Genomic DNA, 144,179 nt, shown 5'->3' on the forward strand with positions numbered 1-144,179 from the left:
AACATTGACATGGCTGCATCACTGTAGTACGCTGATTTAAAATCCTTTGGATAGATACTGTGGAATGAGATAGCTGGGTCAATTAGTGGTTCCATTCCTAGTTTTTTGAGGAATACTTAGAGGACTTATATTTTTAAAAGGCTGTAGAAACAAATTTAAAACACAAGAAGAATATGTGATACAGACTGTAAGTGGCCTGTAAATCCTGGAATGATTACTATCAGCCTCTTACAGAATGAGTTTGTCCACCCTAACCTAGAAACTCAATCAAATGTAACTTTTATTTATTTGTTTTTGTTTGTAAGCTACCCCCTGAAGTGTACTAAGTATTTCTTATTGTGTCACATTAGAAGGTATAAAACGTCTCATCACACTTTTAAGGACCCTAAAATCAATCAGTGATTTCAGAGGTATTAACCTGATCAATTCCTTATGAATTTCCCTATAAATATTTCTTGTAATGGTTTTAGCATTCATTGGTGATTGTTGCCCAGATATTTCATTAATGATTATAAAATGGTGATTCTCAACTTCCTCATTCACTTTGTTTTAATTAGTTGTAATATTTCAACATAGAGTAACTTTTCATGAGCCAGGTGTGGTGGCACATACCTGTAATCCTAGCAGCTCGAAAGGCTAAGACAAGAGAGTTCAAAGTCAGCCTCAGCAACTTGGCAAGGCCCTAAGCAATTTAGAGAGACCCTGTCTCTAAATAAAATAGTTATGGCTAGTTTTTAATTTTATCTAAATAAAATTTTTAAAATGGCTGGAGATATGACTCAGTGGTTAAGCGCTCTTGTGTTCAATCCCTGGTATCAATAATAATAGTAGTGATAATATTAATAACTTTTCATGAAATACAGTTCAGTAAAGAAAAGATAGATGCTTGTTTCTTCCTTATTATTTATCAATTTTCAGAATCATGAATTGGTGTCTTTAAAAAATTTCTCAGGACTAGGTTTATGGCTCAGTGGTAGAGTGTTCACCTAGCACATGTGAGGCGCTGTGTCCATCTACAACTAAAAATATTGTGTCCATCTACAACTAAAAATATTTTTTAAAAAAATTCTCAAAGTAGCCAATTTTAGATTTTAATTTTTTTGTTTTTTAAGTATACAGTATTTATGATTCTTAAAAGTCTATGTATTTGATATTTTAAAAAATAGCAGATGTTATTTGTGTATATCTGTAGATATACAAAGTACTCAACTCTGGGAACCCCTTAAGTTTTGGATCTTTTTTTAATTCCTTTGACAAGGCCTAATTGGCATTTGAGAGTTTTCTTGCTCTTTGACCCGGCAAGATGTCCCACTTTATGTATTTCCTGTCTCAGACAAGAAAGTGGTGATTTCCCCAGCAAGCCCTAGTTCCATTGGTGGCTCCACTCAGGCCAACTCCATTCTACTGGTCTGTTAATGTCACCAAACACACCAAAGTCCTAAAGCCGGAGGTCAGTTATCAGTTCTCATCTGACTTGACCTGTCCATGACTTTCAGCCTGGTTAATCACAGCCTCCTCCTGAAAACGCTCCTTCTACTTCGTGGCAGCCATACTCTCCTGACTTTTTCCTCCCTCATGGGCCTCTCTAGGGTCTCCTTTGCTGATTCTTCCTCATCCTCCTAATTTCTTAATATTGGGTTTCCCAGTGGTCAGTACTGGAACCTTTTTCAGTGTTTATCTACATTGTCTGTTTTGAGATGTCACTAGTTTTATGACTTAATGTCACACTTATGTGCCACTGACTTTTAAATTTGTCTCTAATCTAAGCAAATCCCCTGAGACTTATATATCCACCTGCCTACTAAACGTCTCCACTTGGATAACTAAGATATCTTAGACATAATAGGTCTGAAAACAAGGTCCTGATCCGGCCACCCCAACCCCAACAAAATTTTGCTTTATCTGAGCCTACTTTTTTTTAAAACACATCTTTTTTTTAAATCTTTATTTTATTTATTTATTTATTTTTACATGGTGCTGAGGATCAAACCCAGTGCCTCTCATGTGCTAGGTGAGCGCTCTACCACTGAGCTACCACCCCAGCCCTATCTGAACCTTCTTAATCCTGTAACAACTTCATCCTTCCTTCCATATTCAGTTCAAAATCATGGTGTCATCTTTGACATATCAAATACTTTGAAAACATCAAATAAATAGACTCTTTTCTCACATCCCACACCCAATACCTCAGGAAGTCCTGTTGTCTGTACTTCAACATATATAAGATCAGAGCACTTCTTAAGACTCTGTGTTAGTTTTGCATCACTGCAACAAATACCTGAGAAAAACAACTTAGCGGAGAAAAGATTCATTTGGGCTCATGGTTTCCAGGTTTCAATCCACTGTTGGTTGGTTCCATGGTTTTGGACCTAAGATAGAACATCATAGAGGAAGGGCATGGTGGAGGAAAGCTTCTCAGCTCTTGGCAGCTAGGAAGAAGAGGGAGGGAGGAGAGAGAGAGAGAGAGAGAGAGAGAGAGAGAGAGAGAGAGAGAGAGAGAGAGACTGAGACCAGAGGCAAGAATACCATTCCAGGCATATTCCCAGTGACCCACTTCCCTCAGCCAAGTTTCACCTCCCACTTCCACCATCTCCCAATAGTCCATTCAACTGTCAATGGATTAATCCACTAATGAGATTGTAGATGTCACAATCCAATCACTTCCAAAAAGCTCTACCTCCAAACATCACTAAATTTGGGATCAACCCTTTAACACATGAGTCTTTGGGGTAATATAGATAGATTAGATAGATAGATAGAAAGAAAGAAAGAATATAGATTTAGATATAAATAAAATAGAACTCTACTGCTACAACCCTGTGCAAACCCTTTCTCTTCTGGAATATTCTAGTAACCTCCTAATGCTCTCTGTTTCTACCCATGCCCCTCCCCTCCTAATCTATTCACAATACCGCAACCCTTGTATTTTTACATAATATACACCAAATCGTGTTACTGCTCCTGCTGAAAACCTTCAGGTGGCTCCCCAACTTGCTCAAACTAAAAGCCAAAGTCCATCTTATGATCTACAAATCCCTAGGTGCTCTGGCTCCTGGCTATCTCTCTGACCTCTACTTCCTGCCTACCCCTCTCTACCCGTGTTACTTAAGTCACAGGCCTCTTCATGGCTGTCCTTTGATCTTACCAGTCATATTTCTCCAGCAGGGCTTTTCAGCGTATTTCCCCTCTGCCTAGGACACTCTTCCTTCATAATTACTCCTTGCCTTCTTCAGATGTCACCTTCTCAGCAAGATCCTTCCCAGTTACTCTGTTGAACATTGCAATTCTCTGAGCATTCCCCAACCGCTCTCTTCACTTTAACTCCTCTTAGTATTTCTGAAGACAATTTAACACACTGTGTGTGGGTGGGGGTTGTTTTAACTGTCTCCACTACTAGAAGGTATGTTCTGTGAGGGCAGGGATTTTTATCTACTTTGTTAACTGCCATATGCAGTTAACAAACTAGATAAAAATAAGATAAAAAATAAGCCTTTCCTGGCTCTGTTGGTTTTGTATAGAGGGAATGTGAATTTTAACTTGGATTTCTATGAAAGCAGTTATATATTCTCTACTGAATTTCCATCTTGCTCTTGTCAGAAGCAGCTTGTGGTACTTAGGATTTTTTTTTCTTTTTTGTTTGTTTTTTTTATAAGAGGAGGCTTCTGCTTCAAAACCATCACCTCAGAGCTATTGTGGGCCAATTCAGGTCTCAAATGTATTCACCTCAGATAAAATATCTCCCCATGGGCTAGGGATATAGCTCAGTTGGTAGAGTGCTTGCCTCACATGCACAAGGCACTAAGCCCTGGGTTCAATATATATATATATCCCCTTGCAGATTACACATGTCACCACCAGGTGTCAGGAATGTTTGATGAATGCTAAGAAATTCAAGTAGTTCATTTCCACAGATACACATTAATAGCAGCAGTATTTTATAGCAAAATATAGTGAAGCATATTTCCCTGTTAAAATAGTTAAACTACATATGAGTATTTATCATTTTATTTATTTATTTTTATTTTGTTTTAGTTTTTAAAAAGTACTATTTTTTAATTTGTTTAATTTTTTTATTTTTAAATTTTATTTTATTTATTTATTTTTGGGGCAGGGGTACTGGGGATTGAACTCAGGGCCACTTGACCACTGAGCCACATCCCCAGACCTATTTTGTATTTTATTTACAGACAGGGTCTCTCCGAGTTGCTTAGCACCTTGCTGCTGCTGAGGCTGGCTTTGAACTCGAGATCCTCCTGCCTTCCAAGTGGTTGGGATTACAGGTTGGCACCACCGCGCCAGGTCTAAAATAAGTACTACTTATTTTAATAAAGAGTTGATCATAAAATTTGCCAGATCTAGGCATTTGTAGTAATCATTGAACAAAAGAACCTCAAAGATCTTTACCCCTGTGGCATTCACATAGTGATTAAAAGACTCATGGAACTGGAATACCTAGGCTTAAATGGCATTGTTATTGCTTACCAGCTAAGGGACCTGGGGCAAGCCACTCAAACTCTTGCCTCTTAGTGGCCTTATCTATAAAATGAGAATGATGAAAATACCCTTTGGGCCTTACTGATTGCATAATCATGGTTTATTGTAGGCCTAATAGATATCATTTGCTCATTTCAACAACCCTGTGAATTAAGTATTACTATCTCTATTTCACAAAAGTGGCTCACCCCTTCTTTACCTATGAGAGGGAAAGACCTTGCCCACGGGGAGTAGCCTAATACATGGCAGAGCCAGGATTTAATCCAGATCTGTCTGTCTGTCTAGATGGGCCAATGTTTTTTCAGTCTGTTCACTAGACAACCAACATAATACAGTGAGAATAATATTTTTTGAAGTAAATTTCAATTGAAGTTTAACGTATATTTACATAAAAGCACACAAATAAATAAATTACTGAGTAAGAACACCTGTGTATTTATCTCCCTTCCAGATCTAGAAATAGAACATTGTCAGTACCCCAGATATTCCTCATGATTTCTCCCATCTTTCCTCAAAGTTAACTATTTTTCTTGTTTTATCACCATGTTTTTAAAAAAATTTTGGTGGGATTTGCTGTTACATATTCATACATGCACACACTATAACAATACAGTTTGGCCAGTATCACTGCCAAGAACTTTTGCCATTTTGTATACTGCCTATAAATGAGGCATAAAGTATGGATTCTATAAATCCAATTTATAAGAGATTCTATAAATATCTTGTGTCTGGCTTTTCTTTACACAACTTATATTTATGAGTGTCATCTTTGTTACTGTACACAGCAGTCCTTTATACATTTTCACTGTATTTACATAAATATACAAGAATTCACTCTCAGTCCTTCTTTTATTTGTGAGAATGAGTACTATGTCCGTCCTTGGTTTAATAAAAATCTACCCTAAAATTTTTCTCTATTTACCATCCAAAAAGGACCTTACAACACTTCAACTCCATTTACTACCTCCTTGCATTTTGTACCACTGAGATTATATACTTATTAATTTTTAGCCTTGCAAGAAATTCTTACATTGTTCTACACAGTCAATATTTTTTCTACTTTTTACCCTTTCCCATGTTCTTTATTTCTTCTTGACTTTTTTTTTTTACTTCTATCTTGAGAATATTTTCCTTCTACACAAAGAACTACCATTAGGGTGGGACTAAAGACATTGAATTCTCTCAGTTTCTGTATGAAACCCCATTTATTTCATCTTCACTGATGAAGGATATTGCTAAATTATATAGATCTACATTAGCAGAAATTTTCTTTCAGAATTTTAAAGACACAAGGCTGGGGTTGTGGCTCAACGGTAGAGTGCTCACCTAGCACGTGCGTGTGAGGCCCTGGGTTCAATCCTCAGCACCACATAGAAATAAATAAATAAAATAAAGGTATTATGTACAACTAAAAAATAAAATATATTTTAAAAAAGAATTTTAAAGACACTACTATTGTGTTTTAACTACATTATTTCTGTTGAAAAGTCACTTGTCAGTCTTATTCCTGGCTCCTTTGGATTAAATGAAAAAAATTTAAGATTTCCTCTTTTCCTCTGGTTTTCAGTAGCTTTATCACATGACTAGATGTGGTTTTATGTTCATCCTCTTTTGGATTTATAGAAATTCTTGAATCTGTATTTTAATATCTTTCATTAGTTTTGGAAGATTCTAGATATGGTCTCCTCAATCTTACACTGAGTATGTCTTTCTCTCCTCTCCTTCTAGAGTTCCAGTTACATGAATATTAGACTTTTTCCCTATATCACATATGTTTTCCAAGTGGAACAATGAAGCAGAGATGTCTGCAAATTTAACAAATCTAAGGAAATTAACATGGCCAACCACTACCACCTCCTAGCATTATGTCCTCTGCTTTCAACACTCATGAGTTCTTCAAGTTAGAAAATTCTAATCTGGAACCACATGAAGAAGAGAATTCTGAGAGTTCCTAGCTATGGATAGGAGTTGTAATGGCATTTGACAGTGTGTAATAAAGCACAGATGAATCCTTATGAAGTATTGCTCTAAAATTAGACCTCAAACTGATGGATAGAAAGAGCTAAGAGCAAGCAGCAGTATATTGGTACAAACTGTATCATTAATTTCAATACTTTTTTAAGCCTTCTGTATACCTATGAAATATGCCTATTTATCTTCTTCTTTCAAATGGGGGTAGAGGCCCTTTTTTCTCAAATAAGTCCAATTTTAAAGGAAAACCCTATATTACCAGTATTGGATATATTCACAGTATCAAAACTGGATTTGAAGGCAAAAAACCGTACATTTTTCAGCTATGTGTTAAGATTCTATATCACTGATTCCCACAAAATAAGAGGAAATGTTTATATCCCCCAAGGAAGTATATCTGAATCTTAAAGAATTATGACTTACTTTTTAAAAATTTTTTAAATTTGTTTTAATTAGTTATATGCATAACAGTAGAATGCATTTATGCACTTTGATATACATAGATGAGACATGATTTCTCATTTTTCTGAGTGTGCCTGTTGCAGAATCATATTAGTCTGACTTACTTTTCTAGGAGGAATCTCAAGGACTTTTGAATTCTTCCTATCCTCCCTTCAACCACCATGAGCCAGTGTTATTTGTGAGTGTGTCTTATTCTGGGGGGTTCAGTCGGGGAAAGTAGCAAGGTCCAATGTTCTACATAAAGGTGAAGAGAGATATATTTAACCAGTTTATAAGTTATTGATTGTGTGCAAGAAACTATCCCAAAACTTTTTTTTTTTTTTTTTTTTGAGTGGATGGGTACCAGGGATTGAACTCAGGGGCACTAGACCACTGAGCCACATCCCCAGGCCTTATCCCAAAATTTAAGCATTAAAACAAAAGTAAATATTTGCTCTCCTCACAGTTTCTGTGGGTCAGAAGCTAGTGATTGGCTTAGTTTGGTGATACTGGCTCAGGGTCTCTCAGGAGGTTGAAGTCGATATGTCAGTGGGTGCTATAGTAATCTGAAGGCCTTGGCTGGCCTAAAGGACTTGCCTCTAAGATGTCTCATGCATGAATCTGGCAAGATGGTGCTGACTGGCAGGATGCCTCACCATGTGGGCCTCTCCACTGGGCAGTTAGATATTTGTATGACATAGGACCTGGCATCCCCCAGAACAAGTGATCCAAGAGAGCTAGGCAGAAGGAGTGGTGTGTTTTATGACTTGTCATCAGAAGTGACACACCAACACATCTGCAGTATTATTTTGGTAATACAAACTAGTCCTGTGTGATTAATATTATAGAAAACTACACAAAAGTGCTAATAACAGGAGGCAAGGATCATTGAGGACACTGTGAAAACTGACTACCACAACCAGTCACTAGGAGAAGTCAACCAAATAATATAATTTTGTAGGGCTCCATCCAAATTGGCAACTGTTAAAATATTACACAAATGTGCACTGTATCAATGCCTCTTAACTTTAATTTATGATTTGTGTATCTATATCATACTTTTTGTGATACAGACTCTAGAAAGGAATGTTAAATTGCTTGATCTAATGTAATGAAAACTGAAATTTTTACATTTTTATACCTATCGACGTACATGATTCTGAAAGTAAAACCTGAAGAGGAAGACAAATCAGTTGTCAGTCTGTCTTCCTATTGCTGTTCTGAGGGACTGGCAGAATTCAGGAAGTTCTATTGTAGGAATCGATTTATTAAAGGAAACTTCCAGGTCTCTGAATTCTTAGGCATTACTGTTTATGTGGTAGAATCAACTAGCCATCCTTGTTATCATACAGTTTTCACAGGAAGTTCAAACAAATTTACAAAATAGCCAATCTTTTTTTCTTCTTCTTCTTGACAAACAAGGGCATAATATTATTTCCCTTTTGTGTTTATAAAGGCTTACACAATTGTCTGTGGGTACTGATGGCTGCCCGGATTCTAGGAAAACCACTCTTCAGATTCTTTTTCATAAGGACAATAGTGTCTCACATTTTGGAATTCACAGATTTTAAACAAGGCATATTCTTTTTGCAAAGATATCCTTCATATTCATGACATTACGTAGCTAGAGATGCATATACTGGGAAAGTATAATCCTTGAGAACATCCCTAAGTGAAAAGGTTGTTTTCTAAGTTAACAGAAAGTGTAGTTAATGCAGTGGCATACGTGGGTCAGCATATGCCAGGGTGCAGACAATAAGGAGATGTGTGACTATAGACAATTCTTAAACAAAAATAAAAAGTCCAACTGTTCTCACTAAAACTATAAAGTGATAAAGTGTTATTCCCTGACAAAATATCTGAACACATGTGGATTTTACTATTTCTGAAGAATTTTCTTCTTTTTCATGTGTAATGCTTTTGGAAACTTTCGGGGAGGGAATTGTCCATTCTTTTCACCTCACCCATCAATGCAAAAATACTGTAAAACATAAGCATAATAATAAAAAGACTTTCCCAGAAAAGATACTCATTATGAAACCATGTACGCAGTAAAGACACATTTTCACAAACCAGTCTCAACCTTTGAAGTTCTATACAATCCAAAAGAAAATATGAATATGAGAGGATAAATTCAGGTTTTGCTATCTGCTATATACGATTTTACTTTTTCTGAATTATATTATTTTATGGTTTGAAGTCTTAGAGGTTAATCACACACAAAAATATTTGCGAACAGCCAGAATCGGCCTTGAGCAATGTACAATAAAGTTCCAAGATCACCACATAGAAGATCACTAACCAAGCAACAAAAAAATATGTAAGAAAATAGAAGTTTAAGTGGGAAAAAAGAATTCATTTTTAAAGAATGACAGGGGAAATCACAAAAAGTGCTGATCTTACATTGCCAGAAGAAATAGAAAGGGCCACACATGAGTATCTCAACTAAAGCAAATGATTAAATAATGTTGAGATTTGCTATCATTCAGCCATTTTCTCAAATTTACCATTGTAAGGGTGCCCTACAGAGTGGTTGAAGATTTTTGCAATGCATATAACTGAAAAGAGCTCATATCTAAAATATATACCTAAGAACTGAGATAGATCAGTAAGAAAACCAATAGTAAGAAAAAAGATCCCTCTACAGAAAAAATGGGCAAAAGCCTTAAATAGTGAATTCACCAAAGAAGAAAAACCAATTAAACACACAAAAAAAGGTGCTCAGCAAGAACAATAATCAGTGACGACAAATTAGAGCTACAATGAAAAAAAAAATTACAGATATGAGTATACCCCCACCAATATAGCTAAATTTAAAAGTCTAATTCAGACAAGAGAGTATAAAGCAACAGAATTCTCACACAATGGATAGATGCTTTGAAACAAGTTTGGCTTTTTTAATTAAAATGGAAATTTGCATATCTTATAATATATAGTAATTTAACTCCCAGATATTATTACCAACTTAATTGCATATGCATGTATAATGAGTTATACACAAAAATATTCATAGCAATGTTACTCTTAATAGCCCTAAACTGGAAACAGCCTAAATATCCATCAACAGATAGATAATAAATTAGGTTATTGCTATGATTTGAATGTGCATTGTCCCTCAATAGTTCATGTACTAAAGAAAGGTTCAGGCCCTAGTGTGACAGTATTAAAAAGTGGTGGAAACTTTAAAAGGAGAGATCTAGTGGAAGATGGTTAGGTCATCATGGGGATCACCCACAGAAGGAATTAATGCTTGTCTTACTGAGTAAGTTCAGTCTTGAAAGAGTGAATTGTTATAAAACAGCAAACCTGGCCCCCGAATCCCTCTCTGGCTTCCAACTTTATCTATTCTCTTTCTCTCATACACACTCTCACCATAGTGTCATCCATCATGCTATGACATAACAAAGAGGGCCCTTACCAGAAGTCAAACAGATGAGGCTTTCAGTCTCCAAAACTATGAGCTAAATAAACTTCTTGTCTTTATATAATACCCATCAAGTATTTTGTTATAGTAACCAAATATAGACCAATACAATTATAGTCATAAAATGAGATGATATGTAGCATGCAAAAATGAACAATCTACAGTAGTCCTCCCTTATGCTTGGGGATATATTTCAATAGCCCAATATATGTCTGAATCCACAGACAGTGCCAAACACTATACATATTATTATTTTTCAATCTGATAATAATATGGCTACTAGGTTACTAAGGGGCAGGTAGTATATATGGTACGGGTACTCTAAACAAAAGGATGATTCATGTCCCAGGGATGGAGCAGGACCATAAGATTTCATTATGATCCTCAGAAAGGTGTGCAATTTAAAACTTATTTCTGAAATTTTCCACTTAATACTCTTGGATTGTGGTTGAACACAGGTAACTGAAATGGTAGAAGATGAAACTGCAGATAAGCTGGTGGACTATTGTGTAGCTACAGGCAATGATATAGTTGAGTCTCATGAAAATAATACTGAGCAACAAAATCATGCACAAAATAACAACATAGTGAAACATATCCATTTATATAAGTTCAAAGCCAGACATAATGTTTAGGTTACATACGTGGGTTGTTAAACTATAAATAAAAACAAGGAAATGATAATCCAAGAGGACAAGAGAGTAGGAAGTTGTGAATATAAAGAAGAAGGGGTCAGAAGAGTCCCATTGACAATGTTCTTTACCTTGACCTGGATGGTGGTATGTAACCTGTACGGTTACACAGGAACTCATTTTGTAAATACCCATTAACTATGCACTTATGTTTTATCATTTTTTTTCTGTTATGTGTGGGATAATAAAAACATTTAACCCCCCTTAACCTCAGCAGTGAAAACCCAGTGCAATTATTTTTCAAATTATCCCAAATAATAAGGCATAAATTGGTATGCTTCACACATGAACCTATTTGAAGAGGATACTACAATTTACTTTCAAGCCCATTTTAGGAAATGCAAATATTTACCAATGAGCCAGCCAATTAATAGGTATCCAAACTTAATTGCACAAAATTAGAATTTGTAACCAATCCATCTACTGGCAGTTTATGACCAGTCATGCAATATTTAAATTTTAAAGAATGATTTAAAAAACACTGGGCACTCCCTGGAGCAAGTATGTTTTCTTTAATCTTCACTAAGGTCACATAACATTACCGAAATATATTTTCTAAAATTTTTAGGCTTTTCTAAGTATATAAGTACCATGGTTAGCAAAAGCAAGGTGGTCAAGATTAAGACCTCAAAATGAAGGTGAAGAGAGTGATTAAACACATAAAGTAACATTCAATATATTTTTAAAATAAATTTTGGTCTTAATCTCATTTTATTTCTAGGCTTTATCCTGCATACATAAGCCATGTATGTACAGCATGTTCAGCACAGATTGCAACAAGGTAAAACTGAAAACAATTTAAATATTCACAGTAGGGAAAATAGTTAAATTAAGTATAGTTTTCCATATAATAATGTAGCATATGTCTATCATAAATAATACAGATGTTTTACATTGAGGTAAAATATAGTAAGCAAAAAGATGTAGAACAAGTGGATCATATTTAATGGTAGATGTACATATGCATACATATATGCATATACACACATATTTTATATGTCTAGAAAATTTATGTAAAGATAAATAGTAGCTATCATCAGGAACAGTACATGGAAATAGGGTGATAAAGAACTTCTTTTTTATGTCATTTGTTGCTGCCTAAATCTTTTTTTGTTGTTTCTACAGTATTTTTATCAAAATAATAATAAAATTTGTTTAATTTTTTTCAGAGAAAATATTTAAAAATTGCTATATATAAAAGTACCATGACGTCTGTACTCTGAAATAACCAGAGGCTGACTAGGAGACTGAGGCTGCAGCCTTATTCTACTGACTAGGAGACTGAGGCTGATTAGGAGACTGAGGCTGCAGCCTTATTCTACTCATTGGTCCAACATGGTACGGTTCAGGGCAGTGGTTTTCAAATTCTTTCTTGCCCATCTACAGAAGAAATATATTTTACATCTTGTCTATGAGAAGCTTCATCAAACAGCAATCACTAATATTACTTGAGATACAGACAGATTGTTTTTGTTTGGTTGGTTTTGGCTGTGCTTGGGATTGAACCCAAGGCTTCATTCATGCTGGACCACCACTAACCACTGAGCCACATTCCCAATACCTTCCTATTCTGCTGGTCAAAACCCACTCACTATATTAGCTTCTGTTCTGTGGAAAGCATAAAGCATTCCAACCAAGGGTTTTAATGTAGACTTTTTTTGTGTGTGTGGGCCCATGCTGTTGAATGCTAACTGTAAGAGTCTGATTATGATGCTGAATAAACATGTCCTTTAAAAAAATACACACCACCAGGAGACTGAGGCAGGAGGATTGCAAGTTCAAGGTCAACCTTAGTTCCTTAGTGAGACACTACCTCAAAATAAAAAATAAAAAGGGCTGGGGATGTAGTTCAGTAGTAAAGCACCCATGGGTTCAATCCCCAGTACCAAAAAAAAAAAAAAATCTACAAAATTGATTTGGTGAATCATCATTATGATTTTACTATTTCAATATGTAAGCCTACTACATCAAGGCCACAATTTTAAAATATTGGCTTCAGGGGGCTTGGACTTATGTCCAGTTTAATTCTAAGTCTTATAACTAAAGAAAATTGAGGTTACTAAAATGCAGTAGGCTGGAAGGGTGTGGTTGGGTGTTGTCGGGAATGCAGAGCCAGCAGAAGGAAGATTCCTTCATTACTCAAAGGTCCTGCTCCATTCACTCCTCTCTGAAGTTGCCCTCATTTACAACTTAAAAGGCACCTTAACTGTAGGTTGCTACACCTTCTCTGAGCATACATTAGAAGTTTAAAATAATGGTGATGATGATGAAGGTAATGTAGTATAAGAAAAGAAGTTCAGAGTAAGGGCCTTCTGAAATCAAGATAAGGACAAAACCTAATCACAGAGTAAGCAATGTTTCTCAAGGTAAGTCAGAATCAATTGGCGGGAGACCCAGAAATCTGTATTTTAACAGCCCTGTAGGTGATTCATATTCATATTCATTCATTCTCTCCCTCCCCATTTTTTATTTTTTTGCAGGTGATTCGTGTGCACCTTGAAGGACTGTACCTAAAAGAAATGTACATAAAAGAGATTAAATTAATCCTGAATGTTCTATTTTGGAATTCAGACAGAGTTGGCTAATGACATTTAGAGGACTCCCTAACTCTAAAATGAAACTTGTAAATAATAGAGGGTGTTCAGTTAGATAAACCCAAATTTCTTTATGACAAATTTCACAGAATGCTTGTTTTTATGGTCAACAACCTTGTGAGGGCAGTCTAGAGTTTAAGTGACTACACATAGGTTCCACAGTGGGTCCAGGATTTCTGATTGCCACGCTAGTTAGTGTTCCTTTCCATTATGGTATCCAAAAAAATAAAAAAAAAAAGAAAGAAAGAAAAGGAAGGAAGGAAGGAAGGAAGGAAGAAATTTGTGTTTAAGATGGAATTTTGATGAACAAAAGAAGAAAATCAAAACATAAATATCTGAAACACTGAGATACTCTCTGTGACCCATCATTGGCAAAAGTTAGAAAGTCTGACTATGAATTCTCACTGAAGATGTGTAGCTTTGGGAAGTGTCATAAGCCTGCTGGAGAGTATATAAATTGGAGGCATCATTTGAGAGCAATTTGGCAGTACCCAATAACATTGAAGATGCATAGACTCTATGCTTTGATCCAGGGAAAGCTTTGAAATGTATCCAACATGCTTATTGCCATGTTCTGTGATCAAAGGGAAATCCATTTCCACGGAATGTGAGCTTTCTTAAATTTGAAAGATTCTAAGAAAAAATATACAACTTTATAAATGTTAAAGGAAAAATTTATTTAGAAACAAAAGAACAAATTACAGTAAATTTATCAAGTAAGTTAAAACGAAACCTATCGTGCATAAGCTGAATAAAACATTCCCAGAGCTGATGAATAACACTGATACTATTTGTTGCATACCCCCCAAAGTATCAAAGAATAACATGGAAAAATAACAATAAGGACATTTCACTTCTATTCCTCACCCAGGACCCTTCACAGAGCTCCACGGATCAGAGAGATCCATGGGGAGAGGCTGGTAGGGCTTCTATAGATGGCAAGTTTTCTTCATGTTACAGGGGGAGCAATTCAAGGGTTGTTTAATCACTGAACAAAATGGACCAGTGTATTGACTCTGTAACCAGACTGCTAGTGTAACTTGCTGCAAGCTATGAAATCTCCCTGAACTTTATTTTCTCCTACCCCTGGGAGTGGTGCTTCTAACCCTACTTGAGAGAGCTATTGTGATGATTAAATATGATAATTCATAAAGAGTTCCTGCCACATAGTAGGCATTCTATTTTTTAATATTTATTTTTAGTTATACCTTTTTAAAATATTTTATTAGTTATTGCTGGACCTTTATTTATTTATTTGTTTATATGTGGTGCTGAGGATCAAACCCAGGACCTCACACGTGCTAAGCGAGCACTCTACCGCTGAGCCACAACCCCAGCCCTGTAATAGGTATTCTTTAGCACACTAGTCGTCATTATTGCTAATAGGGCAAGATATTCATTTTAGAAACGTCATTCTGGCTACTGTCTAGAGTGTGATAAATCTAAACACAAAGATGCAAATCTAATATTGAAAACTAAACAAGAAGATACAATTTGATATAGTACAAGATAGTAGTTTGAACTCAGCACCAGAAGCATGAATGCTATAGTCAACTTTCTATATGCATATGTATTTTTTTTAATTAACATTGCTGATTTTCAGATTCACCCACTGATTTCCCTTTTCTTTACCATATTACTAGGCTGTAGTTCCTGCTTACAAAATAACCCTTTGGCTTAAACAAGTGGGGAAAAAGAAGTCAGGATTCCCACTGAGACTTAAACCCCAGTTCTTTAAATGCACATCATCCTGTGGGGTGGGAGAGAGAGGGGAGAATGAAGGCAAGTCAGAAAAATGTCCCGAGAAAAAAGTGAACCAATTCTTTGCTATGTTTGAACATTTGGAAAGGGTAGGTGTAGTTAAAAACGAGGTTTGCAATGGGATGCACATCAATGTGGGGAACATGCCTTGTTTTCCAGGTTTTTAAATCAACCCACCAAAGGCATACTTATTTTGTTAAAGCCCATCACTCCAAAGGCAGTAAGTTTCCAACCTTTTCTTTTTTCAAGGTTCAAGAAGTGTTCAAGATATTTTCTAGTCTGTCTTGAGAACAGTTGTACAATACTTTATTTATTTTTATTTATTTTGTGGGACTGGAGATTAAACCCCGGGGAACTCTATCACTGAGCTATATACCATCCTTCCTATTTTTATTTTGAGACAGGATTTCTCTAAGTTGCCAATGCTGGCCTTGAAGTTAAGATCCTCTTACCTCAGCCTCCTGGGTTGCTGGTATTATAGATATGTACCATCACAACCTGCTGTACAATCCTTTTAAGCTATTTGTCCCCTTGACAACTTTAATTTTTTTTTTTAGTTGTAGATGGACACAATACCTTTGTTTTATTTATTATTTTTATGTGGTGCAGAGAGTTGAACCCAGTGCCTCACATGTGCTAGGCAAGCCCCATCTCTTCATAGCTTTTCCAGTTTATCTTTGGGCAAGAAATTTTCTTACTATCCATCTGGTAAAATTCTGATCCTTCTCAAAAATTCAGCTCAATTACCTCCTTCCATAGACTACCACTTCCACTCATTGCATTCATCTACATGTACTGGTTTATTTTGCAGTGATCTTTTTCTGGCCAGTCTTCCTTTCTAGACCATAAGCTTTTTATGGGAGGGATCATTGTTTAATTTCCACCTTGAAATGACTTGTAGCATGATAGTTTAGTGCATAGAGTCAGGACTTTTGGGTTTAAATCTTGTATCACTGAACAGGTCATTTATTCTTTCTCTAAATTCTCTTATCTGTAAAATGAATATAACAGTGGCAACTTTGAGTAATTAGCTCTCACTTCTACCTTTTATTGTTTAACAAGATAGAAACATTTTTCACGAGCTTCACTGAGTTATGGGGAAAATTATTTTTTTGGTATAAATTTAGAATATAGCAGAATATATTAAAGGGTCATTGTTTTCCGATGAAACAGATGCAGATAACTGTGTTGGAAAAAGGAGAGACTCAAGATTCTGGCAGGCAACGCTTGTTATTTCTCCATTCTCTCTCCATCATCGTTACCCCCTCATGTCTCCTCTGACTCCTGTATTCAAGGTCTCTTTAGTTCCTCTTAGTTACTTCCTTTCATAGGACTACCTTCTTCAGAAAGCCATTTCTGATATCCAGCTTGGGTTCTGTTGGCACCTGATCATCCTTTTTCGTAATTATCTATTTGGATGTCTGATACCACCCAGCTGTGATTTGATCAGGGACAGTGTCTGATTTTCTTCTGAGTTCACAACTCAGGAACGACTGACACTCTTGGGTCACTACTCTCATCAATTAAGTCTTCTGGATGCTTTCCCTCTGCATCAGTCACTCCTTGCCTTTCAAGTGCTCTCAGTTTTCCCTGAAAGCTTTAGGAAAGAGACTCTGAGACTTCACCCCAGCTGCACTCCCTTGCCCAGTCTGTGAAAACGCCTACACCAGGTTCTGCCTTAGCTCCGCCCCATCTTGGCTCCTGACCCCGCCCTCACCTCCGCCCCGCCTCCTTAGTCGAGCACACAAGTACGCATGCTCCATTTTAGTCTTCTTAACGTGATGACACAGGCGACGTTGACGTGGTAACGTAGGGCCAGTGGAAGCGTAGATTGCAGGGGAGGGGTGTACTTTTGCTAGTAGTGCGCGGCAGTGGGTCGCGTGGTCCGCCCAGGCGCGCGGTTTGGTTTTGGCACTTGCTGAGTGTGCCTGGAAGTGGGGAACAGAGACTGTCGTTTTGTAGAGCTGGGGGCTGCAGCGCCTGAGGACAGGGCTGCGACAGTGTATAGGGGAACAGCTGAGAAGGAGGGCCGTTGCCGGCAGGATCCGAACCCGCTGTGGCCGGGGCTGGTCCCGTGGTGACCTGGGGCGGCCGCGAGATGCTCCGGGCCCGGTGTCTGCTTCGAGCCCTGCGCTCCTGCTCCACTGCTCCCTGCCCCAGGCTTAGGCCTTTCGCCAGACTGAGCGTACGGGACGCTCTCGGGTCCCAGAACGCGAGTGGGGAGCGCGTTAAAGTTCAGGTGGGTGTGGGGAAAGGGATTTTTTTTTCTTTCTTTAGGGACTTATGTGGCACATCCACTCCTAGCGTTACTTTGTGTTGTTGGGTCAGACAGAACGACCAGCAAAGAAAAGTTAGAAAGTATAGGTATAGCGCGAGTTCTTATTTCTCCATTTCCTTGGATACCTGCCGTTACTTTTTGCAAAACTGCTGTAATGACTGTGAACTTGGTTTTCAAGATACCTGTAAACTTGTTATTCATTCAGGAAAGTGTAAGCGAACAAGGCCCCTTTCTCTTTTTACATCTCCTGATATCCGCGGGCATATAGTGGTTGCCTTGCCCTGGCCCCTTGAGGGGAGAAACTTTGTCTTACCTGACTTGATGTTGACGTGACTGGCAGTAAATATTCGTTCTAATAAATTGAGGCTTTGATTCAGCTTTTAGCCACCTTAGTGCCTAAAATTGAGCCTGCGTGTAATTTATGTTTAATAAATTAGGAGAAAGAGTGGAATGTAGCAGTTAGAAAGAGCCCTGGGGTGAACGTGTGTAAGTTTAAAGCTCTCCCACTAAGTAACTTAATTATGAGCATGTTAAGCACTTAAAACTTAAGTTTCTTTTTATGAAAACAGATAATAGTCTCTACTTTATGGGACTATAAAGAGTAGCCCACAGTCAATAAATGTTAGCCACTATTATTTCCTTCACTTCTTAAAAGAGCAGTTTAAGCAAGGTAGTTGATTACTTTTCATTAGATTACTAAAACGCATTGATAACAGTGGTTTTGATATCATCATATATCCTTGCTGTTATTATGATCTGCTCCTCCATACATTTATTGGGTTTCATATTCTTTCCATGATCCAATTCAAAAAATTGCATTTATCAGTTAATTTAGAATGTATAAATGACACCTTTTGTGTGCTGGTCAAAAGAGAAATCAAAGATGGAAAGAACAGAATTTAGTGCTTACCATCTAATATGGTAGATATCAACCACTTGTGGCTTCGAGCACTTGAAATGTGATGAGCCTGAATTGAGATATGTTGTAAGTTTAAAATACATAATAATTTTGAAGAACAAAAAAGATTGCAAAAATCTCTATTTTTCTCTCTCTAAACACACATGTGTGCATGTGTGTCTATCTATGTATGTACATCTGTGGGGCTTGTGTTTTTTATTTATTTGTTTGCAGTACTGGGAATTCAATTCAGGGCTTCACACAAGCTATGCAGGCACTCTACCACTGATACACCAACCGTTTTTAAAAAATTAATTTGCCCAGGTTGGCCTTGAACTTGTGATCCTCCTGCATCAGCCTCTTGAGTAGCAGGGATTATAGACAGACATGTGCCACCATGTTTGGCTTCAATATATTTAAATATTGATTTCATGTTGATAGTATTTTGGACATAATTGGTTAATAAAATAAATTATTAACTTCATCTTTTTTTTTTTTTTTTACTTTTAATGTGGCCCCTAAAAACTTGAAAATCACTAATGTAGCTCACATTATGTTTCTGCTGGACAGACCTAGTCTTCAGCAGTGTGATTATTATTAATGATCAACATAAGAAGCTATGAGAAAACAGAGATAGAATTCCTCCTATGAGTAGGTAAGGAAGACTTCTTATATGGAGTGACATTTGAACTATGTCCTGAAGGATGTATTCCCCAGATAGAATAATCTAGGATGGAGTGGAAATTGTACAAGGATGTGTCCCCCAAACAGAGGAACTGGGAATGGGGTAGAAATAGCATTCCAGAAAAGTTCATTGATAAGAACATAAACTTGAAGTATAACTTGTATTTGAATCCCAGCTGAACTTGTGTTTTAACTTCTCTAAATGTTTCTTCATTTCCAAAAAAAGATAATTATAGGGCTGGGGTTGTAGCTCAGTGGTAGAGTGCCTGCCCAGCACAGTGAGGCACTGGGCTCAATCCTCAACACGACATAAAAATAAGTAAATAAAGGCATTATGTCCATCTACGACTAAAAATAAATTTTAAAAAGATAAATATAACCATGTCATTTACTTCTTGCGATAATTAAATAGCATAATATTTATAAAGAACTTTGCACATTAAAAAGTGCTTAATGAATGTTGAATTTTACTAACGAGTAAAAAAGAAGAGAGCAGTGCTTTGGAAAGTACTGTTGATTGAGCATGCCCAAAATGCAGGTGCCTTTGGGAAAGTGTGACGAGGTGAAGTACCTTGTGCATGAGGCGGTGACAATTTATACTTCATTCTATGGAGCCCTCACAAAGATCAAGGGCTTTCTAATCAAATAGACTTGGGTTCAAGTCTAACCCTTACCAGCAATCTTCAACAAGTTACTTTCTCTGAGTCTCAGTTTTCTTGCTTGTAAAATGGGTATGACAATCCTTAGAGCTATTATGTGAAGGAATGAGACACTATATGGCGGTAGTAAAACATTTGCAGAATTTCAGCTGTGTACTTGGCAATCACTTCAAAATAAGTAAACAGTTTTCTTTCCCTTAAAGCATTATGGATATGCAAGTAAGTGATAGAGAGCTTTAATAAAAGCATCTGTAGGTCATGGCTACAACAGAGAATGGTCAATAGTTTTTCTGGTTAGAATCAGCTCTTGCTTTTCCTAAGCATTAATGTCAACCTGTATTCATTTACTTTACATTTGTGGGACACTTCACAATTGTTTGGTGTCTACTAGAAAACTAGTTATTCCCTCCTAACTCCTATAGTAGTTAAATTTAATTTTGGCATATCTGAGAGCTGTTTTAATGTTACTGGCCTACTTAAAAGCATCTCTCATACTCTGATGTACCTGTCATTTAAATTAAGACTGTCTTTGAATGTTTGTATATTACTTAATATGTGTTTATAATGAGACATTTGGGGGAGTTTTTTTTTTTTTGTTTGTTTGTTTGGTACTTTGTGAAAGAATAAAAATCCTATAGAGATATTTCTAGTCTATATTACATAATCTGGGAATTTGATAAAAGGGAAAAGGCACCAAGATGTAAACCTTGTTATTTGTCATTGTCATTAGAAAAGCTAATATTGAAGAGATTGGTTATATAAATTACATACATCAACTTGATGAATATTTGGCAAAAGTTGAAAATGATGAGCTTCATTAACAAAACAGAACAAAAGGTAGAATGGCAAAGGGTGTATTTCCCTATAAGAAAAACCATTTAAAATTATTTGTACATATTGGTAAACTGAAAGCAGTTCATTTTACGCAGCTGATAATGTTAAGGCAAGATTGATTTTTTTCTTTCATTTAGCTTTCTTTGTATGTATAAAGAAAATATAGAATGTTTTAAGTATTTTAAGCTCACATATAGAAATCTTTCTCTTCTTTAGGGATGGGTTCGATCAGTCCGATCCCAGAAGGAAGTCTTGTTCCTACATGTAAATGATGGGTCGTCTTTGGAAAGCCTTCAGGTTGTTGCCGATTCAAACTTTGACAATAGGTAAGTTGTTAAGTTTTGAGTCCTTTGATTTTTTCTTCTTCTCTACTGTTCCCCGCTTCTCTAATCCAATATTCACATTGCCCCTTTGACCTATCTTCCTAAACACATCTATGAAAAATAGCTTTGAAGAAAGTCCAAATACTTGGAGTCAGTATCCTTAGCTCAGGCTTCTCTTTCTCTAACATCTTCACATGCCTGTATCCCCTGCCTCTACTTTCCATCTGTTTTCCTTCTCTTCTTGCAGCTCCTCTAAGCTGTTCTGCTCCTTTTTACATTCAGGCTTCTAGTCTTGTTGCCACTCTGCCTAATAAACCTCTTCTTCCCTGTCTTTCCAATCCAGTTTAGCCATCATTATATGTTCCCACCCCTTGACTGTGGTAGGTGACTCTCCTCTTTGGTCCCATACATTCTGTGCCCAGCTCTGTCCTGAAATGTATTTATCAGATGGTAATCAACTGAATTATTATTGGATTGCTTCTTTGACTAAGAACTCCTTGAAATTATGAATGGTATTTCATTTGTTTTTGTGTTCTCAGCTTCTGACACAGTGCTGACAAAGTTACCAATTATTATTTGTTGGATAAATTGAAGAAATTTATATGATTTTGTTGTCAGATGTTAAAACTAACACAATTTTTTTTCCTCCTAGTACTGGGGCCCACTACCACTGAGCTGAATCCCTGACTTTTCTTTATTTTTTATTTTATTTTATTTATTTATTTTTTTGATACTAGGGATTGGACCCAGGGGAGCTTCACCACTGAGCTACATCCCCAGTCCTTTTTATTTTTTATTGTGAAACAGTGAGTTGCTGAGGGTCTCACGAAGTTTCTGAGACTGGCCTTGAACTTGTGATCCTCCTGCCTTAGCCTCCTGAGTCACTGGGATTATAGGCATGTACCACTGCACCTGGCTATTCCAAACCCTTTTTATATATTTATTTTTATTTTGAGGTGAGGTCTAGTTAATTTGCCTTGGCTGGCCTTGAATTTGCACTCTTCCTGCATCGGCTTCCCCAATAGCTTGGATTACAGGCATGTGTCATGGTGCCCAACAAAACTAACACCATTTTCATGTTAGGGTATAAGTTATGAAGAATAGAATATTATACTAATTTGTTAAAATAAGAGTGCTTTGGTATTCCAAACATGGTTAGGATTAATTCCACATATTGAATAGGCTCATGGGTCTGAGACAATAAAATTGTTCTGATGTGAAAAGTTTGTAATTTTTTTGATAACATATATCAATATGGCAATTAAATGGGTATGTCTAATAGTATCTAAATTTTAGAGATTCTGGAGGATGACTACCCACCTCTTTGAGATATTCTCAGTGGCCCCCAGGAGAAAATTCATCATATCAATTAGTGCATATGTGAAGTCAGAGCGTCTTAAAACACTTTCAGGTTTGGTGAAAGATTTATCAGGTTTTCTCTCCTTGATGTAATGGTGGACAATCTTAGTTATATAAATTATATATGAATACATTTTAAAAGGAAACAGTGATTTTGCTGAGAAAGAAATCGGAAAAACCATTTCATTCACAATGACCTTAAAAGATAAAATACTTGGGAATTGATCTAACCAAGGAGATGGAAAATCTCTACAATGAAAACTATATAACACTGAAGAAAGAAATTAAAGATGACCTTAGAAGATGGAAAGACCTCTCTAGGTGGAGTAGAAGACCGAGATTGAGAAGGAGGAAGGAGGGATGGGAAAGGGGAGGAAATGCAGAATGATTTAACAAAATCACATATGTGCATATATAAATGTACCACAGGGAATTTGGTCTCTCTATGTGTGGAAAGCACCAGTCAAGGATGGATAATAGATGAGCAAGGGGAAGATTTTAAAAAATAAATTTTAAAATATTAAATATAGCCAGCAAACAAAACTGGGGAATTTCCTGATAAATTTAGTTTGATACAGTTTATTGTATTTATTGTATTATATTTTAATACAGTTTATTAAGGTTTTAATTTATTTTTAATACAGTTTATCACAGCTTTATAAGCATGCCCAGTCATCCACAATGCAGAGCCATACCAGAGCATTTATCATATTTATTGTAATTATGAAATGTTAGAACTGGAATAGATACATAATCACTTAGTTCACTCTCCTTCTTAATAGATAATTCTTAAAACAAATGAGTGTTCATCACTTTCTCTAAGAGTCATACAATAAATTTGTGGATAAACTTGCACTAGAACATAGACTTACTACCCTGAAGGTGGTCTGTGTGCTCAAGACCATCAGCTGGGTAAATTAAAGTAAATAACTTGATTAATTTTAAAAAATACATTGTAGAAAAAGTACATGTACTTTTAATTGTCTTAGAAGTAGTCTCATGTAATTTTTACCTGGCTTTCCCAAGGATAACATGTTGCTATAGTGTGTTCTCAAAACCAGGGAATTATCAACAGAACTACAGATCTGATTTGGATTTCATCAGACCTTACATGTAATCTACAATATGTTATAAAGCATTTTGACCAACTTACATTTGATACAGATAATTATATAACTTCTTAATTCTAAATAGCTATATGTAAATCCTCAATTTCTTTATTCCCATTTAAAAATGTATGGAATTCATTTTTAAGATTTGGGTATACCACAGAGCATCCATAAACTTTGAAGATTCTTTAACTCACTTGAAGGTAAGTACTCTATCATGAATGTTCTAATAGCAAGATTTATATTAAGACAAAAGTTATACTTAATAGCAAGATTTTTATTAAAAGAAAAGTTATATATAATAATATCTTGATTTCTTTGTTATTATAGAGAATTGACTTTTGGGAGTTCTGTAGAAGTTCTCGGGCAGCTGGTACAAAGCCCTTCCAAAAGGCAAAATGTGGAACTGAAGGCAGAAAAAATTGAAGTTTTTGGAAATTGTGATGCCAAGGTATGCTTTTGTTCAGGCTATTTAGGCTTAATTTAAAATAATAACAATCTGTTTTAAGTGGGATTATTGGAAAGATGGTACTTAGAACATTTTTCAGTTATGCTTCCCTGATAATTGAAACAGGGCATAGATCCTGTAGAGATAGTAGTAAAAGTATTACAAAGATGACTTAGTCTTATGAGAGCTGAGCATTAATCTGTGCATCTTTAGTGCCTGTCACAGTTGAACCTCACAGCTTTTATAAGCATGTCTAGTCATCTACAATGCTGGATATAGCCCATACCAGGGATAAGAAGTCCAGTTCTTCAGTGGCATTTTAAAAGGAAACAGTGAATTTGCTGAGAAAGAAATCGGAAAAACCATTTCATTCACAATGACCTTAAAAGATAAAATACTTGGGAATTGATCTAACCAAGGAGATGGAAGATCTCTACAATGAAAACTATAGAACACTGAAGAAAGAAATTGAAGATGATCTTAGAAGATGGAAAGACCTCTCTAGGTGGAGTAGAAGACTGAGATTGAGAAGGAGGAAGGAGGGATGGGAAAGGGGAGGAAATGTTCAAATGTTACTATAGTCTACCGTATTGGACAGCATAAGTAGAGAACATTCCCGTTTTTCACAGAAAGTTCTACTGATAGTGCTGACCTGGAATGTTGTAGTGCTGAACAGACAAGAAATTCTATATTAATGCATGTTTATACTTGTTTTTGAAGACTGTGTTAGTGCTTTATATATATAAGCCTGGTAAAGAGGTTAGAGGGAATAAAATAAAAAGTCATCAATCCAGTTCTTTAAATTTACAAAGATGGAGAAAATAAGGCCCACCCTGGTAAAATTGGTGGCACATCTGAAATTTATATTCTAGCTATTTGACTCCTCCTGTCTTTGCCATAATTACCTTCAAATGTTCAATATGCAAAAAATGAGAAATTTTAAGAAAATTGCATCATTTAAATTTATTTTGGTATTTTAGAATAATAGGAAAAATCAAATGTAAGGAAGTAAGAAAGAAAATGCACTAATTTTCTTTTAAAATGTCCTTCTGAATTATTTTCCAAGAAATTACAATTGAAAAATTGTGAAATAATTTAGAAATCGAGAGGAATAGAAAAGGTAAATATTTTTGCTTTTGCTTTCTTAGAAGGATCTATGATTATTTAAAATTTACTATGTGTTTTATTGTTCTTGAATTATTCTCCCTTGGCTTCTGTTGCTGTTGTTACCTTCTCCTTGCCTTGTTTTTTTTTTTTTCTTTTTTTCAAGTCACCAACTGTTTTATTAAGTAATTATTAGAACCAGAAATCTATAGCCATTAATTACATTACTAAGGCTGTTTCTTAGCTGTTTTTCTTTGCATATGAGAATTTATACTTGAAAAAATATAGGCTTTATTGAATAAGATGTTTCTGAATTGTAAAAGTATTTTTTATGCATGGTATACAAATGATTTTATTTTAAACATAAATAAAATTGACAATAGTTTATGTTTCTAGTCAGATGCATTTGTGGAAAGGAATTATAATTCATCCAGAAAATTATTTAGGAGTTCTCCATTAGTATCTAGTTTAAATAATGAGATAAGACATTTTGTTTATGTATAAATTTAATTTCAGAACCTTATTAAGTACTTTCTATCCCAAAGACACTTTTAAATAAACTTTTATAGGCAAAGAAACTCCATGATATTGTCAGATTTTTCTATGTCAAATTTTTTGCATATGAATACCAAACTTTTATTTTAGCAAAATAAAGTTTAATGAGTTAATGGCTTCTCTCAGTCTATAATGTTTACAAAGTAAAACTTTTAGGCAGGATATGATTTTGTAAACTCTTTACCTGGAAATAACTTAAAATTTTATGTCACTAAGCTAAATTTCTTTCAATAAATAGAGATTAATAACATATTTAACCACTTGGGAACACCTAGTTATCATTACAATTCAGATCTAGATAGGATAGTTTCCTTTTGAGGTAATCATATTTCTAAATTTCTGATTTGTTGTTTGCAAATCTCACTATCACAGGTTAAGCAAAGCTTATCAGAATGATGAACACTCACCTATTAGATACAGATATTTCCATGTTAGGGTTTCACTTGCATAACTGTATTTTTTATGTAAACTAAACCAGTGTTTTTAAGGAACTATCTATACAAAATAATCAAGGATATGAAACAACCTCCAAGGAAATAAACTTTGGGTTCTTACAATTGCATGATGGGGGAAAAAAAATTGAGAAATGAACATTTTAAAATAACATGGACTACAATTAGTACTTTATGCTTTCCTCTAGGACTTCAAATGGAGATTATTCATAAAATAAAAATCAGACTTTTATAAACACTAAAATCTGTCACAGATTGGTAACAACTAAGCTTTTTTCTTATTCTCTCAATATAAATAATTAATGAATCAATAATTTTCTTCCTATTCTGAAAACCAAGACAATGCAGTTGATTTTAGATTTAGCATTTATGTTTTTTTAAGAATCACTCAAACATATACAACACTAATACTTTCAGAGACTCATAGGAATATGAAAAAAAAAATTTTAATTATCGCAGTTTTTACCTTTAGAGAGTTCTAAGACTTAAAAAGATGGTTTTCTTTTTCATCAATATAATAATAATAATGTATAGAAAAAAAGATGAGAGATTTTTGTTATGCAAGCAAATAATTGTGCTTCAGACCGGAATCACTTTTGAATACGTTGTTTTTCCTCTAATTACAACCAGCAAGAAGGCAGTTTTGTGAACTAAAATATCATCCCCATACTTTCAGACAGTTCTTTTTTGTATGATGAAGCCTAAGCAATCCCCCTATAGACACAGCTCTTTGGAGCAGTTGAAATCTGTCTTTCACCACTCTTCTTCTGGTAGACACAGTGAAATCAGCTGTAGAAGTCTATATCTCAGGGGAAGGGAATTCATGAATGGAGAGGCATACATCTCCTCTAAAGGCAGTTGTATCTGTGCAGTTTTCTTCTCAGGGCCAAATTAGCTGGTGTCTGTCTGTTGATAAGGAGACTCATCATAAAAATTTAAAAACACAAAATAATTTGTTGAAATCTCATTTTCCTGCCACACGCAAGTGGAGCAGTTGCTCTTAAAGTAAACAAAGCAATCTGTAAATAGTCTCTGCAATCTGTGTTTCTGTCCTCACATTCTAATGACAAACCTCAGAGAACTGCCAGCTGCATTTTCCAGAAAGGTTAATGATCACAGCAGACACAGTTACGGTACACTGTGCTGTGGTCAGAGGCTCCCTCCTCCTTCCCTTCTTCAGTTCAGTGTCATTTAAAGTATTTAGGCTTTAGGGATTCTGAACCCCCAACAATTCCAGTTATATTCTTGTGGCTACATTTTCTTCTTGGCAAGCATGGTACTTGTTTCTGCGTACTATAAAAATCAGTGTGTGCACCAGACCTAAAAAGACGAGACTAAAGCAGCGTGCATGTGTAGCTCTTATTCAGCTTTTGTATTATCTTTCTTTTGAGTCTTTGGTTTCTGTCTAAAAGGATATGACTTTTTAATCTTGTAATATAAGTGTGGACATGGAGAAATATTTCAGGTTGGAGCCTTAAGTTCCTTTAAACTTTTTTTGTAGATTTTTAGTACTCTGCTAAATGAAAGATAGCTATTGACTGTTCCTCATGTTCTTAGACCCAGTGACATGTTGATAAACAGTAATAAATTGGCACTAGCTGATATGATTGTGGGTTTTCAAGACATTTGTGTGATTTTAACATTGAACCCCAGCTGTGTGTGTACAATGGTAGAAAACGTAATCTTTAATATCTACAATATTCTTAACTCCTGTGTGTCAAACAGTGAATTGTTTTGCATAATTATATGCTTAACCTCTCTATTTGTAAGAAGTCACAGACAGCTAGTGGATAGAAACTTGGTAAATAATAGATAAGCCTCAGTGATATTAATTAATTTAGCTAATAAATACTAAAATTGGCTTTAAACCCACATCTCTCTGAATCCATCCCACCATTCTTCTACCTGGTAAAAATTATGTGGGCTATATAAATCTGTTATATTAAGAAATAAAGGAGGAAAGCATCTTATTTTCTCTGAAGCGCTACTATTTAGGAAATGCTCTGGAAACTGGTTTTATAAAACAGGTTTTTTTGTTTGTTTTTTTAGCTTCTAATTTTTTCCTTATTTATTGGCAGGCATTCCCTACCAAATATAAAGAGAGGCATCCTCTGGAGTACATGAGACAATATCCTCACCTTAGGTGTAGGACTAACACTCTGGGTTCTATATTGAGGGTTCACAGTGAAGCCACAGCTGCTATTCATTCCTTTTTTAAGGTAAGATACCTTACTTCCAGGTATTCTGTCTTGTGAAGAGGTTGGATAATTGTAACACTGGAACATTTTCCTGAAAGTTCTGTTGTTTGTTCCAAGTACCTTTATTTATTTGTTTCAGGATCAAATGTCACAGGTGTACATATATAGTTTAAGAGCTTATTAAGGAATAAATACTGTAAATATTTAAAGTATATAATCTGATAAATTATGAACCTATGAAATCTTCACCACAACTGAGATGATGAGCATATCCATGACCTTGAAAGTTTATGTGTCTGTAACATCTTTATTTTATCTTCATTTTTAAATGATACTTTTTCTGGATACAGAATTCTACATTGACAGGTTTTTTTCTTTAAATACTTCAAGGTTGCCATGATACTGTCTTCTCGTTTGCATTACTTCCAATGAGAAATCTGATGTCATACTTATCTTTAATTCTCTATGCACACCTTGTCTTTTTTTCTTTGGCTGACTTTAAGATTTTTTCTTTATCATTGATGTTTTAGTCAGCTTTTTTTGCTACTGTGACTAAAAGACCTTACAAGAAAAATGTTAGAGGAGGAAAAGTTTACTTGGGGTTCACAGTTTCACAGATCTTGGTCCATAGATGGCCAACTCCATTGCTCTTTGCCAGAGGTGAGGCAGAACATCATGGTAGAGGGTGTGGCAGAAGAAGGCAGTTCAAAACAGGACAATCAGGAAGCGAAGAGAGCTTTACTCGTCAGAGAAAATATATACCCCAAAGCTGTATATGTGACCAGTGACCTGTCTTCTCCAGCCACCACCCTACCTGCCTATAGTTATTACCCCATTAATCCACTTAAATGGGTAATGCACTAATTTAGTTAAGCCTTTCATAGCCCAATCTAAACTTTCTTGCATTGTCTCACATGTGAGTTTTTGGCGAACACCTCATATCTAAACCATAACAACTGTTTTTTTTTTTTTTTAATCAATTTGTGATGTGCCTTGATGCAGTTTTCTTTGTTTTTCATTTAGGGTTTATTGAATTTCCTCGATCCTAAGTTTATCATGAAGTTTTTGGTTTTGTTTTGTTTATGTTTTTTTAGCAGTATTGGTACAAATATTTTTCTGTTACTTTCCTCTTTTGGGAACTGAAATTATCCATATATTAGTGCATTGATGCTATCCATAGCCCACTGATGTACTTTTCTTTTTTTAAAATCCTTTTTTCCATGGGGCTGGGGATGTGGCTCAAGCGGTAGCGCGCTCACCTGGCATGCATGCGGCCCGGGTTTGATCCTCAGCACCACATACAAACAAAGATGTTGTGTCCACTGAAAACTAAAAAAAAAAAAAATAAATATTAAAATTCTCTCTCTCTCTCTCTCTCTCTCAAAAAAAAAATCCTTTTTTCCTGTGTTTATTTCTTTTGGATGTTTTCCCTCCCTTTTTGATGGTTTCTATTGGTTTTTCTTTATGCTTACTAATCTTTTTTTCTATCCAGTGTATTTTTTCCTCTGAAACATTATACATTTCATATTTATTTTTATTTATTTATTTTTAAATATTTATTTTTTAATTGTAGTTGGACACAATATCTTTATTTCACTTATTTATTTTTTTGTGGTGCTGAGGATCGAACCCAGGGTCTCACATGTGCGAGGCCAGCGCTCTACGGCTGAGCCACAACCCCAGCCCCTACATTTCATATTTAGAATTCACTTTGGGCTTTTTTATTATTATTATTCCTTTTGTGTCTACTTAACTTTTTGAGCATATGGAATACAGTTTTAATTTGAAAACCGTTTTTATGTCCTTTTAATTTTAACATGTCAACTATGGGTTAGTTTTGATTGATGGATGGATTAGTTTCATGGCTTATATTTTCCTGTCTTTTTGCATATCTGCTGATTAATGCCAGACATAATGAATTTTACTTTGGGTGCTGAATATTTATAAAGCTTCTTGAGCTTTGTTCTGGTATGCAGTTGTTAGTTGAAAACTGTTGATCCTTTTGGGTCTGCTTCTGGTATTTGTTTAGCAGGTTTGGAACAGTGTTTAGTCTAGTACTAAGTATTTCCTGTTATGAAGTACTATACCTAGTGCCTTATGAACTGAGTTTTTCTAATCTGGCTTGTGAGAACATCCAGCCAGCATGTAAACACCGTGTGCTGTTCCCTCTAAATTTTTCAGTTCCTTCCCCAGTTTTGGATAGTTTCCTCCATGTAGGCACTCATCAGTTCTCTACCTAATACTCCTGGGTGACCCTCTGCAGATCTCTGGAGTTCTCTGTCCAGTTCTCTCTTCTTTGATACTATGTCCCATGAACTTCAGCCACATTGGTCTCAACTGTCTCTCCTCAAATTAGGGAGTCTTCTGGGCTTTACCTTATCACTGTCTCCCTATGCTGTGACCTGAAAGAGCTCAGTATCATAAGCTGGCTGACTGGTAGGGCTCAACATTCGCTTCCCATCCCTCAGAGATCAGTATCTTTTTTTTGTAATATTTATTTTTTTAGTTGTACACAATACCTTTATTTTGTTTATTTATTTTTATGTGGTGCTGAGGATAGAACCCAGGGCCTCGCATGTGCTAGGCAAGCGCTCTACCACTGAGCCACAACCCCAACCCCAGATCAGTATCTTTTATTGTCTTATATCCAGTATCGTGAAAATCATTGTTTCATCTGGGTTGCTTTTTATTTTTATTGTTTTTTTTTGCTTTATGATTGTTTCAAGTGGGAAAGTGAATTCAATTCCTGTTTCTCCATCTTGATCATAGATCATAGATATGTATTATGTGAATATTAAGCATTAATTTTAGGGTTATTGGTGTTACTCTAGTGGGTTGCTGTAATGAATGAAGACATTTTGTCTCACCTCTGCATTTTAACCATTTCCCTCCACCTGGGAAAGCCAAAGGGGAATGTGGTCAACAAATTGTTGAGTTGAAGGGCCCCTCCTCTCATGTCAGTGGGAAGGCACCAAAAGGCCAGGATGATATCACAGAGAATACTCAGTGTTATTTCATGTGGTTTTGGAACTTGGCCCTTGCTCCTTCTTTAGATTCAACTAATTTCCCCTGGTTGCTTACCAATGTAAGCTTCCCCTGGGCTATATCCAAATTCATGAAGTCCCAGTACATCTGTAGCTCACCAAGAGAGTTCATGCTCTTTAAAAAGCTCCATCAGCTGGGCACAGTGGTAAGTCTTAAGTTTGAAGTCAGCCTCAGCAATTTAACGAGGCCCTAGCAATTTAATGAGACTCTATCTCAAAATCAAGACATAAAGCTGGCACAGTGGCACATGCCTGTAATCCCAGCAGTTGGGGAGGCTGAGATGGGAGGATCAAGAGTCAGCAAGGGCAAGGTGTTAAGCAACTCAGAGAGACCCTGTCTCTTAATAAAATATAAAATAGGGCTGGGGATGTGGCTCAGTGGCTAAGTGCCCCTGAGTTCAATTCCTAGTACCAAAAACAAATACATAAAAGTTAAGAATAAGAAGCTCCATCAGAGTTAATTTCTGTTAAAACTGACAAAGAACACCATGCCTTTAAGGCACCTACTTAAAGAAAAATAAATCACATTATACAATGTTATCCCATTGTAATTTGAAAGGGTCTGTTTACATATGCTCTCAGACTTTCTTATGCAACTTCTATATGGCTTTTCAGTAGTGCTTGAACCACACAAACATAAAATCTGTTCAGATCTAAAAATATAGTGTTTCAACAGTTGATAAAGATTTCAACAGTTGATAAAGTGGACCTGCTTTAATACTGAAACAATTTTATGGATTTTTTTGGCCACAAGGTGGTAGTATTGGCAATCCATTAACAAGTTAGACTTCACCTCCTTCGTACATTTCTTTATTACTTGTAGCCTTAATAGATATAAATAAATAAGAGAAAAAACTAGAAAATGTAAAGTAAGAAAAGTGCTTGAAAATAATTTGAATTTTAACACTATTGGTGATAGTTATAAAGGTAGATACTTTTTGAGTGCTATAAATGCATTTTTTAATTGTTATGCCCTGAAAAATATAATCCTGATGTGTCATTCTATGTTATCCACTTGTATGTGAGACATTTAGAATTGACTTGTTTAAAGTAGTCACTTGTAGCGCTCTAAGACATATAAAATAATAATTACATATCATCTATTTGGTGCAGTTTCTTCTACTTTAAATTCCCTAAAAGATATTAAGCTTTAAAATATAAAATTTTCATACATTTCAAATTTATCAATAAAAATTGAGAAATGTAGGAAGAAATAGAAACTTGAGAGGTACTTTAAGTTAGGATGTTTTGAAAATCTAGAGTTATCTTTTGTTTTAGTATTGAAAATATTTTGTATTTAACTTGGTTTGTTCATGAAATTGACACACATGCCATGTGCTAAAACTTGGCTGTCTATGATCCTCAAAATGAGTCATTTAGAAGAGCCAAATTTTTCAAATAACTGAAGTTTTTCTCTTTGGGCCCATTTTTTCTAAGTGTTCCTAGAATGGATTGCATGCTTGCTTATCTTTTTCAAATGAAGCAGTAAAAGACTGCTGTGCCTTTCAGGGCTTGTCTCCTCTGGATGGCAGTCCTTCAGAGCCTGCCATGGAGTGGAGTGGTTTTAAACCCCTGTGTTGGATGGCCTGTGTTTTGGAGTGCCTGTGACTGGTTTTTATGTTTGTTTTTTTTGTTAATGGGTTTTTTTGGACTCCTCTTGCTGTTGATTTTTGTTGCCAGTGGCATGCTAGTGTCTAACAATTACTGTCACATTTCTGTTGATGGTGATTAAATAATGATATTTATTTCAGTTAAGTGTAAAGGGAAAATATCCACTAGTTTTCTGAGTGATGTGTATGGGCCTTAGTATATGAATTTTGTAGTTTTTGGATACTCAGAACCTTTTAAAATACCTGTTTCTAGAATGTGTATCAAATTGTTTCAATCTGGAGGTGGCAGGTGGAGTCTAACAATTGGGTAAAGCATTTACTTCCACTTTTGGCTCCTTTTCTGGCCTTCATACCTCTATTTAGAAACCTCTTTGCTCTGGAGTGGTATAAGTACCTAATACTGGTAGCCTCTCTGGAGCAGATACTGACAACATTCCTCCTTTCCTTGCTCTTGACTTTCATTTTATCTGTTTTTCCTCCCACTTTCTCTTTTTTGGACTTTGTGTACACTGCTTTATTGTTCTTCCTTTGTATTCTCATGCATAGCTCTTTGGTAATGTTAGAGACTTTGATAAGCTTTGCTAGCAGCATTAAAGCTTAAAAAGCTATAGTGACCCATTTTGTAAAGGTTTGACGTTAAGTATTAAAAATGGTTCCTACTCCTGTGTGACTTTTGTTTTGAATCCCATAATTATTGACCTCAGGTTTACAGTGCTGTTCCTGGTGGCATTTGACCAGTTCTAACTTTGATAATTACATTCAGCCATTAAATTTTCTCCTTTCGCTCTACCTCCCCTTCCCCACCCTCATTTCCTTTGAATTTTTCACTTCCTTTCTTTGTTTACTCCACTCATGCTCATAGTTGCTTACATTCATGTGGAATAAATGATTCATGTTCATAATTCTTGGCTACTAGGAGATAAAAATTTTATGAAATAATGTTTTTGATTGTATTTCCATGGTTCTCTATAATGTGCTCTGTGCAGCACTTCTAGGCACATTGCTCTCAGGTTAAGTACATATTTGAATACTTTCTGGGGCTTAATTTATAGCTTGACTATTTAATCAGCCTATATCATAAGTCATTGGCTTAATATAATTATAAAAGTTCATATTTGGGAGATCCCTGACAATGCCTGGAGTTGTTATATTCTACTGGTGATAGGCAGAATCTAGCATAGATGTGAGTGTATTGTATTGATTTCAAGGCTAGAATTTTGCGTTAAACACATGCTATTCTGGCTTTGTATTACAAATTTATTTTTAGCTACCTTCTACATCTATACTGACTATAACCTTTGCCTTCATACATAGTCACAATGAAAGAAGTGTAGCCTTGAAGTTGATGGGTTATTTCAGTCCTACTAGCAACAGCTTTTGTGGTTTACTAATGGAAATAGTCTCAGTTTTGATGGGAAGAACTGCCGTTGGGCGCCTTGGTGATGGATGGACTTGATGCTGCTCAGAATACTCTTCAGGCCAAGGAAGTACACTGTCTGTGCTACATGCAGTGCATTGTGCCATGGATCGAATGACAGAGACTTCCCACTAGTCATTTCTGCCTCTCTTGCTGTGCATTTCTTTAGTCCCTATTAGCCTTAATTTTTCTTTTGGATGGTTTATCACCGTTGAGGTTTTATTCCCACATAACTGAACTTCATATTGATTGCTTTGTATTCCCTGAATAATACGGGCAGCATTGCTATGCATTAACCTTGATTGAGTGTGTGTGAGTGTGTGTGTGTGTGTGTGTGCGCGCGTGTGCGTGCGCACATGCACATGCATGCATGTACATGTGTGTTTGTTGAACCAACACCAGTAACTTAGAGAAGTAGAAAATGAGGGAATAGCAATACAGAGCCTGAGCATGGGGTTACAACCCTGGCTTAGCCACTGACTATTTATGTGGCTTTTGGCAATTTACTAAATCTCTCACGTACTCAGCTTTCTTATCTTTGAAATAAAGATATTGGAGAACTTAATTTCTAAGTCTGTTCCAAATCTAAAAAATTTTGTGCTTCTGTGCATAGTAAAATACTCAACCATCTTTCAATAACCTCATATTTGGAAGGTTGGGGGGATTTGATGTGGCATTCTCAGAGTTCCATTTTAATAGTATAACAACACAGTGTATATTCTTGGAATTTTTTCATGTGCAGATATATTGAAAAGAGTGTTTTTTCTTTTCCTTCCAGAACAGTGGTTTTGTGCACATTCATACTCCAATAATTACATCCAATGACTGTGAGGGGGCTGGAGAGCTTTTCCAAGCTGAGGTGAGTTCTGTTTCCCATCTTGGAAAAATATTGTTGTTTGATATTTTTCTCCTGAGGGTTTGTTTCAATTTATTTATTTATTTGTTTGTTTACTTATTTATTTATTTATTTTTGTAGTGCTGGGGATTTTGCATTCAAGGCAAGCACTCTACCAACTGAGCTATATCCCTAACCCCGTTTTAAATTCAATAAGAAGACCATAGGTAGCATCTGAAATTGATTGTAGAATTCTTAATATTTATTACAACTGCTCTGACTCCCTATCCCACTAGCCATATTACTAATACTGTGACTAAAAGGAGTGAATTTTTAATTTAGTACTCTACTTGCTTTCCTTAAGCCACTGAAATGGTTAATTAGAGAAATTTAGAGATTAATAAGGATTATAAGATATTCTGCAAATTCAACCATCAGTTGATGCTTGAACATAAATCATGTTTTTAAAGATGGATAAAAGGGCTGGAGTTGTGGCTCAGCAGTAGAATGCTCACCTAGCATATATGAGGCACCAGGTTCCATCCTCAGCACCACATATAAATAAATAAAATGAAGGTATTGTGTCCACTTACAACTAAAAAAAGTATTTAAAAAGATAAATAAAATAGAAAAGTATACATACAAATATCATTTTCTTTTTCAGATTCTTTTTTAAAAATTACATTTCCATAAGAAATGATTTGTGTGTATACCCCATTAAGGTTTTTAGTTTAATTCTTTGTTTAACAACCATTTTTGGATTTCCTACTATGTGTCAGGTACTGTCAGCCTGCCCTTCTTGCAGGAAAAAAAATTTTTCCAACTTTTCTTAGTCAGTTGAAAGCCTTTCATTTATTAGTTTTACAGCTGAAAAAGTCATTAGCTAGTCACATACTGATGGACAAAGAGAACTAAATTGATGAGTTGTGCTTTTTGTATGTTTTTTATTTGCTGAATTTTTTAACTCTAGTAAATATCAAGGTGGTTCTTTAAACATTCGGTTGATTTTATTAGCTGACAAGATGTGTATATAACTGCTTTCTCAGTGTTAGGGCTTTCTGGCTCTTGATAACCATGCTTTCTCTTTATATTTTTGAACAAAGTTTTCATTGGAAACAGTTGTTCTGACGTATTGAAGTCATTATTATTAGGAATAGTAATCAAATGTTGTCTTTCTTCATACTTGAAGAAATCTGGATGGCAGTTAACCTTCTGGAAAAAGCAGAATTAAAAAACCTGTTGAATGTTTAAAGTGGAAGTGTTAGCATCTATATATGAGTTCAAAGAAGTTAGCAAATGACAAAATAATAGTGTATTGTAAAAAACATTATTTTCTAGGTGTTTATTTTCTCTTTGTGAATATTGAAGTGAAGAAAAATTACTTAACCTTAAATGCATTTCATGATCCTTTCATCTAAACTATGGAATATTAAAAAACAGAGAAGCAAAAGTGTAATTTCAAGGAGTTTTTACAAATAATAAGGGAATTTTAAAAGAGACCCAAATTAAACAAACTTAAATAATGATAAATTGGGAGATAATTTCTATACTACCAGGAAAATCTAAGTAGATCTGAGTGATTACAGTTTGTGTATTTTGGTTGCTAAACAACCAAAGGAAAGTTACTGCATAAATATGAATAGAAAGAGAGAAAAATATATTTCTGAAGCTAAATAAATGAAAAATGAAGTTCATATCATTTCAGGGCCAGAGAGAGGAATTTTACATAATGGGATTAGAGTACTAGAAAGACATGCTCTTGAATTCATTGATCCTACTATAGTCAGGGTCTAGATCAGATTTCAGCATCTGTGACTTTTGTGTTATGTATGGCCTGCCATCTTTGTTGCTTTCAGAAGTTTAGATACCAAGACTCACCTTTTGCTCTGCCTTTGTAAGCAGTATTTTTTCTTATTCTCACCTCATACACCTTACACACCTGTGTCCTTACAAGATTCATTCTTAATTTCCTCCTGGCTACTAGTAGAGGCATAGGGGTATGAATGTTGGCAACCACTTTTTAGGAAGTAGGTCTGAAAAAGTGGAACTTTTGTATTTAAATTCTTGAATTCTTGCTTCTCTACCAGGTGTGGTGGTGCACAGTTGTAATACCAGCTATTTGGAAGGCTGAGGCAGGTTCAAGGCCAGTCTGGACAATTTAGCAAGAAGTCCCTGTCTCAAAAAGAGCTGGGGACATAGTTCAGTGGTTGAGTGTCCTGGGTTCAATCCCCAGTACCACCCTGCCTCAAAAAAAAAAAAAAAAAAAAAAAGAAGTTGATGAGGAATAGGGGAGACTACATATATTTGAGGTTACAGTGTTACCAATTATAAATGATATGAAATCTATAGCAAAATATTGTCAGGGAGAATTGAGTTGGTCAGGAAAATCTTCAAAATGAACATGTGATTTAACTATATCTTAGGGAAGGTATTCCCAGTAAGGGGAACAATGTGAGAAGAATTGGAAAGTTAAGTTGAGCTGAAGGGGTTTTATTAGACTCTGAGTGAACAGATTTGAAGGTTCATATTGGCAAATTATAGAAAATAAAGGTGGCTAGCTTTAAGAATGAGGTTATGGAGCAGTTTGGGGTTTTTGTTGTTGTTGTTGTTGGTTGGTTGGTTGGTTGTTGTTGTTTAAGGAAAAAAAATGTTTTGAGACATGTTTTACATACTATAACATTTACCCACTTATATCTATACCACTCCCTGGTTTTTAGTATATCCAGAAAGTGGTGCAGCCATTCACCACTTTCTAACTTGAAGGCATTTTCATCACTCCGAAATAAACCAATGTATTTATTAGCAGTCTCTTCTCATTCTTACTCCCAGCTCTGACCACAATGCTACTTTCTATAGATTTGCCTCTTCTGGAACATCTCATATAAATGGATTCATATGACATATGGTCTTTTGTATCTGACATCTCTGATTTAACACAGTTTTTGAGGTTCATCCATGTTGTTTGTGTTTCCTTTCTTCATTCCTTTCTATATCAAACTGGCATTTCATTGTGGGGATGTCCTATTTTTTTAATCCATTTATCAGTTAATGGACATTTGTGGTGAACTACATTTTACCTGTTACGAGAGTAATACTGCTGAGAACATTTATGAAAAGATTCTATGGATGGAGATAAACATTATCTCGTTTGTTTTGGAAGAAATTTAGGGGTAATATGGTAACTGTGTTCAACATTTTGAAAAATTTCCAAACTATTTTCCAAGGAGGCTATACCATTTTACATTCCCACCAGCAGCATATGAGGGTTCTAATTTCGTTGTATCATTGCTTATGCTTGTTATCTTTTATGTCTTTGGTTTATAGTCATCCTAATGAATGCAAAGTGGTATCCCACTGTGGTTTTGATTTACATTTGCCTAATGACTAAGGGTGTTGAGCATCTTTTCACATTGACCATTTATATATCTTCTTTGGAGAAATATCCAAGTACTTTGCGCATTTTTTAAATTGGGTCCTTTGTCTTTTTGTTGTTGATTGAGTCACAGGAATATTTTTATGTATTGAACATACAAGTCTCCCCAACCATCAGCAGTGTAAAGGCTGTAATGTTGCCCTCAGGCACAGGCTTGGTGTGCCCACAGTCACCCAGAGATGGCACTTCTTTGGATAGGGTTTCCTTTGGCTGTTTCTTCCCCTGACCACATGTAGTGTGATTGCTCCAATGTTTTAACAGTGTCCTAGAGCATGAAACTTTATCTCAAACTGATCCAGTCAATTTCAAACTCCTTTAAGGGGATAGTTTTCAAAATCAGTGTGTGGGATTTATTGTGACCTTGAAAGCGCTCTTCTAGCTTTTCCAGTATGTCTCTGGCACACCGATAGATCTACAGTTTAACCTTTATCTCCAACGGATCTGCCAATCTCTGATTACCTTTTACCAAATCACCAGTGTTGGAGAGTACCCTTCAGTTAGAGAAGTTTTCCACACTCTTTTGCAAATAAAGTCAGTGCCTTTGAGGAGAGATCCAACCTCTATTTTATGGCCTGATACCCTGCCCAGGCAAAATCTTAGAGCCAGAGCTCTAATGCTAGAAACATGGACAATGGATGATTCTCTGCGTGACATCTTGATTTAGAAACTGAATACTCAGTGGAGGGGGTGACAGCAGCCCCAGGTCTCTTGGGCTTGCCTCTGCTGGCCTGGAAACCATAGCCCATGCATGGTCTGGGGAACAGAGCCTTCCACCTGGGATTGGCGTAAACAGAACCTTTGTTCTTGGCTATATCATCCTGGAGTGGAGTTTCTGTCATGCCATGCTGTGAGGGGATTAGGAGGGAATGGGCTCTGGCTCAAACAAAGCAGACACCTTAGTCTTTATCAAGTTTAAAAACTTTTACCAGTTTCACAGAGGAATGGGTCTAAGAAGCTTCCCACACAAACATACCAGAAATTAATGGGTCAAAAAAACTAGTCAGTTTTTGAGCCAGGTGAGGTGGCACATACCTGTTACCCCAGCAACTCTGGAGGCTGAAGCAGGAGGATCACAAGTTCAAAGCCACACACAGTGAAAGCAAGGCTTTAAGACAAGGCCCTCTCTCTAAATAAAATACAAAAACAGGGCTAGGAATATTGCTTAATGGTTGAGTTGAGTGCCCCTGAATTCAATCTCCCACCTCCCCACACATGCAAACAAAAAGACTAGTCATTTTTTGACTTATTTTTACTACCAGGATCCTCAATTTCCTCACTTGCAAAATGTAAATAACACTGTATTTATAGGTTGTAAGGTTTAAGTGGTTGATATGTATGAAAATTTCAAAGAGCTAATTAAAAATAAGGAAAATAGTATACAAGATCAGGCTGATGTAAACACTAGCATTTCTCCTTTCTAAACGAGTGTGCATTCTAGAAATGATAGTAAGAAGTTACCACCCCTCAGGAATTTGGGTTGTTGTAAATTTTATGGAACATATCATGTTTTGGATTCTGCTTGATGTTTTCACTTTTTAATTATTCTAACCCATTTTCTTTTAAACTTCCCCCCACCCCTCCCCTGTACTGGGCCTTACACTCTTAAAAACTTTTTAGATGATATGTAGGCTAACACAAGTCAGACCTCTTCTGAGAAAAACAAAACAAATAAACCACTTTTTTCAGCTAACATTAAACTCTTTATCTCCAACTCCTGTTGTACTCTTGTATTCAGTCACAGTGGCCTGTTTTAAGATTCCATTGTTTTTCAAAATGTTTCTTATTCATCACTTTGTTTCCCCATCTAGATTTTATATATGCTTCTTTGGGGGAAAAGCTGAGTGCTTCCTAGAATATATAATATATAAGTACTTACTGATTGATATCTCCCCCACCCCACCCACGTGTCTGGCCTTGAACTTGGAATCCTCCTGCCTCAGCCTCCCAAATCACTGGGATCACACACGTGTGCCACTGTGATGAGCTAATTAATAATTTCTAAAGACTGTTTTAGTTTTGCAGAACTTTCAACTTTAAGATTAGTCATTTTCAATCCTGTTGAGATGTCTGTTTCTGCTAAAGAGGTTCAGATTCTACATGTGAAAAATGCCTAACCCTTGAACATGTTGAGGAAGATAGACTCTCAATTACATTAACCTTGGGGCATGGGGTCTGCTCTTTTATATTCTTTGAATTTTTTATCCTATTCATATATTACTTTTAAAAAAGATTATATATGTATAAGGTACACAATTCAAAAGTGAGGAAAAAAAGCACAAAGTGAAATGTCAGATTCCTCTCTTCCCAATTCCCAGCTGTCCTGTTCCTCCTGTAAGTAATCATTGTTAACCATTTCTTATTTAGTCATCCAGATATATTGTTTGCTTACACAAAGATATACAAATATTTTCATATCTTTATTTATTACATATATGGTAGCTTACTAATTACAACACTCTAGGCCTTCCTTTTTTTATTTATCAGTAATTCCTATTGCTCCTTCCAAGGGTGTGTTTTGTTCCAGTGTATCAAGACATGTGTTTTAATGCATTGACCATATTCTTTTACTCATGGAATTTTGTTTCCATTCTTTTAATATTATCAGTAATGCTGCATTGAATATTATTATATATACTCAATTTGCACATGAGTAAATATAGTTATAGGGTTCTAAAAGTAATTACTCAGAAGAGATATGTATTTTATATTTTGATTGACAATTTGTTCTTAATAGAGGTTGTACTAGTTTTTATTACTGCCAGTAATACATGAAGGGGTTATTTAATGAATCAGCTTTCAGAGTATGTTACCAGTTTTTTAAATTTTTCTCAATTTTAATTTGATATGTTACTTTTTAATTTTATTTATTTATTTATTTTTGTGGTGTTGGGGATTGAACCCAAGGCATTCTGCATGCACCGCAAGTGCTCTACTACCTGAACTATATCCCCAGCCCTATTATTTTTTAATTTTAAAAAATTTAATTAAAACAGGAAAAGAAAATACCACACTGGATTCAGAGAAGCAAGTTTGTTTTCTAGGACACTGAAAAAAGAACTGACTCAAGAAGCTATTGTGCTCCTGACCATGTTGTGTTTTTGCCAGTTCCTCTGTGAAGTGAGAATCTTGTGATTTAACACCGCAGCTAAAAGAGAAAAAAGCCTCAGATTGTGAACTGATAGAGCCTAGGGCTACTTCTTTCCAAAGACTGAACTATTTCTTCCATTCCACATATTCACCAAGTGGAGTACATTCTTAAAATGATTCAGCCACACAACTGGACTAAAATTATAGGATTGATTCATCCTATAACTATTTGTTAAGCCTCCTTTTTTTTTTTTTGTAAAAAGTACTGTGCTAATGCTCTTTGATTTACAAAGTTATTTCCATTTTCCCTCTCAACAATGTGAATTTATATTTTTAAGAGAAAAACAAGATCCTACTATAGAAAATGTCACCCAAACAATGTGAATGTGAAAGCTAGCCATATTAAAACCAAACTGTGAGCATTACAAGGATATATTTTAAGTCAAATCCTTATAAATATAAAAGATACTATGAAATCTGAATCTATTTATCCTTGGGTTCATAATTTTAAAGTACTTCTTATTTTATTTAGACACCAACATTTAACCTGAGAATAGACCTAAGCTAATAGCAATATCCAACATTGGTATAGTATGTTATTAAGTCAAGTAATACTTGCATATAATTTTGCTATCATTTGTGTTGCTTCACTCATGTGTATGTATATTATACATATCATACATAATATGTAATAATATATAATGTGTATGTGTGTGTGTGTGTGTGTACCACTAAACAGAAGGAGCTTATTAGCTGTCATAACTCAAGGAGAAAAAAAGAAAGAAAAGTAACATTTATTAAATACCAAATATATTTTAGGTACCATGTCAAGTTCCTTTATTTTACAGATAGATAGTATGTGATCTCTGCAGCAAGCCTTTGAAGTAGGAATTATTTGTCCTTCTGGGGGAGCAGAAACAATATGTTTTCCTTATACATCATACCTAGTATACTGGTAGGTGCTATAGGTGCTCCATAAATATTCATTGATGGATTATCATTGTTGTTTTAGATGAGGAAACAAGGTTCAGAAAAACTTGTCAAAAGCCATGCAGTAAAGGGCACAACTGTATTTTAAACAAAGTCTATTGTCTGTAGAGTAAATAGATAACAGACAACTCTGAAGAATGAGTGCCTCACTGAAATAAAGCTTCCTTGCTCTTTCTTTTGGGTCACTCTTTACACATAGCCTTTTATATTCCCAAGGGAGAAAAGATAACATTTACTCAGCCTACTGATGGCAGCCACTATACAGTACTGTTTTTGTTTGGTTTGGTTTTTGTTTTGTTTTGCACAAGTAACCTATTATTAATGCTTAATTCATTTGTATTAAATATTGTAGATCTCTCAAATAATGCAAACTGTGTAGACAGTTTAGAGTGCATACCTATACCAGTATTGAACTTAAGAACAGGGATATTATTAGTACCTTTGATCCCCCACTTTCCCATTCCATCTCTCTTCTCCCACTATCTTGAATTTTGTGTTTATTTTTCCCATGCTTTTTCTTATTTTAAAAAGTTTTATCACATGAATGTACCCCTAGGCTAAATATTTAGTTTTGCACATTTTTTAGTTCATACAAATGGAATCATAGCTTTTGTGGTGAGGTTCCCCCCCCCTCAGTACTATGTTCTAATTAAATCAGAATCTCTGGAAATAAGACTTAGGCATTAGATTCTGGGTGATTTCAGTATACCTTCCATGGTGTACACAGGGTGGGGGAAGTGCATGTTCTTAACTTCAGCTTTACTAATAAATAAATCCAAATTTTCACAGGAAGGGAAGAAAGAATTTAAACTCCCACCAGTAGGGTATGCTGTTCCACATAATTGCCAACATCTGCTATTTTCAAAGTCTTTTAAATTTGCTAATCTCATGGGTAGAAAAAGGAACCTTAGTGTGGTTTTAATCTGTTTTTCTTGGATTACTATTGAGATTATGAATCTTTTCTTATGAATATTGGCCATTCATTTCCTCTTCTGTCTGTTGGGTTGTCTTTTCATAGAGATTTGTTTTCATATTCTGGATATTACTAATATGTTGTTGATGGTGTTATGGCAGATGTCTTCTCTGAGTTTGTGCCTTGCCTTTTTCTCTATACTATCATTTAATGAAAAGAGTTCTAATTTTAAATGTAATCAAGTTTTAGTCTTTTATGGTTTGTACTTTATTTAAGAAAACCTTTCTACATTACTTCCTAAAGTTTTGTAGTTTGTATGAATATGAATACATAGGTCTTCCAGTTTACCTAGAATTGAGTTTTGGATATTATAAGTCTAATTTTTTAAAAATGGATAACTAATTATTTCAGTACCATTTATTGAATAGTTCACTTCTATCTGGTGATTGGAATGGCCAGCTGTATCACAAATCAAAATTCCACTTATGAAATATGTCTATTTCTGTATGCTCTGTTCTGTTCCATTGGCTTATTGGAATATCCCTGTGCCATTAGCTTACTGTCTTAATTGTCATAGCTCTACGATAAGTCTTGATGAAAGGAAGACAAATCTTCCCTCCTTATTTTAGTAGTTTCTTGCCTATTCTTAATTCTTTCCCCTCCATATAAACTATGGAATTTCTTGTCAAGCTTCGAAAAACCCTATTTGACCTTTAACTGGAATAATATGGATTGTATAGAACAATTTGAAAAATGTGGTGTTTTAATGGTAATGAGTCTTCTATCTCTGGACATGATATATCACTTTGTATACTTAGGTTTTCTTTAGTGGTTTTTCAATAGAGTTTAATAATTTTCTTTATCAAGATTATTAATATCTTTATTATATTTATTTTCAGGTACTTAATATTGTCTTTTGGTATAAATGTTCTGTGTGCCGGGTACAATATTCAATATATGTCTATTAGAAAAAGGGTATTAATTGTATGATCAAATCTACAATGTGCTCACTGATCATTTTTTAAAATATTTTATTTTTTAGTTACAGTTGGAAACCTTTATTTTATTTATAATTATATGGTGCTGAGGATTGAACCCAGGGCCTCACACATGCTAGGCAAGTGCTCTACCACTGAGTCACAACCCCAGCCCTAATTTATTTTTATTTATTTATCTGTCAATTATTGATCTGTTATAATCCTTTGGTATGTTTTTTAGTTTTTTCTCATAGTGTTTGCTCTTTATATTTTTGAGGTTATGTTATTAGGTAATGCAAGTATAGAATTGTTTCTTGATTAATCATCCTTTATCATGTAGTGGCCCTCTTTTTTAGCAATATTTTTTGCCTATGGTTTATTGTCTGATATTCATTTAACCATACCAACTTGTTTGTTTCTACTGTGCTAGACAGCTGAACCCAGGGCTTCATGCATGCTTAGGCAAGTACTCTACCACTGAGCTATACGCCTAGCCTCCAACTTGTTTTGATCAGTATTTATCTGATAATTTTTTACCATCATTCTTACTTTTCTTGTAAACCTTTCTTTGTCTTATGTTGCAGATATGTCCTGCAAACAGCATATAGCTCAGATGCTTTTCAAAATTAAATCTGAATCTTTGCTTTCTTGTTGGTTTAACTTAGTCCTTATTGTGATTGCTTATGCATTTGTTTTTTTAATTTAGCCATCTTATTTTGTGCCTTTATTTTAAAATAAATGCCCCCTCCTTTTTTGTCTCCTTTTAAGTAAATTAAAATCTTTTTTTAACTTCACTTCCTCTCCCCCCTCCCCACCTTAGAACACTAGTGATGGAGATAAGGGAAAGGGAGAGTTTAAGGCAATGATTCTCAATATTTTTTTGGTACTATGGTTTGAACTCAGGGGCACTTAACTACAGAGTTACATCCCCAGCCCTTTTTTTCCCATTTTACTTAGAGACAGGATCTCACTGAGTTGCTGAGGGCCTTGCTATGTTGCTGAGGCTGGCTTTGAACTCGTGATCCTCCTGCCTCAGCCTCCTGAGATTACAGGCATGCATCACCACACCTGCGATTCTCAATCTTTTTTTCTTCTAATCAGTTATACATAACAGTAGAATGCAGGATAGTAGAATCAACTTGACTGCATATTAAATTTACCTAGGAACTTTAAGAAGTATGAATACCTAGATACCACCCCCCAGAAATTTGTATTTAATTGGTCTCAGATGCAGTGTGAGCATGAAAAATTTAGAAGCATACTAAAATGCTAATAGAAAGTCAATATTGAAAACATTAATGAATGAAATTGAACAATAACTAAATATAGACACAGAATTGATAGGCTAGGTGATTGTGATCAATACCTTTTTTTCTTCTCAAACTTCTAGCTTTTTTGCCTTTACCAATGAAGAGAATTAATTAGCTAGTTAATTTTTTTTCTATTACATAGTAGTATGCACAAATGAGTATTGGGTCCTCTGTTGAAGTTTATAGTTTTTTTTTGTTGTTGTTGTTTTTTGGTGGTGCAGGGGATTGAACTCAGAGCCTTGTGCATGCAAGGCAAGCACTCTTCCAACTGAGCTATATGCCAGCCTTTGAGAAGTTTATTTTTTTAATTAAAATAAGCTGGTCCTCAAGAAATGTACAGTTTTTTTTATCCACACAGAATAATTAAATATTTAATTGGGTTTTACCTTTTATAATAGTAATTATACAGAATAATTTATACAGAATAATTAAATGTCAAATCATGATTTGCTTTTTGTAAGTGCTTTAAGAGAGCTTCCTGACAAGGAAAAACTAGGTACTGGGGTGATCAGAGAGATGTCCACAGGACCCTTTTTGATGTTTCCGTCTTTGATTTTTGTCTCAATTTTGTCTTTTACTATCTGTTTCCAGAATTAGCCACATTTACCCCAAATCCCTTTCAGAAAGTTAAATTAGTAGGAGTTTGGATTGTGGTGAGAAGCAAGCAGATAAAGTGAATTATTGATGCGTATCTAATTCAATAGTTCTAATTAATATTGAGTATCTAATATGTTGAAAATATAGTACTGAACGAAGTACACAGAAGTCTTTTTCCTTGTGAAATGTACATCCTTATAGAAGGAAAATAAAAAAATTAAAAACTAAAATAGAGAGTATGATAGATTTTGTGGTCACTATCTTCAAAGATAGCTTCCTAGCTAGCATACTATGCTTCCTAACATTTGTACTCTTCTCTTGTCCCCACCTACACTTAGGTTGGGCTGGTTTTGTATATCCTGTAAAACATGGTAGAAATAAAGTTTTCTTGTCTAGGTCATAATCCCCACAGCTTCTTCCTTTGGTCTTCTGCAACATGAGTTCTGGGAGCAAGTCACTATCATATGAGCATTCTGGCTATCGTGAGGCCATCATCCTTTGAGCACACTCAGAATAGTCATGTGGGAGGCTGTGTGGTCACATGCCTGGCTAGCCACCAACTGTTTGAGCTCTACCATCTGAGGTAGTACACTTATGATGGGAGAAGTTACTTTGAATATCTAGCTCATTAGAGGAGCCTCAGATGACTTCATTATCAGAACTCATTTGAGTAACCACATACAGAGAATCCATGCAAGAACCTCCTTGCTAAACCCAGGCAATCCACCGAATTGTAATATTGTTTTAAAGACAGTAATATTGTTTTAAACCACTATTTTAGGAAGATTTTGTTTTACCAGGTGGTAGGTAATCAGAACAGATAAATGAGTAGTACTGTAGAGAAAAGTATACTGGGAAAAAGAGATTGAGTGGGGAGGGCATTCTAGTTTAAATTGGGTGGTCAGGGAAAGCCTTGCTAAGATGTTCAAACAAAAACGTGATGATTTGAGGAAGTAAGTAGTGTTGGTAACTGGGAAAGAACATTCCAGTTAAAAGGAGTAGCAAGGGGCTGGGGTTGTGGCTCAGTAGTAGAGAGCTTGCCTAGCACCCATGAGGCCCTGGGTTCGACCCTCAGCACCACATAAATAAATAAAATAAAAGTATTGTGTCTATCTACAACTAAATATATATATATATTAAAAAACTATTTTAAAAAAAAGGAACAGCAAGTACAAAGTCTCTGTGCTAGAGCTACCTGAAAGTTTCACGAAATAACCTCAAAGGCAGGTGTAAATGGAACACAGCGAAGGAGGGCAAGAACAGTAGGAGCTGACGTCACACAAGTATGGTCATACACCACCTAGTGATGTTTATGTCAGAGACATACTACATATATGATCTCATAAGGTCTCATAAGATTATATTGGAGCTGAAACATTCCTATCACCTGGTGATATCATTTATGTCAAAATGAATCCTACTGTTATGTATAACTAAAAAGAACAATAATAAAGATTTATAAAAATAAATGTAGGGGGCTGGGGATGTGGCTCAAGTGGTAGCGTGCTCGCCTGGCATGTGCGGGGGGGGGGCACTAGGTTCGATCCTCAGCACCGCATAAAAATAAAAATAAAATAAAGATGTTGTGTCCACTGAAAACTAAAACATAAATATTAAAAAATAAATTTTCTCTCTCTTAAGAAAAATAAAAATAAATAATTGTAGGAAGGCTACAGTTTGGTGATGCACCCTTCTCCGTATTTTTAATCTTGACAGGTCTTATTGCTTATCTGTATGGAAATAGCTGCTACCAGCAAAACTCATTTTGTGCTTACATTACCCACCTCTTTCTTGCATTCCCTTGGCATCTGGACACCCCTATTCCTTCTTTTTCACTATATAGTCCCTATATTGGATTTTTTTCAATGTGCTACTTCTACTGATATCTTCTAATGATGGAGATGGGAAGAGCTATAGAATTTCTCTGAGAACAGATTTCTCTTTTTACCCAAAAGGAATTATTAGCTCAGAGAAGTCATTAAACTCTATTGACACAACCATACCATGATCATAATAGCACTGCATTCTGGTTCTTCTAACTTTAAATCAGTTTTCTTTCTTCTTCCTTCATCCTTTGTTGCATAGGCAAAACAAACAGAGTGTCATGTGATCTATTATACAAATATATTCTTAATTATGATGTCATACTCTTTTAAATTGAGAATTGAGTATCTTAATTCCTCCATCTCCCACAAGGCTAGTATAGGATTCATTAAGAAGACATTCATTGAGAAGACACCTCTCTGATACCTATTATTTACCACCATTTAGAAATATTTGTCCTAGAAGAAAAATATCACATTTGATTAAGGATGTTGTCTATTTAGTGACTAGAGCTCAACAAACAAATTTGGTGGCAAAATCAAGTCATAAGCATGCAGTTAACTTCCTGAAAAAAGACAACTTGGAAAGGGGAAATTTTCTCTTAGGACCCAGTTTGTCTTAATAGAAAATACATTATCTCACAAAAAGGAGTTTGTTTCATGCTTTCTGCTAAAAAGGGAGCCAATGTTGGAATGAAGGCCTAAAGATTGAAAAAATGAGTGGGACAGTTCTTTGGCAGGCTACCTGAGGGATTTGGCTTCTTAACAGTGAAAATATCCTCAACTATATAAATTATTCAGGTTGGGACAGCCTGAGTCTTAGGCTTCCTTGATGGAGTCATATGGGAAACAATGTCTAGACATCAGAAATCAAGATTTTGCTTTTACAACTCACTGTTTGAAAAACTGCTAAGAGCAATACCTTCAGTGGACTCTAATGTATCATTTTTGTAACATCTGTCAAATGTATGTCAGCAGTCATACCAAGCAGAAATTTTGACCTGTTGGAAAAGAGCAATTGCTATAAATGGCATCACCATTTGGAAAAGTACTACTTCTTGTTTGTTTGGAAAGCATAGACTCTTAAAATAATGCTTAAAATAGGAGAAGAGATTTGTCAGACAATAAGCTCACCTCTGCTATGCCTGAGCTCTACGGTCATAAGCCTTCCCATTGTCCCTCAGGAAAATAGAGCCGCTCTTTAGAGGTTTCTGGTATCCATTAGAAGCATTATGATATGCAATAAACAAAACTATGGGCTAACATCTGCTTAAAGTGACTATTATAGTTAAGAAAAGCAGTGAATATTTTGGATGGAAAAAATTTCTGAAGAGAATTGAAGGTCTGCAATAACAGATCCAAAATATATTCAGTGTAGGAAGAATCAATGCAAAGGCTTGCATTTTTGTTCTAAAAGTCAAAGGCCCAAACACAGCCTGAGAAAGGCTTGCTTCAACAAAAGCACTTCTTAGTTTTTCAGTTTACTACAAGAGCATCAAATGCAATTCCCCATCTAAACCTCAGAACACAGAAAACAATTTCAATGACACTTAAATGGTATACACGTGGTACCACTCCAGATGCATAGGAAAAATGTAAATTCACTGCATAAAGTGAATGCATTTGGGCACTTGGACTTGATTCTTTCCTGGAATTCCAAATGAGAAAGATTGCTAGACTCTGTTGTAGACTAAACTTTGCCCCTACTTCCTCCCTCATTGGCACAATTGAGTACAGTGACCTAAAAAGTTGCTGGGATTTAATAGCATTCTGATTTAAATTCAGGCCTTTAACTAGAAGATGAATCATGACTCTTCACTGTTTCTTCACTGTGTCAATTGAACAAAGGGGTACAGATTCTCAGGAAATATAATGATGTGTTTAATTCGCAAACTAGGAGATACTTCCTGAAGGCAGCACTTTGTAATTGAGTCTTAACTATATGATATTATTTTTATTCAGATGAGAAAGGGCAGGACTGGTAAAAATAATTGAGATGCATCCACACCTGTATTATACTGAAATCAAAGGCTTATCAAGGAAGATCAGTTGTGATAATTTGGCATAGGAGCTAAACAAATCTGAAACATTTGGGAGGCAAAAAAGAAATCATCAGAAATGAGCATTGGAAATTAAACTTTCCAAAATATTGTTGCATTGGGTGAATATACAAGAACATAACACATCCACTATTAGGTATAATTAAAATGCACCAATAAAAATATATAAATGTTTTAAAAACCTCCATCATAAAGAAAATCAAAAGCTAGAAAAAATAAAGAGCATTGGGATGAAATCTCCAAAATTTCTATATCTAATAGATTAAATGACAATGACTTAAGCATCTATGATATCATTCAGATCACAAAAAGCTATCACACACCTGTGACATCCTTGTCAGGGTTATGGCAAGCAAAAGTGGATCCGCTTAGGTCTTTCCTAAGGGAATTGATATACATGGGAAAGCAATAAAGTCTTCTGTCTGAGAGCAATATCTGCAGTCAGATAGTCTTGAGTTCACATCCCTACTTCACTGCTCACTGCTTGTGTAAACTGCTAATTGTGCTCTCGGCCTCAGTTTCTGTTTTAGCAAAATGGGTTTTAAAATACCTGAATTAAAGTTATTTTTAACTTTTAAATTATATAATGTGTGTGTGTCTGTGTGTGTAGCCCAATATATTACAACTTCTTAATAAATGATGATGATGATTAGTCATGGAGAGAAAAGGAAACAGAAATGACAGGCACAGGATTGGGTCATTAATAAACTTGCCATAAGATAAAATGGAGGGGTTAGGAAAACAGGTTGAGAGGGCAGTCTAGCTTAGAACTTTCAAATATATGTAGCTGTGAAAATGAAAGTTCCATTAATAGATTCAAAGCCACTAGTCTATGACATACTCAGATTTGAAATGGAAAAGAAAACAAATTTGGAGACTTTAAGAGGGCATGATATCACCTCTCCAACACACAAAAAAATCAGTGCCATTTAGTCCATCCAGAAGAATTCAAAGTTCTATTACAAATGTAGTTCTCCAGCCTTTGGCAGCTTTGAACTTTCACTGTTCTCCAACGCTCTTTGCTACTCAAATTCAGTCCACAAATGAGAAGCATCTGAGTCCTGTAAGAGCCCCATAAGAACTTGCTAGAAATGCAGAAAGTCTAGCTTCTTTAAAGGCCCTCTCAGTCAGAGTCTGCACTGTTACCAGAGTCCAAAGTGATTAGAGGCTCTGCTTCAGTGAAAAGTTGGAGTAGGAAGAAAAATGTCAGTTAGTTAATTAGATGACTTAACTTTCAACTGTAAACTATTTATACTAATCTGATTAAAGAAACGTTGCTGTGTTTGTTGACTACATGAATGGACTAAAGAAACTTATGACATAGCTTCATTCTGCCCTGTTTTTTTCCCCATTTTTAAATTTATGGGTCCTTTACAGGTCTGGAGAAGAGACCACAAACAGGAGATGTTTGCATTTTTAGACATCAACTCACTATGGAACTGAAATATTCACAAAGTTAATAAAAGTTATTATAAAGTTATAGCATTTTTCCTCATAAAGCAAAGATGGCTTGGCTCTTAGTATTATGCTCAGCTTTTAAAATAAAAACTCTTCTATTTAATTTATTCAAACCATATGTTAGATTTTATTTAGCACAGTTGCCATTTAAACCCCTTAAGTTTTCTTCTGCATGGTTTAGGTGTAATGTATCCTAGAGCTGTATATAAAGCAAATTATTTTTGACAGTGGTGATTTAGAAGAAGTGTTCAAAATTATGCCACATTAAAACATCTGGAATTGCTCAAAGTCATAGAGGAAGGATTTATTTTTATTGTCACAGTAAATTGTCTCTATTACACATTTTGAAATGCATTAATTTTGATTTGAAAAATTATTTCAGAGGTAGTTTAATGCTTCCCCCCAAAAAACCTATAAAGAGAAAAGTTTTAAATATAGACATGAAAAACTTGAATAAGATTTTTGGAAACATAAGAGGTTGACTGATATTTATCTTTTCATACTTTTGTTTCCAACAGAAAGGGTTAAGTTATAGCTCAGTTATAGAGCATTTGCTTATCTTAAATGAAATCCTGGGTTTGAGCCTCAGCATGAAAAAAAAAGAAGTCATAAATTATTACCCATATCATCTAATGTAACTGAATACTTCTAATTACTCATTAAGGAATATTTATTGAGTACCTATTATGTGTGAAGGTACTTGATCCTGTTTTCTGCACACTTAAAAAATAATACTGGACAGGAAATAATTTTCCTTGAGGGAGCTTATAGGAATCACAAATATTGTGCAATTATGAAAACTGTCCATGATGCAGTAAGACTATATGGTATGGACATTTGTAATTTTCTGAAGGAGATATCCTGAGGCAGTTATGAAACTGGTAATGGATGGAAGGAACATATGGCTTTAAATCTAGGTGTTGAGGATGACAGAGAGATTGGCCAGAGAGGAGGAAGCAGTCAATAAGCAATGACTAATGTTGGAGGTTGGAGCCATCCCAAAGGTTAGACCAGCAGGGTATTGTGAACCATGTAAGGGTGTTACTCTTCCAGCTTGAGGATCAGCAAGCTTGACTTAAGCAAAAAGATGTCATTTGTTGTATGTGTACTTATGCAGAAAGAATAAGGAATGAATGAGAAAAGACTCTTTAGGAAGCTAGTGCAATAGGACCCATGAGTACTCTAGAATCTAACCCCCCAAAAAATCAGTGTTATGACAGGTTAACCTGTGACTCCTTCCAGAGATCTTTTTTTAACCTTGTCTTTCTGTTACGTCTGTTACCGATGTCTATCTTAACACAACCATACATCTTATCCTTACCACTCTTCCAAGAATGTCACATCTTCTTTGCATCCCAAGTCTTCACACAGTGCTGCTTCTACCCAGAATGCCACTGCCTTTCTTCAAAGCCCCCTTGACAGTCTCCTCAGGAAAAGCTCATTGTCCCACCTCCCTGCTGGCATTAACTCCTGATTACAACCAGACGATGTAACATTTACTATGTTTTGCAGTGATTATTTTTTTGTTTTTCTTCACCAACAGATCAATGGATTTGGAGCTGTTTATTTAAACCATCCAAAATAATCCAATGCATGTGAAAGACCAACATATAACACAGAACTAAAGGGTTATTATTTTTTCAACTCAGAGGCAAGGGCAGTTCTGGTTCCCCTCTAGATTTTCTTGGAGAAGAATAAAAAAAAATCCCAAGTTTTCAGCACCTCAAGTCTAAAATAAATGAATAAAACACACATTGTAGCTCTTATATTGGTGAAGTTACTTTCCACCACATCTATTCAAAGATGCCAGGAAGCCAGAATCTATTCTTACCTTTACAGATTTCTAGGCATAGGTCTAGCAATCATTTCTCTACCTGACAAACTCCTGGACTAGGTCAAACTCCCTACATGGTTCTTTTGAAACCATTCTTACTTGGCTAGAGATGAAAGGTAAGCTGCACACTCCACCCAACTCTGTTCAGAAGATATGGGGACGGAAAAGAAAAATAGAATTTGAAGTCCAACAAACATCTCCAAGAAGTTATTTACAAAAAGATGCCCTCCCTCTTGGTATCTGCAACTTCTGAAGTATCACTGAGGAATCTGTTGAACTGAGAATTGGAAAACTGATTCTCAATTATTTCCTCTGTTGATCTGCATAGGTGATCATTATCTCAGTGATGTAGGAGTGCTTAGAACTTCTGACTTTATCATTAGTCTTTAGAGTGTCAACCAACACTAGAACAAAGAGTGTCATTATACCATTCTGTTGAATATATAAGGCTTATTCTCTGGTAATAAGAAAATGATGTTGTTCATGTTCAGGAACAAAACTGACATGAGGCTTACATTGCATTGCATGTAATTGACAGTCCATAAACAAATAAATATGTGGTGATAAGTGTTCCAAAATTAAAAGAAAATAAAAGAACCCTAACTATTTATTAAAGAACAATATAGGGAGAGAGCTTGCTCTTTAAATTGAGTGGTCCGTCAAAGCCACTTTGAAAATATATTTGAGCATAAATCTTTAATAAAGTGAGGGGGAAAATCTGATGATAACTTGAGGCCTTCCTAGAAGAACAAAATGCATGAGCTGACAGTAGACCTGGTGTCTCCAAGAAGCATCAGGGAAACCAGAAGACTCACTGAGTAGCCTAGAAAAGAAGTTGTAATAAAAGATGATTCAGAGAAAAGGTGGGAGAACAGGTGAAGCAGAGCCTGTAAATCTGGCTCTGAGGAAGACAAGGCCTTAGAATGCTATGAGCAGGAACAGTGGCATGATCTAACATTTTTAAATTGTCACAATATTTTTACATACATATATTTTATGAATAGTTGACCCATGCATATAATATGTAATAACAAAATCAGGGCAATTAGCACTTCCATATCCTTAAACATTTATTGTTTCTGTGAATTGGGAAAATTCAGACTCCTCTGGTTGTTTTGAAATATATAATAAATTGATATAGACTGCAGTTATTCTTCTGTGCTATAGAATACAGAACTAGCTCTTCTTATGTGGTTGTACTGTGGTACTCGTTATCAAATCTCTCTTGATCCCCTCTCTCCTTTTCTTCATAGCCTCTAGTGATCACTTCACTCTTCTATGAGATTCAACTTTTCAGCTTTCACGAAAGAGTGAGAACTTGCACTGTTTTTCTTTGCCTTGCTAATTGTATCTAATATAAGACCCTCCAGTTCCATCCATGTTGCCATGATGACAAGATTTCATCTATTTTATGATTGAATAATATTTCTTTTAAATGACTGCCCTAATTTCTGTCTTAAAAAAAATAGCCTCAAAAGGAAAAGTTCTTTAGCAGGAAGATCAATCTAGAAGTGCTGCTATAATCTAGGAAAGAGATGATAGATTTAGAAGCCACTGAAGGAGCCATGGGAAAGGGCTGGATATAATTTAGGAAGTGTTGATATATACTGTAGGAGGCTGAATAACAGTTATCCAAAATATCAGCTCTTAATCCTTGAAACCTGCTATATTATTTGAAAAAAAGGATCTTTTGCAGATCTGGTTGAAAATTTTGAGAAAAAAAGGTTATCTTGCTTTATTGGTGTGGGCCCTAAATGCCATCACAGTGTGATGAGAAAGGTACAGGTAGCCTCAACATGAAAACAGAAAAAGAGAAGGCAATGCCGCCACGAAAGTAGAGGTTGGTTCTAAGTCAGAAATCAAGGAATGCAAGGACCCACCTGAAGAGACAAGAAACAGATTCTCCTCCAGATCCTCTGGCACCTCAATTGGTCTGTTAAACTAATTTTGGACTTCTAGACTCCAGAACGGTTAGAGAATAAATTTTAAGGCAGTAATCTTGAGATACTTGGTAACAGCAGGCTCACAAAACTAACAAAGGCTTGATGTCACAAGTGAAAGTAAGAGAAGAGCCAGAGACAACTGGAGGCAATTTTGTTTAAGTGAAGATGTGGTGTTTCCAATTCCCAAGATGGAGACATCTGGGACAGGGACAGCTTTAGAGGAGAAAAATAAAATTATAGTTTAGACATGTTTTGTTTGAGATTATTATCGGCATCTAAAGGTAGCAATTCAGAAGACTGTGAGTCTGGAATTGAAAAGACGATTCAGGGCTGGAGGTGGATGTGAGAGTTATTAACAACACCAAAAAAAAAAAAGAGTCATTAGCAGTGTATAAGTGGTAATTAATGTCATGATACAGAAGGAGCTCACTTAGGAAGCACTGGAGACAGGGAATGTGTTCAATGACTGAGTTCCAAAAATTCCTCGTTCGGACATCAAGAAAATCAGAAGGACCTAGCAAAAGACACGGAGAGTAAGCTGTGACTAATCTGTGAAAAGAACCAAGAGAAGATGGTGTCCTAGATTCCAAATAAAGAAGATTTATCACAATGCTGGGAGCAATTCTGTCAAATGCTGTGGAAAGAATATAGGATGGGGAAGTTTAGACAGCTAATAGGAATTTTGGGGGAGTGGAGCTATAAGTGAAGGAAATAGAAAAAATAACAGAGTATCAGGTAGGAGTACGTTTTTAAGATGAAAATTGTCCTAGCAATAACATCATGGTCTTAATAGGGTCAATGATCAGAGGATGATGAGCATATGAGCTGAGTCAAAGAGGATTATGAACATAATGTTGGGAATGTATTCTGCAACAGGGAGAATTTAATCTTTGAAATCTAAGAAGATAAATCAAGTCTGACATGAAAACAAGAAAATGAATATATATATATATATATATATATATATATATATATATATATATATATATATACACACACACACACACACACACATATGAACACAATATCTTTATATTCTTTATTTATTTTTATGTGGTGCTGAGGATTGAACCCAGTGCCTCACACATGCAATGCAAGCTTTCTACCCCTGAGCCACATCCACAGCCCCTAAAAAGAAGTTTTTAAAGAAAAAACATTTGAGAAGGATGACATGATAACGTGTTTAACAACAATAAAAGTAAAGTTAAGAAAATATATGTTTATAATAATTTGTAATTTGTAAGGTCTTTCCTATGCATTATCTTTTTTTCCGTTATTACAACTTAATTGTGATGTTAAGTGGTGTTGTAACCACATTTGATAGAGGAGTGAACTAGTGGAAGTGATTTGGACAAGACCTAGGAAGCTAGTAAGCCAAGACATGAAAATGTTTAAAGAAAAACAGTTTTGAGTTAATGTAGCACATACGTCATTAGGAGAGAATAATAAATAGAAAAAGGAAAAGAGAACGTCATAATCCAAATAGAATATATTAAAGATCCAATAAAGACAGTGGGTGCCAAAATGAGCAGAGTGTGTTTATGCATATATGTGTGCAAGTGCATGCACTTATTTTTTTAGTCTTGGGCCATGGTTTATTACTGGAGTGTGATTTTGCATCATCACCATCACAATAACACACTCCCTTTCATATCTACATTTTGTTCCAAATTCGTTTCATATTTATTACTTCATTTTACAATTGTATCTAAAATGAACTGTAGATCACTGATATAGATACGAGAATCCAATTTTCACAATGTACAACTTGACCAAAATTATGAGACTGGAATATAAATGAAAAGTTATTCAAAATTCAAATGTATAACTCTAGACCCAACCTAATGTGTTTTTTTTTAATGAGGAAAATAGAAGAATAAGGAAGAGAAGAATTAAAGTAGACTGGAGAGGTCCAGGGGCATTTCACAATAATGAGTCTGGAATCATACCTACCAATTAGGTCAAACATTTATTGGAAATAATATCCTCAAGTAGCAACTACATGTGGGAGACTCAACTGCTCCTAAGTAGATCTATCCCAGAGAGCATTCCTGGATTTTAGACCTATATATCCACTCTATGTGAAATGCAGTGTAGCATCTTTAAATCAGCATGCCCTAAATTCCCTTCCCAATCATGCTTATCTTTTTGGATTCCCCATTGGGATAAATGTTAATCCAACAGAAGTCTGACACAGAAATCTTAGAGTTATCCCCAGCTTTCCTTAATTTACTCTCTGTACCTAATCAATTATGAACACCAATGAAATGTATACCTCCATTTCTCTTGTCTGAATCCTCGTTGCTACTCTTTATTTATAACATCTGTCTTTCTTGCTTCCTTTCTGCAGTTTCCTCCAATTTGTTCTCCTTGATGCTGGTCTTTTTATACTACAGTAAAATCTCCACATTGATATACTTGTAATTCTAAATTGAAAATAATATCATATCACTCAACTTAAACTTTTCAGAATTTTTTTTTACAATCTATAGTTCAAGCTCAAACCCATCACACAATATACATAAACTTGTCATCTTACTGCTATCTACACTTCATCTCCTTTCAATTCATGTAAACATTGCATAATGTTCAAATCAGGTTAATATATTATCACCTCATTTATCATTTCTTTATGGTAAAAAAATTCAAAACTCTTTCTTCTAGTTTTTGAAATATACAGTACATTTTTGTTACCTATAGTTGCCCTACTGTGCAAAAACAGCATACTAGAATTTCTTACTCTTAAGTAACTCCAACTTGGTACCCATTGATCAACCTTTCCCAAACTTCTGCTTTCCCCAGCCTCTTACAACCACCATTCTACTCTCAACTTCTATGAGATCAACTTTTTAAAAGTCTGCATATGAGTGAGATTGTGTGGTACTTGGCTTTCTGTGCCTGGCTGATTTCATTTAATATAATCATCTTCAGTTCCACTTGTATTGCTTCAAATGAAAGGATTTCATTCTTTTATGAATACTATTTCACTATATATATATATATATATATATATATATATATATATATATATATACATATACATACACATCATCTTTTCTTTATCTATTCATCAGATGATGTTTAGATTTTTTCCATTTCTTGGCTATTGCAAACAGTGCTGTAATAATCATGAGATCACAGGTGTCTCTTTAACATGAAGATTTCATTTTATTTGATATACATACCCAGCGGTGGGCTTGTAGTTCTACTTACAATTTTTTGAGACACCCTAAGCTGTCTTCCATAAGGTTTGGACTAATTTACATTCTCACCAACAATGTACAAGAGTTCCCTTTTTCTCACCAGTTCTCATCACTACTTGCTATCTTTAGTCTTTTTGATGAAAGCCATTTTTACCAGAATAAGGTAATATCTTCTTGTGGTTTTTATTTGTAGTTCCCTGATGATTAGTTTTTTAAAATATATATATATATATATATATATATATATATATATATATATATATATATATATATATATATATACCTGTTGGCCTTTTTTACATCTTCTTTTGAGAAATGTCTATTTAGGTTTATTGCTCACTTAAAATTTTTCTTTTGTGGCATTGAATTTTTGTAATTCCTTTCAACCATTGTCAGATATAATCCCATTTGCTTAAATATAGCAAAAGAGAAAGTGCAGTGGGGAGCTCCCCCTGACACCCAAGTGAGAGGGGCCTCCCCCCTCGAGGGGGGAGTGCCCCTCAACCCTGGGTGTGGTGGCAGTGTGGGTAGATCCCATCCTATAATCAAGTGAGAGAGGCCTCCCCCCTGGAGGGGGGAATGCCCCTCTACCCTGGATGTGGTGGCAGTGTGGGGAGCTCCCCCACACACCAAGGTTAGAGGGGCCTGTCCCTGGAGGGCGGAGTGCCCCTCTACACTGGGTGCAGTGGCGGTGTGGGGAGCTCTCCCCCCACACACCCAGGTTAGAGGGGCCTCCCCACTAGAGGGGGTAGTGCCCTCTACCCTGGGTGCAGTAGTGCAGTGGGGAACTCCCCACACACACACCCAGGGTAGAGGGGCCTACTCCCTCAACCTGGGAGTGCCTTCTACCCTGGGTGCAGTAGTTCTGTGGGGAGCTCTTCCCCACACCTAGGTGAGGGGGCACTCCCCCCTCAAGGGTGGAGTGCCCCTCTACCCTGGGTTTGGTGGTGGTGTGGGGAGCTCCCCCCAGATACCCAGGATAGAGGGACCTCCTCTCTAGTGTGGGAGAGCCCCTCTACCCTTGGTGGGGTAGTGGTGTGGGGAGCTCCCCGGGACACCCAGGTTAGAGGGCCTTCCCCCCTAGAAGAGGGAGTACACTCTACCCTGGGTGAGAAAGTGCAGTGGGGAGCTCCCCCTGACACCCAAGTGAGAGGGGCCTCCCCCCTAGATGGGGGAGTGCCCCTCTACCCTGGGTGCTGTGGTGGTGTAGGGAGCTACCCCACACACACACCCAGGTTCGAGGGGCATCCCTCCGGAGGGGGAGTACTGCTTATCTGGGTACAGTGGTGGTGTGGGGAGCTTCCCCTGACACCCTGGTTAAAGGGGCCTCCCCACTGGAGGGGGGAGTGCCCCTCTACCCTGCGTGTGGTGGGGAACTCCCCATGCCACCCAGGTACAGGGGCCTCCCACTTGAGGGGCGAGTTCCCCTTTGCCCTGGATGCTGAGGTGAGCTTCACCAGACACCCAGGTTCCAAAGGGCCTCCCATTTGGATGGGGGAGTATCCCTCTGCCCTGGGTGTGGTGGGGAGCTCTACAGGACACCCAGGTTTGAGGGGCCCTCCCCCCTCTGGGGAGAGGGCCCCTCTACCCTAAGTGCGTGATGGTGGTGTGGGGAGCTCCACCCGAAAACCAGGTTCAAAGGGCATCCACCCTTGAGGTGGGAGTGCCACTGTGCCCTGGGTGCAGTGGGGAGCTTCACTCAACACCCAGGTTAGAAGGGCCTCACCCCTGTACAGTGGAGTTCCTTTCTGCCCTGGGTGCATTGGGGGGCTCCATTCTACACCCAGGTTAGAGGGGCATCCCCTCTGGAGGGGGGAGTGCCCCTCTGACCTGCTCACCCCTGGAGAGGGAAGGCCCATAGAACCTGGGTGTTGGGGGGAGATCCCCACACCACCACTGCCCCCAGGGTAGAGAGACACTCCCCCCTCGAAGGGGGAGGCACCTCGAATCTGGGGGTTGGGGGAACTCCCCACTGCACCAAGGGCAGAGGGCACTCCCCCCTTGAGTGGGGAGGCCCCTCTACCTGGGTGTCCGGGGAGCTCCACACAACACTTGGCACCCAGGGTGGATGCCACTCCCCACTCCAGGGGGGAGGCTCCTCTAACCTGAGTGTCAGGGGGAAGGTCCCCACACCACTACCACAACCAGGGTAGAGGGTAGTCTCCCCGCCAGTAAAGAGGCCCCTCTAACCTGGGTTTCCAGGGGGAGCTCCCCACACAACTACTGCACCCAAGGTAGACACCACTCCCCCCTCCAGGGGGATGGCCCCTCTAACCTGGGTGTGTGGGGTGAGCTCCCCACACCACCACCACAACCAGGGTAGAGGGTAGTCTCCCCACCAGTAGAGAGGCCCCTCTAACCTGGGTGTCCAGGGGAAGCTTCTCACACCACTATTGCACCCATGTTAGAGGGCACTCCCCCCTCCAGGGAAATGGCCCCTCTAAACTGGGTGTGGGTGTGGGGAGCTCCCCTTACCACTATTGCACCCAGGGTAGAGGACACTCTCCCCTCCAGGGGGGAGGCCCCTCTAAACTGGGTGTCAGGGTGAGCTCCCCACACCACTATTGCACCCAGGTTAGAGGGCACTCCCCTCTCCAGGGGGAAGGCCCCTCTAACCTGGGTGTTGGGGGAACCTCCCCCCAGCACCCAGAGCAGAGGGCACTCCCCTCTAGTGGGATTCCCCACTAATCTGAGTATTGGTGGGGAGCTCCCCACAACACCCAGGGCAGAGGGGTAGTACCCACTCTAGTGAGGAGGCCCCTCTAACCTGGGTGTTGGTAGGGAGCTCCCCACAGCACCCAGGGCAAAGGGGCACTCCCCACTCTTGGGGGTTGGCTCCTCTTACCTGGATGTCTGGGGAGTTCCCCACACCAATACTGAACCCAGGGTAGAGACCACTCCCGGCTCCAGGGGGGAGTCCCCTCTAACCTTCTTGTCACGGGGGAGCTCCCCAAACCACTACTTCACTCAGGGTAGAGGCCACTCCCCCGTCTATTGGGGACGCCCCTCTAACCTGTGTGTGGAGGTGGAGTTCCCCACACCAATACTGCACCCATGGTAGAGACTACTCCTTTCTCCATGGGGGAGGCCCCTCTAACCTGGGTGTGCCGGGGAGCTCCCCACACCAGGTCCGCATCCTTGGTTGATGCCACTCCCCCCTCCAAGGGGGAGGCCCCTCTAACCTGGGTGTAGTGGGGGAGTTCCCAACACCACTACCACACCTAGGTTAGAGGCCACTCCCCCCTCCAGAGGGGAGGCCCCTCTAACCTGGGTGTGGGGGGTGGGAGGGAACTCCCCACACCACTACTGCACCCAGGGTAGAGGCCACTCCCCCGTCTAGTGCGGAGGCCCCTCAAACCTGTGTGTGTTGGGGGAGTTCCCCACAACAATACCCCACGCAAGATAGAGATTTCTCCTTCCTGCAGGGGTGAGGCCCCTCTAACCTGGGTGTGGTGAGGAGCTCCCCACATCACTACCACACCGAAGTTAGAGGCCACTCCTCCCTCCAGAGAGTAGGCCCCTCTAACCTGGGTTTCACGGGGAGCTCCTGACACCACTATGGCACCCAGGGTAGAGGCTCCTTCCCCCTCGAGTGGGGAAGCCCCTCTAACCTGGGTGTCGGGCGGAGCTCCCCACACCACTACTGCACCCAGGGTAGAGGCCACTTCCCCGTCTAGTGGGGAGGCCCCTGTAACCTGTGTGCGTGTGGGGGCGGAGTTCTGCACACCAATACTGCACCCAAGGTAGAGACCACTCCCCTCTCCAAGGGGGAGGCCCCTCTAACCTGGCTGTGGGGTGGAACTCCCCACACCACTACTGCACCCAGGGTAGAGGCCACTTCCCCCTCCAGGGGGAAGTGGGAGCTCCCCAGCAGCACCCAGGTCAGAGGGGCACTCGCTCTCCAGGGGGGAAGCCCCTCTAACCTGGGTGTCTGTGGGGAGCTCCTCACCACACCCAGGCCTGAGGGGCACTCCCCCCTCCAGTGCCTTCTTGCTTCTATCATATTATGCTGCAACATGGCTGAGTTGGTGGATATCATGTGAGACATTTGGAATACACGAAGATATTTTTAAACTACTATTTAGTCATAGTCAATATATAAGAAAAACTGACAATTCAAGACCCTGAACATGATAACCTTGTGAATTCCACAACTCTAATTACATGTGTCTCTGAGACACAAGCAGCTAAGTCTCAGAATAAAGTCACTGATGATGTATGGCAGAAATTTATCTTGCAGTGGATGTAATTCCAATTGTTGCCTGCTAAACATAACCTTTGGTCACCATAATGTCTGCAGCTGGTGTATAGATGTGGTTCGTGTCATAATTAATACAAAAGCAATTTAAAACTTGCTGTAATCCAGTTATTTCTAAATGGTAGTTTTTAAAAGGAAAGTTTAAGTTAAAAACATCCTAATGACCCCAATTTATTTGTGTAAAATTTGTATTTAATTTTTTTAAACAAGGATAGGTTTCAGTACAAGTCCCCTTTATACACACATAAGAAGTTCGGGAGTTGATCAGTCTGTTTTTCTGGTAGGTATCGTTTATACTGGCACAAGGTAATAATTTGGAACAATGTTAAAAGAAGTTGATTGGTGAGCAGTTTGAACTATAAAAACCCTATGTAATTTAAAATAATAAATGATTATTTGGATAATTTCTTTCAGTGGTTAAGAAGCAATGTGTAAATTTGGATAAAACAATGCTCATTTCCTCATTTTGGATGCTAACATTTGTTAACATTTCCCTGCCATGTAGTTGAAATGAGTAATTTCAATTATAAAATATTAAGCAGAAAGGATCCGAGCATGAGTGCCATTTACATCTGAATTGGGCTCTTCATGTACAAGTGTAAATATGCTTTACCCCGAAGCACTTCTATATATTCCTAAGGAAAATTAATGCACTTACAGCACAGAACTATAAAGGGGTATATATCTTATTTCTAAGAGTGTATTGGCCCATCTTCCTAAGTAAATACGAGTATTTTCTTCCCCCTTCATTGCACAGTGACTTTGCCAAGGCATTGTGTTTATGAGTATTAGCATGGAGGCAGCTACTGTAACAACAGAGGCCTCCTACCCAATCCAATTCCTTAAGATCTGACAGTGTGGATGATGAGCATGAAAAGAGAAATGTAAATAAGATACAAGTGTTTGGGTTTTTGCTTGTGAAAGAGAGGAAAATCAATGATGTGTTCAGAAAGAACAAGTTTCCCAGGAAGCAAAAATAGAATTGCTCACTGTATAGGTTAACTCTGCAAGAGAAACAGATGAGTTCTTGCAAGCTGAAGGTTCCCAAGTGCCACAATGTGTTCTGCCCAGATGGGAAAATGAGAGGAAACTGGCCAGCCACTTGAACCTGATTCCTGTTTTCTTTCTTCTTGCAAAATGTTCACTCTTCTTTCTTCCTCAGCTTCTCACTTCTTTCTACTTGCTTTCTTGCTCTTTAATAGTTATTGCTCTTCTGCCCATTTTCCAGTTTCGTCCATACCTATTAGTCTCAGGCACTGTTCTATACAATGCATAAATAACTAAATTAAAATTTAAAACTCCACAGACTTATATTCTATGATGTCACAAACTTTTGCTGAAAATGAGAAGGCATGGATTATATCTTCACCAACTACAGCCCACTAGCTTATTACATTCAAACTCAAGATTTTAATTATTTATAAATACACATAAATAAACCATTATTAAGTAATTTCTATCTTACATATTTAAAATTAGAAGTGTTACCTACAAAGGAAATTTCTCCATGTTTGTACTGTTATCAATAAGATAGTTTGCCTGACATTGTAGAATATTTATAAGCACCTGACAGACAAAAATAGCATTGCATGTCAGTGTCTCTGGGTCATTTCCCTGAAAATCCTTGACAACAACCAACATGATACTGAGTTGGATACTTTTCATCAATATTCTTATAGCTCCTTGTGCATTGCTATCTTGTGACACATAGCACTGATGACAAACTTGGTGTGAAAAATAGTCTCCTTATATTAGTAAATCTAAACATTCCCCTATTATGAATATCTACTATCAATGTGTTGTGCCCATATGCCACATAGCTAATGAAATTCTTTCTCCATCATTTTGGGGCATGCTTACTCTCATAGTTTGAATGTGAAATGATGCCCCCTGAAAAATTCATGTTTTAAAAGCATGATCCTCAATTTGGCAAGGCTCAGTGGGACTTTTATGCAAAAATTGAAGCTGTGACCTCATCAATATATTAATGCATTTTCTGGATTAACCCATTGATAGATGAACTACTGGACAGTAATGATAACTGTGGGCATGCAGGTCATGGCTGAGAACTATATCTGTCCTTGACTCTCTTCTGTCTTTCTCCCTGCTTCCTGGCTGCCTTGAGGTGAGCAGCTTTCCTCCATCATGCCTTTCCTCCATGACGTTCTGCTTCACCTTAGGCTCAGAGCAATGAAATTGGCCAACCATGGATTGTGATCTCTAAAACCATCAGCCAAAATAAACTGTTCGTTCTCTAAGTTGTTCTTGTCACGTTTTTTTCTCATAGTGATGAAACCCTGACTAGAACACCACTATATCTAGAATCCCAAATATCTATGAGTTTTATGGGATGACTTAACATTCCCTCAAATTCATATGTTGAAGTTCTTATCTCCAGTTCTCTTCTCCTCTTATCTCAGCATTGAGGCTGTATTTTGAGATAAGATCTTTAAAGAGGTAATTAAATTGAGACTATCAATGTGAACTTCAATTCAGTATTATTGGTGTCTTTATAGGAAGTAGAGATTAGTACACATGTACTCACACAAAGAAAAGATCATGTGAAGTCAGCCATCTGAAAGCTGAGGAGATAGACCTGAGAGGACACTAACTCAAGCAGCACTTTGATCTTGGACTTAATCTGTGGAACTGAGAAAATAAACTCCTGACCTACTTGCTCCAAAGTCTGCCTTATTTTTGTGGCAGCAGCACTAGAAAACTAATACAACATGATATGTTTCCCAAAATGCGGGAAGAAGTATTTGACCCTCTAATATGTCATGGTCACAACTACGTCACACCAGGGGTAGATCTTGTGATACTTTCTTTAAATATGAAAACTCCACTACCATGTGGCAGCCCCAAGCCAAAGGTTATCCAGCTCTTTGGCTCTTGAGATTCACAACATGTCTAATCTTCTCAAGTGGAAGCAATATTTTTTATTAGATATGATGTCCTTTAAAGATGATTTTCCTCTCTCTCTCTTATAAACCTTAATTATCTGTTCAGTGGATTTTACTTCTACAAAACTTAAAGGCTTGAATTTTAAATGCTTCTTTTTTCTACTAAAATACCTGCAGAATCATGGCATTACCATTATCAATTATCCACATAAGAGTAGAAATATGAGAGTTGAGAAGATTGTAAAAATTATAGAAACAAACACCAATCAATTTATCCCATAATTATTCTATTCAGAAACCAATATGGCAAAAATCTTGAGGCCTAAATAAACTGGATTTATTTAAGAGAGAACAAAAATATCACTGCAGCTAGAGTGAGGCAACAAGAGCAGGAGCAGGGCAATCCACACAGTATTGCTACAGATGCTCAGAGAGATGATGGTGGCTTGAGGTGGATGAGAGGTGAGGCAGGATGATGTGCCCACGGTTCAGAGATACTGTAGGGATCAGGTATTCATCATCATGAATCTTCACTCTCTTTATTGGATGAAGAATGATAAAGGATAAAAGCCTAGCCCTTCCACTTCTGGATTATACTTCCCAGGAGATAAGATGATGGTAGGATCATTGAAAGAGTGCTACAAATGTCATTAAATCATCTGAATTTTATTATCATCAGAGTTTGGGTGACCATTTACCTTCTCACTGGGGCTTTATCTCCTATCATAGCTGTTTCATTAAAAGGAGTGCTGTTACATTAAAAAAAGGAGAAGGAGAAACAGAAAGAAAAGGAAAAGAAATTAAGACATAGATTTGCAAAACTTCTTTATGTTGGCAGGGTCTTTGATTTTCCTTCATCCTTTAGCCTGATTTCTAGCCATGGTTTTGACAGTTAGACTCTGACTTGGACCATGAACCATATCTGAAGTGCCCTCCTATACTACCTAGATTCCATTTCTGATCCTCCTGTTAAACTTTTGCTAGTTTGTCCTGTAATTACCGTCTTTAAGCATCCTGTGTTCCCAACTCACATTTAATAGTCCACCATGGGGCTGGGGTTGTGGCTCAGTGGTAGAGAACTTCCCTATCATGCATGAGGCACTAAGTTTGATTCTCAGAACCACATATAAATAAGTAAATAATATAATGGTCCATCAAAATCTAATAAAAATATTTTAAAAATAGTCCACTATGACTGTTACTTTTTAAATGGTATTGTCCCTAATATAGGACTTCTTTTTCATTTCATAGATAAAATATAAGCATCTTTTCCTTATTCTCCTCTCTTCTATGGCTCACTTTTAGGGATTTTTGCTTTGAAAATTTTCTTCTCAGACATGGTGATGCCCTCTCACCAAAGAGCTGAAGTGGGAGATCATCTTCTTTCTCTTTATACCTATGGTTCTCTGAGCCCAGGCCTGCAGATTGGTTGATGACACTTGGTGTGTGAAATTAACAATATAATGAGACTAAAGCATTTATAGAATTAGATGATGGATATAAAGATAAATAGAATGATTGTCATTTGTATAGTACTTACATATAATAAAAATACCATATATTTTAGGAATAAACATCTATCTAGAAAAAATAAAATACATGGATATATTAAACATTTTCAGAAAACTCATTATCTCTAGGAAGAGAAATATAATACAAAATGGACTTTATTTTCTCAAGTTGAATGATGTTTACATAGTTATTCTTTTTTATATTGGTTATTCAAAACATTACAAAGCTCTTGATATATAATATTTCATACATTTGAATCAAGTGGGTTGTGAACTCCCATTTTTACCCCATATACAGATTGCAGAATCACATTGGTTACACATCCACGTTTTTACATAATGCCATATTAGTGACTGTTGTATTCTGCTACCTTTCCTATCCTCTATTATCCCCCCTCCCCTCCCCTCCCATCTTCTCTCTCTACCCCATCTGCTGTAATTCAATTCTCTCCCTTGTTTTTTCCCTTTCCCTTCACATCCTCTCATATATAATTTTGTATGACAATGAGGGTCTCCTTCCATTTCCATGCAATTTCCCTTCTCTCTCCGTTTTCCTCCCACCTCTCATCCCTGTTTAATGTTAATCTTTTACTCATGCTCTTCCTCCCTGCTCTGTTCTTAGTTGTTCTCCTTATATCAGAGAAGACATTTGGCATTTATTTTTTAGGGATTGGCTAGCTTCACTTAGCATAAGCTGCTCTAATGCCATCCATTTCCCCACAAATGCCATGATTTTGTCATTTTTTAGTGCTGCATAATTCTCCATTGTGTATAAATGCCACATTTTTTTTATCCATTCATCTATTGAAGGCATCTAGGTTGGTTCCACAGTCTAGCTATTGTGAATTGTGCTGCTATGAACATCCATATGGCATTATCCCTATAGTATGCTCTTTTAAGGTCTTTATGGAATAGTCCAAGAAGGGCAATAGCTGAGTCAAATGGTGGTTCCATTCCTAGCTTTCTTAGGAATCTCCATACTGCTTTCCCAATTGGCCGCACCAATTTGCAGTCCCACCAGCAATGTACAAGTGTACCCTTTTCCCCACATCCTCGCCAGCACTTGTTGTTGTTTGACTTCATAATGGCTGCCAATCTTACTGGAGTGAGATGGTATCTTTGGATGGTTTGGAGTTGCATTTCTCTGACTGCTAGAGATGGTGATAAATTTTTCATGTACTTGTTGATTAATTGTATGTCCTCCTCTGAGAGGTGTCTGTTCAGGTCCTTGGCCCATTTGTTGATTGGGTTATTTGTTATCTTATAGTTTAACTTTTTGAGTTCTTTGTATACTCTGGATATTAAGGCTCTATCTGAAGTGTGAGGAGTAAAGATTTGTTCCCAGGATGTAGGCTCCCTATTTACCTGTCTTATTGTTTCTCTTGCTGAGAAAAAACTTTTTAGTTTAAGTAAGTCCAATTTGTTGATTCTTGTTATTAACTCTTGTGCTACGGGTGTCCTATTAAGGAATTTAGAGCCCGACCCCACAATATGTAGATTGGAGCCAACTTTTTCTTCTATCAGATGCAGAATCTCTGATTTGATATCAAGCTCATTGATCCATTTTGAGTTAATTTTTGTGTATGGTGAGAGAAAGGGATTCAGTTTCATTTTGTTGCATATGGATTTCCAGTTTTCCCATCACCATTTGTTGAAGATGCTATCCTTTCTCTATTGCATGTTTTTAGCCCCTTTATCAAATATAAGAAAGTTGTAATTTTGTGGATTGGTCTCTGTGTTCTCTATTCTGTACCATTGGTCCACCTGCCTGTTTTGGTACCAGTACCATGCTCTTTTTGTTATTATTGCTCTGTAGTATAGTTTGAAATCTGGTATCGCTATACTGCCTGATTCACACTTCCTGCTTAGAATTGCTTTTACTATTCTGGGTCTTTTATTTTTCCATATGAATTTCATGATTACTTTATCTATTTCTACAAGAAATGCCGTTGAGATTTTGATTGGCATTGCATTAAACCTAAGAGAACTTTGGGTAATATAGCTATTTTGACGATGTTAGTTCTGCCTATCCATGAACAGGGTATATTTTTCCATCTTCTAAGATCTTCTTCTATTTCTCTCTTTAAAGTTCTGTATTTTTTATCGTTTTTTATTCTTTATATGTTTGTTATATTTTTCTGTTATAATTAAAAAGATTTTTTTGAAGGAAAAATGTGAAAAGGTACATTAAACAAAGGTTGAGGAATTCAAATTCTCTATTGGACATTGAAATTGACCTACTAATATATAGTTGCCTCTGCCTCATTATATATCAGTCATTTGTCTTTGGAAATGACTCCATCTCAGAATGGGCCTAGTTTCTCTGCCTCATCTAGGGTAACTCTTCCTTACCAGTGAGTGACTGAGTAACAGTTATAAGTAATTCTGTATATAGCAATGTTTAATGTTGATTCAGAAAAGATACATAATATAGGTTGGCTCAATCAAAGGAAAGATTTTGGGATCTTTTGTTTGTTTATTCATTGTTTCCAGCAAGATATGGAGGAAGCTCTCTAATACCAAGCAAACATGAATTATGAAATAGTTTTTATGCTACTGGTGCCATCATAAAAACATTAGATATAGAAGGAAATTTCATACTCCAAGTAGCCAGGCAGAGAAATTGATTGATACTAGGTTCTTGAAGACTGTTGAACTAATGGATTACAAAGCAATCCCTGCCTCTGAACTTCCAATTCTTTGAGCCAATAGATTTCTCTATTTTTCAAGCATTATTTTTTGGTTATATTCAGCTAAAGGCATTCCAAAAAGTAAAAATAAATATGTAGCATCAAAATTGAACTCTTGTTAAGCTTGTCATGGATTCAAGATTGACCAGTTTTGAGTCAATTGTGCAATAATATCTTGAGTAATTTCTTTGTTTTTTAGGTCACCATTGTTATTTAACAGAAAGAAGTAGATAAGGAAAAATAATTCTGTCTTTAAAGAATCACAAGAATGTAATGTGTATCAGAGAGCTTATCCTAAGTCTATACTGTTTCCAAGACTGAATGCTCAGATCCAGTCTTGTGTACAGATAGGACAACTCTGATAGAAAACTAGAGATTTGGATTCTTATGGTGAAAACATTAGAACCAAAAGAAAATGAGGGGTTAGGATGTCTTCTTAAACAATTGAATTTTAGAGAATACATGAGACAGATACCAAAACAAAACCATTAGTCATTGAAATTGTGTTACATAGTAGTAGAATGGTAACCTCTGTGGTGAACAATAGTTATGCATTTCCAAGTTTTCCCTTCAGTGAAGGACTGGCTGTTCCACTTCCTGTGAGTACAGGTAGCCCCTGAGCTGTCAGCTCCATCGAGAATTGCTTTAGCTATGCAGAGCTACCTCCTTCAAATCTGTGTTCATTTCTGGGACAACCTACATCCAATGACCAGTCTGTATGAGAGTATATAAAGATCTGCTCATCTCAACTCAACTCAGGATAAGTCTGAAGAACTGCTCCAAAGCTACCCATTGGGTCAGGTGATTTTATCAGTGAGTCCATATCACAGCTTAGCTTCCTCATCTGCACAATATTGTTTCTTTTATTTCCATTCTACAGGAATGAATCCAACATCACTTCTTCATAAGTATCCCAGAAACTGCATCTCAGAATCTATTTACAACCTCCATCATTTGTTATGTTCAAATCCAACATCCAGCAAGTGTTATTTGGCTTTTTTTCAGGTCTGGGTCTTGGATGTACATCTGATTCCTGAAGAGAGAGAGGATGTAAGTCAAAACTAATTACCAGACCCAATAATATATTGGCACTCAAATAATATTACATTAAAAACTAAAAGTTTAACCCAAAGAGAAAATACTCTTCAATTTTGGATTTTAGAACCTTAGCATGGATGCTATCAGAACAGTAGCAATGTCCACTCTGCCTTGTGAAATGTGTGCCAACAACCAGGAATTCTCATGTTTAGTTGAGTAACTTAATAGCTACATGATGAAAACAAGGCTCTGATGATATGTGAGTAAACCATGATCCAAAACCTGGCTGGACATCACATCACCTGGAGACTTTATTAAAAATACAAGTCCCTCAGCCCCATTCAAGGCCTATTGAATCAAAATTATCTAAATTTGGGCTTGAAAATGTAATTTTTTAAATATCCCAGATGATTTTAATAATGATGGGTTTAAGAATCACTGGCATAGAATACATGTAGGAGATCTCTTCCGGAGGTCATTGGAAGGCACCTGTCAGTATTAAAACGAGGGCTCAAATGTTAATAGAATGGTTGGCATATTTGTATACTGAGAAAGCATGATATGTCAGAGAAGAAAACTGTTTGGATCTGGGAATCAGGAAATTTAAGATTCAGTTTGGGCTCATTACTTGTTGGCTCCATGTCCCTGGATAAAGCATGTAAATTCTTATTGTTTTGATTTCTGTACCTGTAAAATGTAGGCAGGAGTACCTCGGTTATTGGGTTGCAGTGGGAATTAATTTGTATGTCCTTAGCATGCCTATCACCATATCTGGCATTCTAGTAGGGAATAAATTAATATTTAGCAAAAAAAATGATGTAGAAAGTAAAGCTTAGTAACAACTACAGTGTCTTCCTCCTCTGATGCAAAATTCTACAAGAATATTTGGAAGGCAGTAGTCCCCTTAGAATTGTTTTAAGTGTTTTCTTGCTTCTTTTGGGGCTTTAACTTAGGCTAAAGTTGTTTTATGGTCATAAGATAATTCTCTAGTGGTATAAAGTTTTGTATTAATGGGAGTAGTTCTGTATGTAGGTCATTGGCCTTGCCTTGAGCAAAATTCTGTTAGGGATTTGGATGAAATATAGAAGGAAGGCAAATGACAGGAGCAGGGACGGGGAGCAAATGCATGATTTATCTAAGAAGATTGCACAAGACATTATGTATTATCTCAGTAGGCCAAAGGGGATACAATGAAAGACAACTGGTATCAGAGTAAAACCCAGCATTGATATCCAGGATTTTTTTTTTTAATAAAAGATGCAGGGTACTTATAATAGAAACAGTACTTTTAATTCACAAGAGCAGATTTTCTCTTACTAATTTGGTGCTCACATAGAATAACATTATTAGGTTGATAATAACACTAAGAACACTTAGCTACATTATTTGTTTAGAACCTATCTCTACTCTAGTCCATCTATTCAGTATAAAAATATAGATTACATTTTGTGCATTATTAAATCTCCAACATTAACAGATGACCTGGCATAGAGTGTATACTTACAAAATATTTATTATATGAATGGATATAAGTATGAATGAGAAACTCTCAAAATCAGGGTACAAAAATATGAGTGTCTAAGGAAGGGTGAGGATAAAAACATACCTCTTCATTAACTAATGTCAATAAAGTTACCACACAAAGAATTAATTTTGCCTGCATAACAGTTCTGTGAGTATAATGTGACAAATTACCATTTCCTGTACTTCACTTGCAGGATGCTGTGAAAAATAATAAATGTTGGAAATGAGGCAAGCCTTTCTGTGTTCAGAAATTGTCAATAATTTCTTAATGTTTTAACACTTCAAAATTTACAATGTATTGTACTAAGTTTAAGGTTTTGAGAAGTTCTGTTACAAATGGACCTACATAACTTTGTTTATGCCAGAGTTTAACACTATTGTTGATGAGTTAATTTAACCATGAAATAATTTTGTATGAGAGATACATCTATCATACACTTGGGGACTGCTGCTGGAGTAGAAGCTCTGGACTGGGAGTCAAGGTCTCTGGCTTCTAGCTCTCACTCATCATTTCTGACCTCATGTTCTTGGACATGAGGCCTGAGATTCCCTTTCTGAAAAATCAGTTATTGGTGCTGAATTTCCTGTCATATTTTTTAGTTATGCCTTTTGATCTATGGAATTGGGAGCAGGTGCCAGCAGTATTATAAGTATGTTAGAATAGGGAATATTATTACTTCTCCCGAATACCCAATTCTCCTTTCCCACTATAATTAGCAGCACTTTGGGGCCATTCATTTCTAATGAACTTAGATCAATGGATAATGAAATAGACTAAGGTACTTCCAGGCTGAGATAGTGAAAACCTCTGCATTATTTTCCAGTCTCTCTTTCCCCCGTTCCAGCAAACAAGGAGAAAGTCTCACAATGAGATGGTGGAGACACAAAACCAGGGTAGCATGGATTGTGAAATCAGTGCTCTGGCAGCAGCCCTAGAGAGCTACCTGAACTTTCACCAGATTTTGCATTAGTAAGAAATAATTTAAGGTGTGAAATCACTGAGGTCTTGGAGTTGTTTGTTACCAGAGCATTAATTTAGTCTCTCCTAACTAATAAAGTAAGAAAAAAAAATGTACAAAGCATGCAATCTCAATTTTAGTGATCTTCTGAACCTATGTTTTATAAGCCTTTAGTTTCTTGCAATTAAAAGATCATCATAAATGAAAAATATTAATCCTTTGACTTCAAATAATGTTATTTAGGTCACTATTTTAAATGCCAAATTTCAGCAAGGAAATCATAATACCACGCTTTGAGACTTACACTCCTGACTTCCAAAGAGTTCAGATTGCTTTCACACATGTTATTTCATTTATGCTCCTTTAGTCCAGGCTTGTAGAGAAAGAAAGATATTATGTTTATTTTACTAAGAGAAATATGTAATGATTAAAGAATACAAGTGATTTTTTTGAGTCCCCAGAGGGAACAAATTTTATAATCAGTTTCCACCAAACCTGTTTCAAGACTGTATGTACCCATTCATTGATTTTGGATGGCTCTGCTGCTTTGTGAAATCTCCTTTTCAAATTCCCATAGCAAATTCCCTGGCCCTCTCTGCTGGCATGTTTTGTTTTGTTTAAAATTTTCATTTTAACAATCTTTTGGGTTTCCTACAATGAGAGGAATAATATTTTTGGCAATGAAATGAGTCAGAAGCTGAGAAACTTAAGAGAAAGACATACAAAGTAAAGGTCATCTCTTACCCTGCCAGGAGTTCAGAGTCAAATGATTTGAAGGAGGTAGATAGAAGCAAGGAACACATAAGCACAAATGCATGAATGAAGAACCTACCAAGCTGACAATGGGACAGATCAACCTGCCGACGTTAGGCAGGTTCACCCCGCAGAACTGTGTTGCAGATTGTGAAACACTACTTTTTTAGAAATATATTTTATTTGTTCTAATTAGTCATACATGATAGTAGAATGCAGTTTTGACTTACATAAATGGAGTTTAACTTCTCATTCATCTGATTGTACATGATGTAGAGTTACACAGCTCATGTAATCATATATGCACATAAGGTAATAATGTATGATTCATTCTATTATCATTCCTACCATTATCCTCCCTACCTTCCCTTCACTCCCCTTTGTCTAGTCCAAATATCTTTATTCTCCCCCACTTAATGCCAATTAGCATCTTCATATCAGAGAAAATATTCAGCCTTTTGTGCTTTGGGATCAGCTTATTTTGCTTAGAATAATATTCTCCAATTCCATCCATTTATGAGAAGATGCCCTAATTTCATTCTTTTTTAAGGCTGAGTAATATTTCATTGTGTATATGGACCACGGTTTCTTTATCAATTCATCTGTTAAAGAGCATTTAGGTTGGTTCCATATTTTAGCTATTGGAGACACTGCTTTTATACATGGTGGCCAAAGCCTGATTAGCAGTAGAAATTCTTCCCAGGATGAAAGCTAATAGAACAGTGAAATTTTTTTTATATTGTGACTTACCTAATGGATGTCACATAATAATTGATTAATTAAGAAGAAGAAAGATGCAGGGAAGAAATAGTACATTCTATTTTTCATTAACCACCCTAACCTCATATAACATAATATGTGTGTGTGTGTGTGTGTGTGTGTGTGTATATATTTTACACATTTACCCAGTAGGAAATAGGGACATAGATATCTAGGGATGTTAGAATAAAATATAATGCTGGTGATAAACGGTGATGCTGAGAATATAATGCTTCTCTGAGATTTAAGAGGCCACAAATACTGGTCATATCCCTCTTGTACATAGCTCTAATTTGGAAATTTCAGGCAAGCAAGTTATATTATCTTTCCTTGAGTAAGCCAACAATGTAATTAAGTATATTTTATTATAGATAATCAGAAACAATAGATGAAGTGATAATACAAGATGATTCATTATCTATTCTAAAATATCTCGGTTCCTTGTTTTTATTTTATATCAAATGTTATCATTTAGTTCAAGGCAACACTGCCTCTTATTTGAGCTACCACAAATATTATACCCTCTCTCCTCTTTTCCTGTTATAATATTTCTTGAATACTTTCTATATTCTAGCCTCAGTGCTAAGGACATACGTGAATTCCCTTACTTGATTTTCATACTATCTATAGAATAAAATCCTAGCATTTGAATGTGTTTACAATCTGGGCTCAGAGTTAATCCCCAGCTTAAACTGTACCTATAGACCTGGAAATGATCAATTAAAGAAAACTCTAGAATATAATAAAAATATTATATCTTTGAAATAAATATATGTCACCATGAAGAGAAAAGAGAGGAGAAGCAAGAGACAAGGGAGAAAGGAAATGGAATTAAGAAGATAATTCAGAAATGAATATATGACAATGAAATTAAAAACTTACTAAAATATCCAAAGATCAGCAAAGGAAATCTTAAGCCAGAAGTAAAAAGTTTAAAAATATAATTGGAGGAAAAAGATGTGATAATAAGAAAATAATTAATGGAGGTTAAATTTCTAGAAAGAGATCTAGAAAAAGGGGAAAAAAAAGCAAATAAAAGAAGAAAATTACCAAATAAAGTATTCAAGGAAATATCCTCAATGGAAGTACATATGATTCCATAATGATATCACTTAGGGTCCCCCAGCTGCCCAGTCATGATCAATATGGAAAGTATTCAACATCCAAACAACATGGGTCCTATTGTGATTTGTCACAGGGAGGTTCTTTAAGATAGAGATTAGTATGTAGAATATTTATTAGGGAGGGCTCATAGATCCAAATCTGTGGAGCACTTGCCTAGCTTGCACAAGACCCTAGGTTTGATCCCCAGCACTACAAAAAATAAAGAAAATTTTATACACAATTTTAGCAAATAAAAAAGAAACGGCCAATTAACTCAAAGAAAAACAAAACATGTAAAAAATAAAACATTATCATAGAATACCCTTTGCTTTGCCACAAACATTTTTACATGGACAAAGCTTTGTAAATGACTGACAAAACTGAGACATAAGTATGTTCAAAGGAAGAGTTGGGATAAGAACAGTCAGGGGGAAAGGAAGTTACACATAAATTGATTCGCGTCTATTACAACAGGTCAATAAAGAACTCTAAAATTAAAGCAAGGTGAACAAGTAACTGATAAAAATCTAGAAATCAAGAAAATTAGTCTCAATTTGGTATTTAAAAATAAGAAAGAAAAATACCAGAATAAAAATCAAAATATTTGAAAATTACATAATAGTGGAATTAGAATTAATGGGACAGAGCAGAAGTCCACTGTTTTTTCATTAAAATGCTTGAAAATATCATTGATTTTGTTGATTTCTTTTTATTGAAACTATGAGCATATTTATTTGGTGAAGACAAAAGTTAATTAAAACCAAATATATTTAATCCAAAGTTATCTCAGAAACTGTATTAGATGAGAAGGATAGAAAGCTGAATAAAGACTGTCCCTGACTTCAAATTTTTGTGACCTAATGGAATGTAGGACAGACAGAATGGAGGAAGGATTTATTTTTGTTTAAAAAAATGCTTTAACAATTTATCTTATTAGAGTTTCTCCCTACTGAAATAGATGAGAATTCTGATTAATTGAAGCTTCTAGATTTTATTTATAAAACTGTGTTTTAATTACTAAGAAAGTCTCCCTCCTCTTTTTAATTTTCCTTGTGAATTTCTCAGCAAAACAGATCCATCTTCTGCCAGAGACACAGAAAGGTAAACTGACCCTGTCCTTTTACTCAAACTGAGAACACCTGAGAAAGCAGTGGGGTTCAGGTGCAGGTGAGTTCAGAGGTATAGGCACCTTGGATGTCAGCAACCCATTTGGGACTGCTTAGAAAACTGGTTTCATTGGCCAACAGTTAGTGACTCTGCAACTGGGTCCAAGCCACTTATCACATCTAAAGTGTTATGCTTGAAACCCAGAGAAAGATAGGAATGTATTCATTGGAAAATATGTTTTTACCATAGAACTTCTGAGAAAGGTTAAACTGTAAACTAGTTAACAATTTTCCTCTGGGCATCTGGTCAGATATTAAAGTGAGCTGGTGATAGGTCTTGTAAAAATCATTTTCATGGCACAACAATTGCAGAAGCACAAACAGCTTTATAAACACCAGTAGCTGGACAGTTAAAGGTGATAACCTTCACCTTTAATTTTGCTTGGGACAGCATGCAGCCTTGAGTGGAAAATGGTCTGCTACAATGACAGAAGAGTTGAATTTTGAAGCCTGTGTATCCATATAAAATTTTCTGTTTTAAGGATGCCATAGTTTAATAGCCTGACTTTCAACAACTGCTGCAAAAAAAAAATTACTAGTATTTATGCTGCCTTTAGTTTGTAGAGTGTAGAGTTCTTTGTGGCTCACCAAATACCATGAAAATAAAAACTGCAGATTAATGCCTCATATTAGAAATAGGGAACATAAAAATACTGATGAACAACCCTTTCCCACACCAATATAATTACAATCACTTGGGGTGAGGTTTTCATATAGGCCTTTTTAGTAAGCATCCTAGGTAATTCTATTGTAGTTAGCACCATTGGAGGAAATGTTCATAATGGGACTGTGCAACAAGAAAGCTGTAGAATTGGAACATGTCCATTCTCTATTTACTGACTCTGTGACCTTGGTCCAAAAACCTGGTTTCCTTATGTCTAGTTTCTTCATTTGCAAAATGAGGAGAAAATTCTCTTATCCGAGTTTCTCTGAAAACCTTTCGTGAACTTTGGGGCTCAGGTCACATTCAGCTAGAGGTTATATTGACCCTAGTCCTAAGTGACAGATGTGTCAAGTAAGAAGAAAAGGTAAAATCTGCAGGCATCCCAAGAGGTAGAGTTTCTGGATGGTCAACCAATCCAGAAGAAAAATCTTGTGGACATAATAATATGATCATCAAAGCCTAAATGTCTGGCTCTGTCTGAAATCATGTGCTAAAAAGGAAATGTTAAGAGTGGGACTTTAGGAATTGGCAGAAAAGAAGACAAAAGGTTCAGGGAGAAGGCACCCACCAGCCCTGCCTGGTCTCCCTAAAACCCCAGCCTGACAAGCTAGCATACTTGGTTTCAGTTTAGGCTGGTCCTGCTCTTTGAGAATGAGACTTGTGCAAAGATGAAGGTAAACTGCCTGGTGCACAGTAACCTCTTAAAAGGCATTGCAGATAGTGATATCTCAATACAAAGAAATATTCTCATTATAAGGTGGTGTCTATGTTCATAGTCACAGATTGAACCCTAAAAATCAAATGAGGCAGAGAAAAAAAGGGCATGTCGGCCATGAAGGAAGAGAGACCAAAGGCTTGGACCATTGAGTCACTATTATCCAATATCCCAGGGACAGTCCAAGATATAGAACTGTACCTGTACCTGAAGTTCTCTTTATCCAGTAGACCTAAGCCCCCAGCTTCTCAACATACTCCACTGGGGTCCTGGCAATCATTGCATTCCAACTGGCTTTCAGGAGACTGTAATCACTGTAGAGGCAAAAGAAAGTAGGGCACCCTGGTGGTTACTTTCTGGAGCAGATAAGGTCTGAGCTGAATGTTGAAGGTGGACAGGATGAACAAAAAGGGAGTGTTAGTAAAGCCAATGACATGACTAAAGGGAAAACTGAAGGCAAAAATAAACCAGCATTAATTTTAATCTATTTCCAAACAAGAAGGGCCAGATTCTCTAGGAGTGAAAGTAGTTCTAGCAGAGGCAAAGAAAGAGTAGCATTATGCTCTGCCATATTCCTGGAGGTGCAGATGACCTCCAAGAAAAATGTTTGGAGAGATCCATGGGTTTTAGAGGAAAATCCAGGCTGCCTTCTGTTTATTACCTGTTGATTCATCATCTATTCATTCCACACAATTTTTAGTGTCTTCTGTGAGCCAGAATCTGTGCTGAATGTTGAAGACTCACTGCTGAACAATTCATGACTCCCATCATCCAACAACTTACAACAACCCTGCCATTTACAGAGCACAGGCAAATAGACTGAACAAGCTATGTGACCTTGGACAAGTGACTCACCTTCTTGAAGCCACAGATTTCAAAGTTTTAAAGTGAGGTAATATTTATAACCACTTCACAAGGTGGTTAAGACTATTTAATAGGGTAATGCTTATAAAGCACTCAACACACATAATAAACACTCTATAAATATTAACTATTGTTATTGCTAACCACACCACCAGACTTGGTCAGGGCAAGAAAAAAAGAGAGGGTTGGGTTGTTTGCGAAGGCTCAAACCACATTTAGCACTCACCCAGCAGGCTTCTCTGAGCAAATGAACATGCCTCTGGTTCCATTCCACAGCTTTTACCTTGCCACGAATCTTCTACCTTTCTCCCTGAGAACTGTACTCCGAGTCCATGGCAGCAACTTGTCATTCTTAGAGTTTAAGTGTACTAGTTGCCTCCATATGCCTGATGTATGTGTTGCCACTGTAAACAATCATGCAGGAGAAGAAGAGAAAATGACAGCTCTTGCACTTCTAGTGGAAGGGATGGGGAAACTTCTAACACAGACATTGTCATTTATAAGAAGTAAGAGGAGCCCTTGGACTGCTCATGTCAGAGTTTCCACTTGGACACAGCAGCTGTGGGCCAGATGGTTGTTTGTAGGCAGATCACCGCTGGGAACCTGAGGACAGCTTGTGATCATGAGGAGGAGCAAAAGCAAAACAAAACTTGCTTTCTCTTGGAAAATATTGTCTCAACCTGCTGAGGGAATTTACCTCATAAGTAAACACAGTGAGCAAGATGATGATTAACACGAGACAAGGGACATGAGCCTTTACCCTCTTCAAAGAAACCTGTGGGCTCCTGCAGCACCCTTATTTCTCATGTGGAGCCAGGGGATGCTTTGGATTTCATCTCAGAGGATTCAAAAACATCACATGATTTAGGATTCAATATCTTTGGGGTATGGGGATTTGGCTTCCTTAGTGGAAAAGTTATTTTGAAAGATTTGGATGTTTTCAAGGATGAAATTTTGGGCCTTAACTTGATGCTGAGAGCTTTCTTACTTGAGTATTCCTTAAGGTCAAGGACCACATCTTAGCAACTTTTATAGGGCTGAGACTTAAATTTGTGTTCAATAAAAGGACTGGACAGCTGTACCTCCCAGAAGATCTGAGCATAAATGAACAATATATAGACACCAGTCCCAGGAATGATATTGATTCTTATACAGGGAGCCATAAATAATATCAAAATGCAATTATTTTCCTCGCTGCCTTTATAAAAGGGATTTAAAGGATCCATTTACTTTAAAAAACTGTATATCTTGAAAGTAGTAAAATTGTATAAAATGGAAATCATCACATTTCTAGATTATTTGTAGTTCTTTATATGATAATCAATATGTTAATGTTCATAAGAACATTAAAAAATAATTCTCAGAATACATAAATTTGAAAAACTGTCTCAGTTTTTTGGACAGTTTCTTGCAAAAAATAAATGAAAAAAGAGACAAAAACTCACTGATTTGCGATTTAGACTTGTATTATTTAAGTATACCTATATTGGAACTGTACAACGTGCAGCATAGTGGATGTGGTGATGTGCTGTCAAATTCCTGTCCTCATCTGAGAGCCTTTGACTGGGTGCCAGTTGCCAAGCACCAGTTGCTGGGCAGGCCCAAGATGGGAATGATTAGGCCCCCATCAAGATTTCTGGCAGGCTGTTTTTAATTTGTGGCCAAAGTCATGAGCACTGTGATTCAGAGTATGTACTCAAAGCCACCAACATTTGCTTCTGAGCATGCACCCACTTACATAACTCATTGGCAATGTGCCTTCTTAGTCTGGCCTGCATATATAAAATAGGCCTATGGAAGAATTCGGCATCTACTATTTCAAATGTATTTTGTGCCTTCCTTCATCTGCTTGGATTCCAAATCTGTTTCCCAGGATCTGAGCCTCCTCCCAACACTGGTCCTCATCTGCAGCAAATAATCTTGCCTGAGATCATTCCCTTCCTGGGAGAGCTGAGGTACGATGATTAATCAAAGTAATAAAAGCCTTTCCATTTCAGCGAGACAACTCTGATGGGGTTCTTGGTATCATTTGGACCCTGCGTTGAAACACAGTCTCCCCATTCTACTAGTCTTATGTTCCTTTTCTTCCTTTCAAGAGCATTGACCCAAACAGAACCAATAACAAGCTTCCTGGTTCCTGAACTCCTTCTCTGAGTGTGCTTCCCAAATAACCTGTGATTTTCAACTAAAATATGAGTGTCTTTTTTTTATTTGTTGTTTTTACATATACATGATAATAGAGTATATTTTGACATATTATATATACATGGGGTGCAATTCATTACAATTTTGATTCCATTCTTGTGGTTGAAAATGATGTGGACCTACATTGGTTGTGTATTCGTATATGAATATAAGAAAGTTATGTTCAATTTATTCTACTATCTTTTCTATTCCCATCCTTACTACCTTCCCTTCATTCCCCTTTGTCTAATCCAATGAATTTCAATATTTTACCCCCCATTCTCCCTTGATATGGATTAGCATGCACATATCAGAGACAACTTTGGACTTTGGGGTTTTGGGGACTGGCTTATATCACTTAGCATGATATTCTCCAGTTCCTCAGATTTACTGGCAGATGCCATAATTTCATTCTTCTTTGTGGCTGAGTAATATTTCATTGTGTATATGTACCACATTTTCTTTATCCATTCATCTGTTGAAGGGCACATAGGTTGGTTTCATAGCTTGGCTCTTGTGAATCAAGTTGCTATGAACATTGATTTGACTGCATCATTGTAATATGCTGATTTTAAGTCCTTAGGGTATGTGAGGACTGGGATGACTTGGTCAAGTAGTGGTTCCATTCCAAGTTTTCTGAGGAATTTTCATACTGCTTTCCAGAGCGGTTGCACCAATTTGCAGTCCTACCAGCAATGTATGACTGAACCTTTTCCCCAACATCCTCACCAACATTTATTGTTATTTGTATTCTTTATTGTTGCCATTCAGGCTGGAGATGGAATCTCATTGTGGTTATAATTTGCATTTCTCTAATTGCTAGAGATGTTGAACATTTTTCATATATTTTAGACCATTTGTATTTCTTCTTCTATGAAGTGTCTGTTCAGTTTCTTTGCCCATTTATTGATTTGGTTATTTAGGTCCTATTTATTTGTTTATTTTGGTGTTAAGTTTTTTGAATTCATTTATCCTGGAGATTAATGCTCTATCTAAGGTGGTAAAGATTTTCTCCTATAATATAGGCTCTCTGTTTAAGTTCTTGATTGTTTCCTTTGCTATGAAGAAGCTTTTTAGTTCGATGCCATCCAATTTACTTATTCCTGATTTCCTTCTTGCAGTTCAGCAATTTTATGGAGGAAGTCTGTTCCTGAGCCTATCTGATGGAGAGTTGAGCTGACCTTTTCTTCTAGTATGTGTAGGGTCTCCAAGGGCAGGGATTATTGTCTTTATTATTCACAGATACTAATATATCCCCAGTTCCTAGATTAATATCTGCCAAACAATATGTGTTTAATAAACATTTGATGATGAAATGAGATTTTATGTACCTGAGCACAGTATCCAGGAGCAAACATAAGAAACATGACAGTAAGGTAAAAGTTATTAAATGACATGTAAAAGATTTATATTATGAACCAGCTAACCCAAAGAAGCAAAATTGTGGGAATAGCTTATGATCCAGCCAACCACTTAGTTCATTCCTTCAACACTTATTTAGGGTATCAGGGTATGTGCCAGATGCTAAGTTAAGGAAAATGAACATATAATCAGAACTTTCTCTCAAGTGACTCACTATTTTTTGTGAAGAGACAAAGAAACTGGTGAGTTAATAATCTTTAAAACTGGGAAAATAAAAAATTTCATGATGGCTGAATTAAGATCTATGAAACACTGAAAACATCATCTGCCCAATTAAGTCTCTCACTGTTAATTAATAAATAAAATTATAATGGAAAAATAGCATTATCCCAATGAGAAAGAACTTCCCCCAAGGAAGATTAGCAAATAAAAAGTCCAGAGATGAGAGGGTCTGTCACCTCCATGGACCTACAGGACATGCAATTTGTTTGTCTCCAATGGAGATGGGGAAATAAATGGAAGAAAGTCTAGAGAAGAGAGGCAGTGGGGTAGGTGGGGAGTCCATAATGAAAGCCAACTCCTGCAAACAGTGGCAGCTCCACCAGATCACAAACTTAGATCAAATCTGAAATAAGTAACAAATATCAAAGTCATCTGACTTGGAGTATCTGTAACTAAATCACTTGAATGTCCAGATGACTGAAGAGAACATGAAAATTCCCCTCCCATAGAATTATTTTCTCTCTGAAGACCATCTTGAGAAAAGCAAAAGCAACAGGATATCTGGAATATTTGATTTTGCAGATTTTATATGACTATGGAATAAGATTGGACTCAAAATGTGCTGGGAATTCTTACTTATTCTAAGGATACAAACACAGTGGACTCAAAGAAAAAATCACTGACTACGTGGAGGAAACATAGTTGACCTCCTTCTTTCTTGAAGATGCTTCAACGGCATATCAATTTTCTTTCCTCCTTTCAAAAAGTAAGATATAAACACAGACACACACACACACACACACACACACACACACACACACACTTGAAGCTGTCCTTTTTGGGGGGGTATTGAGATTGAACCCAGGGGTTGTAAGCCAGATCCTTAGCACTTTACATAATTAATCAATTATCTTGTGAGCTGGACATTAAACTTAAGATGGAAAAGTCCAACATTCTCTCCCTTTGCTCCCAAGACAGGTCATGCCCTTCTTCATTGGCCTAGCACAATCTTCCAGTTCCCTTAATGAGGACCACTTCAAGCAGAGTGATATAGAATTCCTGTCACGATGTGTGAGATCATACTGGAGTAGGACCAGGAAACACATAAACAAGCTGGCTTCCAAGCAGCAACATAAACCTCACATACTCTTGGCAATGTGTGGTTGTGAACTGAGCCCTTCCATGTCTGGCTAGCATGTGGCAAGAATTCATGCCTTCTTATGGAAAAGGAAAGCCAGTGCTACCAGGTTTGCTTTCAAACATGCCTGGGACTCAGAGAAGATCCCATGTATGATACAATCTTTTAGCAGTAAAACACTTGGAGAAATGTCAAGACGGAGTGAAGACGGAGTCTGTTTCCAGCTTCAAATTCATCTGAAGGCTGTAGTTAAAAACTGAGTTGAGAAGGATTTGCTGTTGAAGGCATAAGATTTGCTGATACCAGCCAAAATCAGTTTCCCTCTTTTCTCCCTTTCAAACTTTTCTACATTCCTTTTGTTCTACCCTCTCTTCATTCCCTCGTCTCCTCTCCAAGATAGAAGAAAGGAGAGTTATTTGTTATCAAAAAATTAGACAATAAGATAACAAATAACTCTCCTTTCTTCTATCTTGCTTTCTTCTTTTCCCTTTCTTTCTCTCTTCTTTTGTTCAATAACTTTTCCCACCCTCCCTTCCTTCTTTCCCTAATCCCTCTTTAGTTTCCTTTATGTATTTCTCCACTTCTTTCTTGATATTTGGAAATTTTAATTGTTGATAAGAAGAAATTAAAGCAACCAACAGAAAATGTTTTGTTTAATTATAATTATACTAGATCCATATTATCTAAAAAATACTGTAATTTTAGGACAATCAGAAGAGAATTATAGTGGACAGGGATTGAGCTCAAAGGAAGAGCACTTACTAGGTCCTGGGTTTCATCCCCAGAAGAACAAAAGAAGAAAAAGAATGAAAACATATATTCTTTACTCTTTGCAAGGCAAAATAAGTTAGGTATGACATTGAAACACGAGCACAAGAGAAAACAGTTGTGAATGTTTTCCTTAACACGGTTAGTAACTTTTCTTTCCCTCTTCTTCCACTATTTCCTACTATTTTCTCTTATTCTCACATTTTACTCACTTAATATTTTTTCAAGATGTGTATATAGGGGACTACCACCCCATGCTATAGATTAGGGAAATAAAAACTTTAGGGATTATTAAGCTCAAGGGTGGCATAAATTAGTAGCTTTAATCATCTCTATATATAACAATAGGGTTAACAAACACTTACCCCCAAAAGGCAATTACACAATTATATCAACATCTAAGACAATCATTAGTCTGTCATTTGGACAAAAATAACAGTGGAATAATTCTAAAATAATCCCATTGTGATATATGGTTGTACATTTATGAAGTCACTTAACAGATGTTTGTAGACTGATTTTTATGTGTGCTGGCATTACAGATACAACACTGGATAAAACTAATCCAGTTTTTATTTTGTGGATTACAATTTTAAAGTAGGATTTCTTATTTGACAAACATTATGTCATATTAACTTAAAATATGGTTCTTGTAATCAGGGAGATCTGAAGTCCAATTCTGATTTAGATTCTTAATGGTTTTGTGACTTCAATTATTAATATTGCCAAAACTGATGTTTTTAATTCACAAAATAGAAATAACTACCACATTGAGAATAGTTACACTTAGGAAAGTTATGTGCTGATCATGATGCCTAACACTGTAGACCCTTCATATTTAAAAAAAAAATATGAAAAAAAAATGTATTGGGGAGATGGTTGCAAAACTTGGTATATTTGCTAAAAATAATTGATTTGTACACTTAAAGTGTTTGAGTTTTATGGTATTTAGTTTTACCTCACTAAAGACTTTTCCTAAAATTTGTCCTTTTTAGAAAAATAAGATCTTGAAAAGAGATATAGGTTATAATGACATAGAAACCCAGGGTGAAAAAAGTTACTTCTCAAATATAAATGACCAACAAATATATAAAAATAATCATTCAACAGCCTCAGAAATTAGGAAAATGAAAATCAAAATTGCATTGTGATTTCTCACTCCAGTTAGAATGTCAATCATCAAGAATATAAATTAGTACAAATATAGAAATGTAAAGTTGTGCTGCAATTGTGTACAATGAATCAAAATTCATTCTGCTGTCATATATACTTAATTATAATAAATGAATTAATTTTAAAAAGTATAAATAATAGGAAATACTGGCAAGAATGTGATGAAAAGGCATACTCATACATAGTAGGGGGGACTTCATACAACCACTTTGAAAAATATATGACAACTTCCCAGAAGACTGGGAATTGAACCACCACATAATCCAACTTTCCCACTCCTCATTATTTACCCCAAAATGCTAAAATCAACATATTATAAAGATACATGCATACCAATATTTATATCTTTGAAATTCATGATAGCCAAGTTATAGAACCAGACAAGGTGTCCAGAAAAAGAGGAAAGGATCAAGAAAATGTGGTGTATGTATGCACAATGGAATTTTACTTAGCCATAGAGAAGAACAAGATGATGTTATTTGTGCATAAATGGATGGAACTGGATAACATCCTGCTAAGTAAAATAAGACTCAAAAAGTCATAAATCAAATGTTTCTCTCATATGCAGAAGCTAGACAGAAATAAGAAATTTGAAAAAGAAAGAAAATGCCATTAAATAGAAGAGATAACAGTGGAGTACAGAAAGGGAATTAAGGAGTAGGGACAAGAGATGTGAAAGGGGAGGAACTACAGAATGAAATTGAATAAGTTATTTATGTTCATATATACCACAATTAATTCCAGTTTTACATATATCTATAATATACCAATAAAAACTAAAAAATAACTAAATAAATATAAAGAAGACCAACAGAGTAGAAGAAGGGGATTGGGGAGAGGGATGTTGTAGGGCAAAGGGAGGTAATGAGGATTGAAATGCATAATTAAGTTTTAGGCATGTAACATGAACCCCACTACCATGTATAACTATAATGCACTAATAAAAACATTTTTTAAAAAGGATGCTTCTCCTAATGGGAAAAGGACAGGGAAAGAAAGGCAGGTGTGAGAAGTGTCAAGAGATTCTTAAGAAAGGATAAGCAGACATGCAGACGTGAGGGAAAGCATTCTCACTCAAACATAAGAATCAAGATTTTGGTGTGGGGTCTTCATTATTGTAATAAAGAATTCAGATATGACCCATGAAACAGTAAAGAAATCTAAGTGTTTTGCAGTCAAAGATGAAAATATTTGCAGCTATCCTTTATTGATGCTGATGAGAAGACTATAGCTAAGTCTCAACAAGGATAGTAATGACCTGGCTAGGATAGGGATTATCAAGGATGGATAAGATGTAAGCAATCCCAGGAAAAGGGGAAGGTAGTGGATGGAATGACTTAGGATGTTACATTTGAGGTACATTGAATTTGAATTACTGATAGCATGTTTATATGATAAAATATGAGTCCAAAATTTTGGAACCATTCATATAAAAAATGGACAGCTCAAAGAAAGTTCTGAGCTACAAAATAGACCTTAAGTTTACATTCAAGTCTAACCCCTTAACCTCCTTGCCTGAGACTCTTGTTTGATCTCTGTATTACTTTAGAGCTGCTCATGTGAGAATCAGTCTTTTTCTGGAGTGATATCTGAAGCTTTCATCAAGTTCTCAAAAAGTCTGTGACCCCCAAAATGTTAAAAACCACTGGTCTCAGCAATGTCAGTGGAATGAAAGAAATCAGGGGTTTGTTTAACCTTTTTATTCTTGCATCCAAACATCTGCCTTTAAAAAATCGTAGAAAAACTGTTTGGTCCCATTGTTGGCGTTTGATATCATTTTCCAACTCCATTTTTACATTTCAGCTTCAGTCTCATTCTTTAGGTTCCAGATAATTTGGGCCATGGCTATTCTGGTTTCTTTCCAGAGTTAAACATATTTTTAAGTGCTCTACTGGTTTATGTTTAATTATGAAGAATTATCCTCAAAAGCATTTCTAATCTGGAACACTTATGTTCATTGCACGGACACAGCTAAGACTAGTTTTTCTGGTGGCAAAATATTCTTTAATATCCAGAATGTCATATGAAGTGAAGAGATTGAAAGTTTTTTAAAAAATTGCACCCAGGCAGTTATTGGTTTATGTTACTAGCATAGGTATATAATGCAAATTAGCTGAGAAAATTTAAAAAATATTTTGTTTTGCCAAGAAAGGAATCCAAATATACAAAACAGCTCAGATGCTTTCGTTGACATGGCTCATTTTTCTTTATTTCTCAGTCTTGCTTTCTTCTTGAAATGATATAAAAACCCAAAAAAAAAGGTATGTGTAAAAGTATTTTAATTAGGTTGAGTGGTACAAAGCATGGATCCATGAGAGAAACACAGATGTTGAGGAAGAGAAACACCCCCAGTGTTACTGCTTTGTTAGCAACTGCTTCATTCTGTACTTGGAAACTCAAGAATTAGGGCCAACTGGAAGAACTCAACCTCCCAATTGTTGGGTAAAAGGAGAGGGTGTCTGTCTCCTTCTTGTACAAGTGCATGCCTCTGCCACCTGGAGAGACAATAAAATTTGCAGGTGGTATAGCGACTTTATAGACAATAAAATTTGCAGGTGGTATAGCGATATACTACAGAGCAATAGTAACAAAAACAGCATGGTACTGGTACCAAAACAGGCGGGTGGACCAATGGTACAGAATAGAGGACACAGAAACCAATCCACAAAATTACAACTATTTTATATTTGATAAAGGGGCTCAAAGCATGCAATGGAGGAAGGATAGCATCTTCAACAAATGGTGCTGGGAAAACTGGAAATCCATATGCAACAAAATTAAACTGAATCCCTTTCTCACGCCATGCACAAAAGTTAACTCAAAATGGATCAATGAGCTTGATATCAAATCAGAGACACGGCGTCTGATGGAAGAAAAAGTCATCATGCAGCTATAAGCACTTTCTTTCTTGAGTAGATGGTTCCAATGCATTGAACCAGTCCTTAGGTAGCAAGTTTTACAAGACACTCGCTACTGTGGACTACCTTTCCAGAGTCCATGCCCTAATCCCCAATGTGTATTATTTGGAGATGGGCTATTTAAAAAAATAATTACATTTAGGTAGATTCCTGAATATGGAGCTTTTACAGTGAGATCAGTGCCCTTATAATAAGGTAAAGTGACCAGAACATGCTCTCTGTGTGCAAGCATTAAGGAATGGCCATTTGAATACACAACAAGAAAGAACTCTCATTAAAATCCCAAGTATGTTAACACCATTATCTTCTGCTTTCAGCCTCCAGAATTCCATGAAATAAATCTTTGTTATTTAAGTCACCTACTGTACAATATGTATTATATAGTAGCCTGAGCTGGCCAAGACACCAATTTGTCCCTTTCTTCGGAATGTACCATTGTTCTTATTTTCCTGAAATACACTGAAATATATATTATAGGTCTAGATAAATTGCATTTTATCTCATCAAATCAGGGCATACATCACCCTATATTTTTGAGATTATGATTTTGCTTATATGACTTCTACTCATATTTCTCCCTACCCAAATAATCCTCCTTTCTTGCCTTAGGAGTCTCATTTTCAAGACTAACTTTCTAGAACTCTAATTAATAATCCATTAATTCTGACTACATATTGAGTCTAATAGAAGATACCAAGAAAATAAGGTGCTGTCTCACCTGAGGGTGCTTGCCTAATTTAGCCAAAAACATAAGGCAAAAGTAAACAATTATACCCCAAGCAGTTTTTTCCAAACCCAGGGAAGCTAAGGCAGCTCACAGAGGCGCAGGTTCTATATGTGTTCAGATGACCAAGGATCATTCTAAGAAGAGCATAATACTTGGCAGTATTAATTGCTAGCTAAAGAGAATTAAGAATTCACTGCACAAATATATATTTTTACTCCTATTACATGGCAGGAATGAAAAGGAAAATTATTTTAATTAGGTCTTGGAAAATGTTGTGATGTAAGCTACTTTCCAAAAGCATTGAGGATTCCCCAAGTGTTCACATGCTTTGCTAAATCAGCCTTATAGAAAGCAGACAAAAATGCCAAAATCAGTTAACACTTCCTTTGTAGTTGTCCACAGAGAAGAAAATAGATATTTGAGAACTGTGCATCCACATCTATCCCCAATTATGATTTTCACTTTGCTAAGATGCAGTTAGTGTAGATACCCTTGTTGTCTTTTGTAATGGAGTCACTGGCATCAGGCCTGAAAGAAAATACAAGACTACTGGTCACTCACAGGATGGTGATTACACAGGGCTCACCATGAAAGAGCTCACCCATTCTAGGAATCTGTGCATAGTCTTGCCTCATTGCCACCCTCAGAGGCCAGAAACACAAGTCTAAATACACCAAAAGCCCACTGGGGATGTGTTAGAATGCAACAGATCTGAGACTTCAGAAAATAGTTGGTGCTGAGAATGGAAAATGGTTTATTTTACATTTAATCCTAAATGCATGCTTGGCATTTAGAAGATATCAATAGAATAGACTGACTTCTTCTAGCATGATGTTGAGATAATTCTCATCTACAAGCAGATTTATTGAGAATGTCTTCTGTAACTGATCATCAATGCCTGTCTTTAGCACAGAAGGAATAAATTGTCCTAAAAGGAGTGCTGCATGTTTGCAATCTAGGTCAATGCCATCCGCACACAAATGGAAAAACTGGGGCCAGAGGAGCAAGGCCTCACCCAGGGTCTCATAGCTGGAACTACCTTTCACCAACTTGAAGATCCATAGATATTTTTCTTGCTACATATATTTTAATTTAATGTCAACCTTTGCTTAAGCCTATTATAAATATACTTAGACTCTAAATTAGAAGATCCAGTTTGAATTTGGTTCTGCCTTTGCTAACTGAGAAAATGCTAGAACTACAATAATAAACCCTCAGCCCTAGAAAAGATGATGCAGATGGCCACATCAAATGCATTCCTTTTCTAAGTGAGAAAACTGGTCCAGAGAGATTTCAAGGAATTAGTAGAAATTCTAGAATTAGAATATGTCTCCAAAGTTCCATTCCCTGGTATTTTCTCAGAGCATCTTCCCTAATTTGTAAAATCAATTATTAAATAATCATTTGTTAAGTACCAATGTGACAGACATTGTGCTGGAGTCAGGGGTGACATAAAGCCAGTAGTTTAATGGTGGAACTGATCATGCAAACAAACAATTTTCTTAGTTTTATGAAAGCCAGAAAAGGTTGCATGAAGTGCAACATAGTGACAGTAGAAGGGCCACGCATCCCTTGAGTCTTCATGGCCTTTGCAGACAAGGTGTTTTGGTGGGTCTTAAAATATGAGTAGAAGCTTCACAGAAATACAGAGAAAGTCAAGGCATTCTCGATAAACAGTTCGACATGAATACAAGCACAGAAATATAAAAGGCACGAGGTGATGTAGCAACTGCAAGTCCTTTGGAAACTAAAGAGAAGTGTACAAGGACATGAGCAAAAATTATCTTGTGAAATGCACTAAAGGTTCAGATTTACTTTGGAAGGAAGGGAAGAGTTACTAGCATATAGGAAGGAGAGTAGCAGGATCAGCTCACAGCTTTGCAAAGATCATGATGAGAATGTGAATTGAAGAATCAAATATGTAGGAGTCCAGCTTGGAAACAAATGCCAAGTGTTGGTTTGAAATAAAATGGGTCTGGGTTAAGCTGGTATCCCCTGCAGGAGAGCATGAGGAGGTGAGGAAGGAGACATGGCCAAGGTAGAATCAGTGACTTTTGATTTATAATAGATATAAGGGTTGATAGAAGAAACACCAAGAAATAAAAAATAAAAAAAAATTGTTTACTCTATAGGTAGAAATTAACTGGAGGGGAGGGATATAAGGTGAAAAAAATGGTGGAATGAGATGGACATCATTACTGTATGTACATGTATGATGGTATGACTTTGAATTGTGCACAACCAGAGAAATGAAAATTGTGCTCTATTTGTGTACAATGAGTCAAAATGTACTCTGCTGTCATATATAACTAATTAAAACAAATTAAAAAAGTAGAAACTATTATTTTTTGTAAAAGAAACTATTCAGACAAGAAAAAGACGTAAAGCTCCTTATATGAACACATTATAATATTTTGGTTTATCTTTGGCTGCAAGGAATTGGGTTAAACACATTGTGGATGACATTGAACCATGGAAAATAGCAAAGCAGAGCATATGATTTTGAATATATCCATTCCCCTCCGCAATCAGTCATCAATAGCCTTATGTATTAGGCATTGCAAAGTGGGAAGGACACGGGATGAATGGACCTCACTCCCTGTGAAATAAGCAAAAGTTTATTGCTTGCGTTTCCTTAAACTCATCCAACTCTAGGAAGAGGTGACCCTCTGAGGATTTCTTTTTAAAGAATGGAAGGGTTCTTTAAAGAGACCTACCATAGGAGGCAGACGATGTTTAAATGTGTGAATCTGGTTTTGCTCAATTGCCAAATTGAGCATTTTGGTAATTAGCAAAACATCTGTAACAGGATTAGTGTGTCAGAAACAGCTGCTGCTTCCTTGATAGGAGAATGGAGTGGGGAATTTGGACATGGACTTCACTTTAGCCCAGCTGTTTCCCATTTAAAGAAAGGATAAAGGGTAGACACCGAGTCAGTGGGAAAGCAATCAAGACAAAAGTAAAAAAGAACATGATTTCAAATCACACTGGCCCTCAGTTGATTCAAGTGCATACCATTGGCATGCGGTGAGTGAAGGTTCCCTTCTCTCCAAAGTCCTCGAGCTAGGTTTTTTTGCCAAAAAATGTTCCAGTAAAAATATTTATATGAAACATAGCACAAAGGCAGTGTTAAGAGCACCACTGATCTCTTAGAGTATGTCTATATCTCTCCACAGCAACAAGAGCTTGGAAAACCTCCTTCTCCCCATGAGTGATGCAAGGCTCTTGGTTACACTGGCTGATGTGAGCACTTCCTCCTGGCTATGCACCTTCACAGGCGAGGAGGAGCTTGATGGAAGTATCAGTAGATTAGAGGACTCCCCCATGGAAGATGCAGTTCTTGCTAGGAAAGGCTGGGCAAGTTCCTGCAAGATTCAAGCTCTCACCCTGGAAAAGGAGCCTAGCTGAATTCCATCATTCATTCAAGCAACCAATCCACATGTTTACTGAGCACACACTACACACAAAGTGGTAGGCTAAATGCAAGGATCACGTGAAAGGAGAGCCCTTAAAGTTCTCACAATCCAAGGATGGTAAAATACATGACAATTATTGCTCAAATAGTTACACAATTGAGAAAGGCAAGTGACCAATAAATTCACTCATTTCACTGTTTTTACAGACTCACCTGAAAATGGTATTTATCCTTAAGACAGGCCAATCACTTATGGCATCCAGTATTCAGTAAAGATGAACTGTGGAGTGCCCATTCCTTTACTTTATACCTTCTAGCTCTGGTCCCACTGCATTTCCTTCTTGGAATACCTATGTGACTTCTGGCTCATTAGTTCCCACTCTGCACCCTTTTGTTCTATTGATCAGAATTCCATTTTTCCATCATCAGTACTCAATGAGACACCCTTCCAAGAGAAAATCAGGTGAGTGGGACTTCATTTAATGAGGTCGAGCTGAACTCAAGAGTAGGTCTTTAGGGATGGGGCTGAGCAAATCCTTTAGCGAAATTATAATGAAGGCAAGTCTTGTCTTTGATGGTTGTGAACCTCCTCAGTTGGGCACAGTTTCTTACACTTCACTCCTTGGCTCAGTTCACTATCTTCCTCATCTCTACCTTTCAAAATCATACCTGTTCTTTGACTTACTTGCCACCTTCCCTGCTTTCCCCTGATAGCCAGCTCCTTTAAATGTCTTTATTACTTTATACTTCTCTTGAATCATCAGAGCCTGTCATATTTTGCTGATATTTTATTCTACTTTCAACTGAAATGGAACCATGTCTATTCATCTCTCTATTCTATGCAACCAGCAGTACAGACCTTTGTATGTAAAAGGTGCTTAATTACAATACTCTAAAATAGATTATCAAGTTAAGTGGGATGGGGTTATTTCTGAATCTCGACACTATCTTTTACAAGCAAACAATTAACCTGTCTCTGAGTCTCCATTTATTCATCTCACCCAAAAACTAGAGTAATAACAGTTGTTTTTATAGAACTGTGAAGACAAAAAATACTATACATATGAAAACACTAAACTGGAATCCAGTTTATGGGGGGTATTCATTAAAAACTGACTATCTTTCCTTCTATCAATGTGTTTTTAGTAAATTAAAATAGAATGAATTTTAAAATGGTAATATTGAAAGGTATTGACCAGACACATTTTCCCACATTCTGCTTTGGTTGTTATCATATATGGTTTTATTGTTTAGAGCAAGTGTCTGAATCTGTTACACAGCTGATGCGCCAAATCTGGCCCAACACTTGTGTATTGGACTGGATTCTCTAGGGAACACAATCAGCAGGATGGAGATATAGAGAGAGAGAGAGAGAGAGAGGATTTATTAGATTGGCTTAGACAACCAGAAGCTGAATAGTCCACAATGATTGTCTACAGGCTGGAGGAACCACTAGTTGTGCAGTCCAAGATGATGATGAAACCTCAGAACAAGGGGGATCCATGATGGTACCCATCAAAGGCTTCTGGAAATGCCCTGGAGAATGACTGGCAGAGTCCACTTTGAAAGAGTGAAAGAGGGAGTGTCTGATGTCCTCAGGAAATTGCAGCATCAATCAGGAACCCCTTCAAGAAGAATAGAGCTTCCATTTGCTAATGCTTCCTTGCTCTTCCAACTTTTATTCCATCCAAGCCTCCCACCTATTGGGCAGTTCTTCCACACTTGGGGAGGATTCCTACTTCAGTTTGCTATTCCACATACCCATCATTCCTAGACATTCTCCCATTGACACACCTTAAAGCTTTTTAATCTTAGGCATATCTTAATACAATCAAGTTGACAATTCAAATTAACCATTACAGCCTTTTTTGGTAAAGTTGTATTAGAAAATACACCATGCCCCTTCATTTACACATTTACAAATGTTTCTTTCACATCACACTTGCAGAGTTTACTAGTGGCAACAGAGATTATATGGTCATGACCAGTAAAGTCTAACATACTTAAACCTTTACAGAAAAAATTTTCTTCCTACTCCATGATTTCCAGGTACATTAGAACTCTTTTCTCATAAAACCACTATGAATCTTCAAGCACATCCCCTCCAACAGATAACATACCAGGCCACTTTCACTGTTTCATGTTTTCATAGATAAAACACTAGATGAGTGAGAATTGAAGGAAGAGTCTACGGCAGTGGCAAAGGTAGAAGAGAAGGTCTAAGCTACAGTGTCTGGTTAAGAAAGTAGAAAAGTAAGTTTTATTTTGTGAGTGAAAAGTTGATAATCAGCCACAGAAGCAATGGCTGGTGAACCTGAGGAAGAGGAATCTGATCATGGTAATAATAATACTAGTTACCTATCTTCTCCAGAGTTCCCCAAAGGATAGACTAGTCAAAAGCATAGGTATCAACTCCCAGAAAATGGAAGTGACAGAAAAGGGGATAGAAGAACAATTTTATTAGAATCCCTGTAACAAAGAATACTGAGTGCTTAAACTCATGGGGCATCTTCAGAGACTGGCCTGAAACTATTGTTCTCTAAAACTGTCAGGGAGCAAAAAGAAAGGCTCCTATTAGTGATAGTGTTCTGCAGAGGACATGAGCTCCTCCTCATCCCAGAATTATTTCTCTCCAACTAGAGGAAGTCAGAACCACAGGTGCAGGAGCAATACCTATAGACAAACTCTGGTGAAAGGAGTGGGCTGGCTGGTGCTCATAAGTCTCATCTTCAGCCTGTCTTGCTGGTCTGAACAAATTAACCAAGGGACAAGTGTGGGAACCTCAAGGTCTGGAGAGTCCCAGGAGTAGAGAGCAACATTGGGACAGGAATCAAAAAAAGAAGAGAGAAAAGGCACTACCAGATTGTGACTGCCAGTGACACAAGGGACCAGGAAAATTATCACAATGCACCTGGTTGTCCAAAAAAGAGAGAACCCAATCGACATGGCCCCCACCATGGAGGGCTGCCATGTTAGTCAAAAGAGAGTAAACTTTTCCTGTGTAGCCTGTAGAATAGTTCATATCAGGCAATCATACTAGAAAGCAAGCAGTCACATAGAACAGAAACTCACAGAATATGGGGAGGCAGTTTAACTGGATCTGACATACCATGGTTTATTGAGCACCTACTATATGCACTATGACTCTTCTCACCATGAGGTTAAAACAATAATCTCTGCTTCATATATAAGTAAACCCAGTCCCAGAATGACTAAGTAACTTGACCAGATATCTTCACAAATTTGGGGCATTTGGAAAAAAAAAAGATTTAGTCCATCCAAGGGGGTCCTCAGAAACTGAACTTAAATCAATAGGAAGAACTTACTGAAAATCAGAGATTAGAGTATGAACTTTCTATAAGTCTGAGTTAGTTCCTCCATGATGCTGTGAACTATCATACAAGAGAGTGAGGTGCCCATAAATCACATACTGAGAACACAGTGTGTATTGTGGGAGGAAAGAGACAGGACTCTTTGGTCAAAGTTGAATTACATGAAGCAAAAAAAAAATCTTCTAGGGTTTCTCTCAATGAAGAAAAATTTGATACCAACGTGTTTATACTATTTGTGTTGTGGTTTTAATGTCAATGCCAAAGAAAAGTAAAGGTTATGTTGCTTTAAAGTAACATAACCAGTATTTGTATCTTAATACATTCCAAGCACTTGAGAAAGAGCTTTATACATATCACATTATCTTCCTGAAAACTATGAGTTAATTATTATCATTATCCCTAATTTACAGAAGGCAATGGAGACTGTCAGAGATAAAGCACAGAAATTCCCCCCTCCCCAAGTCCCCAGCTAGTAAATGTTGGTAGTGGACTTCTGGGTGCTAAAGCCAATGCCCCTGCCTAGTTTGCTTGGCTACCTCCATTATTTTATATTTGCTTGTCATAAACCTTAAACTTTGTGAGACTGAGCTCCTGGGGCAGAATAGCCACATGTAAAGAGACTAGATGGGGTGGCTGGGATTGTGGCTCAGTGAAAGAGCTCATTTAGCACATGTGAGGCACTAGTTTTGATCCTAATCACCACATAAAATAAATAAATAAAATAAAGGTATTATGTCTAAGTACAACTAAAAGAAATATTTAAAAAAAGATGCTACACGGGTCCCTCTGGAAGACAAAACTATACTTTAAACAATATTAACATTTCTTCTGTCCAAATACCCCAAAAACCCTTTCCTTATGAATCTCTTATTTTTCCATTGTACTTAAACACCTCCCAGACTGTTTGCTGACATTCAAAACATTTAAAATGTTTTGAAAAGCATTTTTGCAGGTTTCTCCCAATGAAAAGTCAAGTAAACCATTAGAAGACAGATCTGTGCCCACCCCCTCCCTGGGAAGAAAATGATACTGGGGAGAAGGAAGCAATTGAAATAGGAGAAAAAAATAGTTCTCGGAGCAAGCTTTAGCACAAAAAGGGGCTAATGACTTGTAATAATTTTAGGTGACTCAGGCAGAGTTAAGTTTGCAGGAAATAAAAATAAAAAAGAAAGGGACTTCAGCTTCTAATGGGTCTGGCACGAAGAAGCTGCAGACAAGATAGCCCCAAACTGCATCTCTGGAGGATCACAGCCGCAGAGAGCCATGGGGTGATGGTGAAAAGCTACCACCACAATTGCTTCCAAACTCTGCTGGAGACAGAAAACATTTGTTAGTGGTCTGCAAGGACTCACAGCAAAAATTTTAAATGCTTAAACCTTATTTTAATTTTGAAAGGACACATCTTGCTACAATTTACTTGAGTTTTTTTTCCCACCCAAACTAAAATGTTTTGCATGAGTTATAATCTAACACTCTCCTCGGTTTGGGGTCAAGAGTGTAAGTTCTGGAGTCAGAGTGCTGGGGTTTTAATATTGGCTACAATGATACTTCAGAGGTGGGAGCTTTGGATATGTAATTTTCCCTCCCTGTGCATCAGTTTTCTCTCAGGAAGCAGGGCTCTTAGACAGTTATACACAGGTTCAATGAAATAATGTATGCCAAGTGTTTTAGTTTCCAGCACCTGGTAATCCTGAAACAAAAATTAGCAAATACAATTATTTTAATCCCTTTCTTGTAAATAAAAGAGAAGGTTATTTTTCTAAGTGAAAATCCAAGAATAGACCACTTATCAAACTGTTGAGAACCAGTGTTTAAAATGTAGCTATGCTAGTAAGTTAATTAACCACTACATCTTCTCCTGCCCCTTCCAACTAGTCATTTTAAGACACTCCATAGTCTCCTGTTGTTTCATATTCTATTCTAAGTCCAACAATCCTGCCCTGTCTAGGGGGATACCTCTGCATGCTTTCTCCATCATTCACTCAATTTTCACCCTTAGTCTGCCTTACATAATAGAGCACCCTTCCTCAGTCTATAACTTTGCCCCCCCCAATTTTTTTTCAGAAGGTTCTCATTCTCAAGACCCTGACGAGCTAATAGGACTGTCAGAGGACTAAATGAGATGATAGATAAAGTTCTGAGACTAGCTTCTGGCACATAGTAAGACTATTACACAGAAATGCCTAAAAAGTATGTTAATATTCCTCTCCTCCTCTTGACAAAATAAATTCCCTATTTCTCTATGTCCTCATGGACCTTCTACTCTGTTACATCTGTAGGGTATTCTGTTCATGCAGGATATATCCATTTTAAACCTCTCCAATTCTTGAGCCATAAAGGAATGAATGACTAATGGTGAGCACCTGGAATCAGGCCAGTATCACCTCATCCTGAAGACTAGTTCAATATCCCATCATATACCCCTATCATAGCTCCTTATACACTGAATGTCTTTTTTTAAGTTATATCTTCATCTCTCCCATCAGATTGTGTGCTCCTTGAGGCCAAACACTAATCTTTTTTCCCCCATAACCTTGCCTGGCATAGAGTAGGTATAAGACATGCATTTACATTTTTAGATAGAAGAGCCACTTGGGTCTTATTTGAAATGACAGAGCAAAGACAGCTACATTCTTGGGCACTGGAACCATACCCCTAAGTCCCTTTTGAAGACATCATGCATGTGTGCATAAATTAGGCTACTGAGTCTACTTTACTTGAAAAATCTGAACTCAAGAGATGCCATACACCCTACTGAGAAACTGCTTTGCCTTGAACTGGGTAACATTCTAGCTTTCTTAACTGGAACCACTGAACAGAAAATCCAAAGGATCCATAAAGGAAGAAGGCTGCAGTCTCCAGCTCATCCTCAATTAGACCGCTTATGTGATGGTCCACTTGTGACCTCACTGGCAGCCCCTCATGACTGGTTGCTTAGAATATTAATCAGTGCCCTAATGTTTGTATGGGACATTGTCTATACTTTTGTTTCTGGCATTAAACATTTTGCTTTTTGATTTTTAATAGAAACCAGACATCATGTCATGGATGTGACATTGAAAGCAATGCCAGACTTCTGTTCTCCCTGGGAAGAATTCAATGGCTAGTGAAAAGACATGGACTAGTTCACCCTGGAATTCAACTCCAGCACACACAGGCCAGGAAACCACCAGATAGAAGGACCCAATATGTAAAATCAACTTTACTCAGAAAGCATGGGGGCAGCTTCTGAATAAAACTTCTAGGAAGCATCAGTTTTCCAGCACTGTTGCATTCTTTGGACAAACAGAGATTTGCCAAATATGTGCCAATGACTGTGTTGTGTTAGAAACACAGAAGAGAAATATGGGTTCATACACATACACATATAGATGGTGTATTCAAGGGACAAATTCAGGAATGGTTCAATCTTCCAGAACTGATCAAATAATAATAGAGGTAACTGATGAGTCATGAGGCATGAATTTGGGGATAACACAAATACCATAGGATATAGTCTGGCATGGTACCCATTTAGAGAACCTCTAATTACAAATGTCAAAAATATAGCAATACAAAATCTCTCTTGACTTGTTAGGATAATGTGTTAAGCATGGGGTAGAATTAATGGGAATAAACTAGAGACATTATTATAAGAACCATTTTATGAAAACATCTTGAAGTATAAGCCGAAATTAGGGCACGTTTTGACTCATTTCATGGTACAGTCCATAGGTCAAATAAAATTGCTGAAATACAAACAAATGATTTATATCTTAGGATATTATCTTTAGATCTTACAGACTATAGTTCTGGGGAAGAGAGAGGTAAACCACAACAAGAGATCTGGTAAACCACAACAGTGATATATATGGACAGGTAAAAGAGAATCTAATGTGTAATATTTGAGACTTGGGCTTTATCCAGTGACTTAGAAGAAGACACTAGCAGAATTAAAGTGATGAATTAATGGGTTGGAGAGGGCAAAGCTGGTGATTAGGAAGCACTTAAACCAATAATTTGGAGAGAAATGACAAGGAACTGAAGAAGGAAATTTGCATTAGTGATGGAATTCAAGAGATACTAAGCTGGTAGATTTGACAAGACCATATTGGATGTGAGAGAAGTAGAAAACAGAGAAGTTAAGGAGAACCTCAAGTTCTACCAGTCATGCCTTTGAATTAGCTTCCAATTCCAGAAAGCTCTTGGTAAGTTGAAAAGTAAGCTATTGTGTTTCATGGGATGAGTGATAAATTGTAGAAGAAGAGAAGATGTGGCAAATTTAAAGTTGCCATAAATCCACTTTACTGAATGTATTTAACCTAGCAACAGGTTAAGCTTAAAGCCGTTCCAAGGGTAGTTTAACTAGAGTAAAATATTTTGAATAATACTTTCACTGCATAAAGAGAACAATCATTTCATTATCTCTGTAGTAAGATTGGTGCTTGTTCTGTTTATATCAAGGAAAGAAACTCCTGCAATATAAATCCATTCTTAATTATACTTTATTTTTTTTTATCTTGGGGACAAAAGATTGTATTAAATTAATTCCTGATTTTCAACATTCTCATCTAGTGAGTCCATGTGTGATCTATTTATTTATTTACATAGTTAGGTAGATGCTTTAAATAGTCTACAATCCCAAAGCTAAAAATTGATATAACCTACATCTATAAATTATTCTCACCCCAAGCCATTTCTTGCCTCCCTCAAATAAGATAACTATCATCTTGAATTTTGTATTCATAATTTCATTGTGTGTTTTTGACACTGAAATTTTATTGTGCATATACATTTCTCATTAAACATTTTTTGTTCCATCTCCAGTTAGGATATAGAAAGTTTTAAGTTGTTTTCATGCTAAGGATGAGGAAAATTCTAGATTATCTACAAAATCCTGAATTAATTGTCATAATTAATTCTTTTTCTCACTAAAATTTATTTGCTGATGTTTATTTAAAGATTTTTGCATCAGTGTTCAGGAGAAATGTTGGCACGTAGACTTCTTTTCACCTAGTGTCTTTGTCTAACTTTTGCATAAATAGGCTGGCATCACACAAGAAATTGGAAGGTAGTTTCTCCTCTTCCATTATCTGTATGAATGTGTATAGAGTTGATGCAATTTCTTCCTTAAATGTTTGGGAAAGCTGGCCACCTGCCCCTGAAATTCTCTTTGTGGGGAGCCATTTACACTTATTTTTGAAATAGAAATAAGTGCCTTTAGGTTATCTACTTATTCTTAAAGGAGTTTAGGCAGTTAGTTAGATAAAATAGATAAATTTCTCTTTCAAGAAATTCATCTATTTTATCTAAGCTATAAATTTTATTGACAATATTTTCTTAATGTTCTTTATAGCACCTATAAAGAGTATCCTTCTTTCATTCTTAACTTAAACTAATATCTTTTTTCCCTTGATCAGCCCACTGATCAATCAACTTATTAATCTTTAAAAACATTATTATGGCATTTTATTGATTTTTTTCTCTGCAGCATTTCTGGTTCTTTCTTTACTTGATACAAACTGTTGCCTGGCAATTTTTTAGTACTTGAATGGATCCTTTAAATTTCTTCTAGGATACATGGCTGCTGTATTTTTTTTAACTTTTTATTTTTTTTTTACTTATGTCTACTATATTTTTTCCGAATATCAATATCCTCAAGTGTTGTTTATTTAGTTTCCAGCAGTTTAATTATGATGTACCTAGGTGTGTGTGTGTGTGTGTTTGTGTGTATGTGCGCGTGTGGGCCCACATGTCCTAAAGATAATATAATGGATGGAGAGAAATAAATGCTTTCCCCCTTAGGATCAGAAGAATGCTGATTGACTATCCTATTCTCATCACTTCAATTAAATTTGGACAAATGGTCACAGCCAGTGCAAAAACAGGGGAGTGAGCTGCAGATGATATAGGAAGATAAGTAATTCTTTATTTGCAGATGAGATGATCAGATACATAGAAAATTACCTTCAAATGACCAGAAAATTAAATGCTATAGCTCTAAGTGCTTTTACCTAGGTGACTAGGTGGCTAGAGCACCAATTATAAAATTCAATTCTATGTTGACAGACTAACAACAAAAATTGAAATTTTTGTTTTCAGCCACAAAAGAAACATAGAAATATTTGGAGACAGATTTAACAAAATATCATATTTATATATTAAAAACAGGAAGAATTCATACTTGAAATGCAATTTTACTTTGAGTAACGTGGACAGAGATATCATTATAGAGGTAGAAAGGACAGGAGAATAACAGGTTTGGGAAGTACAAACAATAATTCAGATATGGGCACTGTACAGTCAACATCAAATTAAACTCTGGCCTTTTGGGACCACCTAGACAATCTATTTTTTATGACCTGGGAGCTAAGAATATTTTTTTTCATTCATATATGGTTAATAATAATAATAAATTATTTAAAGTTGTATAAATGCAAATTTATATTTAATTCAAAATTCATATAAATTTATATTGTGTCTGTAAGTAAAGTTTACTAGAACACAATAGCAGTTATCATTTACGTACTGTCTGTAGCTGATTTTACACTACAGTGACAAGCTGGAGTAAATGTGACAGAAACATTTATGTACCACTAATCTGCTCACACTACTACTTGAGAACTATAAATCCCAGGAATATAGTTACAACTCATCTTGTCATACAGTGACATTTTATTAAATTTTAATTACCAGTGTATATGAATCATATCAATAATAGAAAAGAGAACAATGGACTTTAAGTGTCATGTTGATAAGACACAGTGGAGGGTTAATAATTTTGTTGCAAAATTAGGTAGCAATACCAGTCGTGTGTGGTTTCACAAAACAAGGGCCAGATTGGAAGGTACCTGGATTGAGGGTAGCAGGTTGCTCAGTTCCTGCCACCCCTTTTCCCACACAGAACTCAGTGATTTATTGTTCCCCAAACCCTCAGGGGTTTGGCACTTGACACACCCCCAAGCATGCAGACTAAAAACTTGCAGAGTAAATATACATCTGGAATAAAACACATTCCACCCAAACCTGAATGGTGAGAGGGTCTAGACCCACTGCTGCCCCAGCATTTGCTATACCCTTGGGTGTTCAGACTAAAAATCTCTGAAGATAATGTATGGTTGGGGCAGCTAAAATTCTGCCTTTACCAATTGAGTGAAAAATACCTGGAGCAGCCTGAATTCTGCTCCAATAATTTGGGAGAGTTGCAACCATAACCCACTACCCACTCCCCATTCCTGGCAGATTCTAACCTTAAATGTAGAGAGATTAGATTAGGATAGCCTGTGATCACCCACCCTTGCTGGAATTTTCAAGCAACATAGCTAGAAGAAACAGGTTTTAACTCATTTTGTTGTTGTTGATTCTATCTTTAACTTTTCTTCTATTTTTATTGTCACTTTTAATGTTATTTCTTTTTTAATATTTTAATTTGATTTTTCTTCTCATTTTTCTTTTTTATTTAATTCCTATTTTTATTTTTTTCCTCTTCATTCTCCTTTCTTATCAATTTTTATTTTTGCTTATTGTTATTTTTCTTTCCCTTTTTTTGTTTTCCTTCCCTCTGGGGATCAAGCCCAGGGACCCACACACATTTGGGCAGGTGCTCTGTTTCTAGATTACACTCTAAGATCAGCTGACTAGAATTAAGTCCAAGTTCAGAAACAGCTCAATCCCACTCAAATCCTGGTGGACACCTGTACTTAAAGAAAAGAGGGGGACATAAACTTGCAGCAGTTGACCTGTAAAAAGCAGGTATAACTAGTTGGAGGCAAAAGTTCAGCCCCTGAGTAAATAACCCCCAGAATAGCTGCACAGAGAAAAAAAACACAATTATTGCTAACACAACATCTATATGTGTCTTTGACATCTATTATATTCATACCCAATCTGATTATATAGAGTGATGAGACTGAAGGTGACAATACCAGTCCCTCCTCATGAAGCACCTAAATGTGCAACAGTCTCTAAACAGTGGTCGAGAGACTTTCAACATGACTGGAACAACTGGTACTATAAGTGCTTTCCAGTAACAGAGCTACTATTAATAGCACCTGTGGAAATACCCAGCTTTTGTTTTGAGTCATAACTCCCATGATAGAAGAAAAACCACATAAGGTGCATCCACACTCTGCTGCATGCACTCTAGCTGCCTGAAATTGTCCCCACCCTTACAGAACTTGCAGAGATATTGGGTCTTTGTGATTCCAAAATGTTACACTGTGCCCAAACCTATAAATCATAACCAAAGAAGCTATATCAAGATTACGCTCTAGAGTCCAATTGGAATTAACTCAACAAACCAGAACTTCCAGTAACCTTGGCAGAAGAAAGCCATAGACTGAAAAGAACATCACATAAAAGTGGGAGAGACTCTACAGCCTTAAAAAAGCTATAGATTTAATTTCATCGGTTCCTTTTTCTTTTCACATTCAAACCAGTTTCTTCTTAAGCACCCTGTGTTCTGGAATAACCAAAACATTTTGCAGGATAAGTCTTTCTTTCTCATTGGATCATTGTTGAGGCCTGGATAATAACCAGATGAAATTTAACTGACTTAAAATTCTTAATATTATAGAATTTATACTTATTTTTACTTTAAAAGCCATGGGGGGCAGTTATATATCTTAAAATATCTAGAGCGTTTTTTAAAAGCACTTAGATTGTCTTGCATATGTGCATACTATACCTTGACAGCTTTTATTGTCTTGTCTCTTGTCAGTAGACCTTCAGTACACAGTATGTGGGATATGTCAGTCGGTATATTGTGATTCATTTAAAATCTGTTCTATCCCAAACATGGGCCAAGGTGCTGTATCTGAGGGATGTGCTGTAATTTTATTTACATACATTAGAGCACACAGTAGAAAATCTTAGCTTCATTAGTAATATGACACATGTATATAGTGAGATGTCTTTATTGTGTGCTTTGCATATTTTGTAAATATTTTGCACGTCATTATTTTCCTTTTTTGTTTAAGCAGTGTTTGGCCTGGAAGAGTGATATGCTTGCTGCTTAATCAAAGGATTAAAGATTTAAAGATGTCAAAAAAAGTGGGAGAGATAGTCATCCATCAATACAGAAGCACAAGAAATATAAAAAAATGAAACAAGTTAATGTTACCTCCTGGAGTTACTAACTCCAGAGTAACAGATCAAAAAATACAAATAAAAAGTTGGATGAATTATCAAAGCCAATGTAAAGTATTAGTCAGCAATTCAGTAATGACACAAAGATTTGAAAAAGAACCAAATAGAAGCCTTAAAAATGAAAAGCTCAATAAGAGAGGGAAAAAAATCAGTCGAAAGCCTCAACAGTAGACTAGATCTAGCAGAAGAAGGAATAGCAGACTTAGAAGTCAATTTTGCCATAATATTACATGCATACAAAAAGAAAAACATAAAAAAAATGAGGAAGAGAACATACCAGATCTCTGGAACACCACGAATGATCGAACTTCCTCATCATTGACGCACTACAAGGAAAAGAGCTACATGCTTAGGGCATAAAATACCCACTCAATGAAATAATAACAGAAAATTTCCAAAATATTGGGGACAACATGTATATCCAGGTATAGAAAGACTTAGAACCCTAAATGGATATGACTAGCAAAAAATATTTCTTTAACATAGTACAGTTAAATTGCCAAAAGTGCAGAACAACAAAGAATATTAAAATCTGCAAGGGGGACAAGTCAAGTCTTAGGCAAACCCATTTGAATAACAAATTTCTGACAAGAAACTCTAAAGACGAAGAGGGTATGAGATGATGTGTTCCAAGTTCTGAAAAAAAAATACTGTCAACCAAGATTACTATACATAGGAAGGTCATTTTTTCAGAATCAATAGAGAAATAAAAACCTTCCAAGATCATCATAAAATAAGGGAATTCATGACCAATAGATCAAAATGACAAAAGATTCTTAAGGGAATTTTACATCCAGAAGAATAAGAATGATAAACTCTATCATTAAAATCTGTGAAATAATAAATCCTGTTAGAAGTATAGACCCACTAATGAGAAGCAGGAAAGAGTCAAACATTACCAATATAGTAAATCACCAGACAAGAATGAATAAAAGATGAAAAATAAACATAGAATATGTAGAAACCCAGAAGAAAATTAACAAAATGACAGATAAAAGCATATGCCTTCCAATAATAATCTGAATGTAAATGATCTAAGTTCTCCAGTTAAAAGACATAAATGTGATAAATGCAATAAAAAACAAGAAACAACAATGTTGGTCAAAACCCAACAAGAACTCATCTAATCTATAAATACATACTCAGGCCAAAAGGAGAAAGATTTTATACACACACACACACACACACACACACACACACACACACACACATATTCATTCCAAGCAAATGAAATCAGAAGACCATCAGGAGTATCTATATTTATATCTCCCAAATTGGATTTCAAGACAAAATCAATTAGAAGAAACAAAGTTGACTATATATTGATGCAGTGAGCAATATGTCAAAAAACTTTGAAAATCATGAATATATATGCACAGATCATCATAGCACCCTATTTTATATAACCAACAGTACTAGACATAAAGGGAAAGATAAGTCTCAATACAGTAATAGTGAGTGAGTTCAGTATCTCACTTTTAACAGCAGACAGATCATCCTGACAAAAAATTCAGCAAAAACACATCAGAATTCAACTATACTATAGATATAATGTACTTAATAGAATTATACAGAATGTTCCATAAAAACAAATGCAGAATTCACATTCTTTATAGCAGCACAAGGAATTTTTTGCATAATCAACCACATATTAGGCCACAAAAAAAGACCTAACAGTTTTTCTAAACTGAAATATTTATTGCATCTTAATGAATCATAATGGATCCAAACAATAGCAAGAGAAACTGAAGAAGTTATACAAACATGAAGATGGAACAGCATGTTTTTGAGCAAACTGTGACTCATTGAAAAAATCCAGGGTAAATGTTAAAATTTCTAGAATAAACAAAAGTGAAAACACTGCATAGAATGAGTGCATACATTCAAAGAAAGAGAGAAAATGAGAGCTTTCAAATAAACAATGTAATGAATGATGCATCTCAAGGTCTTTAGAAAAGTAGACTGAATCAAACCCCAAATCAATACAAGTAAAAAATTAAAAAGATCAGAGCAGAAATGAATAGAATTAAGACTAATAGAACAATACAAGTATCAATGCAACTGTCTTCAAAAAGATTAAAAAGTGATAAATCTTAAGCTAAGCTAGCCAAAAGATAGAAAAGAATCAAATATATAACATTAGAGATTAAAAAGCAATATCACAACACATACCTTTGAAATTAAAAGAAATATATTGAAAATTTTTTTGCTAATAAATTGGAAAATCTAGAAGAAATGGACAAATTTCAGGACATATATGACTTACTAAAATTTAATTCAGAGGCTATAAAAATCCTAAATAGATCAATAACAAGTAATGAAGTTGAGGCAGTAACCAAAAGTCATTCAATAAGGTAAAGCCCAAGATCTGATAGATTCACTCCTGAACTTTACCAGACTTTTAAAGAATTAAAACCAATGCTCCTCAGACTTCTATAAAAAAGAAAGGTAAGGAAGTCTTCCAAACTCATTCTATAAGTCTGGCATTACCCTGCTCCCCAAACGGATAAAACACACACACACACACACACACACACACACACACACACACACACACAAACACACACACAGTATACCAATATCTCTATGAATATATAAAAAAACCTTACCAAAATACTTGTAAGTCAAATTCAACAGCACATTAAGACTAATCATATACCATGCCCAAATTGATTTTATTCTAGGGATACTAGTGTGGTTTCACATTTGCAAATTAATAAACAATGCAGCACATAAACAAAGTCAAGGATAAGAATCACATGGTCTTCTTAATACTTTCAGAAACAAACCTTTGATAAAATTCAACACCTCTTCATGATAAAAGACCTGAAAAAATTGAGCATAGTAGTATCATACCTGAACACAATAAAGGCTACATATGACAAACTCATAGCCAAAGTCATAATGAATGAGGAAAACGGAAAGCATTTCCTCTAAGATCAGGAACAAGACAAGGGTGTTCACTCTCATTACTCTTATTCAATAAAATACTAGGAATACTAGCCAGAACAATCAGAAAAAATAAAGAAAGAAGAGGCATACAAATAAGAAAAAAAAAAAGAGGTCAAATTATCCCTGTTTGCAGTTGGTATGATTCTATGCATAGAAAATCCTAAATCCTACCAAAAACTTTTGGAACTGATAAAAAATTCAATAAATAAAGTAATATGATACAAAATAAGTATAAAAATATGTTGCTTTCTTATACACCAATAATGAACTTGCTGAGAAAGAAATCAGAAAGGAACTCCTTTCCAAATAACAACAAACAAAAATATAAGATAACCTAGGAATAAACCTAAGGATGTAAAATACCACTACAATGAATATATTAAAATACTGAAAAAATATAAGACATTAGAAAGTATAAAGTCTTCCTACTTTTATGGACTAGGATAATTGATAATTAAAATTACCATATTACCAAAGGCAATCTATATATTCAATGTAACCCCCATCAAAATAACAAAGACATTTTTTACAGAACTAGACAAAACAATCCTAAAATTTATATAGAAGCACAAAAGATCCCAGATCGCTAAAGCAATTCTGGGCTTTAAGAACAATACTAGAGGCATCACAATACCTAATTTTAAAACACACTACAGAGTCATAGTAACTAATACAGTATGATATTGGCATACTCATCTGCAGACCTATGGAACAGAATGGAGGACCCAGAATTAAATCCACACTTCTTCAGCAAATGGATGATAAACAAAGATGCCAAAAACATATATTGGATAAAGGTCAGACTTTGAAAATGTTGCTGGAAAACTGGATATTCTCATGTAGAAGATTGAAACTAGACACCTTGTCTCACTCATTTCAAAAATTAGTTCACACTGGATCAAAAACCTTAATGTATTCTCAGTGTCTTTGGAGTCTGAGGCAGAAAGATCACAAGTTTGAGGCCAGCCTCAGCAACTTAGCAAGGCCCGAAGCAACTTAGCAAGACCCTGTCTCAAAATAGAAGAATAAAAAAGAATATAAATGGTCAACAAATATATGAAAAAAATACTCAAATCTCTAGCAACTAGAGAAATGAACATTAAACTACACTGAGATTTTATCTCACTTCAGTCAGAATGGCAATTACCAAAATATAAGTAACAATAAATGTTGGCAAAGATGTGAGGAATAAGGTACACTCATACACTGCTGATGAGACTGCAAATTAGTGCAACACTATGGAAAGCAGTATGGACAATTTCTCAGAAAACTTGGAATGGAATCACCATTTGACCAAGTTATCTATCTCCTTGGTTTAGACCCAAAGGATTTAAATCAGCATACTATAATGATGCAGCCACATCAATGTTTGTAGAAGTTTTATTCACAATAGCTAAATTATGGAACCAACCTAGGTGCCGTTCAACAGATAAATGGATAAAGAAAATGTGGTATGACCCCTCAGATAGAAATACATGTTGAGTTACATCTCAACAAAATACCATACAAATAAAACATTAAAATGAAAAAAAATGTGGTACTTATACTCAATGGGATATTACTTCAGTTATTATTCATTCAGAAGGATGAAATTATGGTATTTGCCAGTAAATTGATGGAGCTGGAGACTATCATGCTAAGTAAAATAATCCAATCCCCCAAACCCAAGGACAAATGTTCTCTCTGATATGTGGATGATAACTCACAATAGATTGTTGGGAGGCAGGAGGGGAGGTTCCAGATTGGACAGGGAAGAAAGGGGTTTCAGGATGGGGGGACAAGAATGGGAAAGACAGTAGAATGAATCAGACATAACTTTTCTATGTTCATATGTGAATATATGACCAGTGTAACCACATCATTTACATACACAAAAATAGGAAATTATACTCCATGTATATATGATATGTCAAAATACATTCTCTGTCATGTATAACTAAAAAGAATAAATACAAATAATTTTTAAAAATAAAAAAAATAAAAAGAACTGGTAATATAGCTCAGTGGTTAAGCATTCCTGGATTCAATTCCTGGTACAAAACAACAACAACAACAAAAACAACAACTTAATGTAAGACCTGAAACTTTAAAAATACTAGAAGCTACAAGAAAAACATAGTGGAAATAGTGGAAAGACTTCAAGATCCTGGCCCCAGGAAAAAAATTTACTGAATAGGAATCAAATAATTCAAGAATCAAAAGCAAGAACTGACAAAAAGAATTACATAAGTTTAAAAGCTTTCAGACAGCAAAGAAAACAATCAGCAGAATGAATAAACTACCTACAAAAATGGGAGAAAGTCTTTGCCAGCTATTCATCTGGCAGAGAATCAAGGTCTGGAATATACAAAGAACTCAAAAATTTCACCACAAAATCAAATACTCTATTTAATAAATGGTCAATTGATCTGATTAAAGATTTCTCAAAGTCCGTTTCCCAAAAGAGAAAGTATAAATGGTCAATACATGAAAAAAAATGTTCAATACATTTAGGCATTAGGAAAATGCAAATCAAAACTGCATTGAGATCCCATCTCACCCCAGTTAAAATGGCTAGTATCCAAAAAACAAAAAAATATAGCAAATGTTGGCAAGGTTGTAAAGAAAAAGGAACCCTCAAACGCTGTTGTTGGTAATGTAAATCCATATAGCCACTATGGAAAACAGTATGGAAAAGCTACTCCCCCCTGGCAAAAAAGCTAAACTAAAAATTGAACTACTATATGATCCACATACCAATCCTGGGTATGTATTTGAAGGAAATTAAGTCAGCATACAAAGACATATGTGTATGTCCATGTTTATTGTGGCACTATCAGCATTAGCTAAAATATGAAATCAGCATGGATGCTCATCAAGAGATTAGAGGATAAAGAAAATATAGTATGACATACACAATGGAGCATTATCCAGGTGTAAAGAGGAATAAAATTCTGCCACTCTGGAACTGGAAGACATCATATTAAGAAACATAAGCCATATCCATTTTTTCTTGTGTTATTATTATAATTACTAATGCATATTGATTGTACAAATTAACGAGTTGCACTGTCATTTCCAAACACCATACAAGCTTTGAACCTGCTCACCCTCATTAACACTAAAATCTAAAAAAGGAGGTAAATCAGGAAATGTTGATGTCACAAGAGTCAAGCAAACTCTCAAAATGAAACAAGGGACTATATTGAATGGTCAACAGCCTCAGCTACTAGCTGGAATCTAAGGCAAGACTCAACTTCCTTGACCTGAATTTATCATGCCTAACATTGATATCTTAATGAAATAATTTCTACTTCAAAAGATTCATTATTAAGATGCAATAATGTAAATAAAAAGGCTGTGATTACTATACAAGTTACAGTAGTTGTTAGTACAGAGGTTCTTCTAACCTGGGCCAAACCTTCTTATAGAGTTAGAATTGTCCCATAACCTACCTCCATCATTTACTCCAATTTACCACATCAGGTTTTAGCAAACTGTTTTGGGTGTGGGTAACCTCAGTCTAATTTAAATGCAATGAGTCCCACTCTGAAGTGTTTCAGAAACAAGACCTACTCAATGATACAAATCTCTCTTTCAGTACAGTATTATCTTTCTTGGATAAACAGTCAACTCAAGCAGGCAGATCATGAGCCACCACAAAGCTATGGACAGAGTAAACAATGATATGAAATTCTGGTAAACAGTGCCCTGAACTTCAGGAAATCATAAAAGCAGCTGAATGCAAGCTGGGTCTGAAGCCCTCTGGCTTTTAGGCATAATCAACAGTGAAGGTAAAAATACACAAATATAAATGTGTCTCTACTTAACTCTGGACCTTTCACCTCATTCATTTTTATTAAAAGACATTTGCAAAAGTACAAAAGTTGGTTATATTTTCCTTTTTTCATAATGATGTATTAGATTGTTCTATTGAAAAAATATTTTGGCTCAGTAATTCTCACTTGCAAAATGTGCACCATTTTAAGACCCAATAAAAAGGGGGAGGGAATAATATTGCAGAGTAAATATTCTTGGACAGATGGAACCCCGTATTCCCACCATGTTGGAAAGGAGGAGAAAGTACTTATTTGAGTATTTTCTATGGAGCAGAAAAGTAATGGAACTGAGATAATGACACACTGAAGAACTAGAAAAATGCATATACTTTGGACAGAAACAAACCTGGGTTCAAATCCAGCTTTTCACTCTTTGGCTCTGTATCCTTTTAGTGAATTTGCAATCTCACTAAGACTCAGTTTTATTTCCAATAATTTGAAGGTAATAGTATTTACCTTTCATAATTGGTATGTGGACCAAATAGGCTTAATCAGATAAAGCGTACAAGTGACTGAACCATGACTGGAGTTTGGGACTGAATCAAGTGGATGATGACGTTGTTGATGACATAACAAGAAGACATGAGAGGAAATGCAGTTTGAAAAAAAGGAAATTGATGCCAATGCTTAAAAATTGTTGAGCAATAATTGCGCTCACGAAATAATTTAAGAAAATCAAAAGTGTTTATGAGTCAGTATTTTTTCTAAATTGTAATAAGTCTATTTAATTTCACAGAGAAACATTCTTAATATTAAAATTCAGATTAATAATTCTGAAAATAAGAAAATTTCTTAATGAAACATTTAGGCCAAATATAATTTAAACATAAATAATGTAACCAGCAATACTGAAAGCTTACCATGTGATAAAATGCAATGTTTAATGTTTTAAGTACATTTTCTTTTGAGTTAACTCCTATAAGTTATATGAATTAATGGCTTTTAGTGTAACATTTCCACGTAGACATAGATTGTATCCACTCTCCCTTATTCTATCCTCTTGTACATTTGTTTTCTTATTAATCCTCTCAAGAACCTTTCTGTGACTACTTCTCCATTAGTATCTCTACAATGTGGAATCAGGGACCCTAAGCAGTTTTTAAAAACAAATCTATTGGATTCCTGAGACTGTGAAATTTCTGCCTCTGTTTTACTGAAAAGCAGATTATCAATGAGATATTAAGCTCCATACTTTTACAAAATAATATTACTAAAAGGGCAAATGTGAAATGGAAGCATATGGAAACTGCTTTCTAATCTCAATCCCTCCTTAAATAAAGTTTAGCATTCACAAAGGGTAGTTGTATGCATTATTTATCTCATCTTTAAAGCACAAGTTTGGCATTATTGTAATTTCCAGTTTGTCTCTAATGTTTAGAATGGTGCCTGGCACATAGAAGTTGTTCAATAAATCTTACCTATGTGATGAACACATAGATGAATAAGTGAATTTCTTTGTAGCAAATTGCCTAGAGTCTTTGTTAAGAGACATGTAAGGCTAAGGAAGAATACATGGTGTGATAGAGTTATGATCTATGCCACAACCGTGATACAGCCTATGTCATATTATTGTCATACTTAGGTGTAAATCCTGGTGGATAAGACTAATGTAGCTTTAAATCACCTGGCTTAATACTATAGACAGGTGTTTTAGTTAGCTTTTTTTGTTGCTGCAATCCAAAGACCTGACAAGAACGATTAGAGGAGGAAAAGTTTATTTGAGGCTCACAATTTCATAGGTCTCAGTGGATAGAAGGCTGACTCCATTCCTTGGGGCCTGAGGTGAGACAATACATCATGGTGAAAAAGTGTGGTGGATGAAAGCAGATCAGGAAGCAGAGAGAAAGCTCTGCTCAACAAGGCCAAAATATAAACCCCAAGGCACACCCCTAAAGCCCAGCTCCTCCAGCCACACCCTACCTGCCTACAATCACCACTCAGTTAATCTCTATCAGGAAATTAATGCACTGATTGAGATAAGGATCTCATAACCAATCATTTCACCACTAAATCTTCTTGCATTGTCTCACACATGAGCTTGTGGGTAATACCTCACATCTAATTGATAACAATAAGATATAAGAGAAATTGCAGTTAAAAAGAAAGAAAAAAAGATAAAGAAAAAAATTGTGTAAATAGATTGGCTTCCAAAAGTTCAATCTTAAAAAATTTAAGAAGTAAGAAATTGAAATTTACAAGTACTGGCACACAAGTCTGAGAAGCAAATTTCCACAACTTCAACATGGCAATAACCTTCTTAGGATCTAAATCAAAATGCCTCAACTGGGGAAATTAGAAGATTGAGGGCTGCTTCACAAAGAATATGGGAAAAAAAGTCTCAGAGGAGTTCTTAACAGTGCTAGTCAAGCACAGTTTAGAGAATACTGTGCCATGGTGGAGGGTCTGGCCTCTCTGGTTTTCCTGTGCAGTAAACCCCTGTGTGGAAATAAATACCTCCACTCAGTTTAGCCTAGTCAGGTTAAATATTCATAATATTTATAGCTAATTCATCTTTCATCTACAGTGTGCTAACTCTGGTGCCTGAGTATAAATACACTAATAACTTGATACTTTTCTAGACAGCCTTAGATAAGGACAAATTGTGGTAGAAGTCATGGTATCTCTATATCATTCAGGATGGGTCAAATTAGATTATGGTAAAAACAATTCCAAAATCTCAGTAGCTTACAGATCAAAAGTTTGTTTTCCATGCTGTGTCCAAGTGGTTTGGCAGCAGGCTTCTGCTTACTGCAGTAGCACAAAGAAGCAAGAGAAGGGTGGCCCCATCTTCACACATGCTTCCTCAGAAGAAGAGATGACCTTCTGAGGAAATTTTCCAGGACCAAAGAGTTCTCTGGGAATTCTTGATCAAAATCAAAGTCTTTAAGTTAGCATACTGTAGAAGAAGAATAAGGAGAAGGAGAAGAAGAAGAAGGAGAAGAAGAAGGAAGAAGAAGAAGAAGGAAGAAGAAGTAGGAAGAAGAAGAAGAAGAAGAAGAAGAAGAAGAAGAAGAAGAAGAGGAGGAGGAGGAGGAGGAGGAGGAGGAGGAGGGGGGGGGGGAGGAGGAGGAGGAGGAGGAGGAAGAGGAGGGAAGGAAGGAAAGAAGGAAGGAAGGAAGGAAGGAAGGAAGGAAGGAAGAAATGTGTGAGTGTGTGTGTGTGTGTGAAGAAGAGGAAATGTGTGAGTGTGTGTGTGTGTGTGTGTGTGTGTGTGTGTGTGTATGTGTGTTCTGAGTGATTTGGTGTCTATTAAATCAAGAAATTCATCCTATTTTCCATAATGAGACAAAGTTTTATTTATATCATATATCACATTTTATTAATAAAAAATCCTTGGATTTATACAAAAAGATTTAGCTAAAATAAAACAATAAAAAACTTTAATTCTATGTAACAATTTCTTGCTATATATCGAAAAAGTCTACCATAATGGTTTCTCATAAGGGTTCAAGACATGGTCAGTCTTTCATTTAGGATTTGGTTTCTCTAATCAATTCATATTCTAAATCCTGGAGGATTTACTATGAGGTGCTCTATTATCATTCACAGTTATAGCATTTCATGACTTAAATATTCAAAGGGGAATATTCCTAGTTTGGATGCATGTTCTTGACTCATTCATCCATTGCCAGAGGACTACTGGGCAGAACAGGTTAAACTAAAAGAAAAAGTTAGCTGGCATGTCCAAAGAATACATAACATCAGACACAAAGCTCAGCTCAGCCTGACATTTTCCAATTATGGTATAAATTTCTCTTGTCTGCATTTCTAGAGGGGTTCAAACAGACATGAATGACTACTTGCTAGAGTTGTGAGTATATCCCTGTATTGCACAGGCAGTTAGATTAGAAACCATCTAGCTGTAAGATTCTTCTATTCACAACTTTATAGAATAACTTGAGAAAAATCAAGTTGATTAGCATGAAATATAAGAGCAAAATATTTCACTCTTATAAAGGAAAACAGGTGATTCTAGGCTAAGCTTCATGACATATCTCCCAATGCAATCGGGTTTGTACATATCCCAACATAGACCTTATATACCAGATTCCCAGAAAAAGCAAAGAAATGATTAAAGGAGTCCATCATATCTCTGTAAATTGTCATTTATTTGCAGTTATATCTTAGGCTCTATTGATGGCTGACTTGGCTATAAGAAAATAAATGAGTATTATAAAAAGCGATTTTTCAATACAAAGATTTGTATTTATTAGTAGTTGATGCTTTTCATCCCTGAGATTGGGGTATATCTTTGAAAGAAAAACGTACCTCTTCATCATACCTTCAAAGTTGCACTATAAATTAAAGGTCCAGTTTACAATATATACAGTAATTAACAATAAGACAAAAGTTAGAGATTTAAACATATACCTACTTCCTTCACATCAGGCATGGTCAGTAATCTCTTTTTTTTTAAAGAATTTTATTTAAAATTTCACAAAATTATAGATCACAAAAAAACTAATTAAAGTAGAAATAATGGCCACTGTTTCACAGCTGTTGTTACAGGGAAAGAAAAACAAAGTGAATTATCCTAATGTTTTAATACATTTTACTTTTTCCTACTAAAAATTATAAATTTAATTTTTTTTCACATCTTCATACGTGTTGCCACAGTCTCTGGCTGGGCACAAATCATGAGTCTCCACACAGCTTGTAGATTCAAACAGGAATTCTTTATTCCCGAACTCACACCGGCCGTCTACAAACACGTTCTGGGGAAATCCACGTTCTCTGCCCAAATCCACACCTGGGCTTCTGTCTCCCAAAAAATACTGTCTGACCCTAAGAACTCAAGAGGAACTCAGGCAGCAGGATACGCCCTATTCAAAAGGGGGAACACCTTAATCTCCTATTATGCTAAACCGCCCTATTAAAAATAGAACCTTATGATGTGGAAAAATGCAATAATAAAATAGATATTGAAAAAAGCATCCTGGTTAATCACTGTCACAGATGAAAGAATGGCCAAGCTGGAGCTCTGGATATCAGCTGTTATGGATTTGAGTCAAATCATCTTCTTTCGATCTGTAGAAATCGTTTTAGTTAGTCTTTCTGGAATCCAAATCAGTTGCTGGTCTCCCTGTGGAAAAACACAAACAAAACCCCAACTCCAGACAATCACTGGGTCAGGACCTATCCATTGTCCTGTTAGAATATCTTTCCAAAGTACTTTAGGCTTACGTACATTTTTTGGATACATATGTCTTTCCGCAGCACTAAGTCCTGATGAATCCAAATTTAAAAAGTTTAGAGTAAAAAGGGTTATTTTAAGTTTATCTTTGGGGGATATAGGCTCCTATTCCTGCTGCATCAACGTACACAAGTTATTCGTCACCCCCCCCCCCGTTATTTTGCCCAGCCAGCCGGGCTGCGGCACATGTATTTTGTGTAATGAAGACCGTCTCCTTCCACAATCCTCGATATTCCCCTCAGTAATCTCTTAGGACTTTCCCTAGGGAGCTTTTGGTAACACAGCTGCAAGATTCAGGCACATACAGTTAACACTTCATCTAACCATAGACTGATGTATTTGTTTAGTCCAAGAACTGGTTTAATAGATTTTTCCCAGTGAATTTCCTTCCAGGACTGTCTGCCCCAACTGAATGATGGTCTTCAGATAAGGAGATGCTTCTGAGGGTCACACCCAGGGAGAGCCCTTTGAGAAAAGTCACTCATTATCTGAATTTGCTTTGTTTGTGTTACTCTTCTTCCCTTTCAGTGACCCATTGAAGGCATGCACCTACACCCACACATAGTACTTTTCAGACTGTCAGCTGGCTAGCAAATAACAGAAGAAAGAAAGTCTAAAACAAAGAATATGCCAGAAGATAATTGCAATTCACATCAGATGGCAAGTGAATATGTGTGATATTTTTTGGTCCCTTGGAGAAATGCAAATAAAAATAAAATTAGTTAATTTTTGGCTTGAACACTCCCAAAAGCTCAGATCCTGGCATAAATAATAGGTTTGCAATAAAATTTAACTAGTCAGTGTTTCCTAGTACTCTATTCTACTGGTCTTCCTTCTATTTATTCATATTTTGATTTATTAGAGCTTTATAGATATACCTAAAGGTGAAATTCACTGTGGTATATTCATATATGTGCATAAGATAGTTTGGTCAATTGCATTCCACCATGCTTCTCTTCCTCTTTTCCTGTTCCTTCTCCCTTTCTCTCAATCCTCACGACTTTTTTTAATGTCTTCATTTTTACTGTAATATGCAAGTCAATATATTCTGACAATACTTTCGTTTTGTTTATTTGAAATGGCACTTCTTTCAACCAAAAGGTGTTTTTCCTCAAATTAAAATACTTGGGAACCACTTCTTTGTTCAGAATTCAAGGCCAGGATTCCAACATATTAGAATAGAGTCAAGTACAGAAGCATTAGCCTACATCTCTCCAAGCATCTAAAATACAGACATATCCAAAGAGCATAATCTTGGGTTTCATATGGATGTCATATTTGAGCATTCACTTTTTGTTTTTCCTGTCACTTGTTATAGCTCAGTATTCATGAGTGTTAACCACAATGTATTCACCATTCCAAAACTAATCCCTTCCTTCTCTTCAGGCAGCTTTGGAATGCAGCCATTCTGAGCAGCCAAAGAGAGCTCAGGAAATGAAAAATAAAAAAATATATTTTTCTCTAATTGGTGATCTTAAAAAAAATCATTCTACAAGTGGTAAGCAAATTGTTTAATGAAAAATCACTTCTAGTTATTTTTAAACTTGTTTATATTATTTCTGACAGGAATTTTTTTTTTCTTTTATTGAGATCATTCTGGTTTTGAACTAGAGCCATTATCAATAAACCATTTGGGAGAGAAAAGAGAAAGATAACTTATCCTGGGTAGAAAACCTCATGCTGTCCTATTCAAACATATACATGTACCCAGCTACAGAGTCTCAGTGAAGAGATTTACTATTTGTTACACACACTAGAGTCTGTAAGAAAAGATGAAAATCACTTTTATTTTGTGTTCTTGCTTTATTAAGCATCTTTAACTCTACTAAATTCTGTACTGCCACACTGTATTATATTACAAATTATTTCATTATTCTTAAATTGTAAATTGCTGTCAATTTGTACCAGACACTGGCATATTTGGGGAGGGGAGGGATTTCTCTGTACCTTTTAAATTGTTAGAAATCATTTATTTGGTTACTTGACAGACCTCCCTGGTAGCACATGTTCTATTTTTAAACATATTTAAAATCCAAATTATTTTTCATGGCTTCTAAAAATATTTTCTAAAGATAGTCTCCCATGATTAAAGTGAATTTTAAAAAAAATGTTGTAAAGTTTATTAAAACCTGCCTTCTTCATTTTTCATCTTTGAACATGGGAAATTTTACCATTTTGCCTTAATAAACAGCCCAAAGGACCTGGAAATGATACAGGAAAAAAATTAAAATTCAGTTGTCCTGGATTACACAGACTGACTATAATTCCCGGATTTTATTTAGGATGGCTCTCTCTCCAGCTAGCCTCACATACCTTCATATATCACAGAACAACACACTGTACACAGAAATTGAGTCTCCCCTCACCTTGCCCTCCAACTCAACCCTCACTGTTATCAAGGGAATGAACATCTAGAAACTTAACCTCTAAGTCCAAAATAAAGGAACATGCCAATTCTATTTTGATTATTGAATGAATCTTTCAGAGGTTCTTTAATCCAAAGGTCATGTTTACTGGCTACAGAGCCAAGTGGTTTAGGACACTAATGCAAATGAGTTTGCAGTGCGCAGACCCAGGACTGGAATGCCAGGTAGGCTTTCTGTGTGAAGAATGTGAAGTTCCAGCTGGAGGAGGCCACTGGTTTTAGAATGCGACCCAAGATTTTCTCCCCTCTGTGCTGTTCCCTTTCTTTCTTTCTTCTTCTTAAAATGTATACTTTGTAGGAAATGCTGACCAAAGTCAAGAATCTTGTCACTGTTTCCCTGATCCTCAGCACCAAGTACTCAGCATGCTACATTTATCATTCTACCATCTATGGCTTTGCATACTTGCTTTTGTTGTTTTCTTCATTAACCGTTTTTCATACAGTGTTGTGTCATAATCATTTCCCACTGTATGAAAATATTTCCAGTTTATGGATGTACCATGTATTTAATCCTTCCCCAGCCTTCTTCTATTAGGGGCATCTTGTTTCTTCATAGATTTCTATTCTCAGAAACATCTTTGCTCATATCTTTCTATGCAATTTTGATTATTTCCCTATTATATATTCTAGTAGCAGTCCTATTGGGTCAAAAATACGAAAAGTTTTTAATTTCCTGGTACAAATAACCATATTGTTTGCAAAGAGATTTATATCTTTATATTTGCAAATACTTTAATACCCCCATCTTCGATATATGAGAATGCTTGCTTCTTTTTTTGCCACAATGGCATTAGAAAACATATTTCTTCATATTAAGATATTGGGATAAATGTCATCACATCATTATTATTATTATCATTCTCACTAACTTTTTACTACCTGTAAGGTTGCATACCTCATATGTTAAGAAGGCATATCATTTTCTCTACTGAAAACTGCTTTTTCATGGCTTTTCCTCATTTAAATTTTGAGGTTCTAATGCATTTCCTATTGATTTCTGCAAGCACAATATTCAGTAAGCAGATTATCTGTTTCTTATCAAAATGTATTGCACATGTTTTTCTAGTTCCTTTACCTATGAATGATTATTTTTATGGACATTTTTATGTAATGAATGCTATCATTCTTTTGTAGCTTTCTTCATTATTTTTCTTGTTGTTCATTCTTTGCACTATTGCATGCTAAAAGTAAGAAAGGCTGTGACTCACTACCACCAAAATCTGCAGGGAAAGTTTATCAGTAAATAAGTATGTTTCTTCTGTCTAAATAATCCTTAGCTGTATCATATATAAGCATTGCTGTAGATTCTTTTTAAAAAAAAATATTTATTTGTTTTTTTTAGTTTTCAGCGGACACAACATCTTTGTTTGTATGTGGTGCTGAGGATCAAACCCAGGCCGCATGCATGCCAGGCAAGTGTGCTACCACTTGAGCCACATCCCCAGCCCTGCTGTAGATTATTGACTACAATCATGAATTGTGTCTCAAGTTTATACCTACAGTCCTCTCAAATTTATGGATGAAAGCACTTCCTCTGTATTAAACTAGTAGCTCCTCTTAATTTTTTTAATATATATATTTTTAGGTGTTGACGGACCTTTATTTTATTTTATATGTGATGCTGAGGTTTGAACCCAGTGCCTCACACATGCTAGGCAAGAGCTTTACCACTAAGCCACAACCCCTGGTCCCTCCACTTGTTTTTTAATCATTTGCTTAATATTTCTATCAACAAATATTGCTGAGTTACCTATTCTGAACCTGATCAACTTGAATTAGTATATGCTAAATTAAGACCCAATACTTAAATATAATTTTTAAGTGTATTGTGACATTCAAACATCTGAGTGAGGTCACTCTTCCACCTCCATGTCTTTGATATTTGGGTCATCAGGAATTAAAGCCAAGTATGGAGTGCTGCGCCCTTCCCCTGTCTCAGGCAAAGGCAAGGCCCTACTGAGGTGGATGGCACAAGGCATTCATCCTCTGGAGGAGTGCAGTATGTTTCTGGGAATGGGCTGATTTGTTTTTGTATTCCTTTAATAAGTATAGTTGTGATTTCTCATATGACAATAAAGTATGAAGGAAAAAACATGACTTTCCCAATTAATGCAACTACTTCTAAAGAATAGATCTGTTTGCTCTAAATGCAATGATTCAGCTCTGGAGCATAAATTGTTAATGTTTAATGAAAAACTCCCTGTATTCCTGTCAAGGAAGTTTTTGAGAAATTAAGTTAAAATCTAGAGAAGAAAAATTAATGTTAAAAAGACAGATTAGTGCTTAGTACTGGGCAACTTGTTCTTGTTCCTGTGCACAATGGTTTGTGCTCTTACTCTTGTTTGATTAAAATTAATAACAAGTCAACCACTTGCCATAACCATGGCACCAGTTCTAGTCAGTAAGTCAAGAAAGAATAGTCAAGGTATAGGCCAATAGTTTGGGACATTTGTAACTATTATTAAAAGTTAACTAATCAGAAACTGCTCAAAGCAAAACATGAACTGAAAGTACAAATGCTTGCTTATGCATAAGCCAAGATGCATTTCTTCTATTCTAATTGTAGCTAGGTAATATTTTGTTTCTTTGAATAATGATTCCTGTTTTGTAACCACAAAGTACTGTGAGCCTGCCAAAATGAAAAGTATATATGATCAACTTCACAAGTAAAGATTGGGATCAACACCTGCACTTTGGTGTCTGTGTTGTTTCTCCACCCCTCTTTTGTTGACTCCTCACCATCCGTTTGTCTCCTGAGACCCCCTGTTGGAGCTGGTCTCTGACAATGGAGTAGGTAAAACAAGTGAAATTCAGGTGTTGATTAGAAACACACACACACACACACACACACACACACGGGGTGCATTGTGGTACAGTGGTAGAGTGCTTGCCTAGCACATGTGAGGCCCTGCGTTCGATCCTCAGCACCACATAAAAATAAATAAGTAAAATAAAGGTATTGTGTCCAGCTAGAACTAAAAAATAAATTTTAAAAAAAGAAACACACATACACAAAAGTAAGCTGCAAAAATATTAAGAAGAGGAAACTGAGTTCACTCTGGAACTAGGATCTGGAAATAAGCTTTCCGAAATGTAAGCAGATTCCTGTTCCCAAAGGCAACAATGACAAGCCCATTTTGACTCCTCTCCAGAACAGCCCCTATCATCCTCTTCCAGCGCATTTCTTTAGGATTAAAAAGTGTGTTTGGATATGGATTAAAAACATAATCAAGGATTTGTTCACTGCAAGTCAATTTTTAAATCTCCAAGATCTTGGGAGAAGGGCAGCCAAGAACCAAGAAACACAGAGCGTAAGATGTTCATATTTTCTGGCAAAGAAGGAGAGGTTCTCTTACTAAGGTTGCCACATTCCCCCACCCCCCTGCCCCAAATGATTGATGGGGTCATTTGTTTGGCAATTTTATGGAGTCCTTTATAGGTTATGTTAAGATCAAAAACAAGAGGGCCCTGAGTAAGGGAACAAACTGACTCAGCTCCATTGTTCTTAGTAACTCCAATCAGTGGCTCTTTACCTAAAAATCCCATGACACTTCTCCTATTCCTAATCAGATAGGAACTTTCAGGTCCTCAAGCTATCATAGATCTGGTGGGTCCTTTTTGTTTGATCCTCATTTATACTTCCAACCTTGTAGACTTTGACCACCACTCCTCCCCATACCCAACAGATTGCATAGCTGTTACATACTTCTGTTTCCCTGTGTGGTTGCTACACAGAGTGCTTGCAAAATTGTTATCTTCTCTGTCTTGTGATCTTTCCCTCTTTTCATTTCTTCAATTATTTCAAACCTAAGAATTAAAGTGTAGACAAATGTAATAAGCTGGGTGTTTGCAGTCCACCCCTCAAGTACATATGCCGAAACTTGGTCATCAATATGATGGTATTAGGACATATGGATATTAAGACATATGGGAAGTCATAAGTCATGTGCATGGAGCCCTCATTAAGGGATTAGTCCACTTATATAAAGGACACTAAGGGCTCTCGTTTCCCTTCTACCACATGATGGCACAGCAAGAATACCCTCTTCTGTGAGCTGGACAGTGAGCCTAACCAGACACCACGTTGTCATCTTGATTTTGAACATTCCAACCTCCAACACTGAGGAAAATAAATTTGTGCTCTTGATAAGCCACCAAGCCTATTATTCTCTGTTACAGCAGCCCAAACAGACTAAGTCAAAAAGAATAAAACACAGCTTGCAAAGGGAGAATAAACAAGAACTGATTCTCCTCCAAACCTGGCTGGATCACAAACCAGTATGTGTGGTTCCAACAGAAGAAAGGTGAAAATCTTTACCAGGCAAATTGCAAATTATCCTTCAGGGTGGTCTGATGCTTCTTCAGTTCACAGACTACAGTTCTCTAGTCCCATATGGAGAGACGCTATATAGTTTACTAAGGATGGGTCAAAAGTCTTCCTTCTCAGTGATACTCCTCTCTGCACATTCTTAATGTTGGAAATCACAGGGTTCTTCCCCTTCTTTCCTGCCAGTATCACCCAGATTCAGTGTGAAGCCATCACTGCCTTACTGTTGGCCAGAAAAAACACTTACTCAAATAGATTAAAAATAATATAATTCCTTAAATTATACAGTTTAGGTATCACAACAACAAATACATGACCCTTTCTAGGTACTTGATTCTTAACATGAAGTTATATATTGATGAATTCACAGTTTAATGGGGGTTATAGGCAAATTAGTAATCCAATACAGTACAATACATATTATAAATCAATAAGGGGTGGGCTGGAGATATAGCTCATTGGTAAAGTCCTTGCCAGGCATACTGCAGGGCCTGGGTTCAATTCCTGGCTCCATAAAATAACAACAACAAACAAAAACTTCCAGAAGGACCTCAAACCAAATAAACAAACCAAGGAATGATTACATTGAAACAGTAACTACAAAAGTATCTTATTAAAACACTAAAGGGTTTTATGTGATCAACTTTAGCTGGGGTGCTGACATATATTCATTGAGCAACTTCTGTGATCCAGACACTATGCTAAACATTGAGAAGGCAGAAGTAAACACATTTCCTGTCTTCATATGGTTTCAGTAAAGCTGTGGACAATAAACCTAGAACAAATAAATATAAGAAGTATAATTACAAACAATGGAAAGTGCCGTGAGAAAATGAATAGAGTGTTATAAAAAGATATGATGGGGAGAACTAATCAGTATCCAGAAATCAAGTAGGGAATTTCAGAGGAAATGACAGTAAAGACCTGAAATTCGAGTATCCATTAGACAGGAAAAGAATTTGGGAAAGAAGATTCCAGGAAGAGACACAGCCCAAATGAAGACTGTAAGATGAGATACAAGATTTGGGCTTGAGCAGAGTAAGCAAAGTTGGGAGTCCCAGGATATAAAAATTTAGAGACTGGAACCAGACAATTGAAGGATTGGTAGGCCATCTAAGACTGAATTTCATTCTAATTATTGGGGCAAGCTATTGGAGAGTCATAAATACTGGAAGAACTACCTTCCAAATGATTATGAATTCTTAACAAGCATTTAACTGAATATGGTTTAGACTTATACTTGTACACTATTTGATCCTCTGGCCCAAAACACAACCTCTTCAAAGTGCTATCCTTTTCTGAATAAAATCATGCTCTCATTTTCAGTGACTGTGTTCCTTCCTCAGAGGCCAGCTGTTCCTGCTATTCTCTCTTCTCTTCACCCCGCATGCACAACATAATATCTTTGTCCCCAAAATTCCCTTCAGTTGAGCCAAGCCATGGTTTTCCTATTTTATGGGATGCTTTTCTCCCTCCAAATATTTGGAAAAATCCCATAACCTTGAATTCCTTCTCTTCCTTCAGCTTCTCATTCTTACCTTTACCTCACGGACTCTCTCTAGCTCTTCTCTAGGATTTGGTGTGTATTGTTTTATAAGCTTTGGCATCACTATGACCAGTTACCTGACGAGAACAACATAGAAGAAGAAAAATTTATTTTGGCTCACAGTTTCAGAGGTTCAGTCCATGGTGTGCTGACTCCATAGTTCTGGGCCCAAGGTAAGTTAGAACATTATGGCAGAAGGAAAGTGGCTCAAGACATGACAGCCAGGAAACTGAGAGAGAACTTTTTGCACCAAGACAGAATCATGTCATTGTCCAATGGGCTATATGCAAAGGGGACGTATGTTCCTTCTGAGTCAATGCATTTTAAATGCAGCACAAGGCTCCAGGGTCCTCTTTCTCTACAAAATCAACCAAGGATGCCTCCTGTTTCTGGTGGTACAAATGAGTTGCCATGTAGAGAAGAGTTGCTAAATTACGTGGACCTGTAGAGAACTTGAATTTATCATCATTTCTCTGATGTTTATTACAAAAGCACAACACAGCACATCCTCACTAATATAAAAAGATGGTAAGAAATGATCACACTTTCTACCCACGGTGTCTTTATTTCCTTCTAAGTGTTGTAATTATTTCTAAGGGTATGTTTTATTGATTATTTTAGATACTTAACTTTGGGTTTTTTTTGTGTGTGTGTGTGATTATTCTTTTTAACTAGATTTCTCCTTGCCCCACCCAATGATCTTATAATAAATATAATAACCACTTCGCTGAGTTAATGTAACAAATTAAACAGACTAACAAAATTATTTTATTCTTTTCTTCCTTTTCTGCTATCTCCTTTCCTTCCTTAATTTTCTCTCCTTTTTTCTTTCTTTTTTTGTTCATACCTTTTGCAAGCAATAACTACTTAATGACTCCCACAGGTTATCTTTCATTTGATTACAAATAATCATTAATGTGCTAAAATGATAGGCTTCTCTAAATCTTCTCTATCTTCTCCCTTTCCTCTTTCCTCTCATTTCAGTGAACCCCTGCTGTCATCCAGAATTACACCTTTTGTTCTTTTTTTCTTCTTTGAATGGATCCAGGGACTCAGCCTTACAATTTTTGAGATGTTGGGAGTGAGGGATTTCATCATTCAGAGTAACCTTCTACATTTCTAGGCTGCATGGTGGAACCCAATCCCTCAAACTCTCTTTATTGCTTACTGCATAGAAGTCCCATTTCTATAAAAGTTCTACTGTTGTCATAATCTAAAGCTGTAAGAAGACCACAAAAGCTTTTGAACCAGGGAAAATCAGAGAGCTTTAAGCTCATAGTGCCAAACTGCTTTCCTGCTTCCCCCTCTAAAACGATAATTGGTCCAAAAGAACAAGATTCAAAAAACACTGAAAATGATAAAGCAGAAGCATGTCTGAAGCTAGTAAACCTTGCCAGCACTGTGTAGCAGGAATTACATGTGAACAGTTGAAACTGGTTAATGTTGTTTATTTACTTGCATTACTTTAGTCACAGCTAGTAAGGTCATCCTTTATGCTTACATTTATCCAGTTCCTGTTTTTTTCCCGTGTCTCCAGTTTTCAGTCTTAGAGTCAACTCTTGCTCCTATCAGCAGATTGTACTTCTTGACTTTACTCTTCCAATTCCTCTGTTTGTCATGTCTGTTTTGGGACATTTCCTTTGGCTCTGTGTATTCTAGGTCAATCCTCAGAAGTCTGCCTTAGCTCTGACCCTAGCAGATTAGCCCAAGATGGAATTGGGCACATATGAATGGATTACTATAAAAACCTAATAGTGAATAAAATGAAATGTTTAACCAAAAGGCCACACACGGTATGCTAAGAGATGGCTAGCACTGACTCTTGAGGTTAATTGTTAGATATTCAAGAATTTTGAATATCAGTTGTTAAACATAGCCATTATAAAATTCAAACCATTTAAACTAATAATTAATTAAACCATATTAAAACAAAAGAAATACATATGCAAAACTCAACATTTCTAACTACTAGATGCTTACTATTTTCTATTCTCTTGAGATTATCTGCATCTAATCTATCTGCATGATGAGAAGGTTGTGTAATGATGTACAATTGAACATATTTTCCCAAACTTGCATGAGTGATGTTGGTCACAGTGAGAGTAAATACACTATAAAAATTAGCAAATCCTACATATGAGAATCCCACCACCCACATACAGCCAGCTGCTAAACACCTAATAACATACGACTTTAAAAGGGTAGCAATGTCTTCCAGATGGTTAATAAAGACAAAGATGTGGGGTAAAGAGAATATTTACAGTACTTTCCTCAAATTTATTCTCAAACTGTTCCTTTTCTAAACAGGAAACCTTAAGCTACCCAGCCACAGAGCTTATATGTTTCCTTGACCTCAGCTGCAGAAATGGGCCTTTATTTTCTTTAGCCAAGTGGTTTATCAAAAGTTTTTGACCATTGTAAATCTAAAGATGGATTCATTATCTAAATCAGGTCAATTGTGGGCACTGAGTCTGATTCAAGTTGCTTGAAATTGAACTGTCAGGAAATTCAACCTGTCATTTCTGCTGGTCATGAATAAGGAAGCATGTAGCCTCCAAGGACACTGATAATCATCTTGGAACCACAAATGAAAGAGACTGCCTAGGAATGATTATAAGCTGAGGAAGAAGAACCAAGAAATGGTGAAAGAACTAGGTTCTATACCAGGCCTTTGTCTAAAAATCTAATCTTAGGCTTTATGTGAGTCAATGAATTTCCCTTTTCTTTAATTGGAGTAAACTTTACTTTCATTTACTTATGCATGACATAGCAGTTGTATCTTTAAATGAGGTAATTGCAGAAAGAAAGTCAATACACTTAGTTCTTTATTTCTCAAGACTTTATGTGTCTATATGCCTGACTCTCCAACCACTAGATTTTTTTTGCACATCATTATATCTTTAGTCAAATTAACAATGCACCATGTAAGTAGAGAGTAAGTAGTAAGTGCTTAAAATAAGTTTACTTAATTGAATTGGTTAGTAAATCTTGGGGGAATTGTGCAAGAATGGAGTGAATCAGAGTAAATTCCTCCTCTCTTCTTTGGCTGAAAAGTCAATTTGAATCCATCTGTTGTCACTTGTGAATGTCCCAGGGAAAAATGAAGGAAGCAATGCAACTTGTGAGTCCAACAGTTCAGTCTGCAAACTAGAAAAGGTTGTAGTATTTTGCTAGGAAGCTTGAAAATTAGCTGTAGTTTTCTACTTGGCAAAAACACTAAGAAAACTCCTTTGGTCTATGTTTGCATGATGCTAAGTATCTGAATAAGAATTAAAACGTGAAGTCAACATGCTTCAAAAAAATCTATGCGTATGACAGCACTTTGAAAAAATATCCAGTTACTGAACTGGAATTCCCTTGTTTATCCAGGAGTCCAGGTGGCTTAGGTCAACAAAAGCAATGACAATGAGAGTAATAATCTCAGAACTATGTGGCACTGAGTTTCTCAATGAAATCTGTTCTTTATGATTGGAGGAGGGAGAGAGATAGGGAACACTGGCCAATCAACATGAATCATTAGATTACATTTCAAAAAAGAAATAGATGTACTGCTTCTATTTCTCACCTATTCTCTGTTTTGTTTTGTTTGTTTTTCTACAGCCATACCACTCTCTATCATACACTGATTGTTTCTCCATCTTCCATAATGAAAGCTCTAGGAGGACAATTATCTGTCTCTGTTTTTGTTCACTGCTCCATTCTCAGTACCTAAAATAGAATCTGGAACAGAATAAATGCTAAAAAAAATTTATTGAGCAAATAAATGGCCTGTAAAATGGACATTTGCTAGTAAATTCACAAATAAGAAACTAACTGCCTCATGAAAAAGTAAGGATTTCTTCCAAATGAAATTAAAAAGACTCTGTACATTAATAGTTTAACTAGTGTGTATGACTATAAACAATTTGTTTAACATCCTACACTTTTTTATTCCCTTTTGGAAAATGAAGACAACTCTGCCAATCCTGTACTCTCCAAAAGCTTCAAAGTACTTCAAAAGAGGCAATAGCTGTAAAGTCTTAGGTTAAAGAATCAGTAAAGGAGCTCCGTATGGATGGTTTTCCATAAAAGTTAAATGAAGATCTCAGTTGTCCTCTTATGTATTAAATAGGAAAAATTCCATTCGCAGGTTTTTTTTTTGTGTGTGTGTGTGTGTGTGTGTCATATACCTATGAGCAATGGTGTGTAAATCACTTTTCTATTCCGATTGCTCTGAAAGTTTTGTTTTTATAAATTTTAACTAAGCATTTGTAAGCAAAACTGTCATTTCCAACACTTCAAATTTGGTTTTAAGGCCAATTATTTTAAAGATGAAAATAGGTTTACTCCACAAATCCAACCTGATATTTATTTAACTTTATGAAATGGTATTTCTCCAGAGTAATCACCCTTCACTGCATTATGTTAATAGCAAAACTCTCTTTTTGTTGCAGAAATTTTACTTTTTCTCTTCTCATTTCCTCCTTCAAGCTGAATTCTGTTTTTCAGGATGTCTCCTTCCAATCTTTAAAAAGAGACCCTGTACCTTTAATAACAGAGACCTGTTGAGAGGTTTCTTTTCAAACTTGTTCCCTGGCTTCGTAGTGATGAAACCAGCTGTAATTTGAGAGCCCAGAGATCCTTGGGATCTTTAGCCAAAGGAAAAGCTCCCTCCATATTCCCACCCAGTCCAGAAGTTGAAAGTGTCTAAAAGCAAGGGCTTCTTTCTAGCTACACTGCTCCATCTCCCTGGAGCAAGGGGCAATGGAGCCAGCGACCTGCAGCACTCTGCAGGAGGTCTTCTCCCCTCTGCCCTGTGATCCCATCTGGACTGCAAGAGAGTGGTAGTTCCAGTCACTGAGCAAATGCAGAGCGAGGTGCACCCTGCGCCGTTGCAGGGCAGTGCTACCCAGGCCCTGTCGCCCACAGCCACATGAAGCCTGCTGGGGTGCAGGGACCACGGTGCAGTTAGCCAACGGGGACTGAGGAGGACACTGTCTCAGGAAGGCACTGACTCCCAAGAGGACCCCTTTCCTTGTTCCTGGACAAAAGAGTCTTCTCCTGGGGTCCCTGGTCTTCCTGAATATTCAGAATGATGGTCCCAAAGTTCCTCTGAATGGGTTTCCTCTGCCACCTGTGTCAGGGCTACTTTGACTGTCCTCTCTACCCAGAAATGTCCAATGGGACTCTGCACCACTACTTCGTGCCCAACGGGGACTATGAGGAGAACGATGACCCCAAGAAGTGCCAGCTGCTTTTCAGGGTGAGTGACCATGGGCGCTGCTCCCAAGGGGAAGGGACCCAGGCCAGTAGCTTGATGAGTTCTCACCTTAGAGAGGAGTTCACCATGCTGGGCCGCCAGGTGGAGGAAATACAGAGGGCCCATCCCCGTCATCACCAGTGAAGTGTGATCTGTGAGACCCACATAGGGCCAGGACCACAGACAACCTGACACGTCAGGAAAGTTTTTCAACTGAAACGAGAGAGTCAGCTGTTCCTAGGCAAAGATCCACAGATGTTGCAACAGATGTCAGACTTTTGCCTCAAGGAACAGTCATTTTTTAAGACATCAGCATTGAATATTTTGAAGGAACTGTAACCAAAGTTATCCCAAAAGTACCCATTAAAACCAGAATGACCCATTGCCAGGATGAATCAAAGTTGACTTTATGATTCCTAAAGAACTTCCCTTTGGATACAAAAATACAAAATCCAAGGTGACCCTATTGGAAGGTGACCATGTTAGGTTTGATATTTCAACAGACTGACATGAGGGCGGGCAGTCCCCGAGGGGACAGCTGGTCGACCCTCCCAAGCGGGAAGGGAAGGAAGAGCGACGCCCGCTCCGGCCAGGCCCCCTCCGTCCTCCCCGCCCCGGCGGCGGGGAAGGAGAGGGCCGAGGCGCGGAGCGGGCCCCGGCGCCGCCGGCCGGCCGGCCGGACGGCCAGGCACCGCTCTCCCCCCTCCCCGAGGCCGGTGCCCGAGGGGAGGGCCGGAGACACCCCCCAGAGCGGCGACGGGCGCGCCTCCCCGGGGTGGGGGAGAGAGCGCGCGCGAGACACCGCCGTGCCCCGCGACCGGCGAGCGCTCGCCGGGGGCGCGAGGACAGGGGGGCCGCGCCCCACCGCCGCGACCACCCCTCGCCCCAGTCACCCACAAATTAGAACGAGCAACTAACATAGAATACAATAGAAGAACTTATAGGACAGCCCTGAAAAATCCTTATTTATAATTTTGTTTCATCATTCAGAGCTTTTAGCTGCCTTGCAGATTTGTGTGGAGGAAGGAGTTCAATCACCACTTAGAAGGGCTTCCTTTTTTATTCTGTGGGGGAAAATATCAAGAAAAAAAAACAGTAAGAACAAAGATATTTGGTAGTTAACTGTTCGTAGATTGAAGACAGCATTCTTTCCTGTGTCAAAATTGTCATATCACTTCAAGGTGCTCAGATGTAACCCAGAGACATATCAAATGCCATCTTTTTTACTTTTCCAACTATAGTAAAGAATGCTGTCCCCAATTATGGATGTCTTCCCTCGGTGCAGGGAAGGGGAGTGGCCACACATCTGTTACAAATTTGAAAACCCTGAATAGATTATGTATGAGGTACTTTCCAGTGCTAGCCTTTTATGATTTCTACAAAACCAGAGTGAAAGTATCCAGCATTGAATTACTCCATTCAAGGATAGATGTGCATATTGCCAGTAAACCCTCAGAGTCTTATTTAAATGGTCCAGAGGGTAAATGGAGCTTCAAGGTGCTGGGAGGGATCTGTGGCTGCCCTAAATAGCCAGCCCAGAAGCTGGCAGCACAAGGCTTTTCTAACCCTCTGATGGTGGAGAGCCAGGCCACTAATATCTTTCCTCTCCACTTCCTCATTATTTTCATTAGTCTTCCTTACTCACACAGTGACATATTCTCTATTATAGCAGTGGTCTTTTACTTCTCAGACCATGAAACCTCTAGAGTCTGAACAGAACCACATGCTCTCTTCCATGAGAAATCTACTCACAAACACCTCTATACAATTTGGGGTCTTACCTGTTTTCATAAATATTTGTTGATCTCTTAATCTCCATCAGATGCTCATCTCCATCAGATGTAGGTGATTTGGAGATGTTATAATTCCTTGGGACTGTATCTTTAGACCCAAAGTTTAATAGAGTCTCTTAAAGTTTTATTTGGAGCAGAAGGCAATTGTTCCTGTTGTGATCATTATTACCAAACACAGTAACAACAAAATTTTGCTGGTAAGTCAATATAGTGGTAGGGCCCAGTGCTAAGAACTTTGCCTGAGTTAATTCCTTTAATTCTGATAGCAAACTGTATGAGGAATTTTATAAGAGACAATAATACATTTTAAGCACTTTTTAATAACAGTGCCCAAGATAGAGTGGATCCTCAATAAATGTTAGTTGTTATTACTGCTTTTATTGTCATTGTTTTTTGGCAGTGGCCCAGAATTCCTAGGCACTTTCAGCAAGGTTAAAACTGTGCAATGTCTTATGTACTTCATTGATGCTTATTTAGAGTGACATGTGATCAAATAAAAGAATAATGTAGAGGATAGGGGTCCACTGGGGCCTCTAGCCATCTGTTCCAAATGCTGTCTCTCTGGTTCAGATGCCCCAAACTGCCTTTCTGTCAGGAGATGATTGGATTCTGTGCTTATATAATAATTCATTGATAATTTGTGAGATGCATTGTTTTGCACCACTAATTCTCACTCTCTCTATTTGACCATGTGAGGAAGCATTTGGTAAGTATTTATCTATCTATAGCTTGTTGGTGAAAGACAACAGACTAGTTTGGCCTCTGCAAGATCAAAGCCTGGCCCATGGATTTCACCAGAATCCTCCAGAAGTCAGCAGGTATGTTATGCATGGCAACACAAAGAGGTTGCTCAAAGTTCACATATTTTCCATTGCTTTTTAAATGCCTGTATATAATTCTGCTAAGAAAACAGGCTCAAAACTTTCTAACAAAGCCTTAAAACTTAGACTATAAACTACTTTAATAATTTATGTAAAGATCTTCAGGGCATTTTTCAGAGGATGATTATTAAAATAATCTTAATATGGAATATTATTTGGGTAGAAAACAGGAAAACTAAATGTATGGTTTACAGAGGCTTAATATAAGAAGTAAAACACTCGGAGGCCTAAAGTTTTGATTAGAAATAGCATACAAAAATATGTAACAATAATTCACTAGTATATGGAATTGGATACTATAAAGCAACTGAAGTTTTAATTTGGACTGGTCTTTAATGAATAAAATTTCTAAAGTTAGGGTCTCAGTAGATATGCCATTCGTCAAATAGTTTTTTATGTGCCACCATACAAGGTACCCAGGAAAGATGTATAGATGTGTAATCTAAACAAAGATTTAGGACAGCAAGGTGGAGAATGACAAGTCTCTATGGGAGCTCAGAAGGAATATAATTTAGAATTGTTTGGAAAATGCAAAGCAGTGTTCCGTACAATAAGGATTTGGCATATTCACACATTCAAGAGATGTAGGGGTTTCAGTATTGCCATCCATGTTGTTTTTCATCTTTTAATAACTTTTCTTCTGAATATAAAGCCTTATCTTCTGGGTTTTGATAGCATGGAAAAGATAATGAGCACAAAGAAAACAAACTCATTCATACTCTCAAACTCCTTCTGCCACACACCCACTATCTATTTTCTTTCAGCTCTTTTCATGCATCTTTATGTGTATCTTTTTTTTTAGGAAAAAGAAATGGTATGATAAGAACACATTGCTTGTTTTCAATGTTTACTGCAGTTATTAAATATGTTTAAAAGCAACAATCCTTTCAAAAGGCTTAGTTGTATCCACAAGGCTTTAAGAATCAGAAGTTCTGGGTTCTAGATCTTTTCCCACAATCTATCAGCTGTGCAACTTTGAAAAAAAATATCTTAGATGTTCTGACATCCAGTGACTTTGTTTGCAAAATGAAGATAAAAATAACTAGCATTTATTGAAGAAGCATGACTCAAAGCATTTTCTGTAAGTCATCTTACAAAATCTTCCCAGGATTTCATTTCAGGTAGACATTATATTTTTATGTTTAAAGAATATAAGTACACACAATATTGGGTTTTGTTGTGATTTGTCCAAGATTTCACACTTGGCTACGAGTCAAAATTTAAGCACAGGTAGTCTGACCTCTCTATCCCCACAATAACATCTAAATGGTGCTTTCTCAAGTTTCTTAAGGCAGGAGATTGAACCCATCATTTGTTAACTCATTTTCCATTCTAGGATCTATGATAAATTACCTGTGAAATGAACATTTCCCTTATATGAATTTCTTTTTTTAGTATATTTTTAGTTGTAGTTGGACACACTATCTTTATTTTATTTATTGTTACATGATGCTGAGGATCGAACCCAGCATCTGCTCGTGCTAGGCGAGTGCTCAACCACTGAACCACAAAACCAGCCCCTTATATGAATTTCTTAATTGAAAAATTTTCAAATCCAAGTTATCTCAAAGAAAATTTTTCTTTCTCTGCATGATTTTATTTTGAGAATTATAAATTCCTTATACCTGTATGTGCCACTCTGTGGATCTTTGCCTAGGAAAGCTGGCATCATGTCAAATCTTTCTTTTTCCAAGCACTTTCACATGGATTGTCATGTTTGACCATGAGAAACTTTTATAGATACTGAATTGGCAAGGACCATTCATAGAATTCACCATCTGGGAGATAGTGGCCCAATTTACAGCTAGTAAATTATTCTGTCAGTACTTCCTAGACTCACATATAAAGATTTCTCATTCAGGCAAGTTTTCCAAGCTCAAAAATATAATGCTAGGCAGTGCTATGTACTACTTTAGATTAGGTGGTTTTAAAAGACCTCTCTGAATAACTACGAAGGATATTTGAAAAGAACCTTAAATCTTGAGTAGAAGCCAAAAATGTAAATGTCAGAACAAAAGAGTGTTCCTGGTAAATGAACAGTGAGTGCAAAGTCCTCCAAACTGAGGAAAATGTATGTGTGGAAAAATGAAAAGAAAAAAAGGGAATGGGACTATAGCAGAACAAGTCAGAAAAACAGTGAAAGACTTTGATTAGAGGAGAACTGAGGGTTAGGTAATAGAAGAATTGAAAGGTCACAATAAGAAATTTGGAAATTATTCCAGTTTCTAGGGGAAGGCAATGGGGGATCTAAGTAGAGAAAGGGAAGATCTGATTTACAGAAAAAGACTACTATAAAAGGAGATCAGACTGCAGGGCAGCAAAGTAGAAGCAGAAAGGCACTCAGGTAGTTACTAGGCCACATCAATTACAGTGAATGGAGGCTGTAAGGGGGTAGTGTTGAAAACAGCAGTAACTTGTCTTCATCCTGTACAAATATTTCCTTTTTGTGTCAGAAAAAATCTTTCCCATCTGCTCTCGAAACTGACCTAATTCTCCAACTCTGGATTCCATCTCTTCCTCCTCATTTGCATTTAATGTTAGTATTTTCTTCTTCTGATTCCAAACCACCTTCCTCTCATCAGGAGGATCAGGATCACAATAGGCAAGCATAGAATATAGCTGCTCTTTCTGATAATACCAGGTAATGTGTGGACCCCAGCTGACCCTCTGAATCTAAGCTTCAATTCTTACCCACTACTCCAAGCTCTGGCTTCCCTGTTTGAAGGGTTAAAATACAGACAGAACCCAAAAGGGGCAGATGTGTGCACAACCACAAGCATATTTCACATGTTTGGCTATAACCAGGAAACAACTATAATTGCAGAAAAGTTTAGACATCTTCCCTTTATCAACTATCTCAAACATCATCACTGTATCTCTATTTATTCTGCATTTTTTTTCACAAGAGTTTATCTACCTGAGTTATATTTAAATACAAAACTGGTTTCTTGAGGATTTCCAGTGACCTTAGAATTTTGCATTACCTTGGGTTCAGTCTGGGCATGAAACTTTCTATTTTGACTCTAGCTAGCATTTAGTTTGGTGACCTATATATTTCACTATCTCCCTCTTTTGCTCTTCTATGAAAAACAGAAGATATTTTGTATGTCAACAGCTTACTGTTTATGGAAAGGAACCTGACAGCTATGATTAATGAAGTAAAGTATCCATGCTCCAGGGCTGGCTGTAATGGCTTGCATTTTCCAGGTGTGAAAAATTTCCTCCTGCAGGCAGTTAAAGAAATGTGTTTCCTGAATGTCTTCTCTGACTTTGATCTTTGCCCAACTCTCATCCCAAGACCAAGCAACAGAAATACTCTACTCAATTTTCAAAATTTACCCTTTGCTGGCAGCTATACTGGGTCAACCACTGATTCTTTCCACAAAATTCTACTACAGATTAAATTATAAACTGCATAAAACCTAGTGGGTTTGCTTTGTTCTGAATTTTACTTTTACTTACCTATCAAATATCAGTCCTGCCTCAGTTCCCTCATCTCCTTGCCTCCACCAAGATCTTTCTCTCTTGTTCTCTCTACTCTTTGCAGTATGGTTTCACTTTTAGAAGTGTGGGAAATAGAGGCAGAACCCAATTCATACTGCTCTTCTACAATTTATTAGCTGGGGTATGCAATCAAACTGTGTAACCCCTCAGTCTCAGTTCCATTGCCACAGCAGTAAATATGACATATAATGTGCAAGGTTCTTATGAGGATTGTATAAGCCCATGTGGGGCAAGGGCTGATCATAATACAGAGCAAAACTATCACTATTTTTATACTATGTAGCAGTGTGTAGCTCATCACAAGAATTCTTTTATAAGAAGAGATATTTTTGTGTTATTAAGTTGAAATGAGAAACATCATATTTTGAATTTAGATATTCCATGTATTTCCTATGAATCAGTCTTCACCTCCCCATTCTCAGCTGGTTCCTCAGAAGCCAAAGATGTGTTCATTCCCATTCACACAAGAGTAGTTCCTATGTATATGTTTACTTCCCAAACATGTTCTCCCTATGTGGAGCAAGACAGGTAAGCTACAGCAGGCAATAACAGAAAATTTGCTCTTTCTCCATTTCCAAATGTTAACCATTGTTTCATAGGGTGAGACACATAGAAGAAACTTAGGAATTTCTGCATATAGACTACAACAGTGGAAAACTCCCCAAACCTAGCAAAAACCTATGAGTTAAAGAGAATAAGGATATTATTATCTAATATTTATTGAGCACTAGCCACTTATTAGATCCTGGGTGTCTGGAAATATCCAGTTTTATTTTCTCCCATAAAATGAAAGGCCAGACCTCAATTGTGGTGACCATCTTTAAGTGATCTCATTATGGAGAGCATTAGGGTGATATGAAACTCTTTATGTAACTTCTGTTATGAGATTTTTTGCCCCTAGCTGCCTGGTAGAAGTCTGTAGTTCACAGCAAGAGATTTCCAGAGATGATTGGGCTGATCCAAGTCCTGTTTCAGGACTGATATAAATGGCGGTCTTCACTAAGAGTACCTTGAGAACTTTGCCTGTATTCATGAAGATTTCTTAAAAGAGAAGTCAGCTTGTACCTGCTCCTCTACCTGGGCTGCAAAGGAAAAGGCCTTGCCTCATTTGAATGAGGACTTGGGATAAGGCATGTGGTCTTTTTAACATGCCCAGAAAAGATTTGAATCTGTACCCTCTTTAACACGAAAACAGACAATCTGACCCAATGAATGGTAGTATGTGCATATAACTAGCTATACATATGAGAAACTAATAAGTATATTTCATTTCTAAACTAATGGCATCTTGGTCACTTCAAAACTTCAAAAACAGAACAATTTTTAACTATTTGGCTCAAGTAAAAACTTATTCAGGCATAGAAATTGGCAAAGGTTATACTAATGATAAATACTTATCCCATAATCACATTTTCCATAAAACCTCCAATTTCCAAGAGTTTAACCAAAAAAAAAAAAGAATTGTGGAGAAAAATCTGAACAGTCCACAAAACAGCATAATATTAACAGGATGTCAGGGTTTACAGATTTTCTCATTTCCTCTGTAAAAATCTTACCATTACCAAAACATGGAACTACCACTTTTGCCTTTAAATAACTGTTTAAAAAACTATTTTCCAAGGAATTATTCATTCATCAGACACTGAACACCTACTATGTACAGCTGCTCAACTGTGTACAGGTGGACCTTGTTCCTTCTGATCCTTCCTATAACACAACTGCATGATCATGTGTCATGCAGTAGATAAAACAAGAACAATAAAATATACTATTTAATATGTGTCAGGTATACTTTTAAAGCATGTCACATATATTAAACACAGGTAGTCCATAGCAATCCTTTTCAAGTGTTGCTTATAAGCTGCTCAACTATCTGTCTAGAATATCAACTCTTCCTTATTGCTCTTCCTGATCTGCTTCCCTGCCACAATTGCATCTCTGGCTACTAGCCCCTCCTAATCTGGTCCATTCTGCCCTATGATGGAACCATAATTCTGGAAGGACCCAAACATCTTTCAACTAGGAGTTCAGGAGTACATAAAAAAAGATTTCTGTCAGTGATTCCAGGAGCTAAATAAAACAAACTTTGAATTAAACTGAGAAAGAAATAAGAATAAATTAGCAAGTGATTCAATTTTCCAGGATTGAGCCAACCAACTTGAGAGGGAAACTGAAGATTTTACATTATGTTATCCTTTGACAGGCTGAAATAGCAATAAAATCATATTTGTAATTTCATACCTAGCTACAGCTTTTGCCCTGCTAGCTACCTAACCTGAGAACATCAGAGTTAGAAATTACCTCAACAAATGGGAGAAGCTGAGGCCTAAAGGGGTAGAAAAACTTATGCCAGTTCTTACAAATCCCTACTACAAAGAATAGGTCAAATGATATTGACCAAACTATACTGTTTTATTGAGTGCATGCACAAATACAGTATACATATCAACAAATCCCACCATTATGTACTACTATAATACACCAATAACAAATATGGAGAAAAAAGGAGTAGGCCAGGTGCAGTGGTACATACTTTAATCTAAGCATCTTGGGGAGCTGAGACAGGAGTATTGCAAGTTTGAGTTCAGTCTGAGTCAAGTAGCCAGACCCTGTCTCAAAATAAAATGTTAAAATGGGGTCTTCTGGGATGTAGCTCAGTGGTAGAGTGTACCTTTGTTTGATACCTAATATCACAGGAGAGGGAGGGGGGGCAGGGAAGATGTGTCACAGAATCAACAAACCCAGACAGAGGACCAGGTGGACCTTGTTCTTTCTGATCCTTCCTATAACACAATTGCCCTGTCATGTGATTACACAAGAACAATAATAGTATGGACATAATAAATCTTCCCATTCACAAACACATCGACATGAATTCCCTAATTTATGAAGCACTCCTTTTCTTCTCAGACACTGCATTCATGTGTTGGAAAGTTCAAATTATAAGAAATTGTTTACATTTTTATTACAAATTTATAACAGACAAACATACGAAAACTTTTCATATTTATGGGGTATTGTGAAAAGTTTGAATACATACATGTGTTATATAATATTTAAATGCATTGAAATGTTTTAATACCTATATATGTTATACAATATTTACATAAGTTTAATATAATTATCTCCTCCAACATTTATCATTTCTTTATGGTGAAAAACCCCAAAATCCTCTCTTATACCTTTTTGAAACTCATAGTACATTATTGTTCTCTTCAGTTGCCCTACTCTGCATTAGCACACCAGAAGTACTTACTCCTGTATAACTCTAACATGGTACCCATTGATCAACTTTTCCCCAACCTTCTTCCCCACAATTCTCCCCAGAGTCCAGTAACCACCACTCCTCTATTAACTTGTACATGTGAGGCAAGCACTCTACCAACTGGGCTATATCCCCAGGCCCCAAAACAACCATTCCGATGTCCAATAACATGTCTCCTGTTTTCTTTAGAAGTTCCATAGTTTCCAGTCTTACATTTAAGTCTTTAATTAATTTTAAGTTGACTTTTGTACCTTTTGTATTACAAATCAAATTTGTATTTCATCCTTTTGCATGTGGATATCCAATATTCATAGCACCATTTGTTAAAAAGTTCATCCTACCTCCAGCAGGTAGGATGTTTTCTGCACCTTTTCCTAAAATGATTTGACTATTGATGTGTAGGTTTATGTCTAGGCTTTCTGTCCTAAGTTCTCTAAGTGTCTGTTTTCATGCCAATAACATGCTGCTGACATTACTAAGCTTTTTAGTACATTTTGAAGTTGAGTAATACGCTGCCTCCTGTACTGTTCTTTTTGCTCAAGATGGCTTTGAAGTTTCAGGTTTTTGCTGTGGTTCCATACAAATTTTAGGAATTTTTTTCCAAGTTCTGTAAAGAACGTTATTGATGTTTTATTATATGGATTGTACTCAATCTGTGGATTTTTTTGGGGTAGTATGGACATAATAATTCTTCCCATTCACAAACATGGGGTATCTTTCCATTTGCTTGTGTCCTCTTCAATTTCTTTAATTTGTTGAGGTTGTTGGTGTTTTATATTTTGAGATGAAATTACTCTTCACTTATCTTTCATCATTCATGGACTCACAGCTCCTACCCCTCCATTTTCCAGACTAAGTTAATCAAGTATCCAGTAGCTCCTTTGGCCAGGTTCAATATCCCTAGTTCCTCCAACTTTTCCTCACATAACATAAAAAATAACTCAGATCTGTAAGCTTTTTGCCAGTAAGAAAGGATTTGTTGTAGTTAAAAGCATAGCCTTTGCCGACAGATAAACCCCTGGGTGGAATTTCAGTTCTGCACTCACATCCATGCCCAAGGAATGTTTATTTAATCTGACTATATTTGGGGTTCCTTTTACATAAATTGATAAAGATGATACGACCTCCTAAGGTTCTTGGGGTAAATAAATGTACTAATACATGTAAAATGCTAAGTGCCATGTTTAACCCTTTGTAGGCATTCGATATATATATTTGAATAGAGTAATGAATGAACCCCTATTTGGGTACTTTGTCTAAACTCAGCACTATGATATTATATAGAATAAGCAGCAAACCTGGAGAAGACCTTGCTGGGAAGATGGGCATAGGAGGAAGGTATGTAAAAGATGCAAATGAGAACTTAGGGCTATCATGGTTGATGAATTTTATACAAAGTTCACCTCAGCTCTTTCTGTCCCAAGTGTACCAACCACCCAAAAATCAGTGTACTTCATATATGACATTCTGTTCAGTACAGGAGTGGAAGGAAAAGTCTTGAGGGCATGTCCCTTTTTACTACTCTGGACATTCTCATAAAGATCCAATAATATGCAAATTTTAAAAATTCAAATAAGTTATTTTGGGTACTTTATATTTTTTCTCCTTCCTCTACAAAAATAGCTAAACAAACTTTCCTAACTCATTCCCAAAACCTTCTTGTTTGGGCTGAGCTTAGTCCTGGAAGGTCTTACCATCAAGAGAAAGGCCTGAGAAAGTCATTAAAGGCAAGTGAGAACCCTGGAATGGAAAGATGCAGGGAAGATGGAAATTCAATTGGATTTTTCCTCCCAGGTGATTCAGCTTTCAATAATAGGAAGATGAAACCAAGTAAACTGCCTCAAGGATAACATCTCCTAAATCATTATGAAATTAAATATAGTTTGAAGTGGGGCTTTGGATATAGTCTGCCTTGCCTAGAATTCAGGCTCCTATCTTTATTATCTAGATTGTGGAAAAGAGACTGAAATTACTTGGGACTCAGTTTTCTCCACTATGAAAAATAGATAATGGTCCTCATAAGATTTTGAAGAGAACTAAAGCAAAGAATCCATTTTGTTCTGTTTCTAGTATGTACCTTAGAACTATCTCATTAGGTGTAAAACAAGAAGCCTTTGACCTGTTAACATATTGTAATCAAACATTGATACTGAGTCTATACCCTTTCCCACTCCTTACTCTTATTCCTATGCCCTTTCTGGTTCTCAGTGGAAAGGAAAAATACTATACCAATATATTATCCACTACTTCTCAGAAAAAGCTTATCAAAGAGGAAGGACCATATGCATTAGGGTTGGAGTATAACGTAAAAGGAAAGGCACAGCAACCAGGATGTTGCTAAACATCATGCAATGCCTACAGTTTTCTCCTGTAATGAGAAATTATCTAGCCAAAACTATTAATAGTGCCAAAGCTGAGATTCACTGGTCTAGAATACACAGGACATAAGGGATTGGTGGCACAAGAGGGAGGTGATAATAAAAGGATCTTGAATATCAAGCTAAGATTTCTTCTGAAAGATAATGCATTATAGGATTACAGGATTGCATTATAAGGTTTGAGGTATGAAGAAAATAGAATTTGGGGATGATTTGTATTACAAAGCTTTGTCTAATATACTGGAACATAGAGAGTTCTAGGCATTCTCATGCAAGTGTACATATTTTATATCATATTGTGGATATAATGCCCCAACATCTGCTTGAGAAGTGAAAGAATCTATCAACAGGTTAATTTTATCTCATTGACATGAGAAAACAAAAATCGTGATTTCTCATCCTTCCATTGATTGGAGCTTCCTCTAAATTTTTGCAAGGCAATTAAAGGGGATAGAGAGAGTTAATTTAGTCTAACTAATAGTTCTGCATGATGTAGACAAAACATCTGGTTGACTGGCACTTTTATTTCCTACTTGGTTTTTTGAAGTGGAGGAAACGTAATCATTGTTGATGCTTACCAGTCATCATTGTAAACCCAGCTGTTCACAGAGTAGATTCAATTCATCCTAAAATAAAGAATCAGAGGTACCCATCTTCAACCTGAAAGAGCATTGATTACCCAAAAAAGAGCTCTAGAGTTCAATTGAAGAACACAAGCATAAGTCATTTCATTGTGATTGTTCATATTCAAACACACTTTTGAAGTTGCCTA

The 144,179-nt window shown here is 36.5% G+C and overlaps 1 protein-coding gene and 1 pseudogene across 1 annotated transcript; one reads left to right on the plus strand and one right to left on the minus strand.

Annotated features, from left to right (window-relative positions):
- The first annotated feature begins 17,411 nt into the window (after positions 1-17,411).
- On the plus strand, positions 17,412-91,276 carry LOC143410585 (asparaginyl-tRNA synthetase-like). Its single transcript, XM_076871432.1, has 6 exons — positions 17,412-17,616; positions 20,947-21,056; positions 23,852-23,972; positions 28,159-28,299; positions 35,128-35,208; positions 91,172-91,276. Exons 1-6 carry the CDS (start codon positions 17,476-17,478, stop codon positions 91,274-91,276), a joined length of 699 nt encoding a protein of 232 aa, XP_076727547.1. The 5' UTR covers positions 17,412-17,475.
- LOC143409721 (apelin receptor early endogenous ligand pseudogene) lies at positions 26,887-27,048 on the minus strand (annotated as a pseudogene).
- Positions 91,277-144,179: the final 52,903 nt, after the last annotated feature.

Source organism: Callospermophilus lateralis, chromosome 11 (genome assembly GCF_048772815.1).
Source record: "Callospermophilus lateralis isolate mCalLat2 chromosome 11, mCalLat2.hap1, whole genome shotgun sequence".
Classification (NCBI taxonomy): Eukaryota; Metazoa; Chordata; class Mammalia; order Rodentia; family Sciuridae; genus Callospermophilus; species Callospermophilus lateralis.

Excerpts from the sequence above, each read along its gene's own strand:
- LOC143410585 (XM_076871432.1), top strand. The coding sequence starts at position 17,476 with ATGCTCCGGGCCCGGTGTCTGCTTCGAGCCCTGCGCTCCTGCTCCACT. Across the intron at positions 21,057-23,851 it reads GATTCAAACTTTGACAATAG|AGAATTGACTTTTGGGAGTT; the intron begins GTAAGTTGTTAA and ends TTGTTATTATAG. Across the intron at positions 23,973-28,158 it reads TTGGAAATTGTGATGCCAAG|GCATTCCCTACCAAATATAA; the intron begins GTATGCTTTTGT and ends ATTTATTGGCAG.